The sequence below is a fragment of the Eulemur rufifrons genome, chromosome 30, assembly GCF_041146395.1.
Source record: "Eulemur rufifrons isolate Redbay chromosome 30, OSU_ERuf_1, whole genome shotgun sequence".
NCBI classification, from domain to species: Eukaryota; Metazoa; Chordata; class Mammalia; order Primates; family Lemuridae; genus Eulemur; species Eulemur rufifrons.
In genome coordinates this window covers 123,383,850-123,528,028 of record NC_091012.1, presented here as the reverse complement: position 1 = coordinate 123,528,028, position 144,179 = coordinate 123,383,850, and the positions used below count along the sequence as shown (strand labels likewise).

Here is a 144,179-nt window from a genome sequence, read left to right as displayed (position 1 = left end):
TCAGTGTTAAACAGTGAAACATGTCTTTTCCATTCTCTTCCACTTACAGTCCATTTGCCAGAATTAATCTCATGGTCCTACTTAACTGCAAGAGGGCCAGGTACACAGAAAGGAACCAGATTCGGTGAGTACTGGTAATCTTTCCTCCTCCTTTTTATCCCTGTAGTTTACTCTGAAGTTTACATTGTAATTGGTTTTTTTATCTGTTAGTTTTGTAAGAACTCTGACCATATGCAATAAAATCTGATAGCAATTCCAGACAGATTAGATTACTTCTAAGAATCCCCAACCAAAATTCTGGAAATGGTATGCAGGAAATTCATTAAAAGAAATGGAAGTGATAAATGAAATTTCTATACTGTAGAAGAGATGACTTAGTAAGATCAGCCTAAAAATTGATGATACATGTATGTAGCTTGTTCTCTGCAAAGCCCTTGGTGTGAGTTATTTTCTGTTACTTATTTTGTGATACATGACCTTGCTCTATGGTAGAGTATGGCTTTCTCATCAAGATTTGTCTTTGATATCAAACAACTGTCCAAGTTTAATACGTCTTCAGTTTTTTTCTCTATTCCCACTTTCAAGTGTGCAGTATGGCCTTTTCCCCCCTCCTAGTATCTCTGTTATGTGTTATATAACTTGTGAAATCTGAGTATAAGACAAAATGTTATTCAAAGTTTAGTCTTTAACTATCTCAGTAGTTTGGACTTGCATCAGGTTTCCTGAATGCCATGTTTGCGTTTTCTCTCTAATAATTACAGGAAAGAGGGTCAAGGAGAGGAAGCAGTAAGTACAGAAACATCTGGGTCCTATTGTGTAGCTACAATCAGTGCCATCATTAATCTTTAAGATCCTCACCCCTATTTACTAATAAACAGTGAGTTCATCCAGAGTATCACAGCAATCAAAGTTAAGTGGTGAAGTTAATTGGAATCCAGCAGCCTCCTGTATCCCGTCTGTAGCTATTCCTCTGTGTTAAGCACAGAAGTGCTCAATGATCCTGGTTGTGTTTTTGACTAAGAAGGGGAGATTGAAAAAAGTAGTTAAAAAGAAGAGGATGGGTCTGAATTTTGGAGTTCCTTTTTTTTTTTTTTTTTCAAGTTTGGGACTTAAGCCATGTGGCTTGTGGGGTAGAAGAATCAGGGATTCTCTGGTGCTGCTGTTCCCTCTTTGTGGGCCTTATGAGGTTGGAGGCACAATATTCAGCAGCCTCCTACCCAGCAGGGAGAGCAGAGAGGAGAAAGGAGGGTAACATGAAGGGGGGAAGTCCCCCCAGTTTTTCATCCATTCATGCATATGTGATTTAACTTTTGGACTTCACTGGCTTGAATCAGTTCTTAAGGTGGCTGGTGTACTTTTCATTCAGGGTTTCTGTGAGTGTGTGTTCCACACGGGGACAGAGTAAAAATTGAGATCTCTGACAATCAGCTGGCCTTTTCTTCTTATCTTTGACTGTGGAAGAGGGGCCACACACAGGTGTGTGGACATTCCATCTAAAGTCTCTCTGCTTCTTATAGCTGCCCCTTGGGCCAAAGCCCAAAATGGCATTTTTGCTGCAGCATGGCCAGACTTGGGGAGGTCAGATTCAGGGAGGTGACCTATTGTAGGCTTTGGGGATTCCAGGTCTTCGGTGTCCCAGATGGGGGTAGAGATTGGGTTCTAAATGGACATGTCCCCTTGGGAGTTGAGAATCCTTATCCTGCACAGAGGGTCATGGCCAAAGGAAGGCCAGAGCTAGTCCTTCCAAAGTGGGAACTCAGGGTATGGGCTCTGGTTGCCAAGGTCTAAGGGCAGCACTGATGACAATATTATGCTTTGAGACACCTCAGCTGGAAACGGCAGGTATTAATTAAATTAGGCAAAAACAAAGGTGTTAGGGAAAATATAGTTAAACTTGTTTCTTTTGATTTTATATTAAATATAAACTGAATTCCAAAGATAATATGGAAATTACCTATCTAATAGGCCACTTCATTATTTCAAGTCATGAGAGGTTGATGATATTCTGAAACTTCAAACTGCAAAGATTGGCCAGTACTTTCTCATATTTGGAGAAATTATAGAAGAATAGTCATTACCCTATTTTACACATGAGATTATAAATGATTCACCTAAAAGAAGAGTAGGTTTAGGTAGCTGGAAGTAGGCATTGATACTGTCCTCTAGGTAACTCTTCAAAAGCATGACATATTGCAGCCCTGTACTTTTTTTCTTCTTACTAAGACAAAAGTGGAATCAAGAGCAGAGGAATATAAATGCCTGTCAGATCTTTTTCTTTAGCTTTCTCTGAGAAAGACCCTAAGTTGAAGGCATTATAGAGACTTCTCACTTAATGACTATAATTAATGTTGCATGTGCTATGGTCCACTAGAGATGCAGAGAATGACCCTGAATTGTGGTTGCTGGCCATTCTGAGGTGCTCCTTAAATGTGAAAACATAATAACATTTCAGTGGTATAATGCCTTTATTTCTCTTACACTGCTAATGAAGCAATCACCATGTCCTTCATTCATTTCTGTCATTTAGCTATTCATTTTAATATGATAAAATACATTTTTTATTTTTTATTTTTTTAAAATTTTCATTATTATGTGTACATAATAGTTGCATATATTTGTAGTGTACATATGATACTTTGATTCCAGTATACAATGTTTATTAATCAAATAAGGGTAAGTGGGGTATCCATCACCTCAGGCATCTGTCATTTCTTTTTGTTAGGCTATATAGTATTCCATTGTGTATATATGCCACAATTTCTTTATCCATTCATGCATTGGTGGACACTTAGGCTGATTCCAAATCTTGTGAATAGTGCTGCAATAAAGATAGGAGATATCTTTTCAATATGCATATTTCCCTTCTTTTGGATATATACCCAGCAGTGGGATTGATGGGTCATATGGTAGTTCTATTTTTATTTTTTTGAGCAACCACCATATTGTTCTCCATAGTGGTTGCACTAATTTACATTCCCACCAACAGTGTATAAGGTTTCCTCTTTCTCTGCATTCTTGCCAGCATTCATCATTGCATGTATTTTTGATAAAAGCCATTTTCACTGAGGTGAGATGATATCTCATTGTGGTTTTTTTTTTTTTTTTTTTTTTTTGTTGTTGAGACAGAGTCTCACTTTGTTGCCCAGGCTAGAGTGAGTGCCGTGGCATCAGCTTAGCTCACAGCAACCTCAGACTCCTCGGCTTAAGCGATCCTACTGCCTCAGCCTCCCAAGTAGCTGGGACTACAGGCATGCGCCACTATGCCCGGCTAATTTTTTTTTTTATATAGATTTTTAGTTGTCCATATAATGTCTTTCTATTTTTTTAGTAGAGACGGGGTCTCGCTCAGGCTGGTCTCGAACTCCTGACCTTGAGCGATCCACCCGCCTCGGCCTCCCAGAGTGCTAGGATTACAGGCGTGAGCCACCGCGCCCGGCCTCATTGTGGTTTTGATTTGCATTTCTCTAATGATGAATGATGTTGAGCATTTTTTCATGTACCTGTTGACCATTTGTATGTCTTCTTCTGAGAAATGTCTATTCAGATCCTTTGCCCATTTTTTTTTTTTTTTAAATTGGATTATTTGATTTTTTTTCCTATTGAGTTGTTAGAGCTCCTTATATATTCTACTTATTAATGCCTCATCAGATGGGTAGTTTGCAAATATTTTCTCCATTCTTTGGGTTGTCTCTTCTCTGTGTTGATTGTTTCCTTTGCTGTGCAGAAGCTTTTTAGCTTGATGTGGTCCTAGTTGTCCAATTTTGCTTTGGTTGCCTGTGCTTTGGAGTTATTACTCAAGAAGTCCTTGCCCAGACCAATGTCCTGAAGTGTTTCCCCAATGTTTTCTTTTAGTAGTTTCAGGTCTCAGATTTAAGTCTTCAATCAGCTTTGATTTGATTTTTGTAAACGGTGAGAGATAAGGGTCTAGTTTCATTCTTCTGCATATGGATATCCAGTTTTCCCAGCACCATTTATTGAAGAGACTATCCTTTCCCCACTCTATGTTCTTGGCACATGTGTTGAAGATATTAATAAATTCACTATAGATGTGTGGATTTGTTTCTGGGTTTTATATTCTGTTGCATTGGTCTATGTTTCTGCTTTTATGCCAGTACCACGCTGTTTTGGTTATTACAGCTCTGTAGTGTAATTTGAAGTCAGGTAACGTGATTCCTCCAGTTTTGTTCTTTTTGATCAGGATGGCTTTGGTTGTTCTGGGTTTTTTGTGGTTCCATATAAATTTTAAGATTATATTTTCTATTTCTGTGAAGTATGTCATTGGTATTTTGATGGGGATTGCATCAAATCTGTAGATTGCTTAGGATAGTATGGACATTTTTTAACAATATTGATTCTTCCAATCCATGAGCATGTAATATCTTTCCATTTTTTGTGTCCTCTTTAATTTCTTTCATCAATGTTTTATTGTTTTCATTATAGAGGTCTTTCACCTCTTTGGTTAATTTTATTCCTAGGTATTTTATTTTATTTATATCTATAGTAAATGGGATTAATTTCTTGGTTTCTTTTTCAGATTGTTTACTGTTGGCATATAGAAATGTCACTGAAATTTGTATATTGATTTTGTATGCTGCAACATTAATGAATTTGTTTATCAGTCCTGATAGTTTTTTTGGAATCTTTAGGTTTCTCTAGATATAAGATCATATCATCTGCAAACAGGGATAAATTGACTTCTTCCATTCCAAGAATGCTCTTTATTTCTTTCTCTTCTCTGATTGCTCTAGCTAGAACTTCCATGATTTGTTGAATAGCAGTAGTGAAAGTGAGGATTCTTGTCTTATTCCAGATCTTAGTGGAAAGGCTTTCAGTTTTTCCCTATTCAGTGTGATAATAGCTCTGGATCTGTCATATATAGCTTTTATCATGTTGAGGTAAATTTCTTCTATATCCGTTTTTAAAGAGTTTTTGTCATGAAGGGACGTTGAATTTTATTGAATGCTTTCTCAGCATCAATTGAAATGATCATATGGTTTTTGTCCTTCATGCTGTTGATATGATTGATTAATTTGCATGTGTTGAACCATCCTTGCATCCTCGGGTCATGTTTTTCTGGGTAATTTTTTTTTTTCTTTTTTTGAGGCAGAGTCTTACTCTGTCACCCTGGGTGGACTACAGTGTTGTCATCATAGCTCACTGCAACCTCAAACTCCTGAGCTCAAGTGATCCTCTTTCCTTTGCCTTCCGAGTAACTGGGACTACAAGCATATGCCATGATGTGTCACTAATTTTTCTATTTTAGTAGAGACAAGGTATCATTCTCACTCAGACTGGTCTCAAAGTCCTTAGCTCAAGCAATCCTCCTGCCTTGGCCTCCCAGAATGCTAGGGTTACTGGTGTGAGCCACTATGCCCAGCCTCCTGGGTGTTCTTTATACTTATGGATGTTTGTCAACATCTGGGCATTGAAGAGTTAAGTATTTATTCTAATCTTCACAGTCTGGGCTTATTGGAGCCTGTTCTTATTGAGAAGACTTTCCAGATATTCAAAGGGAATTGAATGTTGTGGTCTAAGTCTTTGGTCACTGCAGTTGTATCAGCGCTGGTGTTGCCCCAAGCCCAGTAATGCTATGATTCTTATAGACTCCTGGTGGTACTGCCTTGGTTGACTTGTGTATGATATGGGAGAATTCCCTGGCTTACCAGGCAAAGTGTCTCACTCTCTTCCCTTACTCTTTGTGCTGGGCAGCTTTAGTTGGGAGAGGAGTGATGTGGGCACTGCCTCTTGGCCTTCAGTCCCAGCTCACACCTGAATCCATCCCAGTCTCACCCAAAGCCTGTGGTGACTGTTGCATAGCTACCTCTTATATTTATTCAAAGCCTAAGGGCTCCTTAGTTAGCAGGTGGTGAATCCTGCCAGGACTAGGTCCTTCCCTTCAGGGCAGCATGTTTCCTTCTGTCCTAAGGTGAGTTGAGAAATACCATATATTAATAGAAACTAAGGCCTGGAATCAGAGCCTTGAGGAATCTGCTTGATACTGTATTTTACTGTGGCTGATCTGGTACCCAAGTTGCAAAACAAAGTCTTCTGAGCTCTTCCCTTTCCTTTCCCCGAGTGGAAGGAGAGTCCCTGAGCCACGCTGCCTGGAGTCAGGGAAGGGGTGACACAGGCACTGGCTTGGGCTGACATCACTGGTATCTCTCTTGGGAACATGCACCCCCAAGTCCACTGGCTCCAAGCCAGCACAGCTACAGGAATTGCTCAAGGATTGCAGCCTTTGTGGCCCGACTGCCTTACGGATTTAGTTCAGGCCCCAGGCTGCTTTTTGTCAGCTGGTAGTGGGGCTAGCCAGAACTTGGGTTTCAGGGTGGAGGATTTCCCTCTGGCTGGGCTGTTCTAAAAGTTCCCTTCATGGCTGCGGGCAGATGTCTGCCCTGTGCTGTGTTCCCCTGTGCCAGGGTGTCCCTGAGTTCCAATCCAAAGTCCCACAGTCATTTCATTTTCCCTTCCTCAGGCACACACATTCTCTCTCTACTTGGCACTGGTGCAGCACTGCCAGGGGATAGGAGTAGGGTGGTGAGGAAATGACAGACTCTTTTCTGCCCTCTCCAGTGCTTCTTTCCTTGATTTAAAGTTAAATTCTGGGACTGTGATTGCTCACTTGATTTTTCGTTCTTCTGAAGGTGCTTCCTTACATGGATAGTTGTTAAATTTGGTGTTAGTGGGGAGGGATGATCACTCTAGGTTTCTGTTCAGCCATTTTGCCATGCCCCCTCTCCTTTTGTCTATGCTGGTTACATAGACTTTTTTCTCCTATTGCCTTTCAATAATTACTTCTTTAGCATTATTCATAAAGTCATAGAATAATAGAATTGGAATCTTTGGATCTTATCTTGTTCAACTCTGTAATTAATGCAAGTTTCATCAGAGATGGGTACTTACCTTCCCTCCTTGCATACTATCAACATTGGACATTCTTGGCCACAAAGGCAGGTGACTCAGGAGGGAAATGGGAATTTTTCCTTTTTTGGATTTTGTTTGAGAATTTAGAGTGATGGGAGTGATATGTACCCACACATTATAAAGTGGCAGGCACATCTATGCAGGACCTGCTACGAGATGGTCCATACAGTCTTCTGAACTATCTGTTTCCATTACCCACCTTTAGGAGGACAGAGAATGCAGAATAGAGTAATGGAGAGGAGAGAGCTGCACAGCTAGAGGACTCTAGAGATATGAAGAGGATTCTTTTCAAGTCTTCAGCTGACTACTGATCGATGTATGCTTGTGATGGAACTAAGAGAGACTATACAAGGAGTCATTCAAAAAGATTAGAGAGAACAATCTACAGTGCTCATCCAGGGCCAGGAATAATTACTGTTCCTACTAGCCAGAGTGAAAAACCTCATAATTCATGAGATATTGGGTAGAGTACTCACAAGTGGAGGAAAAATTGTCCTAGATTAAATGAGTTCTGTTCTAAACAAAGAAAGCTTAAAAGCAAGTCTGATATAGAAAACAGAAAACAATAAAGAAACTATAAAAAGAAGAGCAAATAAAACACAAATATGTAAAAGATACAAATCAGGATCAGAGAGAGAGTGGAAATCAATGATGGAAAACAAACAAGTAGAGAAAGTCAGTGAAAGCAAAAGCTAGTTTTTAAAGAAGATTAATAAAATTGATGAATTTCTAACCAGACTCATCAGGAAAAAAAGGGAGTAAACACAAATTACCAGTATAAGGAGTTAGAGGTGACATCTCTTGTAAGTTCTACAGATATCAAAAGAGTAATGAGGGAATGCTATAAAAAAAACTTTGTTCCAATAAATTTGATGGCTGAGATTCTACTGATATTGAAAAGCTCTACTCTCTCCACATTTACTCACTATTTTTTCAAAGATCCTGACCCCTAAATATCTCTAAAACTTGACTTCTCTCCATCCTCCAGCATCATATCCTGGCTTAGGCCACCATCTTATCTTATTGTATGAAACTCTTAGCTGAACCCATGGACTCTCCCTGGCACTCCTATTTTTAAAATATGGAAACCTTATTATGTCACTCCTCCTGTTCCTGTTCAAATGATTTTTTATTACACTAAGGAGAAGTTCAAACTTATTAATCTGATTAAACTCTTCCAGCTGTTTTTCTCTTCACTCTCCCTTCACATTCTATGCCCCAGAAACAAGCTATGCTTTCTGTTGCCTCTGAGCACATGCATTTCCCCTTTGCCTGTAACTCTTTTCTTCATATTCATTTAGCTAACTTTTACCCTCTTTCAGTTCTCAGCTTAAAAGTATATTCTTTCAGGAAGTTTTTCTTGACCACTCATATCTGAGTTAAGAGTTCCTTATGTGCTGTCAAAGCCCTCTACATGTCCCATCTCAACACTTATCACACTACGTCATCATTGTCTGTTTGCTTCTTTATAACCTTCAATGGACTGAAATCTCATCAAGATGGAGAAATACTTATTTTGTTCTTTGTATTTACTCTTCCATATGACAGAGGCACATAGTAGTCAATAAATAATTGTTAGAGTGATGATGTAAACTTTATTCTGTTCAAAACTCAAATCCAATGGCACTCTAATTTTCAACACAGGTTATTGTAGGCAGGATACAAACAATAGTTTCTTGGTTCTAACTTCTAATCATCTACTGATAACATGATCCATATTGAAAACATGATTTTCTTTGTCTTAAATTTTCCTGATTTTATATGTATTAACATTATCAATCTATCATCCAAAAGTGAATATTGATGCAATAATTTGCTTGTAGACTTTTGTGACTATTCATAAACCATGAGATGAAAGTGGAAAGCTTTCAATTGGATTATAGCATTTTATTCAATCTAAGAATGTATAATTGATTGAACAGTATATTATACTTTATGAAATTGCTTTTGCTTTTAGTATTATTCCAAAGTTCTTTTCCTTTGGCTTTGTTCTTTTGACCAAAGTCCCTTCTAGAATCAGACACTAAGCATCCCCTATTCCAGGGGAGAGCCCTTTGCCATCACTTATACATTAATTCTTATATCAGTTCTCTTCTGTTTTTAAAATCTTTGGTGAATTTTTAATCAAACTCAGCCTGTCTCTGCTAACCAGAGATAGTGCTAATTGCTTCTTGGCAATTTCTTCTTTCGCTTATATTTTCCTTCTGCTTCTTCTTCATCACTTTTTTTTTCCTAATTATAAAAGTCATTTTGTTTACTGCTAAAAATTTCAAATATACATAAAATTAGGAGAGGGGAATAACATCCAGAGATGAAGCCCTGTTAACATTTAGATGTATTTTTCATACCAACATACTGTATATTGTTTGAGCCCTCCTTTGCTATAATGCTTCAGATATTTTCCCCTTATTGGATTTTAATTTTTGCCTTTAAAGTTTGGAGACTATTCTCTTTTGTCCAATCAAATCTGTTCTATTTATTTCACTGCTTTTATACTTAGAAATGACTTTTTCACATACAGTGAACATATTTACCTACTTTTGCTCTATTTTTAAATTTTTCAGTTTTTGTAGTGAATGCTGTAGCTCACATGTGTTTTAATTTTATAAGTTTATTAATTTCCCAGTAGTTAGTATTCTTTAAATTATAGTCAATTGTGTCCATCTTTTCCATTGACTTGCAGTGTTTCTCTAAACACATATTAAGGTCTTTTATAGACTAGTGTCTGTTTATAAGTTATTCTATATGTTTATGATTGTCTATCTTGTACCAATGCAATGCTATATTAATTGCTATAGCTTGTCATCTAATATTGCATATAGCCATTTCCTCTGTAACCTTCCTTTTTTCCTCCAAATTTTATTAGCTGTTTTAACCTCTTTTATATTTGACAAATTTTGGACTAATTTTGTCAAGATTCAAATAATCTTATTGGGTCCCTGAAATTGTTTTATTACTATATATTAATTTGGAAATAGTGAACATATGAAATATATATTACTATACATATTATAATATATATATATTTATTCAGGCTTCCTATAAAGAGTTTTTCTGTTACTCATTTATCTTACAGGTCCCAGGTATTTTGAGTAAAGTTACATCTAGGTAAATTAGATATTTTTGTTGTTATTGCTACAGTAAAAGTCAACTTTATTTCTTTATCTTTCTATTTTGTATTTTATTTAACTATCACTGGTGGATTGAAAAAATATTAAAGACATACTTGGTTTAGTTCAATATGTATATATTTAGAGCAAAATAAATGATGTAAACATTAGGTTTGATTCAGAGGAAGAAGTCAGTGTAGGCTTCCATAATTGATTAAAGGTATAAAAAAGACAAAGGAATTTAAAAATGGAAAAAAAGATGGGAATATTTCTGACAATTCAGAGCAAAGAGAATTATGGAGATGAGCAAGGTTAGAAAGTGCTAAGATTGTGGAAAACCTTGGATACTAGATGAGGGCTGTAATAATTCAAACAGCATTGCAGTCACATAAGAATAGACAATCATATCAGTGAAACATATGTTCTTGAGGAGAAAGTGACATACACAAAGTGCCACTTTTGAAAGGTAATCTTTAGATGATGTTTAGGTTTGGTGTATTAATCTGCTCAAGCTGCTATTACAAAATGCCAGAGACTCTGTGGCGTAAACAACAGAAATTTATTTTCTTACAGTTCTGGAGTCTAGAAGTCCATGATCCCAGTGCCAGCAGATCTGATTCCTGTTGAGGGCTCTCTTCCTGGCTTGGAGACAGCTGTCTTCTAGCAATGTGCTCACATGACCTCTTGTTTGTGTGTGTGTGCACAGAGAGAGAGAGAGAGAGAAAGAGAGTGTGTGTGTGTGCACACCCTGCTGTCTCTTCCTCTTCTTATAAGGACACCAGTCTTACAAGTTTAGGGCACTATCCTTCTGGCCTCATTTAACTTTGATTACTTCCTCACAGGCCCTATCTCCAAACATAGCCATGTTATTAATCTATTAGGGGTTAGGGTTTCCACATATGAATTTTGGGGGATCCAAGCATTTCATCAATAACATTTGATTTGCAAAGAGGAGAGCCTAGAAGAATCTGGCTAGCTTGGCAACAATGAGGAGATGGGAATATGAGAGCAATTTTGAAGGAGGATATGGCAAAAAAAAAAAAAAAGCATCAAAGATGACTGTTGAATCCTTACTTTGGAAAGCCAGAAGAGGGAACTCAATTTTTACGCTTTAAGTACATTACTGTGAATATGATTATTACATCTTCTTATCATATTACCCGGAGGGACTGTGAAGATGACATTATAAAAATTACCCACTGGGTAAATTTAGGTTATGACCTGCTTGGATGTCTTCTATTCATCATATCATATCATATCATATCATACTACCTGTTGGTACTCATATTGTTCATGCCAGAGTGTAAAGTTTTAGAGAATGGTCCTATGTCCTGTTTTAAGTGAATTTTATAGCTCCCAGGAGAGTATCTTCTACTTGTATATACTGATTAATACTACTTGAAGATAATGAATAACACTTTTGGCATCATTTTTGAAAAAACACAGGAAGTTTATAAAAGAATAGGAGGCTATGAGTCTAGGTTGGTTGGGTTTTACTGCATTTGGGAAAGATAATATCGATATTCTAGGCATTGTTTAAATATTATAGAAGCCTTAGGATAGAATCATGGGGACATTTTTTGATAAGACAAGATTTTCATGAAATTGGGAGATCATTCATTATAAAGTCCTTTTATAATCCAAGGGTCAGCAAACTTTGTCTATAAAGGGGCACATAGTAAATATTTTAGGCTTTGCAGGCCACAGGTCTCTGCTGAAACTACTCAACTCTGCCACTGTAGTACAAATATGTCCATAGACAATATGTAAATAAATATGACTGTGTTCCAATAAAATGTTATTTACAAAAACAGGCTTTGGACTGGATTTGGCTCATGAATTGTAATTTGCCAACCCCTGGTCTAACCCATCATGCAGAGTATCTTATAAATTTAATCATTATTGGGATCAATATGTTGAGGTAGATGAATAGCACGTGTGGTTACTATGCTCTGAAAAATTAAAGTCCTGCAATTTTTCAAAAAGTCCCAAGAAAGTGTAGTCAATGTATTTTTTAATAACCCCAGAAACTTTCTGTTACTATTTTACTAGATGCATGGTACCTCAAAGGTGCAGATTGGGGTGATATATGAATTTGAAAAATTGTCTAAATATTATATTAGTCACCCCTCTTTTTCATGTTTTTTTAAATTTATTTTTAATTCAAAAGTTATATATAATTATGATGTACAACATGATGTTTTGATATATGTATACATTGTAGAAGTCATGCCTCCTTTTGACATTAGTAGCTAGTAAATGACTCAGTAGACTGACTTAAATTTAACTTACTTTTTACTCATCTCAAATGCTTGTGTCTCTATAATAACCTTCTGCAATCTCCCAGTTAGAAAGAAGGTCTCCATTCTTGGCATCGTATTCTGCTTCATAGCTATTTATGACATTAAAGGAGCATTGTGGCATAGAGGTTACAAACATGGTTTGTAAAGCCAGACTCTGTGACTTAATGGTTGTATGATGTTCTTAAAGTTACTTAAACCTCTGTGGATTTTACTTTCTTCAACTATCAAATGGTAATAATGATAGCTCCCACCTCATAGGGCTTTTTATGAGGATGACATGAGTTAATACACATAAGTAAAGCATTTCGAACAGTGATTGACAAATAGTAATTGCTTCATAAATCATTATCATTAAAGTTTCCCTATTAGACTGTAAGCTCTTCAAGGGCAAAAATGATATTTTGCTCTTTGACTATAAAGCAATTTTCATGGAGGACACTAATATTTAACATATGGTAGCTAATGTTATTACTGTTATTATCCTCACCTGGTGTAAACAATCCTTAACTTTTTGTTAAATCAAATTGTTTCCATATCCATGTTTAGTCTTTGGAAAAGATGTTATCTTGCAGTAAAGTCCACAGTGTAAAGAGAAACAAGGTAAATAAAGGAATGTTGAAAGAAATTTTATAAATTAACTAAATGTCTTGTGAGCCAAGAATAATTTATGAATCTGTGAGCAAATAGCAGCATCCACCTGAGCCATCTCAAGGTCTTTGTGGCTCAATACATTTGTTATTTGTTAGCATTGCTGCTTATAATTTCTCTCAGTCTAATGGGCAGGGTAATAGCTATATTTATACTAACTTGAGTCAAAATGTATGGGAACAGAAATTTATTAAATAGTCTCAATATCTACCAGCTCCTTTTTCCTAACACACAATGCTGGTATCTCTGCTACTATACCATCCTCATTGCAATCTCTGGTGCTTCTTAGTTCTGGGCTGGTCTTCCACTTAATGCACCGTGATAACTTCTCAGTGAAATCACTGAAGTTCTTCACTTTTCCTTTTTCTCCCTCTCACATTCAGATTCTGTCCCCGCCCCCTAATTTATGCTCAATTTACTCTTCATATTTGCATTAGTCTCTTAAACTTCACCCAATATGGCTATTTTTGTCCATCGAGCCTTAAAAATTATCCACAACTTTTTATTTAGTCTCAAGTTATCAGAATTTTTTTCTTGGTCTTTGGACCATTTCTTTATTAGAAAAACCTCCCTCAGGCTATTCCTGAAAAAGTTTTAAAAGCCTGGCCAATTAGGAGACTCTGGCAGGGGTGGGGAACCTGCAGCCTCAAGGTTTATTAAAAGAATTTGTTCTGTGCAATTTGGATTCTGCCAAAAGGCTGCACTCAGGGATCCAGAAGGCCACATGGGGCCCCAAGGCTGCAGGTTCCCCACCCCTGCTATAGCTTCTAAAAAGCTGATTGGTCAAGAATCCCAGGGATTCTATAATAGAGTTAACCTTAGTACTGATTTTTCTTAAAATATGTACATAATCCCTTGGGTTTATCATTCATTGGTTTTATAAAAATAAATCTTCCTACTTTCAATGCTAAACTTAGAAATGAGCTTTGAATAAACAGTGATGTTCTGGGGCTCAGTTTATTTTCTTGTCAAGATCTTTAATAGCTCTTCTTTTTTGTGTGTGTGTGAGTGCAGTTGACTATTATGATAAAATCCATCTAATTAGCTATCAATATTTGACAGAGTACTTTTTAGCAGTGCCATTCATTCAACTCAACAGAGCAGTCATTTCAATCAAGGAAACCACACCAGCCATTCAAATGAGAGAATACTGCCAGAACTGGATTTCATCTTAATGGGCTTCATAAAGAAAATAAAACTTCAGGGTTTCTATTAGCCAATATATCTCATTAATATTGTGACTGAGACTGTCAGTATCCATTCTCAAAGCCATCAGTGTTTGGAACTCATCCTGAATAGATAAGACAAAAGGGAAAACAGGCATTATATATGTTGGTTTTCATTTAGCAACATGTAGATTGACCTTTTATCATATCAAATGTATAGCACACATAGCCTCATACATGCCATTGACCTTTTTTCTTTTTCTCTTACTTTTCATATAGGCAACTATAGCTCTGTTATTTAATTTCTGGGAAACTCTGAACATGTTACTTTATTTCTCTGAGTCTTATTCTCATTCTTTGCAAAGTAGGAATAATGACATTAGAAGTAGTAGTCAGTTTTTGTTGTGTACCAACCACAGTATTTTTGAGGCTTATAAGAATACATATTCATTGTGGCTTACATGTCAGCAGGTCATCTGGGGTGAAGCTGATCTTGGTTGGGCTGAGCTGGGCTTGTCTCCAGGCTCTAGGTTGGGCCTAGGTCTGCTCCAAACTACCCAAATCCTTCTCATGGCCATGGCAAAAGCCCAACTGTGCAAGCACATTTCAAGCCTTTGCTTTCATCATGTCTGCTAATATTCCATTGATCAAAGCAAGTCACAAGTTCAAAATAAATGAGATGAGGAAGTGCTCCTTCTACAACAGGGGGTGGGGTAGGAAGTGAATACTTTCTGAACAATAATCTACTGTACTTAACCTCATATGCTGGTTGGGATGGTTCTATGAAATTAGGTATATGAGAGCTCTTTGTCAATTGTGTACTGTGTATCTATGACATTTATAAGTGCTCTGTCACTATAAAATTCTAGCAAGATTCCTATTGATATTGACCTACTATCCATTCCATAACTTTCTATCAAGAAAAGCCATACACAATGCTTGTTAGCAGCTGTTGACTTAGAGTACTGAGGTATCATTGCACATTATTATAGTGGGAGGCTAAAAATCAGGAGTATCTATTACAGTCTAGGATGTTTAAACTACTTCTTGGCTTACCATGAGACTTTAAATTCAAGGAGAGAGCAAGCCAAGGAAAGAGGATTATGCTTGAATAGTCTTCATGATAAAATAGTAGTAATTAGTTTGAGCAAAATCCCATAATAGTTTTTTTTCCACACTTTGCAGGAAACCAAATGGCAGACAGATAAAACAAATTACTTTACTCGGGGTAATTAGCAAGCGATTATAAGGTTCTGCCTATGTTCTCCCAGGAGTACAAATATCATGACCTGCTTTTCGAAGAACTTTATTTTGCTTAATACCTAATCCATCTAAACTCACTGCAAAATCTGACAGCAACCTTGCCGCAAACACTGAACCACCCAGAGTACCTGGGAGACCACAGCAATGCTAATATAATGATGAGAGGGAGGAGGGAAGAAGAAGCACGATGTTTTTCTTTTATTTTCTCATGTATTTATTTTACCACCATTGTTAGCTCCCAATTTGCATTTTTTATGTAGGTATCACACAGTTACTAAGAATTAATACATACATGTTTATGTACCAATGTCTAGAATTGTGAACTAAAATATTATTGTGCCTTTAAGTTTGGAGCATTTGATTTGAGAACAATAACATCATTGAGAGAGAGAATTGTCCTCTTGATAGAGGTCATAGAAAATTCAAATTAATTCCTAATCAAATATGACTCAGGAAAACAAATAGTTCACATAATATTTTGATTGAAGGACACTGAGACCTTCAGGATAAGGTTGCTGCCAACTGACAAAAATAAGGGCATCTCTCTATACTGAAAGTGGGGGGAATACAACACAGCAATACAGACTTTGGACATAGAGGCAATATATGACCTACACACAATAGAATTTATTTATTGACATCCATCATTTAAAAAATCTTCTCTAATTAATATATTCACTACAAAGGAAGATATACACATGGAGTTTTATATTTTGATGAGATTGATTTTTTCTTTTTAATGTATAAAATTCTGAAAATAGTTGTGTCATGACTTAATTTTTAAATTCCCAGTTATGGAACTTCTTTTTTCAGTACAGTGATATTTTTTCTAGTCAGTCAAGTCTTCCTAAGTGTTTATCATCTTTTCATTTTTACATGCAGTCGTATTTGGAAATATTTTGTAACTTATTTTAGATATTTGCAGACACAAAGTTTGCTTCCATTCCATACTGATTTTTAAGTGCTCTATATCATAGACATGCTGATTTTCTTTTTTGTTTAATAAGAATCAGAAGGATTGGGTTCTCAACATGTGGAAGTATTTGAGAAAGAAGAAATGTCTAAGAGGATTGTAGAGCACTGAATATGCTTGACCTGACATTTCATGGAGTGGGTGTATTAAGCACAGCATGATTCCATGCCAGATAGACACAATCTTGTTCTGAGTTTAAGTTCAAGCTCTGCTGCTTTGTTTGTGTTTTGTAAACTACCTGGGCAAGTTATTTGATCTTACTAAGACACCATTTTTATTTTCATCTGCAAAATTGAGCCAATGATACTACCTACATTAGGAGGTTGTTGTGAGTATCAAATGGGATAATGTACATAAAATAACATGGTGTTAATGTGCAATGAATTTTATTATTAATAGATCAGAGTAAGATGAACTGGCATATATTATACTGAAAAATCAAATAGTGTGTTGATTAAGGTAAAGAGAGAGGCCAATAATCTAAAAAAATAAAAATTAAAAAGAAACCCCTGAGACACATAACTTATAAGGTACTAGAAACAGAAACAATGTTGTCCTAGCCAAATAAAGAGGTGAATGCTAAACATTTTTCCCTTCTGAAAGTTAGAGTTGAGATTGGATTCTTTAGTCATTAAAGTGAATTGATTATTTTTCTATGTTAAATCTACAAGTCATATTGTAAAATATTAAAATTCAGGTTTTTTTTATTTAGTTGGACATTTTGGTACATTGATTATTACATTATAGGCCTTAATTTTGTATGCTTCTCTGATCCATGCCCTATGGTAGTGCCCACCTACACTCACTCTGCACTTGGTCTGGAAGATAGCTGGTCTGAGATGGCCTTGGCTGAGAAAATTAGGCTTTCCTCCATGCTTCTCTCACATTTCTCCAACAGTCTAGCCCAGGCACATTCTCATAGTGGAGGAAAGGGGTCCAAAAGAGGAAGCAGAAATGCACAACTGCTTTTTCAAGTCTCTGCTTACATAAAACTTGTTATTATTTAATTGACAGCTCTTTTATTTTTTTCCCCATAGTATTTTCCTGGTAATAATTTTATATAATAGATCTTTAGAAAACAGATTGTATTTCCCCATGGGAACAATGCTACATTTAGCAGGGATGATTCTGACTTTTCATTTTCCACTTGGTATTCAATCTATTGATCATGTAACATTCATCTAAAATCCATTTCCAGGCCAGGTACAATGGCTCATGCCTGTAATCCCAGCACTTTGGGAGGCTGAGATTGGAGGATTGCTTGAAGCCAGCAGTTCAAGACCAGCCTGGGTAACATAGCAAGATCACATCTCTACAAAAAATAATAACAAAAAAGTTAGCAGAGCATAGTGGTGAGCACCTGTAGTCTCAGCTACTCAGGAGGCTGAAGCAGGAAGATCGCTTGAGCGCAGCCTTTTGAGGTTGTAGCGAGTTATGATCATGCCACTGCACTCCAGCCTGGGCAACAGAGTAAGACCCTGTCTCTAAAAATCATCATCATATAATAAAAAATAAAAAATAATAATAAAAAATAAAAGCCATTCCCAATGGATCCCTCATTTACCCTGATTAAACAGGCCCTTTACAATCTGACCCTTTCCTATTTCACCAATATCATCTATCACTACTAATTTTACATTCTAAATTCTAGCCACATATTCTTTGTTTGTTTGTCTTTTGAGACGGAGTGTTGCTGTGTTGCCCAGGCTGGTCTCAAACTCCTAGACTCAAGTGATTGCTCCACCTTGGTCTTCCAAGTAGCTGAGATTATAGACACGGGCCATTTTGCCTGGCTCTAGCCACATATAGTGACAAAAATTTCCCAAGTATGCACTGCTCTTCCTTATCACTCTGCCTATTTATATACTGTTTCATTTATCTGGAAAACTCCTATCACTCCTCCAAACCCTAATTTAAACATTCTCTCCTACTTTCCTCCCATTTTCTCAGGGGGAGGTTGTTGCTTCTTCCATGCCCCTCACTGTGTAGTTTGACTAAACCTGTACTGTAACAATTACTACAGGTATTTATGATATTTATTATAATTATATAAATACAAATGTAATTATTTATGTCTGTCTCTAAAATTAGTGTTAATATGTGAAGTTCTAGTGATATTCTTAATCACTATGTCATTTTCTTTCATCCTAAATGGCAAAGACAATGCCTTGTGTTGAAAATATATTTGTGAAAATATGATTCAGCATTAAATGAACAAAAGAATAATGATGAAACTGTTTTAAAAAGCAAGATACAAGAATTGTAAGCTTCTAAGTAATTGAAATTTGAAAGATTAAAACAAGAAGAAAAATTAAAGACCATTTAGGGAATCATTATTTTATAGATGAGGAGTCAGTTGTTTAACATTAGTTCTGTAGTTAAATTGATGCAATGCTCACCATTAGAACTTTCATGTTATGGCCTATTCGGTTCCTTTCTTGTTTACTGGGATTTTAGCCTTGAGCCTATATTTCCAGAATCTAATAAGTTTTTATTTTAATGTTTTGAAGTTTTTGTTATAGAGAGCTTACACACCTTTCATGAAGTATTTATTCCTAAGTATTGTTTGTTCATAGATTTCTTCTTTAAATTTCCAATAGTACATTACTGCTATATATAAATACCATTGATTTTTGTGTTCTGACCTTGTGTCCTATGACCTTGCTAAATTCACTTATTTGATCTAGTTTTTTCTATAGATTCCTTTTGATATTCTAATACACAATCATGGAATTCAGGAATAAACACAGTTTTTATTTTTCTTTCCAATTTTTTATGCTTTTTATTTCTTTATCTTGCCTTCTTGCATTACTTGGGATCATTTTATTTTATTCTATTTTGGTAAAAACACTTAACATGAGATCTATTCTCTTCACAATATTTTAAATTACATAATACATTATGGTTGACTATAGGTACAGTGTTGTACAGCAGATCTCTAGAGTTTATTCATCTTGACTGTAAGCTTATGCCCGTTGATTAATAACTCTCCATTTACCCCTCCCCCAAGCCCCCATTAACCACCATTGTACTCTTTGAATTTGTGAATTTGACTATTTTAGATATCTCATATAAGTAGAATCATGCAGTATTTTTCTGTGTCTGGCTTATTTCACTTAGAATAATGTCCTCAAGGTTCATCCATGTAGTCCTATATTCCAGAATTCCTTTATTTATAAAGCTGAATAGTATTCCATTATATGTATAGACCACATTTTCTTTATCCCTCCATCTGTCAATGGAAATTTAAGTTGTTTCCACATCCTGGCTATTGTGAATGGTACTGCAATTAACATAGGAATGTTATTATCTCTTTGAGATTCTGATTTCAATTCTTTTGGATAAATACCCAGACAGTCAGATTGCTATAGCATATGGTAGTTATTTTTAAAATGTTTTGAGAAAACTTAGTACTGTTTTCCATGGTGGCTGCACCATTTTGTTTTCCAGCCAACAATGTGCAAGTATTCCAATTTCTCCACATCCTTGCAAATACTTGTTTTTTTGTAATAGCCATTTTAACAGGTATCCCATCAGAAAGGAAGAAGTAAAATTGTCCCTGTTTGTAGACAACATGATCTTGTATATAGGAAACTCTAAAGATTCCATAAAAAAGTTGTTAGAACTAATAAATGAATTTATGACATTTTATGACTTGGAACTAGATACACTTCCAGTTCTCTCATAGCCTACCCATATCTACGATCTTCATTGGTCCAAATATAGGAATTTCAATTCTGCTTCTCAAGATCCTGTAAGAGAATCAACGGCAAGGGAAATTAGTTTTGGCTTTCAGCATCCCTATTCATTTAAATAAAAAATTCACTGAATTTTGGAAGATATTATTTGAAAACTGTGGGTCGGGGTTACTGCTATTTACTGGGTCCATGCAGATGATTTTTTTTTTCATTTATTCTGTTTTGGGTATAAATTCAGAGAGGGAGGTGTAGAGTAAATGTATTTTTATTATAACTATCAGAGTTCTTTGGATGGGTCTGAAGGTGGATTTTGCTACCTCCAATAATAATAAACAAATATTTGTTGAACATTTCATGTGAAAATCACTAAATTAAGCATTTTGTATGGGTTTATACAAAACCACCCTGTTATTATGGCCATCAATTTATAAATAAGGAAACAAAAGTTTGGAGAGTTTAGCTGACTTCTCCATGGTTGTGCATGTGTTAAATGATAAATGACACAGACACAGGATTTGAATCTAGTTCTGGAATCCACTCATAACTGATACACCACTCAACCTCCAACATTAGAACAGGTCTTTTATGAAAGAGGAAAATTTTTCAGCTTCCAATATCATCAATGTTCTGGCATTTGTTTGGTTAAAAAGTCACAAAATGTCACAAGAAGGAAGAAAAAGGCACTGTAATCAGACAATTCCGTGGTGAAGTGGTTGGTGGAAACATGGTCTAGATGGGGCAATGGGGAGCCAGGAAAACCACTATATTTGACTTTCTCATATGTGTGCCCTGCCCCTCAAGGCAAAGGTCATCTGAAGTCTCTAAAAATCTTTCTTTATATATTTCATATGTTCTCTTTGATTAAAAGAACTCTTCACACACTGTGGAGTGCCAGAAACTTTGTCTTCCAGTGGGGATCTAGCTGAGGAATCCTGAAAAGACTAGAAGTTCATTCTGAAAATTCAATATTTATGTAGCAACTTTGTGGAATCAACTCAAACATTGTATTAGCTATGCCTTATTACTCTGAAATAGTAATGAATACTGGAGATCTTTGCATAAGACTGGGGGCATGCTGTAATAAAGGCAAGGTAGGGGAAAAAATCAGATTGTATGTGACCTACTTTTCCTGTACTTCACTAGGGAAAGGTCAAAAATTTTGTCCTGTGCCGATGTTGCATTTATCCTTTCTGCAAACCCTTTCAAAAGAGATTAGATTCCTATTACTTTATTACTGCAATAAAATATATGTCCAGAATTCTGGAATGAAAGAGCTGCTGCTACAGAAGCTGTAATAGAAGAAGCTGTAACTTAAGTGTCGGCTTGAAAAATTGCCATAAAGGCAATCTGTTATAGAGAAAATACCTTCTAATTTCTCACTTCAGAATATGCACCATCACATATGAAATGTCATGGACACTGACTTCTTTCAAGAGTAAAAGATTTTTGCTTTTGTATGTCTATTCCTGCCGTTTTTTTCGATTCTCTTTTATGTCTTCTTCTCATTCATTTCAGAGTAGATTTTCCTGTCCCTAAGAACTGGTGTGATGGGAGAGGCACATCCATTTTGTGGTCACTTCTTTTCACAGATTATAAACTGTGTTTTTGTAATTATATGCAGCATAGATGCAGGCACTGGATTTACTTTGGAGAAAGAATGTAACAGTCAGGGTCACCCTTCTGAATTTTTATAGTAGACCAGGGAAAATTTTATGATATAATGCACTGACATCTTCCAATGAACATTGTCTTTGCACAGTAGAGAAACTTGATTCACATAGTTTTATATGCCTGAGTTATCTTCAAAATCCCCTATGAAATAAATGACAGAAGAGATTTTACACAAACACGGGACACATTGTCTTAGTTGCTATAAAGGAAACTGTGAGATGATACACAAAACCCAATATTGTATTAATATTTTAATATAACATCTAACAATAATGCTTGTACTGATGCAAATTGGGGGAAACCCACAGATTTAAGCCATTTGAATACTTTAATATACTGTTAAATCATTTTAAGGCAGAAACACCAACATTATGTTTTTATGTTGCTAAGAATTTATAAGGGAGATATTTTTACCTTCCCACTATCTTCATTCTTTTCAGTAATGTCTTTCTTTTGAATTGCCTTTTATTTAGTTTACCTAGTGCTTTCATACATATTACCTAACTTGTTCCTCACAGCAATTTTAGCACATGAGAAGGCTATTTTCATTTTACTAATGTGGTAATGGTATCTCAGAGAAGTTAAGTTAATCTAGAAGGTGAAAGTTAGAAACTAGAGGCTCAGAGCTTTTGGATTATACACCAGAAAAAGGGTGTAGGGTGACTGTTAAGAATCTCAGCACCAAGTGATGTTCCCATTATGATGATCACCACGAATGGGTAGCAAATGGGTCTTTAACTCATGCTACTACTTCCCTTTTTGGGGTGTGGTGTAACAGGGGCTTGTATATAATATAAAAGACAAACTTTCCATTGAAACTGCAGAGATGTTTAATGTAGAGAATTGAAAAGATCATTTGGTCAGAGGCCATTTAAAAAAAAAAAAAAACCAGTGTAAACCCCAGGAAAAATTATTTTGTACCTCAATGTGTTCTCTTGGGTACTATGATAACTGACAACTAAACCCACCCCGAAATATCATTGCATCAGGAGCTGCAGGTGCTCTCATCATCCTCACTGGGGTCCTGATCCCTGTGGGTGGGATTCACTCATATGTTGCCCGGTCCATATAGGATGATTTAGGCCAGTATTTTAATTATGAATTTACCTCCCAGATGAGCCAGTTAGCTGCCCAGTTAACTGTCCTCTCACATTATATTCTTACTTATGCTTTTGTGTTTTTGTTAAAGTCAAGCTCCACATGGGGTTCTTTTTTTTTTTTTTTGAGTTCAATTATTTCAAATTTATTTTTAAAAAAACAGAAAACTTCTTTTATGGCCTGATATGTCTTGGTGAATATACCATGCACACCTGAAACAATGTCTATTCTGCAGTTGTTAAGTGTAGTGCTCTACAAATATTAATTAAATCAAGATGTTTGCCATTGTTGTTCAAATTCACCATGTCATTAGTGAGGTTTTTATTTAGTTCTATCAATGCTGAGAGAGGACTCTTAAAATCTCCTGCTCTGACTTTGAAATTTTCTATTCCTTCAATGCTGTACATTTTTGCTTCATGTATTTGGAGGTTCTGTTATGAAGTGCATATCTATAATTGCTATGTCTTCCTGATGAACTCTCCTCCCTTCTTTTTTGCTATCCAAATCTCCTACCTCCTCACTCAATTTGAAGTTCCATTTTATTCTTGGAAATTTTCTCAATCCAACTTTACCTCTCAAATAGTCTATTTGCCTTAATCTCAGTAACATTTTATAGAGACTTTATAGTTTAATATTGGATTTTGTCATTTTCTCGTGTCATATTTGATTATATCACATTCCCTTAATGTATTATGCATCATCTTTCCTACCAAATGGGGAACTCTTCAAAAACAGGCATTTGAACTTTGAGGGTCTCATGGGGAATCAAATGGAAACTCAAGTTGGATAATTTTAGAAGAGCTTAATAAAGGACTATTTATTTATACAAAGGTGTGGAGAAGATAGAAGGAAACCATTGAAGCAGTATCCTGGTTCATAATGGCATTATATTCTCTAGGACCAAAAGAGTGAGTAAATGGAGTAGGTTCCAAAACCTAGAGGCAGAGAGGGCAGTGTGAAGAGGGCCACCTGACAAGAGCTGTGACCTCGCCAGCCTGCAGTGACACTGCCAGGAATAAATTCAGTTGGCCTTCTGTATCTGCAGGTTCTTCACCAGCAGATTCAACAAACTGTGGATTGAAAATATTCAGGAAAAGACAATAAAAATAACAAATAAAAAACAGTACAAGTGTCTATTTAGCATTGACATTGTGTTAGGTATTAAAAGTAATCTAAGAGATGATTTAAAGTATACAGGAGGATGTGCATAGGTTACATGCAAATACTATGCCATTTTGTTGTATATAAGGGAATTAAACATCTGCAATTTTTGGTATCACAGAGAGGCCCTGGAACCAAACCCCTGCAGATACCAAGGGACGACTGTACTCATCTCACTCTCCTCTCACCATTTCACCTATTGCTGGGGCTCCTTATTGGCCAAACACAGGCAGAAGCCAGAGGACAAGTGAACCTATTAAGGTGATTCATACATATCACCTTTCTGGAGCATAGAGCATAATGCAAAATGCTGAAGAGTGGATCTGGAAGGGTAACAACCAGAGATAACATCTGATAACCAACACACGCATCATACCATTTATTACATTTGTTTTGTTTCCCTCAAGTTCCTAGCACATTGTAGAGCTGACAATTTGTAGAACCAAAATGGCAGGACCATAAACACCAAACGTTGCACATAGCTGCTACAATCACTCACCAAAGAGAATCTTCCTGGATTTTTCCAACACACATTTCACTGGACGATACTTTGATTATTCATCAAAATATTTGGTTGCAGCTAACCAAATATAGAATAATCATTAGGAATATCATCGTTAAAGAATGCAAAGAACAAAATGTTTGAGGATATAACAGTGACTTGATAAGTGGGTGGCATGTGGCAAGATCTGACTAGGTTGATTCACTATTTCATCTAAAATCAGTTTTAAAGCTTCTTGCATTTCAATTATTCCTTACGAAAGGCATCTTTTGATTTGGAAGTTTTGCTTGTCTCCAGAAAAATGTTTTATTTTTATTTTTACATTTCCTGTGATTTAAATTTCAATTAAGGCTACGAAACCCCCACAAAAAGACTTCCTTCCAGCACTCTAGCTCTTTGCCTACTTGTGACAAAATATATTAGGGCTGATCTCAGGCATCAAAGGTAGCAAAACCAATAAAACATTTTCAGTTATGGTTCAAATGGAATTGATTTGAATTAAAGTCTGTTCAACTTTTAGCTGGTAAAAACTTTGGGTTTGAAAGATACTACAATACTACAGATAAATGGCAAAAGACATCTGAACAAATGCTGTTGAACATCAAAGTCACTTGAAGTGTCAACTCCTTTGGGAGAATATGAAGCACTCTTGATTAATTTTATCCTAGGATTAAGTAAAAAAAAAAAAAGGAAAGCTCTGCCAGAGATAAGGAAAGAAGAACAGAAATAGCGTAGTTGTAGGACACACCCTTTGACCCCAGGATGCTAAAGCTTATTTAAAAATCCTAAGGTTGCTGAAGCTAATGATGGTATTAAATTCAGAGTTTAGTAATGCACTGTAAATTTTATTTATTTGTTCATAGACACACAAATGTTATTTTTTTGATCTTCTTAATTTAATATATGAAGTTGATATTTCTTGGCAGGAAGTTATTAAACATGAGAGAATTACACCAAGAGAGTGGAAGGATAACTGATGGAAATGATAAGTGACAAGGTATACTGATTTAAATATTCACTGATTTCATTTTGACAAAAAATGATTATTTTGATATTACTTCCACTTATTTGGTACATGTATGAGGCAAGGAGAGGGGGCCAGTTTTTCTTAACATCTTGCTTTGCTTTCTTATGGTCTGCCATTTCCTCTTTTATTAAGCAAACCATGTCCTCTATCAACTCCTTCTAAATTGGCTTCAGGTCTCTTTCTTCTTAGAAATTAGGGGCACCAAAAAATTAGCCATGTAAATGAGATTTGTTTTTGAATTCCAAATGTTTACCTCATCTCTGAGTAAGAGAGTGCTCATCTCTCAACTTTCACAGTATTAAAAATCAATTCTTGCAGCAAATATCAAGTTTTTACTATGTACCAGTTTATAAACACTGAGGGTAAGAGGGATGAACATTACAGAAAAGTTCCATACTCCTGACTAGCATACATTAGAATGTCAGGAAACAGGAAATAAACAAATAGATGAATGAGATATTTTCAGTGTAATGAAAGAAAATGTGTACTGATATTTAAGGGTAATGAAGAAAACAGTAGGATTGTGTGATAGAGTAAGTGTGTGTTTGTGTGTGCATGTGCAAGCTATTTTAAGTTGAGTGGTATTGGAGGGTCTTTCCGAAGGGGGACTAATTAAGTTGAATGACAAGTAAGGGGAAGATCAGAGGAAAGGATGTTCTAGCCAAATTGAAAAGCAAGTACAAAGCCCCTAAAGTGGAAATGTGCTTGCTATATTCATGGTAAGCAAGAAATGGTTGAATGCTTTTAGAGAAAAGCCTACAGTGGTATTTTATTTGGCACTTGAAAAATCATGTTGGTCTAATCTTATGTTATTAAATGATCCCAGGGTATTTAGAAATTAAAAGTTCATTAATAAAAATTCTAATCTGATTATGACTTTTGAAATGGGTGATTATTTAAATATATTTCAAATGATTTAATTTTCACAAATTAGATCATGTTGTTTTAGTAACAAATTGATCAACTTATGTTTACTGAGCACCCACTGGGTGCCATGTGTATTGTGAGCAGTAGCTGGAAAAAGGCATAATCTCATAAAAAGAAAGTTAATGATATAACATCATGCCTAAGTACAAACGCATCATGAAGTGATAAAGAGGGAAGACGGGTTGCTCATGGTTCACAGCACTGAGGGTGGCTTCTTGGAGGAAATGGGATTTGAAGTGTCAGGAAGCAAGAATTAAGTGGCTAGAGACTGGTAGGGTTTGTGGTAATGAACAGAAGTGATGGGGAACAGTGGCATCGTCAAATCCTTCCAATGCTGCATATTGCCTTTCTTTTTTTTTTCATATCATGAAGTTGAATTGGGTTTTAAAAAATTGATTTTGCATTTGGCATGTTCAAAATATATATCTAAAGCATTAGGAAATAGTGAGAAGCTTTTTCCTTACAGGAATGATCTTTTTCTATGATATTTATAACACAACAAGGCTTCCTGGCAGTTTACATGAAGAAAACTCTAGTCCCCAAGGTGTTAACTTTTTATTTTGATGATACTCAGCTATTGCAATCAAATGAAACAAGTGTAACTTCATTCATATTGACAGATAAGAGGGACATGATGTAATTGTTGATACTTACCAATTGTTGATATTGATAGGTACCAATTGTTAATATTTACCCCATTTCTTCTACAGTGAAGTAGATGACTTGGGGTTCCTGGGCCCCCTACATCACAGCCGCATTTTATAGTGTCTTCTAGATAGTGTTCCTTGAAGGTGAATCAAGGTTGTTGATGTATCCAAAGTTTCTAGACGCCTGTTAATAGAACCTGCTTGATACTGAGGAAGGGTGGCAAGCAAATAAAGAAATGCAGCTCAGTGAGCAGTTAAATGAATGGTGCAAATGGACTCTTACTTAGCACCTCATTGACTTTCACTGGTCATTGATTCAGGTCCATGCTGTTTGTTGGGGGTCAGTTCAGTAACTCTTTCTTCCTTTTATCATCTGCTTACTGTTTCTCTCTCTTGAGGTCACAGCTGCTGCAGGCTGAGATGTTTGTGTGTGCGTGTGCACACGTGTGTATTTTCTTGAGGTCTTAGCGTGGTTCTCAAACCTGGGTAATCAATACAATTACCTGGGGGTCTTTTACAAAATATGGATGCTTGGCACTCACCCTAAGCCATTTAGATAAAGATCTCTGTGCTGGGACCTAGGCACCAGTATATATTTTTAAAGCTCCTAGTACTTCTAAAGTTCAGCAAGTTTTGAGATCCACTGACCTCTCATGGCCAGCAGTAAGAGGACGAATGCCTTAATTTGTATGCATGCATTTTTGTCAGATGCTTTAAATGAAGTCATTAAGCAAAATGCATTGCCAGAGTTTGGGTCATTGAGTTTAAAATAAAATGAAATGCATTTCTGGGTGATAGAACAATAAGGACATGAAGAGAACCAGAGTGATGTACACAGGTGTAATACCATCTCTGATGCAGCACTGATGCCAGCCCAAAGAAAGCTAGTGCCCAGGTCACAGCTGCAGAGACGCATTTAAGAAGGATCAGTGACTTCACAATGCCATTACACCAGGTATGACATGGCACTGGCATTCTACAACCAGCCCCTTGATCAAGAGGATGATCCTTATCTGTATAACAGGGCTAATCAGGCTGTACTAACCTGCTTCACATGGGTGCTGAGCAGGTCTGATGAGACAATATTGTTCTGATTCCTTTGTGAGGTAAAGTAAGAATAAAAAAGAAATAAATAATCCACATGTGGAAATCTTTTCTATCATCAAGTGCCATGTAATAGCAAGGACTCATCTTCCTCCTCAGTGCAGCATAGTCACTATGTAGGTTGAGCTCCTTTTCAGACTACTGTAAATGGTAAAGCAGTCACAGAGAGTATAGAATTTGGACTCAGATATCAGATTTAAGTGTGGCTATGCCTCTTACTTGCTAAGTGACCTTGAGCAGCTTCCTTGACTAGTCTTAACCTCTGTTTCTCTAAAATATGGATAATTATAAATTGTGAGAATTACAAATATTGTGGCTATAAATTCAGTATTTTTTGATTAGGTACTATGGGTCAGGTGCTGTTCTAGGCACCAAAGATAAAACTAAGAACAAAACAAAGTCTCCAGCTCTTATGGAACTTACAGGAGTGTAGGTGAGCAGAAACAATAAACAAATCAATAAGCAAAGTCATAGTATGCCAAATGGTCGATAAGGGCTTTAGAGAAAAAGGAAGCAGTGTAAATAGATAGGAAATCTTGAGGGAATGTAGAGGTATTGAGATTTTTGTATCAGGAAAGCCTCATTGATTAGGTGATATTTGAGAAGAGTCCTAAAGGAATTGGGCAGCTGAGTCAGGTAGATATCTGTGGCAAGTTCACTGCAGGTAGAAGACATAGCAAGTACAAAGGCCTTGAGGTGGTATTGTGTGTGGAATTGTCAAGAAATACAAGGAGGCCAATATGGCTGGCATGGAGTGAGAGAGGGGGAGACTGATAGGAGAAGAAGTCAGAGTAAGGAGGCCAAGTCACAGAGGCAGCTGTTCTAAAGCTTTAATGTGCATGTAAATCCCCTGGGAGTCTTGTTGAAGTTGGGATTCAGACTCAGTAGCTCTGGGGTTCTGCATTTCTAATCCCTCCCAGGTCCACAGACCACACTCAGAGTAGCACTTGGTGCAGGGCTTGTAAGCTATTGTAAATAAAGATGTTAACTTTTGCCCTGAGTGAGAAGGGAGAAAACCCTGGGAAGGTTTTGAGCAGACTGGCTTTTTGAAGTGATAGCTGGAGCTGCTGTGATAATGATATGGTCAAGAGGCCTGGCTGGCTTTGCAGACAGAAAGTCTGGGTTTTGGTCCTAGTGCCACCACTCATTGTGTGTCTTTGACAAGTTGCTTACACCTCTTTTTCTCCCAAAATTTTTGTTTTGAATAATGTTAAATCGAGAAAAGGTGAAAGAAAAGTGTAAAAAACACCCTTATATCCTTTACCTGGATTGACCAATTGTTAATGTTTTGCTATGTTTGCTTTATCTCATACTCTAAGTACATATCATTTATATTATATTTGCCATTTAAGAGTAAGTTTTTGACATAATGACCCCTCATCCATAAATATTTCATCATGTGCTTTCTAAGAATTAATCTCTTCTATACAGTCAATTATCAAATTCAGAACATTTGATATTAATATAGTCATCTAATATAAAATCTCTATTTAAATATAACCAATTTCCCCCCTCCAAATATCCTTTATCACAATTTCCTTTTTCTGATGTGAGACTCAATCCAGGACAATATATTGCTTTAGTTTTCATGTCACTTTAGTCTTTTGCACTAGGACAGTTTCCTTTTTTTTTTTTTTTGGTCTTTCATGCCATTGTTATTTTTGAAAAGTCTAGGACAGTTGTTCTATAGAATATCATGCAAATAGGATTAAAATTTTTTAATGATTTGATTCAGGTTATGCATTTTTGTCAAAAGATACTACATAAATGCTGTTGTGTCTTGCCCAGTGTATTGTATCCGGAGGCACTTGAAGTCAGTTTGCTTCATTTTTAGTGATGTTTTGGGTCACTGGGCTAAATTGTTATCCACAAGGATTCTCCACTGTAAAGGTACCAATTCTCCTTTGTAATTAACCAGCCATGCATGGGAAAGTGCTGTCTAAATATTCTTTTCCCCAATAAACTTTTACTTAATCATTCCCTAACCATTAATAATTCTCACCTAAATAAATTATTTCTACAGTGGTTGCAAAATTATTTTTCTTTTCTTCCATGGCAAATTGATTTTTAACTATTATTTTTATTATTTATTCATCATATTTATTATTTGGCATTCTACTGTCAAGAAGAGCTCACCCTTTACCCCTTTATCTGTCTGGCTATCATCTCTATTTATCCATATACCTACCTACTTATTTATCTAACAGTCTATTGTCTAATATGAATGCTTAGATTATTTTTTAAAAGTTCAGTTGCATTGTAAACAATTACTGTCATTTTTTTTTTTTATTTCAGCATATGATGGGGGTACAGAAGTTTAGGTTATGTATATTGCCTTTGCTCAATTTGTTCTAGTTTTGCCAGTGGGAGCCCATTTAATCTGGTTTCTGGTTTTTTTTTTTTTTTTTTTGAGTTTCTGAGTGCTTCCTTACCTTCTTGCCTCACAGAATACTCTGGGTATTTTGGAATACTTTACCTTCCCCAGCCCTGGATCAGCAATTTCTCCTAGGAGCCTTGGTTACTTTTAGTGGGGACTTATACCTGTTTAAATACAAGTTTTCTTATTTATAAAATGAGGTGACATATAATAAAGCTCACAGAATTATTTTAGGATTAAATGAGAAAATCTATGTAAAATACTTTGTCCTTTTGTAAAAGCACCGACACATAGTATATGCTCACTAAATTGATTTTATTTCAACTATTTCCAAGGCAATATACATAATGAAAGCATGGATAGATATTTCAGGGTAAAAATTAGATTAAATGGATGAAAAAAGTAGATGAATTTTGAAACTGTGAATTAGAATGTCCTTTGAGGGAAAGCAAAAGGTTAACAGCTTTTCATAATAGGTCCATAAATATCTACTTTGCCTCTTGACGCATAGATGAGAAACAGTTTCCCATCACATGTAGCATTTTAGCATAAACAGTTACCAATCTTGTGCTTAAGTCCTTATGCAAATAACATAGAAAATAAGTCGTACTCTCAAGGAAATGAATTCTTAGTTTTGATGATGTGGGAAGAGATTTTACATAAAATTTTCAATCCTAAAGCATTTTATTTAAAATTATTTGCAAAAATTTCTTTAAGAAAGGAGCCTCATTTGGAGAGAGATTGGTTCCATTTAGACCCAGCTATAGAACGAAGTAGCATGAGAATATAATACTAGAGTTTTATGGTGAAGAAGAATTGACATTACTACACCATTTGTAATTTTCCTAACCATGAACAATCATCCTTTGCTTGAAAGTTTGATTTTCATGTGTGTTAACCTTTTCTTAAAATTACCTTTAAGTTTTCTTTATTATGTAAGTAATACATGTTCCTTGTAGACACATTAGAAAACAGAAATAAGCAAAAAGAAAAAGAATGCTCATTATTCTACCACCAAAAGCTAACCATAATTAACATTTTAGCCAATATGTTACTTTTCTGTATAATATGCATTTATATATGTATATATTATTTACATATAACAGGTATGTGCTGATGCTACAATATTGCATGTAACTGCCTTTTAAAAAATAATATATCAAAAATATTTTATATCAATAAATATTCTATAATTTCATTTTTATAGGTACAAAATAGTCAATTATGTGGTGGTATAAAAATTATTTAACTAACACCCTGTTGCTGAGCATTGTTTCTAATACTTCCCTATTGAACATAATATTCCTTTGCAGTTTAATTAATCACAACTCTCTTTTGTCTCTTCCACTTGATAGAGAGCTGCTTGAAGACCTGTGACATAGCTTGTTTATCTAAGTTTCCCTAGCACCCAGTAGTATGCCTGGATCCATTTGGTGCTCAACAAATCTTTCTTAAAGGCATGCATAATCTATAAATATCTCAAGCTCATTCTGTCTTTGGGACTTTGTGGTGGGATGCTTGGTAAGACAGAATCTAAAAATAATTTTAGTAAAAGAAACTGGAAACTGCATTTCCAAGGCGAACCAGAGCATAGCCTGGGAGTAGAGCTTCTCTGAATCTTTTAAACCTCTAAGTAACATTTTAGGTATACAAATGGAAGGGAGATGGACACCTATAATTTTTTATGACTTGATAAAATTTGTCTCATGATACTCCTTGGTAGGCATAGTTGTTCCCTGGGGAGAAGGGAAACATATTTGCATAAGAGCAGTGAGCTCCATGGGAGTAAAGGTGGTGACAAGCTGTTTATTGTTTTGGTAAGATTGAAAGTTACTAGTCCCTTTCTGATTGATCACAAGAGATGCTCCACACAAGAAAAGTGAGAGTCTTCCTTTTCCACTAGGATTTAGAAGGTGTTAAGGGAGGCCTGGTTCTTACATAGCTTGATGTCAAGGCTTTGAGGCCCTCTGAAATCAGCTGCTTCCATCTAACAATTCCACTTTGAGGACAGAAGATAAGCATGTAAATGATGTTTTTCAAAAGGCTATAACCTTGAGAGCTTGAGGAGTGGTTCTTTGATCCCTGTACAAGCATCTAAACTAATCTGGCTATTATTATAGTAGTGATAAAGAGAGTGATCTCTGTGGGATAAGTTTTCATAGCAACAGCATGTCATAGTGATGGGGGTAAATGGAAGCTGAAGCCTCCTATAGGGCTGAGAAAATTCTTGGTCTCTTCTAGGCTGATTTGGACTGAATCAGTGACCACAGTTCTTACACATGCTAGGGGAGGTGTGCTGGTTTTTAATAGGAGACATCAGAATTCCTGCTAATATGGACCAGTGAAGTAATGAGTAATTGGAGAAATAAAAGAAACATGAAACATTCATATTCCAAACTGGCAAAAACACATTGTATTAGAAACAAGTGCTTTCTTATTGTTTTACCCTTTACCTATTCATGCTATAACCTGTCTCCAAGTGCATCAATCAGCTACTGTTATGTAATAAAACTCAGTGGCTAAAATAATTTTTTTCTTGTCCCTGTAAGGTGCCTAATCTAAGTTGGGCTCAACTGGATAGCTCTACTTCAAATTTTGAGTCCAGCCAAATTTGGCTCCTTGTAGAAAGTTGGGCTCAGGTCTGCTTCACGTGTTCATTCTGGGACCCAGGCTGATAAAGCATCAGCTACCTGGGGGAAGCTCTTCTCAAAGGGATGTCAGAAGTACAAAAGGGCATGCCCTCTACGATGGGAGCACATTTCAAGCCTTTGTTTGCTAACATTCCATTGATAAAAGCAAGGCACCAGGTTATTTCCAAAGTTAAGAGGCATGGGAATACACTCAGTCTCTGATAGAGGAATTGCAAAGTCACATATCGAAGTCTGTGGATATAGACTGAGGTGAAGAATGGAACTAACAAGTCAATCTATCACTCAAAAGATCATTATCCTCCTCTCTGAGCTTTTCTTTGTCTATTTTCATTCTCACTGAAGTTGCTCATTTTAGAAGTCATATAACAGGAACTTTATCTTGGGATTTAGTTGAATTTGGTCTTGTGTTGTTTATATTCCCTAATCTTTTCTCATCAGCTAAATTATAAGCAATTTAATGATGGAGACCATTTCTTATGTTTTTGTATGTTTCCTGCATGTCCTACAACAGTGGTAAGCATATATATTAGATACCAATAAAAACCTAAGTAATATATTTATAGAAATCACATAAGAAGCATTTCCTGGAGAAAGAGAAATCTTATAACTGCTAAGATCTTAATCTAAGATTCTCATAAAAGGTAGGTTATAAGCATATAACACCTTCTTAAAGAATTTGGCACAAACTAGACTGCCTAGACCTTTCCCAAATAAATACAAATCTGAAAGCAGAAAGAGTTGTATGTTTCTGGGCTACCTACTGCTGTAATATTAACTATTTCTGGTATAATGGCAGGCTGTCTCCTCTATAATAAAGAGAGAATGTACAGATTGATAATTCTTCCAACTATTCAAATGTCTCTTAAAAATAAAATTGGTGGTAATAAGCATTTTGCATGTGCAGGTTATTTTGACCTGATAGATTTGCAGATTTCTTATGAGCATAGAAAATAAAACCTGCAGCTTATTTTCAAGTACAAATCTTAGGTACAGCAAATGAAGTCACATTTTTTATTTGTTCATTTATTTGTTTGTGCTGTTAGAAAACCACTTTGCAGCAAGTGTGAGGGAGAATACTTATTAGGCTAATAACAGCAGAATCACAGAAATGAGGCATGTAGACAAATCTGCCTTTAGAAAATAATGTGGAGTTACAGAAGGCTAAGAATCTGTAAAGATCAATGGATGCCAAGATCTAAAAATAGATAAGCAGCATGGAGAAAAAAAGTGAAAAGAAAAAGAAAACACCAAGAAACCTCTAATAGTGTTTGAGATGGCTATTTTATCCTTGCTCCCCATTGCAAATTCCTAAAATTTCATTAAGAGACATTAAGAAATTCTTCCAAATGGATTATTTTTATTATTCACGGTGTCTAAACTCCTGTGTCTTTCTATTCCACTTTAAACAGGCACAATCACATATGTATACACACACACACCTTTGACTTACATAATGAAGCACATAGTCAAATTACAAGTGTAACTAATTCAGTAAGATGTGCTAATGTGAGCAGTAAAAGATGAGGATGTTTGTAACAAGTAATGCTGATTTTTAAGTATAATGCTTCCTATAGCCACATGGACATTTTCTAACAATTATTATTGAAACATCCACACATAATTTGGGAGATAATGCATCATGCTTTCTTTGCCAGAAATGCAGATGTTTTGATGAGAGTCTTTTTCCTAATTTCCTTTAAGTTTTCAGTGGAGAATCAGGAAACATGTTTACTCTTTATGAAGGCGTCTATTCGAAGTGGAACAGGAGAACCATGGCATAAAACTAGGCAATTTTATTTGTCTATAGACATCTCCATATTTTACCCATCCTATTGCTCAAATCCCAAAAGAATCCCAGAATTCCTATTATGTGTTGTAGGAAAATAGATGAGAATTATAAAAAGGCTATCCTTTTCTTCTTTCTAGTACTCTGGTATTCATAATATTGTTGGCCCCAACCTGTAACTCATAGCCCACTCTGAAATTGATAAGAAATAGTAACATGTGGTATTTTTTATATTAATTTACCCTTTTCTCCCATTTACCAATTATAATTTTGGAGTTATTTTCATATCCTTACCACATCCAAAGTTAAACAGCTCCAAGTTCTTACTTTTGATCTCTGGGAACCTGGATGAGGACTGGGAGCTGTACAGCACATTATGTTAGTTTACTGGAGTTGCCATAACAAAGTAACACAGTCTGGGTGGCTGGAACAACAGAAATTTATTTTCTCACAATTCTGGAGGCTAGAAGTCTGAGATCAAGGTGCCAACAGAGTTGGCTTCTTCTGAGGCTTCTCATCTTGTAGATGGTTTTCTCCCTGTGTGTTCACATGAACACAGACACTAGTCACAAGGATACCAGTCACATTGGCTTAGGACCCACCCATATGCCCTTATTTTACCTTAATTAGCTCTTTAAAGGCCCTACCTCCAAATATAGTCACATTCTGAGGAAGTGGGAGTTAGGACTTCAACATATGAATTTTGGGGGGGCAGAAATTCAGCCCATAACACACACTTTTCACCAACATGGTACAAGAATCTGTAGGTCACTTTATCTGTAGAGAAAAAAATCTCTATTTCAAGTCCTATTTTTTCTGAATCGCATTGATATAAATATTTGTGGTTCAGCATATGCTTGGCAAGTCAGAGTGCCTCAGGGATCCTAAAACATGTTTTAGATATTCCAACACATTCCGTAGGTAATCCAGTCCTATTGGGCAGACTGCCCGGATTCAAATCTACACTCATGCTGAATAGAGGCCAGATATGTTCTTTTTCAGCCCTCTACTTTTTACCCCATCTGAACTAAGTGAAATGGAATTATTTTGAGGGAAAAAGATTATGAGTAGAAAAATCAAGGAGAAACTCTTCCTTAAACTCTTCCAGCTTTCCTCTAAAGCATCACATATACATGTTTTTAGTTTTCCAAAGATCTATTATCACAGTGGGAAATGGCATGGCATAATTCCTTTGTCATAAAATGTCTCTCCTAGGTACATTACTATAAATATATAAGGTGTCGCATCTTTCTTTTTTTCCCTCCCTCCCTCCCTCCCTCCTTTCCTTCCTTCCTTCTCCTTTGTCTTTGTCTCTGTCCCTCCCTCCTCTCTCTCTCTTTCCTTCACTGTCTAATTCTCTAATTCGCACATACACGGAGGCAGGGTCAACCTTAAGTAAACTGATTGCTAATGCAATTCATTTACCAATCATCTCTCCCTAATCACCCCAAGTCATTTGATGAGGACAATGAAGTTAATGAGGACACAGAAATGAAGAAAAGCAGGGAAGGATAGTAATAAGGAAATAAGCACAGGATTGAGGGGGAAGGAGACAGCCCGTGACCTCAGTCAGGGGCATACTAGAACACAGAAAGAAGGGGAAGAGTGAAGGCTTCTCCCTGTGACCCTCAGTGCATTAGGATGCAGCTGATCACATTACCCAATTGGATTTTCTAACAAAATCTCAGTTGAAGCAAAAATGTTATTCTGAGGATAATATGTGCATAGGAATGATTATATGGCTTTGGTATGTTATTTCCTTGCTATAAAGAAGAATATGTGATTTATTTAGAGAAGTAGCACCAGCCTCACACAGTTTCCACAGGTATGAGGGATAATTTACAAACAAAATATGAGAATCTACCAATGTAGAAAGTATCAAGGTTGTAATGAGAAAGATGGTTTTTTTCTCTAGCAGAATAAAAAGTGCCAGCATGCTGTCACTGGGGATAGCTATGTAGTTGTTTGCAGGTCATGTTGCTCGGTAAACTGGTCCAATGCTATTAAGAAGGAATTATAGAAAGCACATTTATTTTTCTGCTTCATGGCCAGAAGTAATTTTAATAGATTCCTGAGTTTTGTCACCAGGCAAGCCAGGAACATATGGAAATCATTTTTAGTTGTTAATAATTTTGTTGCTGATGGGAATTGTAAAGAGGATTTATTTTAATCATTTTAGAAGTTATTAAAGGGACTGCTGATAGCTGGGGGCAGGGAGGAATAATTTCTTCAGGTGTGTTCACTAACAGGCCCGTGTGAAAGTGGGATTTTAGCTGTCAGGAGACAACATACACGCTTTGTCCAAATGGCACAGGTGTTAAAGGAGCCTGGGACCCTTGCCAAGATTAGAAAGCAAAGCCTGGTGATAGATCAATAAATATTCTAAAACATCTCTCATTGTTCTGAACATTTTTCCAGCAAAGTAAAACATACTAAAGCAGTGCAGGTCCTGGGTTCAGCCTGGGAAGGTTTTTAAGTCCATGGTCCTAGAAAATTACGTTTTTCTGCCTCAATGTCTTTATCTGTAATGGTGATAACAATAACAACTGCCTACCTACAATAACACTTCGAGGGTCAAATAAGATGATGTAGGTAAGTCTCACAGCACCAAGCCTGACACAGAGTGCATGCCAAGGAAATTATAACTGTTCTTAGTAATATTGTTATTGTTATGCTTAAAATCTGTCTGCTTCATTATATTAATACATGTTAGAAAGAGAAACCCACACTGAGAATATTGAGGAGAGAGTAGGCCTAGGTCCAGAATTTTGACAGTATTTATTGCAAAATAATGGGTTTGCAATTTAGAAAATAGAATTTGCAACATTTTCTGCATGGGAAAATTCTTAATGTTCTAATTTTCTTGAGTTCTTTTAACTTTTTGGACATCAACTCAAGATACATTCAGTCATGCTTTTGTTTTATTTTGCTTGTACCTTTGCTACTCAATAATATTGTTCCTGTCTAAATAAGGGTTTGTGGTATTTTCCTTGGTTATTTTTAAAATGTAAAGTTTATATGACCAGAATGAGCCTTTTTAAAAAAACTTTTATCCAGTCTAACCATTTCCTAAAATTAAACATCTATAACCTTTCCACTGAATGAGCAGGGTTCATGGGATGTAATTATAAAGCAACTTTATTTTTGTCTTCCAATATCTACCTCCTTAAATTTATTCTACAGGGCTGGTTCTTTTGTTGGCCTTTGATCAAATTTAAGGAAATTCTCATGATTTTGACAGTCACTTTTGGATAATAAAACAATCTTTAGTCAGTAATTAATCTGTCCCATCTAAATATTAAATTTCATTTGAAGGTAAAGCTTCTCTCTTCTCCTCTGCTTGCTGCAGGCTGGTTGCTACTGGGTGGGTGGAGATTCTGGTTGGCTTGCTCTTTCTTCCTCCTCTTACACATTAACCCCCTTTTTCCCAAAGCAATTTCAGATGACTCTTGGTTTAGAGCTGAGAGAGGCAGAAGGGTAGAAGACAAGAACATTTTTGCTCACCTGTCATTGTTTGGTGATCTAATATCAATGCTATCTAGATCTGGCAGGTGTTTAAAGCTGAGTTTTTGGAGGGGCACATTTATGGGTTCATCAGAGACCCCTCTGGCCCTTTGCCTTTCTTCATGTCATTGTTGAGGATCTCTCACTTTTAGTTCCTTTGATAGGAGCAAATGTATCTATGATTGCCCTTGGCTGGTCATGAACTCCTTCCTTAGCTAGTAGTCATCTGGTGGCACTTTCAACTTGTTTCTATTTTTCCTTGTAGCAAACTCTTGTGAACAAGACATTAGATGAAACTACACTAATTCTCTTGTGTGTAGACTGCATGTTTCTTCCAAATTACTGTAGAGATGCACATGGCCCCCAATGAAACAATCTTTCTTTCACTCCTGTCTTAAAGCAGCCAACTAGCCAGATTCTGGACCCTTATATAACTTAGGGATGAGTCTGACTCTTATACAATGTGTTTCTCAACCTGCACAAGAAATACATGAAACTTTTCAGGTAGTCTTGTAAACCTATACTTCCCTAGGTTTAGGGAAAACAGTCACAGCAAATCGATTTCTTTCTCTAAAATTTCTCTTCTAATGTCCAACTACTTTTAATCATTTTATATTCTCAATTTGGGTTGGGGTTAAGAGTAGAGTGACAGGTTATTTTTCTTTGACTCTTAACTGAGGGGTAACATTCCATCACTCTGGAAAATACAATTATTATGTGGGTGTATTATAAGACAGGATGCTTTATAATTTTTTTTTCATTTCTTCCCTTTGGAAAAAGAGACAGGATGCTTTATTGTAAACTTAACTTTTTAATATAACTATACACCATGCCCTATTCTTTATCTTCTTTAAATTATCTCATATAGAGAAATAAAAATTGAAATATATATGTAATATATATATGTGTATGTATATATAATTGTGGTAAGAAAAACTCATAATATAGAATTTACCTTCAACCATTTTTAAGTGTTTGGTTCAATAAGGAGATAGAATCTCATGAAAATTCAAGTTTAGTAGCTATAACAGTGCCAAGCCTCATGGAGATTATCATTGGAAGGAGAGGTAGGAACAGAAACAGCTCTTGAAAACTTACCTCCATGAGTCTCCCTTATTAATAAAACTTGAGGGTCCCTGGTCTGCCTGCTTCCATTTGAACTGATACTTTCTGCTTATTGCCTTCCTCTTTTTCATATATCAGGTTTTAGCACATCATAATTTTGGTTTTCTCACAGTTTCTGGCTCATAATAATTTCTGTTTACTACCTTTATAGCCCTGACAAACTGTTCATAACCCCTGCTCATCCTCACACAGTGAAATTCTGCACTCTCCTGGTATTTCCTAATTTAATTTTTCAAGAGAGGAAATTGGATTGTCTTTGCTTATCTTTTCATATTATATTGGAACTGCCAGCCAAAGGATTAGCTACCCTTGGGTCAAAATGTGGTCACATATGGCTGCCCCTTGAGCAGAGGTGGGGGGCAGCTGGTTCCTGAGAAGGAACCCTGGGTATGGCAGGCAATTTGATTAATTTCATGTACTTAATAAAAATATTTTGTGTGCATGCTTAAACAGAATAAGTCCTTCTCTATATATTCATTTTTGCAGTCTTCAGCAGAGAACAGGAACTCTTATAGGAGAAGGATGCTAATAAAGGCTCTCTGAGAACAAAGAATTGAAAATGACTTCTGCATTTCTGATTGTAGTGGATTTTGTAGGTGGGGATTTTCCTGATTAGGGTTCCCCCAGCAGCAGACCCTGAGACAAGGGTGCTATTGCAGATAGTTTATTTGAGAGATGAAAACAGGGAACACTGGTAAGGGAAGTAAAAAAATGAGACTGGGGAAGAAGGCAGTCAATGAAAAGTACATTATTAGGGGGTGACTACCATGGCTTATTCCACTGGGTAACCCTGAGAAATGTAGAATGCACCCCAGAGTTATCCCACATGAGGACTGAGGAAGCTGGATATTTATCCACCAGCTCCCCATCTATCATTCGCTGAGGCCTGCTTCTGGGGATATTGATTCTTTGGCACTTCTGGCTTGCACTGTGCACAGCTTATAGCTCCACACCCCAGAAAAAGCCCGTAAGCCATGAGTCACAGGGCTTTGCAGTCAGCAGCCTTTAATATACAGGAGGGAGAGCAGAGGAGCCCTGGGGAGGACATCGACAGCACCCCTTCCACTCTCTTCTTTTTTGAATGAAGCCTGATTTTATTCAGGTATTCACCCCTTAGGGTAGGTGACCCTACCTAAAACCTTAAGAGTAAATCTTGGTTAACCTTAGCCAGTCCTGGAGATTCCTTTCCATTTGGTATAGGTGTGGACATTCAGTGCAGTCTGGCATAAGATGTGAGATGAGATCTTCTGGAGGCCTCTGGGAATTCTAGAACAATAGTTTATTCAATCTTGACCCTTGATTGCATGTCTATTCAATATTTTGTGTGATTAAATAGGATGTATGCATAAAACGCTTGTTCTATGTACTGAGGTGCAATGGTTGTCTTGAAGAAAAGCACATGTGCCTTTGGTTCAGCTACCAGCTGAACTAACTGCTTTTTCCCCTGAAGATTGTTATTACTTGAAAGATTGCCAATAAAAATGATGGCTACCTGGACTTGGATATTTAGCAGACGGTTTCTTAAAAGTGAATGAAGTGAACCTGTTACTTCAAGGAAAATGACTGACAATATTTGTTGCCAATGACAAAATGTGAGCTTTCAAGTAAAATTTTGATTTTTGGAAAAATTATCTGCCAAGGTGACAGCTTCCCAATACTTACAGAGTCCTTTGATGAGATTAGTGGTGATATTAGCATATGTAATTTTTTGATATTGTATAATAAAATGTGTCAGCATTGGGAACATCTGCATAACTCAGTGAAGCAATATTTTCCAAATGAGTGATGTATGATGTTACAAAATCATGCATAGGTGGAAGATCCATTCACACTATAAGATAGACTAATAGATTTTAATGTAACAGGATAAAAATAAGTTAATTAATATGGTTTCAATTTCCACATTACAACTAATTTTTAAGAAATTACCATTTGTTGAATTTTGATACAGTGTCAAAAAAGAATATGCACAATTATCTGAAATTCTTAATATATTCTCCCTTTTCTAACCACATATCTGGAGAAGGCCAAATTTTCTTCATATATTATACTTCAATTAGAATAGCATATCACAACAGATTGAATGCAGAAGCAGATATAAAAATCCAACTGTCTTCTATTAAGCCAGGCATTAAAGAGACTTGCAAAAATATAATGTCACTCTTCTCACATAATATTTTAAGAGTTTTCATAAAAATATGTAATTTATGTTAACATGTAATTGGTATTAATTTTAAATAAATATTTTAGAACTTTTACTTTCTTTTTTGTAAGATTTATTTTATTTAATAATTATCTATGTTTGTATTTTATTTTTTTCATTTTTAATTTTTTTATTTCATAGTATTATGGGGTATAAATAATTTTGGTTACATGAATCAATTTTATAATGCTTGGGTCATGGTTATAAGAGTGCCTCTCACCCAAATATTGTTCATTGTACCTGTTAGGTAAGTTTTCATCGTCCCTTCCCTACCCCCCAGTTGATTTCCATTGAGTTTTATGCACATGTGTGCTCCTCGGTTAGTTCCAATTTAGTAGTGAGTACATGTGGTGTTTGCTTTTCCATTCTTGAGATACTCCACTTAGGATAATGGTCTCCAGTTCCATTCAAATTGTTGCATTAAGTTGTAAAAGGCATTAAGTCATCCATCTTTATGGCTGAGTAGTGTTCCATTGTACCACACTTGTTAATCCACTCATGAGTTGGTGGGCATTTGGGTTGATTCCACATCTTTGCAATTGTGAATTGTGCTGCAATAAACATTTCAGTACAGGTGTCTTTTTGATAAAATGACTTGTTTTTCGTTGGGTAAATACCCAGTAGTGGGATTGCTGGATCAAATGATAAGTTGATTTTTAGTTCCTTGAAGAATCTCCACATTGTTTTTCATAGAGGCTGTACTAATTTGCAGTCCTATCAAAAATAGATAAGCATTCCTTTCTCTTTGCATCCATGCCAGCACCTATTGTTTTTGGACTTTTTAATAAAGGCCATTCTTTTTTTTTGTTTAATTAAAATGGGCATTTATTAATTCTAGAGGAAATTAGTCTTTATAGATACTTTTCTATGTATAGAAATTATAACCTTTTATACTATACAATTTAAAACTTACCAAGAAGTTGCAAGGATAATATAAAAACCTTTGAACATTTTCAGGGTAGTTAGAGGAACTATCCCATAATAAGGACCTTCTCTAACCAAACCGCACGGCAGTGATCAAAACCAAGATATTTAACATTGATACATGCTGTTATATAATTCTCAGTCCATGTTCAAATTTTGTTAAATGTCTCTTTCTCTCTCGCGCGCGCTCTCTCTCTCTCTATATATATATATATTATTTCAGAGTATTACAGGGTTACAAACATTTTGGTTACATGAATTGCTTTTCTGCCAGTTAAGTCAAAGTTATAAGTTTGCCCATCACCAAGAGTGTGCATTGTACTTGTTAGGTGTGAATTTACCCATCCTCTTCTCTTCCCTCCTACCTACTTGGTTTCTGCTGAGTTTACTATCATATATGCATTTGAGTGTTGATTGATTAGTTCCCGTTTAATAGTGAGTGCATGTAGTTTTTGTTTTTCCATTCTTGCAATACTTTGCTTAGAAGAATGATGAATAAAGGCCATTCTGACTGGGGTAAGGTGATATTTCCTTGTGGTTTTAATTTGTATTTCCCTGATGATTAGTGACATTGAGCATTTTTTCATATGTTTACTGGCCATTTGTCTATCTTTTGAAAAGCTTTTGTTCATGTCTTTTGCCCACTTTTTAATGGGGTTGTTTGATTTTTTCTTGCTGATTTGCTTGAGTTCTTTGTATATTCTGATTATTAGTCCTTCACCAGATGTATAGCTTGTGAATATTTTCTTCCATTCTGTAGGTCATCTATTTTCTCTGTTAATTATTTCCTTGGCTGTGTAGAAGCTTTTTAATTTAATCAAGACCCATTTATTTTTATTGGTGCTGAGATTGCCATTGGGGTCTTTTTCATAAGTTCTTTGTCTAGGCTGATATCTAGAAGTTTTTCCAACATTTTCTTCTAGGATTCTTATGGTTTCATGCCTTACATTTAAGTCCTTTATCCATCTTGAATTAATTTTTGTAAGTGGTGAGAGATATTGATCCTGTTTCAATCTTCTACATGTGGCTATCCAGTTTTCTCAGCACCGTTTATTGTATAGGGATTATTTTCCCCAGTGTATAATGTTGTCTGCTTTGTCAAAGATCAGTTGGCTGTTTGTGAGTTGGCTGTATGTGGATAGTTTTATAGGTGGGTTTTCTGTTCTGTTCCATTTGTCTATGTCTCTAATTTTGTACCAATACCATGTACTGTAGCCTTGTAGTATAGTTTGAAGTCTGGCAATGTGATGCCTCCTGATTTGTTCCTTTTGCTTAAGATTGCTTTGGCTATTTGGGCTCTTTTGTGGTTCCACACAAAGCACAGAATTATTTTTTCTAGATCTATGAAATGCAATGTTGGTATTTTGATGCAGATTTCACTGAATCTGTAAATCATGTTGGGTAGGATGGGCATTTTAACAATGTTGAGTCTACTGATCCATGGGCATGATATGATTTTCCACTTGTTTGTATCATCTGAGATTTCCTTCCTCAGTGGTTTGTAGAGTTTTCTTTATAGAGACCTTTCACATCCCTGGTTAAGTATATTCCTAGGTATTTTATTTTCTTTGTAACAACTGTGAATGGTATTGATTCTTTGATTTGACTCTCAGCTTGAGTATTATTGGTGTATAGGAATGTTACTGATTTGTGTATGTCGATTTTGTAACCTGAGACTTTGCTGAATTTGTTGATCAATTCCAGGAGTCTCCTGGCAGAATCTTTGGGGTTTTCTAGGTATAAGATCATATGGTCTGCAAAAAATGATAGTTTGACCTCCTCATTCCCGATTTGGATATTATTTTTTTTCTTCTGTCTGATTGTTCTAGCTAGGGCTTCCAGCACTATGTTGAATAGAAGTGGTGACAGTGGGCAACCTTGTCTGGTTCCAGTTCTTAATAGGAATGTTTTCAACTTTCCCCCATTCAATATGATGTTGGCTGTGTGTTTGCTATATATGGCTTTTATGACTTTTTTTTTTTCTTGGCTCAGAATTTTGAAATATGTTCCTTCTACGCCTAGTTTCTTGAGAGTTTTTATCAAGAAAGGGTGCTGAGTTTTGTCAAGTTATTTTTCTGCATCTATTGAGATGATCATATGATCTTTGTTTTTGCTTCTATTTATGTGGTGAATCACATTTATTGATTTGTGTATATCGAACCATCCTTGTGTCTCTGGCATGAAACCCACTTGGTCATGTTGGATTATTTTTTTGATATGCTGTTGAATTCAGGTTGTTGGTATTTTATTGAGGATTTTTGTGTCTATATTCATAAGCCATATTGGTCTGTAGTTTTCTTTTTTTTGTCGTGTCCTTTCCTGGCTTGGTATCAAGGTGATACTGGCTTCATAGAATGAGTTGGGGAGGATTCCCTCTTTCTCTATGTTATGGAATAATTTCTACAGAATGGGTACCAATTCCTCTTTGTAGGTCTGGTAAAATTCAGCTATGAATCCATCTGGTCCAGGGCTTTTTTTGTTGGAAGGTTTTTTATTGCTACTTCAATCTCATTGCTCCTTATTGGTCTGTTCAGGAGTTCTATTTCTTCCTTATTGAGTCTTGGGAGGTTGTGTGTGTGTTTCCAGAAATTTGTCCATTTTCTCTATGTTTTCAAGTTTATGGGCATAGAGATTTTCATAGTATTCAGAGATTATATTTTGTGTTTTTGTGGTATTAGTTGTAATATCTCCTTTCTCATTTTGCATTGAGCTACTTTGAATCCTTTCTCTTGTATTCCTGGTTAATCTAGCAAGACGTCTATCAAGTTTCTTTATATTTTCAAAGACCCAACTTTTTGTTACATTGATCCTGTGTATTGTTTTCTTTGTTTCCATTTCATTTAGTTCTGCTCTGACCTTAGATATTTCTTTTCTTTTGCTGGCTTTGGAGCTTGGTTTTCTCTTCCTTTTCTAGTTCCTTGAGATGTGTCATTAGATTGTTAATTTGTAATCTTTCTTTCTTTTTGTTGTAGGCATTTCAGGCTATGAAATTTCCCCTTAGGACTGTTTTTGCTGTTTCCCATACATTTTGATACCTTGTGTCCTCTTCGGCATTCAGTTTGAAGAATCTTTTAATTTTCATCTTATTTTCATCTTTGATCCAATACTCATTCAGCAGCAAGTTGTTTAATTTCTATGACTGTATATAATTGGGTGTTTCTCTTGGAGTTGATTTCTAGTTTTATTCCACTGTGGTCTGAGAAGATACATGGTATGATTTCAGTTTTTTCAATTTGTTCAGCCATGTTTTCTGGCTTAAAATATGATCAATCTTGGAGAATGCTCCAGGTGCTGATGAGTAGAATGTATATTAAGTAGTTTCTGGGTAAAATGTTCTGTAAATGTATGTTGGGCCCAATTATTCTATAGTCCCATTTAAGTCCAGTGTTTCTTTATTTATTTTCTGCTTGGATGATATGTTCAGTTTTGTCAGTGGGGTGTTGAAGTCCCTGGCAGTTACAATGTTGCTGTTTTTCTCTCTACTTAGGTCTAGTAGTGTTTGCTTTATGAATCTGGGCATTCCTGGGTTAGGTGCATAAATATTTAGAATTGTTATGTCTTCTTGTTGTATTGCTCCCTCTACCATTACATAATGACCATCTTCATCTTTCTTTACTAATGTTGATTTAAATTCAATTTTATTTGATATGAAAATGGCTACACCTACTTTCTTTTGGTTTCTATTTGCATGGGATATTTTTTTCAATCCCTTGACCTTGAGTCTGTAAATGTCCTTGTGGGTTAGATGTGTTTCCTGGAGACAACAGATACTTAGTTCGTATTTTTTTCCATGCAGCCAGCTTATGTCTCTTGAGTGGGGAATTCAAACCATTTATGTTGATTGATAGAATTGACATGTGAGATGCTGTTCTGTTCATTCTGTTGGTTAGTACCATATTGCTTTGTTTTACCTCTTGTATTATTGCTTTATTTGAACTCTGAGCTTTAGCTTTTGGGTAGTTTTACATTTGAGGATGACCATTATGTTGCTCCATGTATAATGCAGTTCTGAGTATTTCTGGCAGGGCAGGTTTGGTCTTGACAAATTCCCTCAGTGTTTATTTGTCTGGAAAAGTCTTTATTTCTTCTTTGTTTATGAAACTTAATTTTGCAGGATACAAAATTTTAAGCTGGCAGTTGTTCTATTTAAGAAGACTAAAGATTGGATCCAAATCCCTTCTGGCTTGTAAGGTCTCAGCTGAGAAGTCTTCAGTTAGCCTGATGGGTTTTCCTTTGCAAGTTTGCCTTATGGCTCACACAACTTCTTCCTTTGTGTTGACTTTGGCGAGTCTGATTGCTGTGTGTCTTGGTGATTTCTTCTTTGCGACAAATCTCCCAGGTGTTCGTTGGGCTTCTTGTACCTGGATGTCTAAATCTCCAGCAAAGCCAGGGAAATTTTCCTCAATTATTCCCTCAAATAGGTTTTCCAGCCCTTTTGAATTTTGTTCTTCATCCTCTGGGACACCTATGATTCTTATATTTGGGCGTTTTACATAATCCCACATTTCTCAGAGGCTTTGTTTGTTCTTAATTCTCTGTTCATTATTTTTGACTGACTAATTTAATTCAAAGTTGTTTTCAAGCTCTGAGATTCTTGCTTCTGCATGGTCTAGTCTAGTCTTAAAATTTTTCGCTGTGTTTAGTATTTCCTTGAATGAATTTTTCATTTCCAGAAGTTTTATCTGGTTCTTTTTTAATATGTCAGTCTCTTTAGTGAGTTTTTCATCCATGTCCTGAATTGATTTTCTGGTTTCTTTCAGTTGGTTTTCCATTTTCTCTTGGATTCCATTGAGCTTCCTTATAATCCATATTTGGAATTCTTTATGTGTCATTTCAGTATTTTCATTTTGGTTAGTATCCAATGCTAAAGATCTGGTGTTCCCTTTTGGGGGAGAAATTTCATTCTGATTTTTCATACTCTGGAGTTCTTATGATGATTCTGTCTCATCTGGAGCAGTTGTTGCTTTTTAATTTTGGATTTTTTGTTGTTTATATGGTGCTTCCTCCCTGCCCCACTCATATGAGGGTGTTTGTAGCATATGTTGGGTAAGAACCTTTGGCTTGGTTTGTTGGTTTTGATGACAGTCTAGGTTCTGGATAGATGACTTAGTTATGGATATCCTTAGTGTAATGTTTTTCTCCATTGCTAGTTGTTTGTATGCTGTAGCAGTGGTGAACTATGTGTGTGGGCAGATTCCCTGTCTCTTTTTGATAAAAGAGTGTGGAGGCCATTGAAATCCTTTCTCTATCCCCAGCCCTGTCATCTTCATAACAGTGTGAATTGGAATGGCATGCCGAGTTTAATCACTGAGGCAGAGTAGGTGGCACTTGTGGGTAAGAAATGACCTCACCCTGTATGTCTGAGTCAGTAAATGTTGAAAAGGGCTGTGCAAATGACCTCCTGTCAGTAGGTGGTGTTTTCCAGAAGGAATAGGCTTCAGTGTTGTTTTTGTGACTGGCTCTAGTCCCTCAGGAGGAGCACTTGAATGCCCCAGGTGGTGGATGGGGCTTTGGAACTTCTAGGTGTGTTCTTATTCTCTGCCTCAGTGGAGGTGGGTAGGGGAGTGAGGCTGGGTGGGGCTGGGTTGGGTGGGCTTGCCCTTAAGCTCCACAAAAGTTGTTAAGGTAGCTATTTCAGCAAGGTTCAAAGGCCTGCTCTGGGCTTGTGGGGAAAACTACTTGGGAGGGGCTGAAATGGCCCCTCCCAGCCAGAAAGTCTGCTTGTGGAGATGGAGCCATCTGAGATTCACAATCTGACTGTCCAGCTCTCACATCGCCCCCAGGCCTGTGTGTCTATCCTGCTAGTGTGTGTCTCTGAAACACCAATGGGCAGGGAGCTCCCAAACTGTGCGCCCTGGGTCCACTAAGAGTCCACAGGGGAAGAGGCATGGGTCCCAGTCTCTGTGGATGCCTCAGTCTGGAGTATGCACCCACTGGAGAGAGGGAGCTGTTTATCTACTTCTCAGCACAAACTGCTCTCACTGATGGAATGGATGGGAGAGGGGCTGCTGCTCACAGGCAGCCCTGGCCCCTGAATGAACAGCACTTGGTTGCTATGGCACCTGGGGCTGTGTTCTTCCTCACTGTAGTCTGCTCTTATCAAACTGGGTGGTTTTCCCAGGGTAGGGGGTCTGGGTGCTATCCCAGCTTGCTGCATCTCAGAACCCTACAGTATTCTATCAGATCTGTCCACGTGGGCTTCCTCACTGCCCAAGTCCTACTCACAGACCTCCCCACCTCCAGTGTCCCCAGAAACCCACTTGAGTCCAGGGAAAATGGCATCTGGCCTGCTTGTTTGACCAGCTGGTGTGTGACTCTGCAAAACACCTTCAGGCAGGGAGTTCCTGAATCACTGCAGGCCCCCAAAGGGAAAGGCATGGTTCCCTGTTTCCATGGAAGCCTCAGCCTGTTGCATACTCCTGCTCCCGTGGGTTGAGGGGGTGGCCACTTGGCCAAATTCTCAGCCTAAACTGCTTTCCCTGTTGTAGTGGGTAGAGGAGGTTCAGGGAAGGAAGCATCTTGCCTCTCGCGACACTCTCCCTGGAGGGGAGCCCCGCACAGAGTGTCCAAGCTCCAGGATCATCTAAGTTCTCCCCACTATCTTGTGTTTGATGCTGTGTCTGGGCTTGTGGAAGTGGAAAAAGCCTCTAAGAAACTTGGTAGCCTGCTGGCCGCCACATACCTGTGGAAGAGTGAGAGGAATCCTCTGTACCCTTTCACTGGGCTTTGAGATTCTCTGGGTTTGATCCTTGCTGATATGTTTTTTTCCTTTATCTTCCCTCTACCTTCTCTGCTTCACAATTTTCCTCCATGAGATCCTTGGCAAGCTCTGGCACCTCTATGATGCACACACACTCTATGTCTCTTTTTTCCTCTCCTTTGTCAGAATTTCTATCTTCTCTCTGGGTTGGTCTGACAAATGATGTCTCTAGTCGGCCATCTCGTCCCCTCCCCCCTCTTTTACTTTCCAATACAACAAATATTCGTAAATATATCCCACATAAACAAAAGCTTTTTGGGAGTCCTTACTAGTTTTTAAAAGTTTACAGGATTCTGTGATAAAAATGTTTGAGGATTACTTTTGAAGGGAATAGATAAAAGGGTTCATAGGTTGTGGATGAGTAGGAGATGGAATCAGAGATGTACAGAGTCCTATAGTAATGAATGTTCAGAGCATTGAGGATAAACCAAGAGACCTGGGTTGGTGACTGATACAAACAGAAGTGAAGGGTAGGATGGGATTCAAGTTAATGATCTTGAAATAAAAAACAGTGGAAAGGTTAGGAGGTTAAGTAGGAGGAGGGGTGTGGGAAATTTCTAGAAGCATGGGAATTCTGGGTTCCCTCTTGACCCCTGTAGATATAGGGATAGAGGTCTGTGGAAGGGAAGAATAGAAATGGGGTGATATCCTACATTATCATGGTTCTTAATGTTTATTAAATAAAAGTGAAACAACTTTCAAAGGGCTTTCTTCAGAAATGAGCATATTTAATGTCTTTAAGTTTGGGGGATGCAGAGTTGATGAAGTTTTTGCTCTTTCCGGTGGTACATGAGCTTTCGTAGGAAACCAATGAACATACTGGCATGTCTGAACAAATGAATCTCAGATTGTTGGGGAGAAGCGAGAACCCTGTACAGTGTACCACATATTAGTGAATGTTCCAAACATGTTTCAGCTATCTAGACTTCATGTAAAAACCGAGTGATGGGGAACCCTCAGAATGAAGAACAGCATTTACTGAAACTGAAAATCCTAAGACTTCTGGATTCAGAATCCACAATTTCCACCTTGAGCTTGATATTGCACCACTTTTATTACAGAGTACATCATCCTTGCTCCTTGGGTGACAAATGTGGCCTAGTTTACATTTAAACTTCACAATATGGCTACTCCTTGGAAGAAATCTTGTTAATTATTTGCCAGTAGAAAAAGAATGATGGCTTCAACTTCCGCCACCTGTCAAGCTGTCAATAATTATTTAATGCCACCATGTACAGAGAATGATCCATGTCAAATTGCTCTGAATGAATTAGACAAAGACAGAAACTACATTTGCCAAGTTTCCAGAGTAGTCACATTACAGATATAATTAATATTATATAATATAATTATATATATTTGAGGTAGAGAGGTGGGTACAACCACTACTAAAACCAAACCAAAGATATATTTGAATCAACCTTGAGCAATAGTATTTATTCTAAAACTATTTGGGAAATGAGGGAAAAAATATTATCTTACTGGGAAGGGAGGGAAAGAGGTTACCAGATGATCTAACATTTATGAATTCCTCCTCTATTTCAGACTCTCTGTAACTTAGCTCATTTTATCCTTCAACAACTTCTGAAGTATTTTTGACTGAGTAAATTGCCCAAGATTAAAGATATAGAAGGTTTCACAACTGAGATTCAAACCCAAATATCTTTGTCTTTGAAAACCATTCTTTTTATTTCTTGGAAACTCCCACTCAGGTCTTATAGCAAGCATGCCCATTAACTGTAGGGGAATATGAGAGGAACACACATTGCTGCAATTATTGTTTCTATTTTATATCACCTAGTTTATAAAAAGAAGTCTTAGTCTCCATTTTTATTGTTCCTTGAAATAGCTGAGAAGTAAGGAATATTTTTTTTTTTAGGAAAATAAACACAGTTTTGGAGGATTTTAGAGTTAGACCCTATAAATCGGCAATATATTATAACTCCTACTTCTTTGTATGTTGAGCAAATCTTTTACCCAGACGTGGTATTGGGTCAGAAGACCTAATTTTTGCTGCCTAAAAATAGATAAAATAACATAAAGTCTCTATGTTTCACATTTCTAACTGTTAAGCAGAGAGATACACTATCACTCTCAAAACAGTCCTCCACAGGATACATAGTTCCATAGTGTGGCTTCAAAGAAAAGATTCTTCTTCAAGGGCTTTGAGTTCTGTGGAAGAAGGCACATAAACTGAACTTTTCATAGTTTGGTAATAGTTGCCATGATTATCATTCTTGAATAAGTCATTATGAGGGTAGGTCAAAGTTCTTGACCACTTACCTAATTTGCTGTTATTATTTCAGCAGTCTTCTCCTCTCTTTTCTCTTAATTACCCAATTCACTCAGGCATGGTGGCACATGCCCATAGTCCCAGCTACTCAGGAGGCTGAGGCAAGAGGATCGCCTGAGCCCAGGAGTTTGAGTCCAGTCTGGGAGACATAGTGGGACCTCCCCCCTACTTCACCCCCGTCTAAAAAAAATATTACCCAGTCCACTTTGAACTTATTTACTATCCTGTCCTCTTTTGCCCTTGTAAAGTTCCCACAATGCCCTTAATCAGGTTTTACAGTTTGAAACTAAATACTGTGCACTACTTACCATAAGTTAGATAACTTCTTTTTGTTTCTTTTTCTGAAAACTGGTAATAAAAATACTATCACCTACAGTTGTCAGAAGTAAATGTCGTAATACTTGTAAAGCCATTAGCCCAATTCCTGACTCAATAAATTCTAGCAATTATTATTATTAATATTGGATCATATAAAACAAGCTTAATTTTATCCTATCTAAAGTTTTATTTTGCCAAAGTGCTTATTAAAAAAAAAAAGATTTACCACACTTTCAAAAAGAATTTGAAAGGCTTACCATTAAGGCCATATTAAAAATTAGGTTTCAATAAGAATAAAAATCAAAAGACTGGCAAAGTGAACTGCCTCACAAACATAATTAATTAAGGCCATACCTGACTCTCCCCGTAGGTAGTTGAATCCGTTTTCCATTAGAGTAATGCTGGGAATGATTGTTTGGGGGAACTTAAGAATGCTGTAAATATATTCTCCTTTCCTCTGTTGCATTCTTTCTTCTATTCTAATTTCTACACTGCTCTCTTCTCCCTTGACTCTCATCACTCTTATTCAGTCTAAACCTTTCCTCTTGGCCCTCTGAACACCCTTTTTATGATGTCTTCAATCTTCTCACAGAATGTTCCTTCTACTACCCTGCCCTAACTAAATCCTCCAAATGTATTGCCTTTCTTATAGTTCTTCCCAGTGGATGCAATACATCTCTAACTACCTACTTATTCAGGTTTGGGTATTGGGATTGGCTTTCTCAGTAGATATTCTGATCTTTACTGCTGTATGTTTGTGTATTCTTGTACCTATTCCTCTGGAGTTCATGTCATCTAGTTGCCTCACACAATAGTTTTCTTGTTGCCATCCTTCCTGGACTCATTGTTCATGCTATCATCCATTGAACATTTGATACCCGGCTCACAGAATTATTTCCTACCCTCCCATCATGGTGGGTAAAGTAAACAACGAAGGACTATACAACAAATAGATCTTTTCCTGTCTTAACCTCCTTTATTTGAATGATCTCCACTTCCATCCCACTCAGCCACCTACTCTCATGAAAATATCCTGTCACCACTTAAAATTCTTTCTCCTCTGAAATCTTAAAAATTTGCACATCTCATCTCTTAACCATATTCTACAATTTTTTTTTCAGTTCTCTGCCTCCCTTTTCCCTTCTCCCTTTTTCTTTGACCTCATTGAGACCTTTGGTTCCTTGACCACTCTAGTTTATTCTTGTCAGTTTATTTATAATGGAACAGCTTATCCATAGACCATCACTTTCTCCGCTCTCTTGCCAATATTCTTAATCAACTTGTGCCATTGTTGTTCCATGTTATTCATTCACCAAGAAGAAATGCACAAACAAAATAAGTAAACGCCCAACAACCTTCTCTGTATGTCATCAGAGCTTTAAATATGGATATCTGTGTACCCCTAAATAAAGTTTCAGTCCCTTAGGTTGGTGCCATTACTAATTTATGATTCTCATCCTTAGCTGGCTGTCAACATTGATTCTTTCCTATTTATTTCAGTATCTGTGTACATCTCTACTCTGCTACCCCACCATCTCTTCACTCACTTCATATATAACTCTGCCTACTACTGTGCATCTCACAAGAGAAAATAGAAACCAACTTCTTCAGCTTCTGTAACTACCTAGTTGCATGAAAATTTTTGGCCTGTCTTGAAGGAAGGTGAACCTTTCTGAAGCTAAAACTAAGCCTTTTAATGATCTCTTCTTAAGAATGACGTTTTCTAATTTTTGTCTACCCTCCTGTATCCTATTCTAGAAGCTAAACAAAATCCCCAAACCCTTTATTGATGATTCATTTCCTTTCAGTCACTATACTGTCTCTTTCCTCCCTTTCACAGCCAAACTTTGTGATAGTGTTATTTATATCTAATCACCTTACTCCCTTATATCCCATTAACTCTTCAACCCATCAAGACACTTAAATTTGTTATTCTTAGAGTTGGTTCTTAGCTTCTAGGCAATAGAGATAGGACAGTGGAAATAGGACTTACAGTTTCTTATGACTAATCAAATGAAATTCCTGTTCATCATGAGAGGAAAAGATTCTGTCTTCATAGTTGAAAAAGAAGTTATTGATTTGAAACTTTATAATAGAGACATTGATGAATATAGGCATTATTTTATAGGACATGAAGAAATATTCTGCATCTGTATCTATTGTTTCAACTAGCAACTGGGCAACACTGAATGTAATATTGACCTCTATTATGAGGGCCTTGAACAAGTTTGTGCTGTTGAAAGAAAAGCTATATGTTGCTACCATTATCAGATGTGCAGGTGGGAAATTTTTATTTGGAAAACTGACAAGTCTAATATATAATCTCCCCTTACTTTCAGTGAAGAATCAGAGTACTAGTAGAAAGGAATTTCTTCAACAAAATGAGAAAATTTGAATTTGTAGACGTTAATAAGAACGTGGAGAACATACTGGAGAAAAATTAAGGGCAGGGGTTATCAGTTGTCCAAAACTTAATTCCTAATAATAATTGTTCATCTGTGTGTTTGTGTGTGTGGGTGTGTGAGAGAGAGAGAGAGGAAAAGTAAAATAAGAGATTGTTTAAGAAGCAGCTTCAATATTTATATTTTTTCAAATAATGAATAGTACATGATTCCTTATATTCAAAAGCTTGAAGTTATAAATATTGAATTTGTAGATAGAAGTGGAAAAATGTCAAGGAGAGAATGTTGGCTGGGGTTGGCCATGACCTTGATGAGGAATATATTTTGGGTAAATGTACAGAAAGTAAAGACAGGCACCAGGATGCCAGCTGATTAAGGTCTCATAAGAAATTGCTGTTGGAGCACTGGAATACTCAATGTCTGCTAAGTGCATTCTCACCTGTGGTCAACTCAGTACATAACCCAAAGTCTGCTTCACTAAGCAAGAAACAAAGCCAATGTCATGAAAAGTTCCTTAGTTAAAATACATAAACAAACCATCCTATTTGAAGAGTTGCTTTACCACTGGGACCAGGGTATTTGAAATCCCTTGTGAAACACTTTCTTTGACAGAGTTGTGTACTCATTGTTGAAGTTTCATATCTACTCATCATTTATATTTGTGCTTCATTGTGATGTTCTGTAAATACTCACTTTCTCTTTGCATCTCTTGGTACCATAGTCTATGGTTTTGGCACACTGACATATTCCTGATTTGCCTGGGGCAGTGGTTCTCAATGCTGGCTGCACATTAGAATCACCTGGGGAGCTTTTAAATATATTGATTTAATCAATTATATCAAAAGCCCTGGGATTGGGGCTCAGGCATTGACAGATTTCAAAAACTCTCCAGGTGTTTCTAATGTGTAGCTAGGGTTAGAACCACTGGGCTAGAGCCTTGGAGAAGGCTGTTTACTTAACCTTTTTAATCTGTTCCCCCCCCCCAGGGTTTACTGTGTTTTGATGGGTTACACCTCTATGTAGTACCTTTACTAGTTTATTTTCACAAGGTAGTCTATTTCTGTATTTCCAAGTTCTTGGGGATATCTCTTTGTAGCTTTAAAGAACAGTCAATAATAAACAAATGCTATACTTTAAATGATTCAATTATTCCAAGTTAGGGCTTTTTATTGCTCTTTATGAATATTTGAATGTGCAGTGTTTTTAAACCTTGACTTTACTTTGTAATCACCTGGGGAGTTTTTAAAAATATTGATGCCCTGAAGGGGTCTTATCCCCAGAAACTCTGATGAGATTAGTCTGGGGTGCAGCCTGGACACTGGGATTTTTCAAAAAAGCTCCTCAGGTGATACTATAATAGGATCTTAGCAGATAATTCTTGTAAACATTTTTAAGGTAGATAAACTACATGTTAGGTAAATAATATGCTAATCCATGGTCAAGCTAAAGCAGCCAGTCAACCTTGCTCTAGGGAATTGCTTGGAATCAGGGAGCTTTTAAAAAATACGGATGCCTATGGCCTATCACTAGCAATTATGATGTAATAAGTATGGGGTATAGCCTGGGTTTCAGGACTCTTAAAGGCTTCCCTGGTGATTCTGATATGCAGCAAAATTTGAGAACCACGGTTTAGCCTGGCCTACAAAACTCATATCTGTTTAGTACATTTTGATAGTTTAAGTCATATTAAGGGTGTTTTTAAGGGCACATGCCTGTGAATTTTATCTAATAGAGCCTTCAATGACTTAATAAATTGATAGTGTATCCTTGCTTTCTTTCCCTCATATATGTTACAGAATTAAAAGTTCTGTGAAAATTGAATATGGGACAAAGCACCTACAATTCATTACTATGAGTCACTTACTGTTCAAATCTCTGCTACGAAATTTTGCTTTCTTTAGTCTGATTACTTTTGTCTTGTGTTGAATGAAAGTTTTTAGAGGGCCTGCCCAATTTCATTAAGTTGCTTTGTTGCCCATTTAACACACACGTCTTTCCGGAGTTCAATTTGACTTACATATGTAGCTGCCCATTAAATTCTCACTAACACTGACTCTCAGCATCCAGTGGACACTCAGAGATACAGGTGGACCCAGGTTTAATATTAGGCCTCATTTTCACCTCTCTGAGAAGAAAAAAGTACCATTACACCGTTATTGAGCAGGCCTTCCAGAGACTGTGCTTCTTACTTAAAAACGGGTCTCTTTTGACAGGAAAACCCATGTGTTTAGTGACAATAAAGTAGAGGAGAGGATATTGATGTTTTTGGAACCAACATATAGTTAGTTTTTATTACAGTTCAACAAAATCGCCAATATCCTTCTTAAAGAAAGCATTTTAATAAAATTGACATCCTTGGCAGAGAAACACAGCGACTCTTTCATTTGCAAACAGTTGCCACTGGGGGTCACCATTACAATTGCTAAGCTTTGCCTGCAGTTCTGGAGCCATGGCTGCAACTTGCCTAAAATGAGAGGGAAGATGGGGGAAGGACTAATGTCTTTCAAGCAGCTTCTTTTCCTTAGCGTCTGAGGGAGGCATTGTTCAGATATGAAGATAAATATTTGTGTTTTGTGGGCAGGATACTCACCTGTGGTAAGAAGGGATTCAATAAATTGTCTTGTCTGTCCAATAGATAAAACAATTCTTCATGGTTATAGCTTATCTCTGAGGTCTGTGCCGTCCCTCAGAGAGGGTGATCAATATGCACTTTTATGCCCTTCTGAATTTTTCAAAAATTTAACTAGGATTTGTCTGCCACCTGTTTTTAAATCACTCAGCCTTGTTTTCTTTGTTTTATGAGTATCAACTCTTACTGTCTTATGTTATTAGTCAATCCATTGTTTCTGCCTAGAAAATCCCTTCAGCTGTTTGCTTCTTACATATTAAATCACTGCCGCTGCCATACATAAGGGAAATCTAATAAATAATCAAACCCAAAGCCAGCGAGCATCCCCTAGAGTGTGAGTCATCATAGGACAAACAGGGCTTTTGGACCATGTGAGGATATGTATGTATAAATTCTGCAATACAGACACTCAGGGTAAGCAGCCCAGGCAGGAGAGGGGGCGATGACAGCAGATGGCACTCCTGACTGTGCCTTAAACAGGCCATCTTAACTATAGGGTGTACCCCACTTACGTTAAACTTCTCCCAAGTAAACTGCCCCTTTCCATATAATTCTCCTGACCTTTAATCTTCACTCAGTACATTTAATCAACATGTACCAAACATTCCCATGGTAGGAACCGTGGCTAAAACAATACATAAAACAGCATTTTTGCCCTCAAGGCAGAAATTCCTAGTTGTGACCTATGCACACAGGGCCTTCTGCTCAAAACTCCCCTACCCCCTACCCCGTCACTGTCCTACAAGTCTTAATAATTCTGAAACAAAGGGCCTTGCATTTTCCTTTTGTTTTGGGCCTTGAACATTATGTAGCTGGTCCTGACTGCCCTGAAGGGGTTCACTCTATAGGAGGGAGGCAAAAAAAGTGCAATTGGTAATATAATACCAAGATTTGAGATGTGGTCCATTAGCTATATGGACAAAATATTACAGAAAGAGTATTATTCTGTCTGCAGGGAAGTGGAGAGAATTTAGGAAGGTTTTATTCATGATTCACATATTATTGAGTACTTACTATGTGCAAGGCACTGTGCTAAATGATTCGGAGGATTCAAATATGAATTGGCCATGAATCCTGTTATCCATCTCAAGTTAACTCAGTGTATAAAAAACATATGTAGGGTAGAATGAGTTTGATATGATTAGGTAGGACATGTGACTGGTAAGGAATGTTTGAATGATCTATTTTTCCTGCTTTCTTGCTCTATTTTTTCTAATCTATCTCACGCAGGTCTGTTAGAGAAATCTTTCTAACACACTCCTTTGAAAACCCACCTATTCAAAAATACTCATAATATTCTCATTGCTTCTTAAGATAAATTCTAGACCTCTTAGCATGGCATTCAAGATACCCTGCCATATGGCTCCAGCCTTCATTTTTAACCTAATGCTTTATTATTCTCCTATGTGATTCCTTTAACTTTGAACAAATAAGGCCATCTGAAATCCTAATGTTTTAGTTATCTATTGCTGTATAACAGATTATCCCAAAATTTGGCAGCTTTAAACAATAAACATTTATTATCGCATAGTTTCTGTGGGTTAGGAATCTGGCAGCAGCTTAGCTGGGTGGTTCTATACTTGACTTGGCAAAAGTAAAATAAGCTGGAGAGAGAAGCTGACAATATAGAGAGAAGCAGAAACAGAGCAAATCTCATACATAAATGGGTAGCATTTCTAGAGAAAGGAGCAAAGATGCTACCAAATTCTCAGACCTCTTGTTTGAGTTAAATCATTCTACTTGGTAAAAAAAAATCTGCCCTACTGAAATGCTTGCAGAAGGCAAGGGGATCTTTGAATGGGCTATGGAGAAATGAGGGTTATGGAGCTATTTTCTCACTTACCATTGAAATATTTGGATTTTTGTAGTTGTTGCTAGCTTAATACTCTTCTGGCTCTTATTTACTTTTGTATATGAAGTATCTTCATCATGGTTAAATATATCATTTAGTTCAGGATTTGAGCAAGAAGAAAAGTACAAAGAAGAGAGGGAGAACGATGCTGCCTTCTTACACAGAGGGGCCTTTGGGATTATGGGCTCTCTGTCCTTGATCTTGGGTGTCTGTCTCTCTCTACTTATATTTGATAGTTTTTCTAGAACCTGGGACAAGCTTGTCACCATGAAACTGGAAGTAAAGGTACGTTTTCTAAGGAGGAGGTGGCTTTCAAATAATGGCCTGAAACTTGCCGTGTTCTGTTACAAATCTCTTGTGGCCCTACCCTGGTTAGAACCCCTCCAGAAATGAAGTTACTTTGATCTGGACTAGGACGATGAAATTGCAAGGTTGGAAGGAATCTGAAAGGGAATTGTGTAACCCGTGCCTGAATTCCCTTTAAAAAGCAGGCTCTGTCATGTAGATAAGTCTACAGTTATACAAGATGGTCAGTGACAGGAATGTTTTCACTGTACGGAAATTGTGGAATATATTGAACTGAGTTCTATCTTCCTATAGCTTCTTCACATTGTTTTTTGGGGGGTCATAATGAGAAAAGTGATTGTCTCACAAAACAGTTTTTCTTTTAAATTTCAGAATATTATGGGAGTACAAACATTTTGGTTACATATAATGCCTTTGCCTCACCCAAGCCACAGCTACAAGCTTGCCCTTCCCTCATACAGTGTGCACCGCATCCATTAGTTGTGAGTTTCTTACAAAACGGTTTTTAAAATTTTTCATACAGTATAATCTCTTAAATATAAGTCAGTTAATGTATCTGTGCTCTCTTGATGACACAAAGCTTTTACCTTTAAAACCTAACTTTGCGTAAGCTGTGACTCTACTGTATGCAACTTACATCACTCTGCTTCTATCCTGGCCCCCTACAGTCTAGTTTAGACACAGCATCTAGAGTTAACTTTAAAAATTGGAAGTCAGATCACGTCATTCCTGTGCTAAAAATCTGTTAATGGCTCTGCATATCATACGGAGTGCCATACAAAGTCCTTATAATGGCCCACGAGTCCCTGCATGATTGTCCCCTATTACCTATCTGATGTCTCTCCTACTGCTGGCCCTGCTCCATCCACACTGACCTCCTTGCTGTTTCTGGAACATACCTCCACATCAGGGTCTTGACTCCAGGATTCTTCTCCCAGATATTTATTTGGATTACCTTCTCACTTTTTTCAGATATTTTCTCAGATCTCACACTTTCAATTATGCCCACTCTTTATATCCTATTTAATACTGCAAACTGCACAACTCTCTTCCTGTACTTTAGATCTCTTTGCCATTTCCCTTCCATAGGCCAATCCCTTTTAATGCTTTACTACTATTTAATTTACTTATCCATTATGTCTGTTGTTTATTGCCCCCCGCCCTAAGTATGTGAGCTCATGAAGGCAGGAATCTGCCTGTTTTTGTTTTTTTTTTTTTTTCACTAATGCATCCCAGGTACCTAGAATTGTATCTGGTAGGCACAGTACATGCTCAATAAACATTGACTGAATTGAACTTAGAATTTTCCAATCCTTCCCAGCCCCTTTTTCATGGATATTGAACTTTCCATTCTGTAGGTTTAGGAATTGATTTTTCCTTCCTTCTTGAAGATCTTAAGTGTATCTTCAGGGGGCATTTTGACTTTTCTTCTTGATTCTCAAGCAATAATAATAATTGGGGAGTGTTATATGTTCATATCTACAAATTATTTACGGTAGAAACTATTATGTTCCAAAGTCCTCATTGTAGCATTGACTTTGGAAATGCCAGACTCCATAAGGGTTTGAATTCCAGTCTCACTACTTACTAACTCTGACAGTAGACAAGTCACTGATTTTATTTGAGCTTGAGTTTCTTCATCTATAATAAGAGGAATTAAAATCTACCTAATAGGGTTTTATAAAGTCTAAATGAGATGATGTATATAAATCTTTTAACATGGTTCCTAGACTAGTGTTTTAAAATTTAAGGTGTACACGAAATTGACTGAGAATCTTGTTAAAATGTATATTCTGTTACAACAGGTCTGGGGTAGGGCCTGAGATTTTCTGTTTCTAAAAAGCTTCCAGGTAATACTAATGTTGTTGGCCCCTGGACTACACTCAGAGTAGCAAGGTCCTAGAATGAAGGAGATGCTCAATAAATGTTTGTTCCCTTTATTATTCTTCTTTTTCATCCCCCTTACACTGTATCCAATTATTTTGGGCCTGGAGACACAAGCTCATTTAAAGCGGCTCTCATTTCTTTACTTATCTTGGGCTTCAATTCCCTGTTACTTATTTAATTATTGTGGGTACGTAATAGTTGTATATCTTTATAGGATACATATGATGTTTTGATATAAGCAAACAATGTGAATTAATCAAATCAGGATAATTGGGGTATCCATCACCTCAAGCATTAATTGTTTCTTTGCATTAGGAACATTCCAATTCTACTCTTTTAGTTATTTTAAAGTATACCCTAACTTATTGTTGATTATAATCACTTCTTGTGCTCTCAAATATTATTCATTCTAACTATTTAATTATTAATATATTTTTGCACTCATTAATCATCCCCACTTTATCCTCCCTCCCCACTACCCTTCCCAGCCTCTGGTAACTGTCATTCTACTCTCTGTCTCCATGAGATCAATTGTTTTTAATATTTAGCTCCCATATATAAGTGACAATATGCAATATTTGTCTTGCTGTGCTTGGCTTATTTCACGTAACATAACTTTCTCCAGTTCCACCCATGTTGTTGCAAATGGCAGGATTTCATTCTTTTTTGTGGCTGTATAATATTCCATTGAGTATATGTGCCACAATTTCTTTATCCATTCATCTGTTGATGAATACTTAGGTTGATTCCAAATCTTGGCTATTGTCAGTAGTGCTGCAATAGACTTGGGAGTGCAGATATATATATTTTCAATATACTGAATTCCCCTCCTTTGTATATACACCCAACAATGGGATTGGTGGGTCACGTGGTAGTTCTATTTTAAGTTATTTGAGGAACTCTACTGTTTTCCATAGTGTTTGCACTAATTTACATTTCCACCAACAGTGTGCAAAGATTCCCCTTTCTTCACATCCTCACCAGCATTCATTATTGCCTGTTTTTTCTTATTAAAGCCACTTTAACTGGGATGAGATGATATCTTATTGCAGTTTTGATTTACATTTCTCTGATGACTAACGATGTTGAACATTTTTTCATATACCTATTGGCCATTTGTATGTCTTTTTAGAAATGTTTATTCAGATCCTTTGCCCATTTTTCAATTGGATTATTTGATTTCTTCCTATTGAGTTGGAGCTCCTTATATGTTACAGTTATTAATGCCTTGTTAGACAGGTAGTTTGTAAATATTTTCTCCCCTTCTGTGTGTTGTCTCTTCCCTTTGTTGATTGTTTCTTTTGCTGTGCAGAAGCTTTTTAGCTTGATGTGGTCCCATGTGTCTAATTTTGCTTTGGTTGCCTGTGCTTTCAGGGTATTACTCAAGAAGTCCTTGCCCAGACCAAAGTCTTGAAATATTTCTCCAATGTTTTCTTTTAATAGTCTCATAGTTTCAGGTCTTAGATTTAAGTCTTTAATGAATTTTATTTGATTTTTGTGTGTGATGAGAGATAACAGTCTAGTTTCATTCTCTTGCATATGGATATCCAGTTTTCCCAGCACTATTTATCGAAGAGACAGTCCTTTCCCCACTGTATGTTCTTGGCACCTGTGTCAAAGATAAGTTCACTACAGATGTGTGGATTTATTTCTGGGTTTTCTATTCTGTTCCATTGGTCTCTGTGTCTCAATTCCCTCTTAGTGAAATTTGCTTTACAGTTTCCAATTTGATCATTTTTATTGATGGAAAAGTTGGAAGTAACATAAGAATTGAGAAGTTTTGCTTTCTCATTCTCATTTGAAGTCTATTCTAAAGACTTAGCTTTTCTTTTCCTTATCATTTTTCTCATGCCTCAGTCATTGTAGACTTGATCTGCTGGTCCTGATTTTCACCAGTCTATTCCATTTCTGGGGATTCTCTATGGCTGCATGCATCCCATTCAGCTTTAAGTGTATGAACCTTTAAAATCTGAATTAATCAGGGATGACCCTTTGCCAAACTAAACAGCATGTCTCCTTATATATGTGGGAGCTAAATGATGGGTATATATATTCATACAGAGTGGTATAATGGATATTAGAGACTCAGGAGGGGGTGGGAGGGGGTGAGGGAGGAAAAATTACCTATCAGGTACAATGTACACTATTTGGGTGATGGGTACAATAAAAGCCCTGATTTTACCATTATATAATTCATCCATGTAATGAAAAAAATTATACCCCCTAAATCTATTGAAATTAATATATTAATTAAAAAACAGAAAGAAAAATTTAAGAGAAATCACTAATAGGCATAGAATTTTCATTTATTTTAAGGGTTTATTAATTACAAAGTTTACCAGTCTTCTTATATGCAAACATCCCCCCTACACACATACACACTCTCTCTCATGAAAGAAAGAAAAAGAAAAGTGTTCCAGTAAAAAGAAAAGTGAGAAGGATTATGGTTTCTGTGGAATATCCCAGGAAATTTTCTTTCCTTGGGTAGTTTATACAAAATCAGAGATATTGCCCAAGTTGCCTTTGCATGTAAAGGTACTCTGAGCTGCATTAGCAAATCTATTAGTATGTGGTTTTGAAGATCTGAAATTCATATCACTATTATAATAAATTAAATTCTATTTCATAAACATTTATAGAACTCCTGCTCTGTGCCAATCACTGTGTAGTAGGTAGCATTACAAAAATGCACATGAATTGAGGTCTTCACTATTTAATACGGGAGATAGACATGTAAAATATACAAGTATAGTGTTGTATAATAGGTGCACAAGGTATAGATATAGAAGATGGGGAGCAGGTAGGGTATAGGCTTAAGTGAGAAGGGGGAGATGGTCAAGGAAATCTTTAAAAAGGATACCTCATTTTTTATTTGTGAAGAATGAGGGTAAGGCCTTATTTCCATCAGATGACATTATAGCCAAGGAGACCAAGAAAACTAGAACTCTACCTTCCCTTCATTTATAATTAGATAATTCCTCTGCGTGGTTCCTAAGTAAACTATGCTCAGGAGAACATATCATGAAGAGTATCAAAGTATCACAGTTTTCTTCCTTGGATAAGTTTGCTGCACAAAATCTGGCCTCCATAAGTGGTACAGGAGAATGTGTCTCTTATTTCTCTCTTAATCCTCAGATATTCAGGCCATCTAAATGGATGAGATCTATTAATTGCTTGAATGCTCCTGTGGAAGAAGAGAGAGCCTTAGTTTCCACAAACATGGTGGAAGGAGATGATAGAGAAAACAAGGTGGTCCTGTATTGTTTCCTGTTTCAGAGTGCCAGGGAAAGATGGGAGAGAGGAAGAAGCCTGGTATCAGATCTTAATTACTTAGCCCTTTGGAAGAAGGAAGTAGAAAAGAAGGTTGCATTTAGATAACTGACCTCTTCTCTGCAGTAGATTGTTTGTAAAGTTGTTCACGACAATCCATCCCTGTACAACATGACTTTGCCACTCTTTGCATCAAGAGGTGGATTTTATTTCTCTATCCCTTGGATTTGGGTCAGTCTTGTGACTTGCTTTGACTGATAGAGTGTGGCAGAAGTGTGTTGTATAAGCTTTGGAGCCAAGACCTCAAGAGACTTTGTATCTTCTGTGTCCGCCTTCTTGGAGCCCTGAGATGGCCATGTGAAGAAGTCAGGCTAGCCTCTTTGTGTATGACAGGCCACTTGGAGGAGAGAGAGACCCAGCTGACAGTCAGCGTGAGCTATCAGACATGTGAATGAGGCCATTATGGACCACTTAGTCCCCACCAAGCACCAAGACTCAGCTCAGCTGAGTCCACACCAAATTGGTGACCCAGTGAATTATGAGTAGCATTTAAGCCACTGTGTTTTGGGGTGGTTTGTTTTGCAGCAATAGATAACTGATGCAAACACTTAAAAATAGTGGGCTAATTAGTGGGTTGGAATCTTACCAATCAGATTTAAAGCTCCTTTTCTTGCAAAGTCTCTAGGACAAGGATTGGAAGAAGGGGATAAATGCTCCTCTGTGTGGTTACTAGGAGGCTTGTCATCTAAGCAACTTTCTAAAAGTAACTTGCAGTTACATAGGTCTTTTGAAATTCTTCTTTGGCAAGTTGGAGCCTTTGATCATAGAAAACAGCTCAAAACCTTTAATAGCCTTCTTCCCACCTTGGATTTGGCAATATTAAAGGCCAAAGAAGTCTGCAAAATGTTGCTTATAGGGCTATTTTTTTACTTGCCCATTCTCTGTTTAAATCCCAGTTTTCTGTTTTTTTTTTTTCCTCTTTCACGAATTTGATATTTCCTGTGTTCCCTGATTTCCAACTAGCCATTTTAGCAACGTAAACAGCTTTTCTCATTTCTCTCTGATCGCCACCTGGGGGTTAGACTTGGTAACACTTAGTTCCACAGTGGGTTACCTCCAGACTCAAGTCTGGGTTCCGGCAAACCACAACCTGGGATACCACGTCCCCATACCAGGTAAAGGAGTTCAGACACTGTGACTTACAATTATCTTCTTTCCTCAGGAGTCTGTTGCATTGCTATTAAAATTACACGGTTATTTTAGATTGCTGGGATAACATAAAACCTTGGTTAAGTCCTATTTGATATAGAAAGAAGGTGTAAAATTAGTAAATAAAGCTTTCCAAATATTGCTTATTTTGAGGAAAAGTATGTTAAAATATGGGACAAGTCTCATTCCTATTTCAGGGTCTTTGAACTTAATCATTTTCTTATTTTCCAGTTCTTCACTTGGTTATTGCACTTCAGTCATATATTTATTCAAATGTCACCTCCACAATGAACACTGCCTTGATCACCTGACTGCCCGGTTAATCTCTGGCCTCTTAAGCAGATTGTTTCTTTCATAGATCTTTGTACTTCCTTATCCTTTATTATACTTTTATTTGTCTACCACAAGGGTAGGACCTTTTCTATCTTGTTCTCTGTTGTAGCTAGGACCTACAAATATGCATACAGCATAATTGGTGCTCACTAATTATTTGTTATATAAATGAATCTCTGCCAAATCTCCATATTTGTATCATCTATGATTTTGCTGAAAATTCCTGATTCAAGTCATGGGTAATACTGTTGAGTAGCATATAGTGAAGGAAAGAGCTCTACAGTGTACCTATAGAGACAACCTTCCCACTGAGTGAGAACAAATAACACTTATAGGCTTCAATTATTTAAATAACCAATGAATTAATTAGTTATTTATTTAAATAATTAACTAACTTATTTAAATAATTAATTATTTAAATACATTTCTCTAAGAAGAGTATCATCCAGGCCATGGTTGAGTACTTTACCCACAAGAGCATCATAGTGGGGGTGATCAACTTGTCTTTGTTTGCCTGGGACTTTCCTGGTTATAAAACAGAAAGTACTGTGCCTGAGAACCCCCTTAGTCCTGGGCAAACCAAGACAATTGGTCACCCTAATGGGGGAGCTTTTCTGAACACTAGATGTAGATTCCATGTCAATTCTATAAGTTGTTATTTTGATTTCCTATCAAAAATGATGAGATTTCCTTGGAATGCATTGCTAATGAAGTCATGTTGATTGCTGGTGATCTAAATGTTTATAACTCATCTGTAATAATCACTTGTAGTATTTTTTCATGGATTAATATCAAGCTATCTATCCTGTCCTTTCCAATAGTCATGATACTCATTTTTGAATATTGGAATATTTGAATTTGAAGTATTCTGGTATATTCCTTTCTTTCAGAATTTTCAAATATGAAACATAGTGGTGCTAAGCTTCTGCACCTGCTTTGTCGTTAGATTTCCATAAAGCAATATATGCTGGGAGGTACTTTTTGTCAAAGAAGCCCAAAGATGCTAGGAAGGTATGAGGACTTATCTTTTGGGATTGTGGGTTTGTTCCTTAGTAGGATTCCAGTTGATGGTAAGACCAGGAAAGCATATTCTAATTAGCTAGGCTCTCAATGTGAATACCTGATCCGTTGGCTGTGAATCAGCCTGCATAGAGAACATTCTGAAATTTTCTTGTTCTAAATCTTATAATACATTATATATTTCTCATTCATAGGCCAGTTTATGCTGGGCTAAATTTATAGATTATAAAATTTGAGAGAGTAGGTTGTGTGTTTTGCTTTAATATGGGTGTAAAACTTAGAATGGTAAATGTTTCCTAAATGCTACTGTTTCTAGGTTCCATCATGAGCAAATGGCCTCATTTCTCCACTGCCCCTTCAATATTGGTGCCTCTGTGACTTGTGTCTAAGTGTCTGTGTCTTGTACATATGTTATCTCATAAGGCACCTTTTTCACCCATGGTTTCAACTACTTTCCATAAGCCTATGTCTCCCAACTTAGGAGTAATTCATACCTCTAATCCTTATTTTTTTCCCCTAGGTTCTTACATAGACAACTGTCTCCACTAAGAATTGTATCCAACTGCCTTCCACTCCACCTGTGCCCTGCTTTGCTCCTTTTATACTTCTTATCTATTATTATATTAGAAATATAATACAGATATCTTCCCACAGTTCCAGGTCACAATGATGTGGTTACCAGGGCAACACTGTAAAATAAGTCCTATGCCAGAGTATGGAAGGCCCAGTGGGGATGAAGGACAACGCAGAAACCTGAAAAAGTTAATTGGATATCAAATGCAAAGATGTAAGAAAAGATTTTGGAAGGGTGAAGAAAAAATTGGCATAAACCAGAAACATGGAAATGTGAGCACGTCAAAGGACAATTGTGGAAAGATTTTACCAGTGCTTAGTTCTAGCTCTGGCATTCATCTCTTGTGTAGTATACTTGCTATTTAGCTCCCATTACTCACTGGACAAAATATTATTACTATTTTGGGGAAAATGGTGAATGGACCAATCTGACTTCTCTATTACACATCATTCCCCATTTTACCAATTGCATATGAGCTAATTAATGCCACAGAAACATACATAACAGATTAGGTAATTTATCTATTATCTTATTAATCTTTATCTAGCTCAATGAGGGTACCATTTCTATTTTTCTGATGAGAAAACTGAGGACTAAATAAGTTACATATCTTGTCTAAAGCCACATAATTAATGTATTCATCAAGATAGGATGGCTATTATGTGGGAAGAAGTAACCCTGAAATCGAAGTGGTTTAACACAATAAAGATTTATTGTGCTTATTGTGTTTATTTATTCTCACTCATATTACATATCCAGTGTGGGTTGGTAGGGGGCTCTGCTCCATACAGTTACTAAGCGACCCAAGATGATAGAGTCTCTGTCATCTTGTATCTGCATAATCTGGAATAGGTTTCCATGAAAGCAAAGGTAGAAGTGATGGGCAAGGCACACTATTCTTAACTGCTTTCCCGTTGGCCAGAACTAGTCATGTGACATCAGTCTAACTGGAATGGAGGCTGGAAATATGGGATTGCAAATAGAATATTTGATCCACACTGTCTCTAGCAAGCTAGTAAGTGTTGGGGCAAAGATGTCAACTTGAGTCTGCTTAGTTCCAAATTCTATACCATTTCCACATCTAACCCTCTGCCACACATTTTCTGAAGGGCAGGGTCTCTGGATTCAAGATCAGGTGTCAGAGAGAACCTAGAGGGTCTAATAGGACCAAATTGAATAGATCAAATGGGAGCAGTCATGCTTAGAACAAGCACAGCACCATGGAATAGGAGGCAAGCCATGAGAGGAAAGAATTGGAACAGTTTTGAGGCAGAGAAAATGTGATCAATAGAGATGTCAAAGTATAAAGGCCAGAGCAAACAAGGATTTGGAGACATCAAGCAGCAATCAATACAGTGCAAACAAAGATGGATCGAGGAGTGAGAAGATGAAAGGCAGTTTAAGAAACAGCCAGGGACATATCCCACTTACACTGACAGCAGGCCATGGAATCCTCTCAATGTGCCAATTGTCAAAACGCATGCTAGGCAGAAAGTGTCCTAAAAGTATCAAGACTATTGTTTAAAAATCCATCACTGACTCCAAATTCCTTCACCAGTGGAACCAGGCCCATCTCTTTGCTGCATGCCAACCTTGTTACTCCCATACACAGTTTGCTGATCTCCAAATATGCTATACTTTTTTCATACGCCATTCCCTTTACCAGTGGGATCCTTTTCCTAGAATGCTTTTTTGCCCCTTCGCTAGCCAGCTAAAATTTTCTCACTATTGTTGAAGTGATAGATACCAGAGAAAGTGGTCTGAACAAACAAAAGATGGCTTCTGTTTCCATGGCAACCTGGGCCTATTTCTATTCCTGCACTTATCACATGGTCTTTTAACTCTTGGTTTTCTTGTAGGTAAGAGCTTTTTATCCTATCACACAGCATAGAGTTTGGCCCATAGAAGGTACTCTGTAAGTATCCACTCAGTGAACAGAGCTGCAGATTAAAGTGTTTAGGTGCCATTTGATGGCATGGAGTTCTAGATCAGGTCTATGGGTTACTCGGAGAATGAATGTAAACACTAAAATCAACCTGCAAAGATTAAAAGTACCTCATGTTATTATCTGGCATAAGGCAAAGCTATGTAAGTATCAGAGTTTTTGATTTTTTATTTATTTAGAAAATAAAAGCATTCTGGTTAAATATTTATAGTTTCTTTTAATTATTTTTCATTTTCATTCCATTATCCATGATACTTGATATGTTTTCTTTTTATCCAAAAGATGATATAATATAATAGTGAAGAAAAGTTTATCAATCAAAGCCCACTCGGGAGAAACATACCCGTCAAATGTTTTAACTGACACAAATTAATAAAAAGAATTGTTAATCAGGTATTAGAGAACCAAGAAGGCAAAGTGAGGTCATGAAAGTATAAGCAGTAGTTGTAATAGTAGGAAACCGTTGCTGCTCCCAGGACTATGGGAACAAAGGAAAGTGGTTGAAATGATCAAAAACAGACCTTGGAGAAGTCTCAGGGAACTGGGACCTCAGAGCTGTGCAGGTGAAGTGCTGGACATCTTGTACTGGCGTTTGAGAGGATACAATGAGGCTGGTTCTGGGTATGTGAAAAATACTACAAACTAGAACTAAATGCCATTCCTGGGGTAAAGAAGAATTATTGGGATGACTCAGAAGAACAAGAAACATGAGAAAGCAAGTCCTTTCCACCCACTCTCTAGCCTTACTTTCTCCCTAGAACGCTCCCTTAGAATCTAAGAGAGAATCTAAAAGGGAGCTGCTGGCGGAGCAGAAATGGGATTTGCAGCTTAGCCTCACAGAGCAGTATGTATACCGGCAGGTTTAAAGCTGAGAGATAATGTCTTAATAACCAGCACCAATTAATAAAATGTGTTATGTATACCCTGGAGTACTACTCAGCCACAAAAAACAATGGTGATCTAGCACCACTTGCATTATCCTGGATGGAGCTGGAACCCATTCTACTACTAAATGAAGTATCCCAAGAATGGAAAAACAAGCACCACATGTACTCACCATCAAATTGGTACTAATTGATCAACACTTATGTGTACATACGGTAATAATATTCATCGGGTGTTGGGCAGGTGGGGGTGAGGGAATGGGTATATTCACAACTAATGGGTGCAGTGCGCACCGTTTGGGGGATGGACATGCTTGTAGCTCTGACTTGGGCAGGGAAAAGGCAATATATGTAACCTAAACATTTGTACCCCTGTAATATTCTGGAATAAAAATATATATATTAAAAAATAAAATAATAAAATAAAAAAGTCCACCAACCACCCTTCAATATCTGTTTTAAGTTTTGTAGCTTAATTTCCATATGTTAATTCATCTTTACAAAGTTTCAGCATTATTCTATATTTGATATTAAATTGTAATTATTTTTCATGTTTCTACATTATATTCATAATCATTATGTCAGTGGTTGCATACTGGTACATTGTTTTTGCAGTACCATAATTTATTAAATTGTTCCCCTAAAGTGGTGCATTTATATAGTTTCTTATTTATGGCAACTATGGATAAAACTAATTAACATCTTTGTCTACATATCTTTTTCCTTCTGTATAATTGTTTTAAAAGATATGAGCATCTTTATGAGTTGCTTTATTGATCTTCAAAAGCAATTTACGCTACCATCAGCAATATATGAGTGTACCTGTTTAACCAGTAAATACTGATTTTTAAGTATTCCAATGAAATATTGGAAAGAATAAAGGCATGCATTTTGGAGGCACTGGCAAAATAAATTGTGGGAACAGAGGGCATTTAAAACTTAACTTTTTAAACCTGCGCCTTTGCTCTTTAAACAAATATAGCCACAATGTAAAGCTGACAGATTTTTTAGCTTGGTCTTCTTTAGGTTAAATCCTTCCAATGGTTAATTACTTAAGGCAGTGGTTCTCAAAGTGTGATCCCTGAACCAGCAGCATTGGCATCACTTGGGAACTTTTTAGAAAAGCAAATTCTTGGCCTCCATCCTAGATCTACTGAATCAGAAAACCTGAGGGTGGAGCCCAGCAATCTGTGTCTTATGAAGTCTTCCAGGTAACTCTTATACATACTAAAATTGAAGAACCAACAACAACCTCTGCAGAGAGAGCTTGTTATTAATACTTTAACTCCATTTTTCACTTTGAACATATTTAAAGAACTTTTTCACTTTGTATTGAGAAATAACAAAAAAGTAAAAATTTTTACAAGGGGGATATTTTAACATGAAAACATTTTTTTTTTTCCTGCAGCTTGAACTTTCCAAGTGTCAGCAAAGTATTTTTAAAAATGAAAATATGGAGGTCACAACATTGATTCAAATTTTACCCTGTGTTTTCAGGGAGACTCTTTATTTCACTCTTGTTATTTGCAATGGTTCCTGTTGCACTGAGGCAAAGAAATTAAACTGTACTTAGAAGAAAAATGTGAGGTTTGTAAATAGTGTCCCAAACACATTAAAGTTTTAAAGTAATTACATCTTGATTTGCATGGAACTTTAAATTTTCCCAGCTTTCCATATTCATTGTGTTAAGACTTCTGATCGCAAGAAAAAAAATCTAACTCAAACCAGTTAAACAAAAAGTAGGATTTTTTGACCCAAAGCATGGGAAGCTGGGGGTCAAGCTGGGATTCAGGGATAATTAGAATCAAGAACTCTCTGCATTACCTGTCTCTGCTTTTCTACTGCCTTCTTCCACATAGCCATGGCTACCCAAAACATGGCTGCCTGAAACATGGCTGCCTGAAACTCCTTGACTCAAATGATGGTGATGATGATGATGATATAATAATAATAATTGACTCAGTGAATATTTCATATATTCTAAGTACTACAGTGAATACATGTAACTTACATAAATTATGTATTATCTGTTATGCACATGTTAAATGTAAGAAGACTGAGACTTAAGGAGTTGATAATGTAATCAAAATCACAATTAGAAAGTGGCTAGACCAGGACTCAAACTCAGAAAGTTTGATACCAGAGTTCATGTTCGAGATCACTGGGCAATATTTGGCTAGTTAAGAGTGGCCAAAAGGACCATTCATAAAGAGTTAGGGACTTCCATTTGAGACACATAATTAATGTAGAAAAAGGAGCATTTTCTAGGAGACATAGAGTGTTGTTTTCAACAGAGAATGCAATGTCAGGCCACTAAATCCAACCTGGACAATTAATGCTGACTGTGAGGTGTGTTTACTACCCACACTTCACAACTTTAGAAAGCTGAGTAATTTGCCTTAGTTGATTCAGCGATTCAGCATCAGAGTTGGAACTAGAATGAGGTTTTTTGACTCAGAGATCACTGCTCTTTTCGTTACACTATTCAATACCTCCCTATTACATTCTATTCACTGAATCAATTTGTTTTTCTGGGTACCCACTGAGAGTTCTCATTCCTGCTGCAATTGTATGAGCTGTTCAGCCTTGGCTTGATAGACCCTGTGTTAACTCTTCTCCTTTCCCCCTTTAACCCACCCAACTCTCCTTCACTCCCAGGAAAACTAAGGGGAAGCATTTTCTAGGCCCCTATTGTGGATGCTGAACACGTCTATCATGGAAAGTATCTTATTTACTTCTACTTGTTTACTGGCATGCATGTATCCCCACCAGAATATAAGTAAGTACAGGAAGAACAGAACCCAGCTAGCTCTACCTACCTGTATACCCAGACAAGTGTAATGTAAATCACATATTAAGATTGTAATATATACTTGTATGGATAAATAGTTTGGGACTATCCATTCACTCATTTCACAAATATCTACTAACTCTTCTGAAAGACTGTGAGAGGATAATGACCTCAAGGGATTCACTGTCTTAACAAGAAAGACAAGTCATGGGTCGTAAATAACAATAATACAAGGTAGAAACCAATCTTTCTAGAATGAAAACCTTTCCTACACTTGGTGTCAGCAAATGGCTATAGCAAATGCAACTCAGGCCTGCCTCTGTTACACAGATGTTTATTAAAGTGAATCAGACAGAATGGAAGTTTCATTTGGTCTTGAATGCCACTACTTAAATGGGCCTACAATCTATAATCACTAGGTTATTGTTTTCTGTTGCTAGTGTTGGTTGATTTACCTTTGTAAGTGGACATTTATACTAACCTAACAAATCCACTTTAGGAAAATATTATGTACCTTGCTGGGTTAATAGTACCTTCTGCAGTTATGGTAAGAATTAAATGAAATATGTCTGTAAAACATTTTATATAGTGAGTATTCAAAATTTTTTTGGCATTAGAGGTATTAAAATAAGCTCTGAGAATTACACATCCAAAAAAGTGTATCAATTAAAACCTACATTTGACAAATTGAATCATTGTTCTATGTTAAAGAAAATCCTTGCTAGGCTTCAAGCATGCGCACATGAGCCTATTCCTAGAATCTGGGCCCCGCTGCTCTTTTTTTTAATTTTTATTTTAGTTATTTAATTTTTATTTAATTATTTTAATTTTTATTTTAATTATGTGGGTGTGTCCATCACCCAGATAGTGTGCCTTGTACCTATTAGGTGTGAATTGACCTAACCCCTCCTCCCCTCTCCCCCTGCTTCATTTCTGTTGAATTTTACTACCATGTTTGCACATGAGTGTTGATCTATTATTTTTAATTTATTAGTGAGTTCATGTGGTGTTATCGAAACCAGACTTCCTCGCTTCAGTGATTTGAAATCTGAAAATGACAACTCAAGTAATGGTTCAGTTTACCCTGTAAAACAACTAGATGACTGAATGCATAATATTGCCTTATTTGGAATACTTCCTTCCTTTTCTCTATATATTTAACTCTTTCATTTTCTTTTCAGAGAAACCTGCTGAATGCATACCTGAGGGACATGGCTGTCCCTTGCAAGGCAAGAAAATACATTCAGCTTTGTTTCTTACCATCCAACATTTGTCTTCTGGCTTCCTCAAATTATAGAAGAGGTATAGTTCCCTTTGTATCTGAGTTTAAAAGAAATTAACATATTGGGGACAGCCATCATAGAATGTATTAGGTCATTAAATATGAAATGTCCAATTTTGAATCAAAAGTAGAGTTTATTGTACCTCAAACAGGAAGCAGGACAATTAATCCAAGTATGCACCTAAACTATTGACACAATTTTGCCATCTTAATGGTAGCTTGTTTATACCAGCAGCAAAGAAGCCTGGAGAGCGAGCGGCAACAAAATTACAAAAGGCGTTTTCCACAGCTTGTTGAGAATTGAATATTTTTCCTTGCAGGAAGTGGTCCAAGGCCTGGAAGAAGTGGTAGTCAGTTGGTGCAAGGTCTGGTTAATATGGTGGATGACAGAGAGTTTCTAAGTCCAGCCTCTGTAGCTTGAGCAGCGTTGTTTATGTGACATGTGGTCGAGTGTTGTCTTGCCAGAGGATTGGCCTGTCTCTATTGTCTCGGCTGCTTAACTGCAACCATTCTCATCATTTCATCCAGCTATTGTAGTAGACATCTGCTGTAATAAATTGACCAGGTTTCATGAAGCTGTAGTGGATAATAACAGCGCTGGGCTACCTAACAGACAATATTAGTTTTTTTTTTTTTATGAATATTCAGTTTTGGACTGTGTTTCGGGAATTCATCTTTATCCAACCATTGTGCCGAATGCTTGAGATTGTCAAAAAGAATCTATTTTTTTATCACACATAACAATATGACATAGAAATGGTTTGCCTTTATGTTGTAACAGCAAAGAAAGGCAAGGTTAAGACGATTTCTCTTGTGATGCTCGTTTAATTCATGCGGAACTCATCTATCCAGTTGCTTTACCTTGCCGATGTGTTTCAAATGGTCCAATATTGTTGGAATAGTAACTGTCAAACCTTGCTGATAATTCAAGTGTAGGTTGAGATGGATTCACTTCCATTACGGCTTTCATCTCATCAGTATCCACCTTGGTCGTTGGTTGCCCACGTGGCTCACTGATCATCACCTAAGAGCACATTTAGGAATAACATTGATCGAGTGTCGGGCAGATGTGGGTGGGGGACGGGATGGGTGTATACATAAACATAATGAGTGCGATGCACACTGTCTAGGGGATGGACACGTTTGAAGCTCTGACTCGGGGGTGGGTGGGGGGGCAAGGGCAATATACATAACCTAAACTTTTGTGCCCCCACAATATGCTGAAATAAGAATAAAAAAAAAAGATTAAAATCACCAGAATGAAACTTCTCAAACCATCTCCATACTGTATGTTCATTAGCCACATCCTTCTTAAACACTTCTTGATTATTTCAAGCTGTCTGTGCTGCATTGGTTCCACAACGAAACTCACATTCAAAAATAACATAAATTTTTGACTTATCCATGGTTTCACAACAATTGATCTAAAAAAAGGTGAAAGATAATCACAAGTCAAGTGCGTTTGAAAGATTGAGGAGGTACCTTCACAATAAAAATAAAACAAGAAGTGTCAAGGTGAAATGTCAGATATATCAACTGTCAAACTTAAGGAAATTGGGAAATTCATACTTAATAACCTAAATAAAATCCTCCCAGCCTAATAAAGTGCCCAAAAGGACAAAAGGATGATGATATTAAATTTTTGTGGACTGGAAAGTCACAGTTTGCACCTAAAAGGATAGAACAGCCTTCAAAAATTTTGAAACTGTGAAGAAAGATACCACTTATAAGTGGAAAATTATACTAACAATTTCTTTTCATTTTTAAAGTTATATCCTTCTATATGTTGTTAAGGTTTTATTTGTTTGCTTGTTTGCTTGTCCTTCCTCTACATTGTCAATTTATTTGCATACATTGGGGTACTCTTAAAGAGACTTTGGATAAAAAAAAATACCATGGTTTTCTGTTTCTTCTTTTATCATATCTAACTTTTTCTAGGTAAAATCATGTTTAAAAAACATAAAGGGGTTTTGAAACAGGAAATAGGTCATAAAATATGCAACTTGAGGGATAAGGGTAGAAATAAATGTGGGAGGAAGGAGAGACATTCTCATTCATTTTGCTCTCTCTTATTCTGGTTAGGTGAAAGGGTATTTTTTAAGAACTGATTGTAAGCAGATAAGGCTTCCTTCAAAGCTGCATAATTGGTAGTCTTCTTTCCAAGGACCAAAGCACACATTAAAGATGTGATTTTGGGAAGTAATTGACCTTTTACCCCAAACTTTACCGTACTATCCACTATCTATCAAATTAATCATGTTCAATGTCTTGCTCCTTCCTCCATCCCTTCCTTCTATTTGGTGCTTTCTCTCTCCTTCCATCTCTCTCTCTCTCCTTTCTCTCCTCACATATAATCCCTTACCTCCGTTGAGCCTGTGTCCTCTTTCCCAGCCCTCTCTCTTTAAAATTGCTTGTTGTAGTTCTGACTCAGAGAGCACAATGACTTTCAGCGTAGGACTCTTAGCTAATGCCCCACAAGTTTAGAGAGAAACGCATTAGCTATTATTTAATTTGTCAAGAGGCAGCAGGACTTAGCAGTTAGAATATGAAAAAACTAAGAGGAATCCCACATTTCCTGGTTAGTGCAGATGATGAATGCACTATCTATGCTGGGGGTTGATGACTGTGTCTTTCCCCTGCAGATACAGGCAGATATTCCATCCTGTGAGTGATTTAGCCAGATGTAATGTATGTGTAACTCTAAAGGAAATGGGTTCTGTGGTTTACTGTTGTCTGTAGGCCTTTAAACATTACAGCGGTAATTCTCCTCTTGTGCTGGCTGCTCAAGAAAGTTTTATGAACCTCAGCACTTTCACTGCCAAAAGGTTAAAGGTTTCCTGGAAGACTGAGGGGAAAGGTTTCAAAACCTCCACCATGCATTCTGTTCTTAAAGGTGTTCTGTGACATAGCAATGAAGAAAAGAAAGAGCCAGCAAAATCTTGCATAGCAAAATAATGACAAATAGTGTCTGGCTTTTGTGATTACAACCAAAACCATTCAGGCATACCACAGCTTTTAGAAAGTCAATACTTTAAAAAATGTATTGATTGTTATCAGGACCCTTAGAGAATGGCCCAGAATTTTCCAGTTGATCATTCTAAGAACATCAAACTTTCCCAGACAGGAAATAATCACTAGAGATGTTAAAATTATGTATAAAATTTTTGTGTTTTCATTTAGAAAGAAATGGAAGTGTAATCAACGTTAGCATATGTACTAACAATAACCACAAAATGATACTACCACTCCCCAAATTTGTTTGTTTACCATTAAAAATAATTTAATACAAGAAAATATAAGAGAAAGGCAAATTTTCAAATTCTAAACTAGAATGTTATCTATTAATAAACAATTCTTGATTCTGAACACATTATAATGAAAAGAATAAGAGTTTTAGAGTCAAAGCTGAGACCAAAGCTCTTTGGATCAGTTAGTAATATGCCCCTGGGGAATTTAACCTCTTTAAAACTCTTCTCTATGAAATGGAGATATTGATTTGCCAAGGTATTTAGTGTGTGCTTAATAAAAGTTATATTATATTATTTTGCTTTCCCTGATTATAATATGTTGGAAGGATTAGCAGCCTTATTTTTGTTGTTGTTGTTGTTGTTGTGCACAGGGATCCCTAAAGACATCTAACTTTTGAGAAAACATCTGCTATTCTTACTTTATCTGGAATGCTCTGATTGAGTTTTCAATAGGAAACAAAAGGACAGACTGGATGACTTCTCAGGGCTTCTTAGGACTAGGGTGACTTAGTCATTGTAAGCAATTTAAGCATTTATTTCTTAAATAATGCCTATGCAGAGCAAGGCAACACTGCTCCTTTCCACTTTGTGTTTCTTCTTTGGTCCCTGTCTCATGGTCTGTCTTTTCTTTAACTGAGCCAACTGCTGGTTAATGAGTCCAATGTGTTTGCTGCTGTGCACTCTCAGGAGCTTATTGATATGCCACTTCGGATTACAGGAAGCTTCGGTGATATATAAAGTGCATATGTAGTAGGAACTTTCACTTTAATAATTCTTACTCACCAGTGTTCCTGTACAGTATTATCTCCAAGCAACTAAATTTCAGAAGAGTGCAAGAGAGTTACTTAGTCATGTTAAAGAGTATCTGAGTTCTGGGTTTTATCTATGATATCATGGCAATTCTGAGAGACGGATTCATTTAGACTCCCTGGGTTGCAGGTTCTGCACACATAAAATGGAAGTATATGTCTTCTCCCAGATTTGAATGATAATGAGGAATAAACATAGATGCTGCAAATGAAAATCACTAATTATATAAAATAAAACTAAGACTTTAAACTCTAATTTGAGGCTTTATTAATCAGTTTATATATGTTTACTTGGGCACCAAAAGATCACAAAATTGTTACATACACTGTTGCACATTTTGGAACTTGTACAAAATTTGTACTCTGTCTTTTTGACTTTCTGCAACTCATTTATTATGACAAGAATTATATGTGAATAATAGAAAAAGGTTTTGGCCATATGCAGGTTCATACCTAATGAAATCATTTCATTAAATAAGGAGGGAGCATCTCATCAGGCATTCAAGTGACTGTGGGTTTGATTTCAAATATATTTGGATTTCTGGTAATTCTCATTAGAACACATGGTTACAGACCCTAGAAACATGTCCATGTTTCTTCATGAAAATCTTTTTAAGGGGCAAAACCTACTTAAAGATGTGATTCTAGGAAAGTAATCTGACCTGTCTTTTGTCAAAAGAACCCAAGTGGAGAAGGATAGAATCTGAAGTATTAAGTCTGAACAAGAATGGGTTCCTCGATACAGAGAAGATTAGCATGGCCCCTGCGCAAGGATGACACGCAAATTCGTGAAGCGTTCCATATTTTTATGCCTACACAATGAGTGCATTGCGCACCGTTTGGGGAGTGGTAACACTTGAAGGTGCTGACTCGGGAAGGGGGGGGTGGGGAAGGGAGGGATATATACCTACATGATGGGTGCAATGCGCACGACCTGGGGAACAGACACGCCTGGAGCTCTGACTTGGGGGGAAAGGCGGTACAGGAGCAACGTATGTAACCTGCAATTCTGTATCCCCCATAACAAGATGAAATAAAAAAAAAATAAAAAATAAATAAAAAAAAAGAATGGGTTCCTGTTGTGGACAATGGGAAAGACTGCCCTTCTTTGGGAGAGGGCTGTAGTGGACTTTTGGAAGGACATAAGGAAACAATAATTTATTGAGCTTTGCTGTGTTCAAGGCTCTGAACATCCTTATTTACATATGTCACGTTTTTTAATTATCCCAACAACTAGCATATTATGTCCTTGTAGGCAAGCTACACACAAAGCCAAATTACAATCACAGGGTTCTTTTATGAGTATGGAATCAGTCAAAAAAGAGTTGGTTGTATAATATGAATGTTTAATGTTTGTGACAACTTTCCTGTTAAATACACACCTGCACACATAGATCAGAGAGTTTGTGTCCCTGAGTCTGATCTACCTCACTCCAGGGTGGTTCTTGGGTAGGTAAAATATTTGCCTTTTTTAATTTCAGAATATTATGGGGGTAAAAACACTTCTATTACATATATTGCCTTTGCACCACCCAAGTGAGAGCTACGAGTGTGCCTATCCCCCAGACAGTGCGCACCGCACCCCTCCTCCCACTTCCCACCTACCCGACACCCGATGAATGTTACTTCCATATGTGTACATAAGTGTTGATCAGTTAGTTCCAATTTAATGGTGAGTGCATGTGGTGCTTGTTTTCCCATTCTTGTGATACTTTACTTCGACGAATGGGCTCCAGCTCCATCCAGGATAATACAAAGGGCATTAGCTCACCATTGTTTTTATGGCTGAGTAGTACTCCATGGTATACATATACCACATTTTATTAATCCACTCATGGATTGATGGGCACTCGGGGTGATTCCACATCTTTGCAATTGTGAATTGTGCTGCTGTAAACATTCGAGTGCAGATGTCCTTATTGCAATCCCGCTATTGGATATTTACCCAAAGGAAACATTTGCCTTTTAGGCTTTCTCTTTTCTGTGTTCTGTGGCTGACCACTCCGATTCTGATAGACCTGGGAGAAAGTGTTTCTTTAAGATGGCTGTATTAGTTTTTTTAAAATTTATTTATTTTTTTATTTCAGCATATTATGGGAGTACAAAAGTTTAGGTTATGTATATTACCCTTGCCCCCCACCCCCCGAGTCAGAGCTTCAAGCGTGTCCATTCCCCAGACAGTGTGCATCTCACTCAGGGATGGGTGTATTAGTTTTTATTGCAAAATAGACAAAATCTCAGTGGTTGTGGCATCAAGCATTTATTTCCAAGCTGCTAGGTCTGTAGGTCAGCCATGATTTAGCTGCTCTAGGCTGAACTTGCCTGGACCACATTGGACACCAGGCTTCTGGTCAGGTTCAAGTCTGTTCCTTCTGTCTTCTGGGGCCAAGGCTGGAGGAGCCATGGTTCCCTGGAACAGCTCTTCTAATGGCAGATGACAGGAGCACATGATGGTAAGCAGAAACAGGTGGTATTTCTTAAGGCTTCAGCTTGGAACTGTCACACTGTCACTTCCTCAATAATTTATCTGCTAAATAAACTCCCAGGGCCAAGCTTAGCATCAATAGAGTGGGGAAGTATACTCTTATCAAAAGGGGAGTTAAACTGAAAATATTATAGATAAAAATTCTCTAAGGAAAGAGAGGGGGGAGTGAAGAATCGGGAACAATGGTCCAATCTACCACAGTGACTCTGAAGATATGTACTTTAATCCATTATGTGTTATTTCATACTTTAATTCTCAGAGGATTAGTTTCTTTAGATTCTTGGGGGTGGCAAAGGAGCACAGCATCTTATTTATGCTTTCTGTTCCTCCCCTGCAGGGAGTGCGTGTGATTGAAACTTCTGCTTTGCCTTTGAGCATTTGCTCTGTGAGCCAAACTGACTTTTATCTCTGCCACCAGGTATATTAATGCTGTAAAGAATTGTGCAAGAGGTCAAAAACCTGGGGGATGCCTTACTTGGCCTGATGTCAAGATAGGTGACAAATTCTATTAAATCAGAACCTTTTCCCTTCCTGGAAAATCAGCCTCATCTATCTTTGCTAAAGGTAATTTACAGGCCATCCCAAGGCATCAGTGATATTTGAGTATCTATGTTTCTGCTATACTGATTGTTCTTGAAAATTAAATTGCTCATCTATTTCACTAAATATAAAGATGACTATTTCATTCTGAAAAATTATAAAATACATCATATTTATAGGAGAGTGTATAAAACATATATATAGATCAAGGTTAATTATAAAGCTATATTTTATGTTATGAATATAGTACAATTTCTTGATCTATTCATCTTGTTGATGAACATTTGAATTTTTTCTAGTTTGAGACTATTATGAGCAATGCTTCTATGAACATTTTGTGTATGTCTCCTGGGGCAATTGTGTTTCTCTTGAGAGTTTCTCTAGTATACAAAAAAAAGGAGTGGACTTTCTGAGTCAAAGGATATGAATAATGAATCAGTTATCTGTTTCTGTGTAAAAAACATTTTAAACATAGTAACTTAGAACAACCACCATTTTATTTGCTTATAAATTCTGTGGGTCTGCAATCTGGGCTGGTTTCAGCTAGGTAGATCTATTGCTGGTCTCTCCTGGGTTTGTTCATATGGTTGCCATTATCTGGCATCTCAGCTAGGATGAGATGGTCTAAGAGTGCCTCATTCATATATCTGGCCATCAGTGCTGGCTGTTAATCAGACCTCTTTCTCCATGTGTTCTCTACTTCTCAAGGACTAGCTTGGTTTCTTAGTTTAGTAGTCGCATGACAGCAAAGGGACAAGCATACAAGCTGCAAGGTCTCTTGATGCCTAGGCTCAATATTCCCATACCTTCACATCCACTTCATTCTACTGCAGTAGTCAAAGCATGTCACAAGGGCAACTCAGAATAAAGAGTACAGAGACATAGACTACCTATGGATGGCAGGAGCAGCAAGGTCATATTGCAATGGGGACATGCCTACAGCTATAGGAAGAATTTGTGGTCATGTTTTACAGAAGACACATCTCTAACTTTACTGGGTAATGATGAACCACTTTTCAATGTGGTTGTACTTAAAAATTTTTACCACCATTGGTAGCGAATGAGAATTTTCATTGCTCCATTTCCTTTGCAGCTCTTGGTAATGTTAAATTTCTAAATTTTGTTCGTCTGCTGAATATTTAATTGCATGTTGTTTTAATTTACATTTTCCTAATTAGTAATGAAGTTGCGTATCTTTTCTTATGTTTATTTGCTGTTTGGATTTTCTGTTTTATAAAGTGCCTATGTCTTTTTAGATCATTTTTCAATTAGGTTGCTTTTGTTATATTTTTAAAGACTAATGGAAGATTTTGGTATATTCTGAGTATTAGTCCTTTGTTGGTTATAAGACTTGTGGATTATTTATTCCTTCTTTTTATGGTGTATTTTGATGAAAAGTTGTTAATTTTAGGGTAGCCCAATTTAATCAATCTTTTCCTTTTGTTTAATGCTGCTTATGATTTAAGAGATTTATTTATGAAAATCCTATCTTATTCTAATGGTATAAAGATAGCCTCCTGTATTATTACCTAAATGCTTTTAAGTTTTCTTTCATGACTAGATTTTTTTTTTTATTAATCTGGAGCCAATTTTTGTAGCAGTAGTAGTAGTAGCACTAGCAGTAATAGTTGTTGTTGTTATAGCTGACTTTCTAATGGACAAAAAACCTTGCTCTCATTGAGGTTTGAGGGAGTTATTATCAGCTGATTTCCTAACTGAAAATTAGGTTATGGAGTTAGGTAAATGGAAATAAAAATATCTGCTTAAATTGTTAAAAATGAGACATTTATGGGTCCTGAGAATGGGACATTTTGAAAGGAGCAAGCCTGGAAGAACTGAGCCTGCAAGCACCTCCCAACCCAATCACTTTGATAAGAACCTCCTCCTCCCTTCCTTGAGAAGACATGCCTGAGGGCATATGGAAGGAGAAGCTAAGTGAATTCCTTCCTTTTTTTCCTATTGTGGAATGTAGTGGAAATTTTTTTTCCCCACTGGAGAAACTTGGGGACTAGGGAATAATATCACATGCCTTGCCAACATTTCTCTTCATTACTAAAGGAGTGAATGAAAGTGAGAACTTTATATAGCTCTACTTTGCTTGTATGAATGAGTTCCTTTTAAAACTCTTGAACCAGGCAATGAAGTAATGAATTATACTGACATTCTAAAGTGCATTGTAAAGTGAACTCAGCTAGATAAGAGTCAGGAGGCTTGGATTCCAGGTTTTGCTGCTATTGATGTCCGGAAAGAAGTCCTCTTCATTTTCAGGGCTTCAGATTCATCACTTGCAAAATAAAAGAGTTTAAAGAAATGACCTTTAAGGTCCCTTCCATCTCTGACAATTGTTCATTCCATTATGGCAGTCAGTTGGGTCTGTTAAGAGACAGTATGTTCCAGAAGTCTTATCTTTTTGGAGGTGGGGGGAGGGGATGGGTGCATACCTACATGATGAGTGCGATGTGCACTGTCTAGGGAATGGACACGCTTGAAGCTCAGACTCGGGGGGATGGGGGGCATGGACAATATATATAACCTGAACTTTTGTACCCCCATAATGAGCTGAAATAAAAAAAAATATATATATATGTATAAAAATCAGTAAAAAAAAAGACATGATCTATCTTCTTTTCAAATAAAATAAAAAGACAAAAAATTTCTTTAATCTCTAGAAATTGTGCTTTTAGTTTTAAAGTCTTGAAATCTGAAGATCAGTTTCTGAGAGGAAAAATGAAATTGTGATTAACCTATAAAAAAAATGTTTATAAGACACTGCTACACTTATCCGTTTTCATGTGTTGGAAAGGTGATTCATGAGATCTAGCTTGTGATTACAACTTTTCTGGTGGGCTTTCTGAGGAGCCCTTTGGGACTATAGTCGCTTTCCTTTAAGAGAATGGCAAGGCAATAATAGAACTTAATTAGTACATATAGATTTTTTTCCTTCATCTAATGATTAAGGCAAGTGAGATTGTTGTTTCCATTAAGAGCTCAGGCAATCTTTACCAATTACTCTGTGGAATATTTGACTAAAATGAAAATAAAGTTCTCATTTAGTATTTATTCTATTATTTTCAAATGCTGACATTATATTCTTGTTTTTTTTTTTCTTTTTAGAGACAGAGTCTGACTCTGTTGCCCGGGCTACAGTGCCGTGGTGTTAGCCTAGCTCACAGCAACCTCAAACTCCTGAGCTCAAGGGATCCTCCTGCCTCAGCCTCCCGAGTAGCTGGGACTACAGGCATGTGCCACCATGCCCGGCTAATTTTTTCTATTTTTAGTTGTTTAGCTAATTTCTTTCTATTTTTAGTAGAGACGGGGTCTCACTCTTGCTCAGGCTGGTCTCGAACTCCTGACCTCGAGCCATCCTCCTGCCTTGGCCTCCCAGAGTGCTAGGATTACAGGCATGAGCCACTGCGCCCGGCCCATTATATCCTTTTCCTGCTAACTTATTTACACTACCTGTCAGACACAAAGACTTAGAATAGACACTCACTCCAATTTAGTCATTGGGTACTTCTGCCCTCCTGAAAATCCAAATTTATGTTAACAGAAGCAATATGAACTTCTTATGTTATAATAATTACTATAGATACAGTTATGTTAGAGAATACTTTAATTTTTTAAAGACTCTAAAGTCTTAAAATGGAAAATAAATAGGATCTATTCAGGGTCATAACTTTAGATGTAATCCAGTAGGGTTTATTAATTAATTTGTCAAGGAAACACTATGATGTAATATTAAGAGAATGGCTTTTGGTCTCAGACTGACCAGGTCTGTTAGTAACAATCTATCTGACTTTGGTTAATTTATTCAAACTCTAATTCAGTGATTTTCAAAATTTAGTGTTTATCAGAATCATCCAGAAGGTTTGTTAAAGCACAGAGTGCTGGGCTCCCCTCCCAGAGTTTCTGATTCAGTAGGTCTAGGGAGGGGCCCCCAAATATGCATTTCTAACAAGTTCCCAGGTGATGCTGCTGGTCCCCAGACCATTCTTTGTGAGCCATTACCCTAAATCAGTTTCAAGGGAGGATAAAAATACCTCTTGGAATGATTGTCAGTATTAAATAAGTTGCTCCCTATTAGACACCTTGGGACCAAGCAAATCTGAAGGTGTCTGACTAATAGGAAAATTTTAATTAGTATTAGTTTCCTTTCCCCTTTGTCTCCTCTCTTCCTCCAATAAACACTAACAAGGTGCTCTGTGGGATATGATGGATGAACAGGGCAAGAATCCTATCTTTCTGAATCTTTAATTAAATGGAAAAAAAGAACACATGTGACAATTTAAAAAAATAAGGAGGTCATTAAACAATGAAATGCTAAATTACTTTTTATATTTATTTATTGGCATTTGAGGATTCCAGAATAGGGAGAGATCACTGGGGGCTAGTACAGGCCAGGGAAGGCCTCACTGAATAGGTGAGATTTAATTAGTTCTAGAGCAAGAAGTTCTGTATTATTAATACCTGAAGGCTGGTAACAGATTATGAAAAAAAGAAAAACAAAAAGCAAAAAAAAAAAAAAAACAACTAAAAACCAGGTGGAGGGATTGAGACTGAAAGTGTTTAGCACCAGGATGGGAAAATATTTTAGGCTCTTGAACAGAGGAATAATATGATGAAAGTCTTTCTTGGGGAAAACAAACCCAAATGGAGTGTGCAGGAAGTTAGGCTGTGAAAAATGTGACACCACTTCCTCCTCTAAGAGGCTGTTTGTTACAGCAGTGGACAAACCAGCTTGGCTTGCACTGGGAGCAGTTGAAGTGCAGATTAGACCAAGCTTACAGGAAGAGTTTTTCAAGTATCTGTCTTCTATTGCATAGTTGTTTGCATCTGCTCCCCCGCTAGAGTGTGAGGTCTATTAATTTCAATTACATAGTACCTCTTATTGTGCCTTTCACAGACACATGGGTGTGTGGTAAATATGGGTTGAATTAAATTAAAGAAGCTTTGAAAAGTCTTGGTGATGACTGGTCATGTGGGAGAAAGGACAAAGTGACAAGAAGAAGGATAACTCTGATAAGCAGGGCTTCAAGAGTAGTGTTAATGTTATGTCCAAACAGGGAAGTTTGGACAGGCCGCCGGTTGGGGTATAATGATTTTACTATGGATGTGGCATTGATATAATAACATCCAGGCATCCAAATGGAAATGTTCAGAGACTGCAGCTCATGTAAAAGATCGGGATGGAGGATGTGAATGTTGTTGGACTGTGGAATCATAGCTTAGGAAGGACTCTCAATTTTACTACAATTCCTTATCTAATATAGGAACTGACCCTAGACCCTTATTGCTCAAAATGTGGTTTCCAGACCATCAGCATCGACATCATGTGAGAGCCTGTTAGAAATGAAGAATCGGGGGCCCCACCCCAGATCTAGTGAATTAGAACTTGCATATTTTTTATTTATCATTTTAGTTTTTATTGAGACAGAAGATATTTTGAAGCTGATTATTTATATTTCTTTATTTTATCACAGGAGTACAAATGTTTAGGTTACATATAGTGCCCTTGCCCCACCTGAGTCAGAGCTTCAAGCGTGTCCATCCCTCAGACGATGCACACTGCACCCACTAGGTGTGAATTTACCCATCCCCTCCTCTGCCCTCCCACCTGCCTGACACCCGATGAATGTTATTGCTATATGTACACATAAGTGTTGATCACTTAATACCAATTTGATGGTGAGTACATGTGGTATTTGTTTTTCCATTCTTGGGATACTTCACTTAGTAGAATGGGTTCCAGCTCTATCCAGGATAATACGAGAGAGAACTTGCATTTTTAAAAAATCCCCAGGGGGTCTGTGTGGACACTAAAGATTCAAATGCACTGCCTATGTACTATTCCTGATTTATACTCACAGTTTTCATACTTCTAGTGAAGGAGGGCTTGTTAGCTCATAAGATAATCCATTCTCTTTGGGTATCTCTAATTGTAATAGTTTATACCTAGATATACTCTTTGGGGAAAATTATGTAGAAAAATGGTCTCAACCTTGACTACAAATTGGAAACACCTGGAGAACTTTAACAACTACTGATGCCTATACTACATACCCACTAGAATAGCTAAAATTAAAAAAGACTTACCATTTGCCTCAGAAATTAAACTTATAGATATTTATCCAAGGAAAATGAAATTATATGTCTACAAAAAGATTTGTCCAAGAATGTTCATACTAGCCTTGTTCATAACCCTGAACAGGAAACAACTCAGTTGTCTATCAGCAGAAGAATGGATTGTAAAAATCACGATATATTCATACAAGGGATTACCACTCAGCAATAAAAAAGAATAAACTGATGATACATTCTACAACATAGATGGCCTCAAAAGCATTATGATAAGTGGGGAAGCCAGACACAAAAGGTATATACTGTAGGATTTATTCATATGAAGTTCTAGAATAGGCAAAAATAATCCATGGTGGTAAAAGTCAGAACAATGGTTACCTTTGGGAGATGGTAGGGTGAGGATTGGTTGTAAAGGGACTTGAGGGAACTTTCTGGGGTGTCAGAAATAGTCCATATTGTGATAAGAGAGTGGGTTACACAGATGTATGCATTTGTCAAATGATATTAAAGATTTGTTCATCTAACGGTATGTAAATCATAATGAAAAAAAATCCAATGCTTGTGTCACATGAGAAAGGTTCAGATTTCACTGTTCTAGGAATGCAGTGTGGGTGTCAAAAATCTTAAAAATCTTACCAGGTGATTCTAATGAGCAGCCAAGTTTGAGCCATTGGTTATTGGATGTGGAGAGGGACAATGCATGATCCTATGGGTGGGGGAAGAAAGCAGAAGGGCCAAAGGAGATGGGAAAGAAATAGTTGAGAGAATAGGAGGAAACATAGACAAAGATAACATCAAGGAAACCAAACAAAAGGGGAATTCAAGGGCAGATTCAACAGGATTAGGAAGTATAGTCATGAGTCAGAAAATGATGTTTCCATCAATGATGGACAACATATACTAACAGTGGTTGCAAAAGATCATAATACTGTATTTTTACTGTATCTTTTCTATGGTTAAGTATGTTTAGATAAATAAATACTTACCATTGTGTTACAGTACTCAGTATAGTCACATACTGTACAGATTTGTAGTCTAGGAGCAATAGGCTATGCCATGTAGCCTAGGTGTTTAGTAGGCCATAAAATCTAGGTTTGTGTAAGTACACTCTATAGTGCTCACACAATGATTAAATCACCTAACAATGCATTTCTCAGAACGTATCCTTGTTGTTAAGTGATGCATGACTGTACTGTAGAAGTCAATCAGAATGAAAATGAAGCAAAAAGTCTACTCTCATAAGGTCATTTGAATAGAAATGTGAGGACAGTAACAGATTACAGTGTAAATGAGGAAATTTGCAGTAAGAAAAAAACCTAGCAGTTGCAACATAAACTGGGGTGACCTTAAATAGAATGTGCCTGCAAAACCAAATCTGACTTACTTTTATCTTCATATAAGTTATGTAGTATTCCCATGGAATTCAAATATTCTGAAAATGTTTATTTATCAGACCCTTATTCTTGAGGAACAGTTTTTTTTCTCTAGGGAAAGTCTCAGCATGCAGCCTCCCTCTTTGGGTGGTTGTAAGGGAAGTGATAAATGTTTTGCTTGTTTTGCTGACATTATGCAAGAACTAAATGTCTTTGTTGTAAGGTAGTTTCCAAATGTAAGTTGATCCCATAGCAAGGGCCCCTGGAAGAGAGTTATTATAAAGATTTTGGAAGGTTTTATAACTAACTGTCCTATCACTTCTAAATAGCATTGTAAATATTGGCTTCTGTCAACCTTTAACTACACACTTCTACATCATGTGTCAGAGTTAAGTATTATTTTCCCCAAAGCCTTTCAGGAAACCACATAAAAATTTTGTCCTGGTTCTGTTTTTCAGTGAAAAACTGAAATTGAAACAGTAGCTAGAGAATTGAATGGGGAAAAATATGCATGACGGGGAGGAATTTGAGCCTAATACTTTTTGCAGCACTTGTCTTTTACCTAATCCAGAGTCTCTCAAAGGGTGAAGGACCCTGAAAACCTTGAGTAGGATTTTCTACAGAGGTCCTTTGACCCAACCGTGAGGGAAATCTCTATTGATACTTCTAGAGAGGAATTCTCTGTGCTCATATGTCAGTTATCTGCACTGAGAGATTGATTTGGGCTCTCTAATAGGAAGAAGAATGAACCATTTCGTATGTTATAAATTAGTGTTTCAAATTCAATGTTCAGTGTCAGAGAAACAGATATCTGCTCATCAGCATCCTCTCCTGAAGGCATCACAGCAAATACCACAGAAACATTTAGACAGTCTGTGTCCTATCAAATTCAAATACCCTTACCTGAGTCACATCACTCTTTCCAGGACAGTTAACACAGCAGGCAGTTCAGAGTAATGAGCTCTGTTTGATGTCCCTGAAGTTGATGTCCAGCATGCTTGTTGTTTTAGCAAGCTGGTGTGTCCAGAGACAGCAGAATAGAACAACAACAATCAGACCTTAAAGAAATTTGCCTGCTTGACAGTGATGAGTTAAGGTACTGCCACCTCTAGCAGAATGATGGACCTTGAAGCAATATTAGCTCAAAAGCTTTGGTTTTCAGAAGTTTGTGAAGTAGAGCTCTGCCTTCTGTCAGAGGTAAGATTTTGACACAAGGGGAAGATGTTTTGGTTAATAAGATCGAAGATTTCTTCCTGTACTCTTGTATCCTGATTTCAGTTCCCACCCTGCTTGCCTCTCTTCACTCCCACAGCCACAAGAAGAGCTTGGGAACTTTGCTTTATGACCTACTGCTTATTTACATCACTACCATAGCCTATCTGTAAATAATAGTATGCACAAAAAGCAGAAACGTTCAAGAGTCTAAATGTTAAAGATTTAGATGTTTTATATATGACAAGAAAGTGAGAAATGAGAGGTTAAAGTTAATAGCAGAGAGGTTCAAGATGGCAGACTAGAAGCATATCATGCCTGCCTCCTCCACCTAGCAGAACCAAAGTAGTGCACAGACAGTCACACTTCAAGTACATCCAAGAGAGAATACTGGAATTTAACAGAGAAAGCACGGGGAATACAAAGAACAGGGAAGGAGAAGGAGGAGGAACTGTGTCCCTGTATGGGATCAGCTGGGAGTTGGGAGTGACTTCCCAACATGCAGAAAGGGTGAGTAATAGACATCTAGTGCCCCACATCCCCACTGTGGAATCATGTAATCCTGGCAGCAAGAGAATCCCTTGATCTTCCCAACCCCTGACACAAACATAGGAAGTTGCCAGGAGTCTTTGGGACAGAACTGCTCCAGGGAGGGAGCTCATGATGGGTCCCACACCCTTTCTGAGACCTAAGCAGCTATAGCAAGTCACCATTTTCAAAACTAACCTCTGGCAAATTGCACATTGTCCTGGGACACAGCAGTGCCAGAACCAGGGCACTACAGTAACTTAGGCTGTTGTTCCTGGGACAGGGGAGCCAGCAGGGAGTTCTCCTACAGCCAAGGATAGGAAGCCATTGAGGTGTGAGCATACCCTCTGAAACTAACATAGGGAGCTGCCCATACACCATGGCATAGGAATGATCCAGGTTGGGAGCTTATAATGGGTCCCCATAACCTTTCTGAGACCTAAGCAGCTACAGCAAAGTGCCATTTTCAAAACTAGCCTTTGGCAAACTGCGTGCTGTCCTGGAACCCAGTGATGCTGGCACTGGGACATTAAGAAAACTTGGGCTGCAGGGAAGCAAACTGGGAGCACTCCTGCAGCCAGGAATAGGAAGTGAGTGAGGCCTAGGCATCAGTAGCTGGTGACAGAAAGTGAGTGCTGCCAGAATCTGAGACAGGGACATGAGTGGGCTGTGAGTTGCCACTGGGAATTGGTCATGAACTGGGCGAGGGCTCCTTTAGCCAGGGCAAAGGGATGAGCCCCACCAGGACTGAGACATGAAGGGGATGTGTGTCCCTCACCTGCCAGCTGAGGCTGTGGCCACTGAGGGCAGCCCCACCTCTCCAGTGGGGAAGCCTCAGAGTAGCTACTACTACCTCTCACTGAGCAATCTGCATGGGGCTTGAGGATCACCCCACTACTGCTGGTGCCTACTCTCACCATTAGGGTACCTGACAACAAACCCATCTAGCCCAGCTTTTCCCCCACTCTGAAATAGAACACAAGCCCAGTGCCCTGGGTATTGCTCAACCCAATCTATCACCTTGGGCACCTGAGTACTCCTCTCAGGGGCCTGAGGTTGGGCTTAAACTCCCAGCCACTACCACCCCAGCTGGCACCTACCTACAAGCGCTACCTATGAGTCTGGTGACTGGCCTGCCCAGCCCATCACAGCCACCATCAACATTAATGCACACTACTTGGGACCCAGAGAATTGTTCTGTCATTGCTACTCCCATCACTCATGCCATTCTGGCTCCCTAGGGGCCTGAGAACTGGCCTGCTGACCAGGTCCACTGCTGACACTACTGGCATCCTGGAGGTTCAAGAATCAACCCACCAGTAACTGCCAACACAGGTACCAGTGTGCACTGTTCTGGGGCACAAATTCAGTATCCTTTCATAATAAAAACTCTCAAAAAACTAAGCATAGAAGGAACATATCTCAAAATTACAAAGGTCTTATACAACAAACCCACAACTAACTTCATACAGAATGGGGAAAAGTTGAAAGCCTTTCCTTTAAGAACTGGAATAAGACAAGGATGCCCAATTTCAACAGTCCTATTCAGCATAGTACTCAAAGTCCTGGCCAGAGCAATCAGGCAAAAGAAAGAAATAAAAGGCATCCAAATTGGAAAATAGGAAGTCAAATTGTCCCTTTTTGCTGATAATTTGATCTTATATCTAGAAAAACCTAAAGACTTCAAGAAAAGACTTTTACATTTGATAAATGAATTCTGTAAAGTTTCAGGACACAAAATCAATGTACAGAAATCCATAGCATTTCTATACACCAATAATGATCTAGCTGAGAACCACATCAAGAGGGTACTTTCATTTACAATAACTGCAAATAAATAAAACACCTAGTAATGTATTTAGCCAAGGAAGTAAAATATCTCTACAAGGAAAACCACAGAATATTGATAAAAGAAATTGTAGATGTCACAAACAAATGGAAAAACATCCCATGCTCATGAATCAGAAAAATTAATATAAGTGAAATGACCATACTGTCTAAAGCAATTTACAGGTTCAGTGCAATTCCTATCAAAATACCAACATTATTCTTCACAAAATTAGAAAAAAAATGATCCAAAAATCATATGGAACCAAAAAAGAGCATGAAGAGCCAAAGCAATCCTGACCCAAAACAACAAAGCTGGAGGTATCACATTACCTGCCTTCAGATTATATTATAAGGCTATAGTAACTAAAACAGCATGATGTTGGTATAAAAATAGACACATAGACCAATGGAACAGAATGGAGAACCCAGAAATAAAGCTGCATATTTAGAGCCAACAAATGTTTGGAAAAGAACATATAATACATTGGGGAAAGGACACCCCCTTCAACAAATTGTGCTGGGGTAATTGGATAGCCACATGCAGAAGAATGCGACTGGACACCTATCTCTCACCATATACAAAAATCAACTCAAAATACATTAGATATTTAAACATAAGACACAAAAATGTAACAATACTGGAAGAATATCTAGGGACAACTGTCCTAGGCATTGGTCTAGGCAAAGAATTTATGACAAAAACCTCAAAAGCACAGGCAACAGAAACAAAAATAGACAAATGGGACTTAATTAAACTAAAATGTTTCTGTATAGCAAAAGAAATATAATCAACAGAGTGAAGAGACAACCTGTTGAATTGGGAGAAAATATTTGCAAATTATTCCTCCAATAGGGAACTAATATTTAGAATATACAAAGAACTCAACTCAAAAACAAAAAGAAAAACAGAAATAATCTCATTAAGAAGTGGGCAAAGGGCATGAATAGACATTTTTCAAAAGAAGATATACGAATGGCCAACAGATATAGGAAAAATGCTCAACCTTACTAATCATCAGAGAAATGAAAATCAAATGCACAATGAAATATCATTTTATCCCAGTCAGATGGCTATTATTAAAAAGACAAAAAAATAACAGATATTGGCAATGATGTAGAGAAAAGGGAACTCTTATACACTGTTGGTAGGAATGTAAACCAGTACTGCCACTATGGAAAACAGTATGGATGGAGATTTCTCAAAAAATTAAATAAGAATTGCCATTTATTCCAGCAATGCCAATACTGGGTATCATCCCAAAAGAAAAAAAAAGTCAGTATATGAAAGGGATACCTGCATTTCCATGTTTATTGCAGCACTATTCACAATAGAAGAGATATAGAATCAACCTAAGTGTCCATCAATGATTGAATGAATAAAGAAAATGTGGTGTGTGTGTGTGTGTGTGTGTGTGTGTGTGCACGCACACACAAACACTGGAATACGACTCAGTCAAAAAACAGAATGAAATCATGTCATTTGCAGCAATGTGGGTGGAGCTGGAAGTAATTATCTTAAGTGAAATAAGCCAGGCACAAAAAGACAAATATTGCATGTTCTCACTCATATGTGTGAGCTTGAAAATTTGAACACATGGATGTAGAGAATGGAAAGATAGATAGCAGAGAATGGGAAGGATGATTTGTGTTTGGGAGGAGAATGAAGAGAAGTGGGTGAAAGGAGTACAAACATACAGTAAGATAGAAAGAATAAATTTAATTTTGATAGCCAAGTAGGATGACTGTTCTTCACAAAAATGTATTGTACTCAGGTAATGGACACCCTAAATGCCATGGCTTGATCCCTACACATTATATACATGCAACAAAATTTCTCATGTATCCCACTAATTTTCGCAAATAAAAAATATAGAAATAAAAATAAAGTGAGAATGGAAAAGCTACTGGCTCAGAGCTATAACTACAAAATTTTTCTAACACAGAGCTCACATAGAAGTGTCTGACCTGATTTGATCTGATTCTAGAAATCTACCTGGATTCTTCTGATTTCACGGTGTGAATAGAAGTAGTAAGATAAAGCCTTTTTGCAGAATGAATAGAGAGTTTCATTGCTAAACAAAGAACGAAGCTTGGAATGTCTGTAGTAGACCTAAAAATTGTCGAATTAATCTCTGAGGCTGACAGTGTCTTGAATAATAAACCAATTTTGCCTCAAAGTGGAGTTCTTTCATCAGATTTTGTTTCTGCCACCATATGAAACATTCACTAATATATATTAAGTGCCGTCAACTTGACATAATTGTATTATGACTTTTATGGAAACTGTGGAGAAATAGAAATACAAATATATTTGATTTTTTCTAGTCCTTGTAGCTTATAAATCATCTTAATACTATTATCATGATTATATTAATACATATTTATGGAAGATAAAAAATATTGTTTTACAATATGAATTGAAGAAATTATTAGCTTAAAAAATGATTTAGTAAGGACGAAATGAAGATTGTGCTCTTGGGTATATAATAATATAAAGGTACATATGACCACGGATAAACTCTTGAGCCATGTCAAATAACACTTGTTTTATTTCACCTAATTAGTAATACTGATGTATCTTGGGCATTTCAGATGCTCTAATTGCATTTTTGATAGCCTTTACTTATATGCACTGATGTTATTTATAAAAAATTTCCCTTTAGCTCTTCAATGTATTATTTTACACATTCTTAAATTATGCTCAACTGGAAAATACTTCCTCCAAATAGTTTTGAACATTGTATCATTTTTTTTAATTTTAGCATATTATGGGGGTACAAAAGTTTAGGTTATGTATATTGCCTTTGCCCCCCCCCCCCCAGTCAGAGCTTCAAGCGTGTCCATCCCCTAGACAGTGCACATCGCACTCATTATGTATGTATACGCCCATCCCCTCCACCCAACATCTGCCCAACACCCGATTAATGTTATTCCTAAATGTGCTCTTAGGTGATGATCAGTGAAACCAATTTGCTAGTGAGTACATGTGGTGCTTATTTTTCCATTCTTGGGATACTTCACTTAATAGAATGGGTTCCAGCTCTATCCAGGAAAATACAAGAGGGGCCCCATTCTTACTCTTCTGAAACTGAACATTATCATTTAGTTATTGCTGTGTAACAAGTTACCCCAGGACTCAGTGCTTAAAACAAAAATCATCTATTATTTCTTTTAAATCTGTTGTTCATATTGGAAAGGAGCTGACCTGAGCTTGGATCAGCTGAGAGGTTCTTCTGGTCTCTGCTGGGCTCCCTCATATGTCTGTGGATAAGGCTGGTGCTTGGTTAATCCAGACTGAACTTGGCTGGGAGGGCTCTGATCTACATGTCTCTGACCCTCTTCCTTGGACTGGTGGAGTAGCTGGCCATGTTATTCTCTTGGCAATACAGAAATTCACGAGAGAAAGCCTACTTCACAAGCACTTTTCCAAGTGTGTCTGCTTGTGTCACATCTGTTAATATCTTAATATCTAAATAAATCACATGGCCGAATGAACAATCAAACAGCAGGGAGATATTTTCCACCTCTTAATGGGAGGAGGTACAAGCTCACATGTCAAAGAATGTGGATATGGTGTGTGTGTGTGTGTTAAGAATGGGGGTCATTGATTAAAGCCTTCTGTTTTGATCCTACTGAAATATATTATTTGTTTTTCTTAAAACAAATTCTAAATCTTTCTCCAAGAGTCATTTTTTACCCAAATAACATTTTTAAAGGTAATAGTTAATTTGTACCCTTCAAATTGGCCTCCTGGAAAATGAGATGGGCTACAAAGCTCTATGGAAATTAGTTATTGCCTAGTGCATATGACAGTCAATCAAGGTAAACTTCAAGGGTGGCTTAGATCTCTGCCACTCCAATCCCCATCCATGTAAGGAGAGTGATAGTTGCCTCCACAAACATGATGGTTGATGTAGTGAATCCTGCTGCTAGTTTGCTATGTTATTTAGCTGCAACCACAAGGCCTAGATCCAACCAGTGAAGATCCCAGTGCTTCTTTCAATCATTAATGCTGAGCTGACAGGATGGAGTTGGAGCCAAAGTTTTGGCAAGTCATATTACTATTATACTCTGGCCTCTAATTACACTGAGGCATAGGCTGATGCCTCCCTAATCAGGCTCAGAGTCTGACATATAGCCCTGTTAGATCTCTATGGCTGCCCTAGGATGAATGAGTAATGGAGGACCTGCGCATTTGTTACTGATTCTTTCTCTTTGAATTGTCCCCAAAGAACACTATTCCAGTATGTCTGGTGTAGGTGCTGCTTTGCCACTTGCCTTTTCTTAGCACATCAATACTAGTCTTCACTTTACTTTGTATTAAGACAAATGTGTCATTTTCTCTCTGGACCCTATTCTTGATGAATCCATTGGTCTCTAATCTGAGCCATAAAATTTTTTATTTTACCACCTCAAGAATCATCTTCCTTCCATGATACTTGGGGTCACTTCCATCAATACTTTTTCTAGCTCTTCTCTTTTTCAACGACCTCTTGAAATTTCATGTTTAATATAGAGCCTTGTATTAGTGAGTTTCTCAGTGAATCATACAACCAAAGAAATGACCTTTTGTGTTCAGCAGTATGTAACACTTAACCTGTATCTAACATCAATAGTTCTTACTTTGTATTCCCTCTTTTGTGATTTTTAAATATTTAAGGACATCCTATCAAGTACATGTCAATATTAATATTCCTCATTTTAAAAATATAAACTTCTGGAGGAGATGGACTGTGTATGTGGCTACTATATTACTCTGTGTGTGTCTATGAATTATCATTTGGAAGCTGAGCACAGTTGGAAGCAGACTGTGGGTTTGTGACACTCAGTTCTATCTTTGTCTGGTTAGATTATCTGATTTATTTTTATTTTAATAGAAATAAGTTGGAGTAGAATTAGGAAGCAAACATTGAGAAATTGCTCTTGAGAAAGATTTTTTCCCCAGATATCATAAAATCTTATTAATTCCAGCAAGACTGTGCTGGAGTTCAAGAGCCTTTTCCTGGCCACTTCACATTGGCTCTATCCACCTTTACGGAACTCATGCACTCTGTTTTAGTGCTTGAGCACAAACTACCTCATTCTGTTCTATTGCTATTGCATTTAAGTGTCTGGTTTTCTCAAGCAGGTTCCAAAATTGCTGAAGATGGAAACTCTTACACTGACATTCTCTTTGTCTCCTTTTTGTCATTGTATTAAGTGCTATAGCAGAGCAAGTCTTTTAAAACTTCATTATGAATGAAAAGTATACTAAAAACAAGCTCATGATATGAAAAATGTGTGCTCCTATCTTTATTCTGTTTCTTTCTTTAGATAGGAAAGTATTATTTTCTCACATCATCCTCTTAGAGATTTCATAAAATCCATCTTTGTCTTTTCAGGAACCCCTTTCACAAATCTTTTATCACCTGATCTAACTTTTCATGCCAGCTAGGACTATTATCCAGAGTGAAACTCTGATGGGGGTGATTTTGCATGTGTATTCCTTTCTTGAAAGCCAATTTCCTTAAAAGAAATAAGAAGTTTCATTCACCAGTACTGACTTTAGCCCTGCTTAGAGGGAGCCCTTTACTGAGCCCAACAATTTAGAGTGTTCCGCTCTGGCCCTCCTCTAGTTGTATCCTGTCTCATGGAGAGAAAGGTTTTTGGGCACAAGGGGACATGCCTACACGGAACCTGCATTCTTGCTTCCATACCATGCTCTGGCTACCCAGGATTCTAGAGTGCCTGTTCAAAGAGCCCAAGCCTGCATTGAGGACCTGCATCATCCTCTTCCTCAAGTCCATCCTCCAAAGGGATAGATGATGACACCAGCATACACCCCATAGGCCCAAAGGATAACCAAAGGGTGACTCTTTGTGGGGGTTTGGGGAACACTTGAGGTATTTGGTCTATGGTGTCTACATATGTATGTGCAAATTTGCAACATTAAGTGTGGAGTAGTTAGGGGAAAGAAGAGAAGGAAACAGGCCACAGGCCACAGGCTTTTCTCATGTGGCCATGTTCTCACTCAAAACATCAAGAACTCCCAGAATTCTAACTTCAAACCTGGCATTCCAGGTTGTTACAAAGACATATGACATGCGGGCTTCCATGTGTATTTTTGCCTCAATCCTGCAAATGTTAGGGAAGGATCTATCAGCAATAATCCCCAAATTCTGTGCTTCTCTCCCTCTTTTATCTGCCTGTGTTTTTATGCTTATTAAGTGGAGGTCACAAACACAGTGCTCTTTGAAAGTAATGGGATCACATTGTCAGCCAAATTTTTCTTTGATGAAATGTGTGGGTGCCCCAGATGTCTGTAAAGTCCATGTTTAGGCAAATCATATTTTTATTTCACTTCAAGATAGCTTATGACAATAATGAACTTGCATGACTTCCAATGGTAATCTGTTCATTTATGAACAGGGATTGAAAAAAACAAATGGTTAAACTATTTGAGAATTTTAGATGGTGTCGTAGTGAGTTCAGGCTGCTATCACAAAATACCATGGACTTGATGGCTTAAACAACAAACATTTATTTCTCACAGTTCTGGAGACAGGGAAGTCAAAGATCAAGGTGCCCACAGATTCAATTTCTAGTAAGGTTCCTCTTCCTGGTTTGCAGACAGCTGCCTTCTTGCTATCCTGAGAGATACAGAGAGAGAGAGGAGAGAGAGAGAGAGAGAGAGAGAGAAGATACCTTGCATTTCTTCCCCTTTCTATAAGGGCATTAATTCCATCATGAGGGCCCCACCTTCATGACCTAATCTAACCCTCATTACCTCCCGAGGGTCCCACCTCCAAATATCATTATATTGGGGATTAGGGCTTTCATATATAAATTTGGGGGGAACACAAACGTTCAATCCATAGCAGATGGTTTGAGCTAGCTGGCATTTCTTACAAGTGTTAAAGAATGAGTTTTTAGCAATATGTACAAGGAACCTTACCCATGATATTTAAACGGTTGTAAGAAATGATAGCTTAGACAAATATAAGGAGAAAACTAAAGACAAAGCAGGAGGTGTGATTTAGTAAAAATGACTTAGAGACAAAGATTTCCACTCAGGAAACCTCTATGAAAGATCTCACAGTTCTAACATTAGGTCTAGCTATACATGAGCAATTATGTTGCTGACCTTCCTGTTCAGTAATTGTTACAAAGTTAGTCTCACTCAATTGAATTTTTATTATTTTTTCCCTGTCCTCGACTTTTGGAGAGAGGAATTTTTAACCTTCCTCCTACCACATCAATTTTTTTTCCCTAGCACATTTTGTTCTAGGGAAATGTTTTATGGCATTATCACTGTTTTTTTTTCTCTCTAAAGCAGAAAGCATTGTAGTTGATTCATCTTGTTTGTCTTGTCAAACACTTCACTCATCTTGACATTTGCAGAAGGCTTCAAAGGTGTGTCTTCTATTAGTAATATTAAATTGCAATTGCACTCATAATTTTCAATAGAGTTTGAATGGGATGCAGAAAATTACCAGAGTATCTGATTTTGGCATTTGTTAAATGAATGATGCATTGTCAACAATCTTGGCTTTTTGTTCTGTTATGTTCAATGGAGAAAGAAAAGCACTCTGAAAATAATATCACTTTATTTCTTTAGAACAAACATGAATAGACAGTATTTGACATGATGGCTTTCATTTCTATATATTACCACGTTTTATATCATAGTCTGTGCACCAAATGGTTCAGGCATTCTCTTGACCACTCTCTATGCCTCAGCATGGACCTCCTTATAAATAATATTTAAATGAAAACAGCAGCCTAGATAAATTCTTATTATGTATAGAAGATACTCACAGCAAGATTGTTAGTTATAACAAAAAATTACCTAAAAATAACCTAAAAAATCAGTAGGAAAATAAACAAAGTCATATAGTCATACAGTGGAATACCAGACAACAATGTGAATGAACCAATGAAAATTACGTGCATTAACATGGACAAATCTCAAGACCACCTTGAGAAAAAAATAAGTTGCAAAAGAAGGCACACAGTACATGTGTCTGGCATTGTTCCTGTTCTCTGACATCTAGTTCCTCTCTCCTATGAGGAACATGGGAAGATTTTATATCCCTGTTTCCTTGAAATTAGATGTAACCCTGTGACATGCTTGGGCTAGTAAAATGTGAGCAGCAGTGTTGTTCACCACTTCCTGGAAGCATTTAAATGCTGCTTGTTGGTGCAGGATTCTCTTTTCTCCCTGCACTGGTGATTGTGGAGGCACATCAAGGCATGTATCATGTGGAGGCATGATGTTGAGGGCAGCTACCCTGGGGAGTTGCCTGGACCCATAACAAGACTTGGAGTAAAAATTAACCTTTGTTGTTTTAAGCCACCAAGATTATTCTACTGAATGTTGAGTAAGCTGTAGTGTTTATTCACCAACTTCCATTCCTCATTAGTTGAAGATATTTAATCTCTGGCACTTGTAGGCTGCCCAAGTTCCATCACTAGGTGAGCCCTCAGGCATAGAAAGAGAGGTACTTGGGTGGGTTAAGTGAGAAGCTGTCAGTGTACACGTGAATTGTCTATTGTGGCTCTGAGTGAAGTCAGAGGTGGGCCAAGAGAACATGGGGCAGTACATCATTAACCTCTGATATGGGATCAGATAGTCAAATATGCACATGTGCTAGTTATTGGGAACTACAGATACTTTTCTCTTTTGTTAACACTTTTTAAGGGGGGCTTAATGATTGTGTTTTGGAAATGTTAAGGAGGGAATAGCAGGTGGACATGGAGGAACAAAATTGTATACATGAAAGAGGAGAGAGAAGACAGCAGAAAGAAGAAAAGTGGGAACTATAGACAATAGTGATGGAAGGAGAGATGGAAAAATGGAAGGATGTCAGTTCTTATTCACTGGGTAGAGTTTTTCAACCACCAATTAGTATATGAGTTGCTTCTTCCTGGGCACTTTCCCTGCATTTATGTGTTGTTGTCACCAGGTGAATTATAAAACATTATATATGGCTTCAAGCTCAAAAAAAAATCTTATAAACTCAATAATAAAGCAAAATGGATCAGTATTCCCTTCTATTAAGTTAAACTTTATTCCAAACTATTGGAGCCAGATAGTTTTAGACCTCACAATTTTTCCGATTTTAGAAAAATCATATGGTTCATGTATTTTATGTAACCTCAAATCCCAGAAGGATTTGGGATCACACCATCTAATCAAATGCATTTATGCAGTAAAATGTAGAAATTTTCACACCAAGTGGGATAGAGACTATAATTAGCCTCTTATCAGTTTAGACCAGGTTTTACTGACAGATGAGTCCAGGTTGGGCAAAGGTTGGTTGGCAACAGAATCATAAGAAAAACATTTGTTTTCAGGGCCTTATGAATTTTGCAATAGCAGAGAGGGAAATATAGATCTATATTAAACTACATTTTAAAGTCACTATAAGGCATAAATGAAGTAAAAATTACAGTGTGGTACCCAATGATTATTTATTTATATATATATTTTTAATTATTATGGGTACATAATAGTTGTATATCTTTATACGGTACATGTGATGTTTTGATACAGGCATACAATGTGAATTAATCAAATAAGGGCAATTGGTGTATCCATCACCTCAGGTATCCATCATTTTGTGTTAGGAACATTCCAATTCCATTCTTTTAGTTATTTGAAAGTATACACTAACTTATTGTTGATTATAGGCACTTCTTGTGCTATCAAATATTGTTTATTCTAACTATTTAACTATTAGTATATTTTTTCACTCATTAACTATCCCCACTTTATTTCCCCTTCCACGCTACCCTTCCCAGCCTCTGGTAATTGTCATTCTACTCTCTATCTACATGAGATTAATTGTTTTTAATATTTAGCTTCCACATATGAGTGAGAACATGTGAGATTTGTCTTTCTGTCCCTGGTTTATTTCACTTAGCATAACTTTCTCCAGTTCCATCCATGTTGTTGCAAATGGCAGGATTTTATTCTTTTTTGTGGTTGTATCATATTCCATTGTGTATACATACCACAATTTCTTTATGCATTCATCTGTTGATGGACACTTAGGTTGATTCCAAATCTTGGCTATTGTGAAGAGTGCTACAATAAACATAGGAGTGTAGATATCTTTTTGATATACTAATTTCCTCTCCTTTGGATATATACCTAGCAGTGGGATTGCTGAGTCACATGGTAGTTCTACTTTTAGTTTTTTGAGGAACTTCCACAGTGTTCTCCATAGTGGTTGCACTAATTTACATTCCCACCAACAGTGTATGAGGGTTTCCCTTTCTCCACATCCTTACCAGAATTCATTATTGCCAGTCTTTTTGATAAAAAACATTTTAACTGGGGTGAGTTGATATCTCATTGTAGTTTTCATTTGCATTTCTCTTATGACTAATGATGTTGAGCATTTTTTCATATACCTGTTGGACATTTGTATGTCTTCTTTTGAAAAATGTTTATTCAGATCCTTTGCCCATTTTTCACTTGGATTATTTGATTTTTTTTCCTATTGAGTTGTTGGAGCTCCTTATATATTCTAGTTATTAATGCCTTGTCAGATGGGTAGTTTGCAAATATTTTATCCATTCTGTGGGCTGTCTGTTCTCTTTGTTGATTGTTTCCTTTGTTGTGCAGAAGCTTCTTGACGTGGTTCCATGTGCCCAATTTTGCTTTGGTTGCCTATGCTTTCAGGGTATTACTCAAGAAGTCCTTGCCTAGACCAATGTCCTGGAGCATTTCCTCAATGTTTTCTTTTAGTAGTTTAACATTTTTAGGACTTAGATTTTACTCTTTAATTTGATTTGATTTTTGTGTATGGTGAGGGATAAGGGTCTAGTTTCATTCTTTTGCATATGGAAATCTAGTTTTCCCAGCACCATGTATTGAAGATACTGTCCCTTCCCACTGTATGTTCTTGGCATCTTTGTTGAAAATAAGTTCACTGTAAATGTGTGGATTTATTGTTGGGTTGTCTAGTCTGTTCCACTGGTCCATGTGTCTGTTTTTATGCCAGTACCAAGCTGTTTTGGTTACAACTCTGTAGTATAATTTTAAGTTAGGTAATGTGATTCCTTCAGTTTTGTTATTTTACTCAGGATGACTTTGGATATTCTGGGTCTTTGTGGTTCCATATAAATTTTAAGATTATATTTTCTATTTCTGTGAAGTATGTCATTGGCATTTTGACGGAGATTGCATTAAATCTGTAGGTTACTTTGGGTAGTATGGACACTTTAGCAATTTTGATTCTTTCATTCCATGAACATGGAATATCATTTCATTTTTACACCTGCATCAATTTCTTTCATCGATGTTTTATTGTTTTCATTATAGTGATCTTTCACTTCTTTGGTTAAGTTTATTCCTAGGCATTTTATTTTATTTTTAGCTATTATAAATGAATTACTTTCTTGCTTTCTTTTTCAAATTATTTATAGGTGACATATATAAATGCCACTGATTTTTGTATATTGATTTTGTATCCTGCAACTTTACTGAATTTGTTTATCAGGTCTAATAGTTTTTTATGATGTCTTTATGTTTATCTAGATATAAAATCACATCATCTGTAAGCTAGGATAATTTGACTTGTTGTTTTCCAATTTGGATGCCACTTATTTCTTTCTCTTGTCTGATTGCTCTAGCTAGAATTTCCAGTACTGTGTTGAATAACAGTGGTGAAAGTGAGCATCCTTGTCTTGTTCTAGATCTCAGAGGAAAGGCTTTCAGTTTTTCCCCATTCAGTATGATACTAGCTGTGGGTCTGTCTTAAATGGCTTGCATTGTGTTGAGGTAATTTCCTTTTATACCAAGTATTTTGGGAGTTTTTATCATGAAGGGACATTGAAGTTTATCAAATGCTTTTTTAGCATTCATTGAAACAATCATATGGTTTTTGATGCTTAGTTCTGTTGATATGATGGATCATATTGATTGATTTTCAGATGTTGAACCACGCTTGCATCCCTGGGATAAATCTCACTTGATCATGATGAATAATCTTTTTAATGTGTTGTTGAATTTGGTTTGTTAGTATTTTGTTGAGGGTTTTTGCATCTATGTTCATCAGAGATATTGGCCTATAGTTTTCTTTTTTGTTGTGTCTGTGTCTGCTTTTGGTATCAGGTTGATATAAGCTTCATAGAATTAGTTTTGGAATATTCCATCTTCCTCAATTTTTTGGAATAGGTTAAATAGGATTGTGGCCCCCAATGATTTTCACCTCCAAACTGAATATGGATGACCTATATAACCAAGAGTATATTGCAAAAATGACCAAGTGTACATTCTGAGGCTAGGTCATAAAAGATATGACTTGCCCTTTCTCCTGAATCACTAGCCCTGGGGGAAGCCAGCCACTGTATCTTGAGTATACTTTCAGGTATTTGAATGAGAAACTTTGGGATTTGATCCTCCAGCTCTAGTCAAGCCTTCTGATGACTTAAGCCCTAGGCAACATCTTAATGAAAAATCTTTAGCCAGAACCACACAGCTAAGCTGCACCTAGATGCCCTATACTCGATACCCACAGGCAGAAGAATGAAAAGTTTCTTTCATGGCAACTCATGTGGGAGCTGCCATGGCTATGTTGGCAGATATGGGCAGGCAAGGGGAGGAGTAGAAGGGTCTGAATGGAGCAGAGCTGGCACTCTGGTCCCCTTTGTCCTGAGGGGCTACACTGGTTTGCTGCATTCTCCTCTCCCCTCAAGGAAGCCAGCCCTGAATGTCTAAGCTCTGGGGTCATACAGTTCCCTTGGGACCCACTGGCCCCTTATGGCCACCACAGTCTGGGCAGGTGTTGGGAAATGTTTGTGTGGGGACCAGTGACAAGAAAACTGAAGGGCTGAAGCTCCCTGGGGAGGACAAAGGCACAGAATGGGTGGAAAAGCAGTATGGCACCCACTACTGCAGCTGGGGTTTGTGGTGAGGAGGAGGGGGCTGTTAGCCTGGTACCATGTTCTCCAGATGTTTCTAGTTCACTGGTGGTAGCAGTGTTGAGGTCATGGGGATAGAGAAGCTGTCTAATAGTTTCAGAGCCTTCAGCCTGCCAGAGGTGTGAGGGGAGGGAAAACAAATATCCCCACCTACCCTTTCTATGGGGTTCCAAATTCATTGGTGATTGATCTCTGCCAAAATCTTGCTACTTCTTGTTCTGCTCCACAACTACTTTCTATGGGATTTCTGGTAGGTTCTGGCAATTTTCCCTCAGAATTACACCTGGGTTATATATTTTTTGTCTAAAACTTTTCCTTCTTTCTGAGATGACCTGGCACTCAAAGTCTCTAGTCAGCCATCTTGCCTCCCCTCCTGTTCTTATCTCAACATTTTAGCTTTGAGTATTATGTTAGCTGTGTGACTGTCATATATGGCCTTTATTGTGCTGAGGTATATTCCTTTTATACTTATTTTGTAAAGAGTTTTTATCATGAAAGGTGTTGAATTTGCTAGAATATTTTTTCTGCATCTATTGAGATGATTATATAATTCTTATCCCTCATTCTGTTAATTTGATGTATCACATTTGTTGATTTGCATATGTTGAACTATTTTTGTATCTTTGGGATAAATCCCACTTGTTAATAGTGTATAATCCTTTTAATATGCTGTCAAATTTTGTTTGCTAGTATTTTGAGGATTTTTACATCTTTGTTTACCAGGAATGTTTGCTTGTCATTTTCTTTTCTTATAGTGTCATTGTGTGCCTTTGGTATCAGGATATTGCTGGCCTCATAAAATGACTTTTGATGTGTTCCCTACCCTTCAAGTTTTTGAAAGAATTTATGAAGGATTGACATTCATTCTAATTCAAATGTTTGGTCCAGTTCACCAGTGTAACCATCAGGTCCTGGACTTTGTTGGGAGGTTTTTGAATACTGATTAAATCTCCTAGTCCTTGCTGGTCTGTTCAGAATTTTTGTTTTTTCATAATTCAGTTTTGTAGATTATGTTTCTAGGAATTTATTCCTTTCTTCTAGGTTATCCAATTTGTTTATATATGATTGTTCATAGTCATCTTTTATGTTGCTTTGTATTTATTTGCTATCAGTTGTAATGTTTCTTCCTGCGCTTGTAATTTTATTTTTTGAGTCTTCTCTCTTTTTCTCTTAGTATAGCTAAAGGTTCATCAATTTTATATTTTCAAAAAAACCAACTTTTAGTTATGTTGATCTCTCTATTTTCTCTCTAGTCTCTATTTCATTTATTTCTGCTCCAATCTTTATTATTTTCTTACTTCTGCTAACATTGCATTTAGTTATTCTTCTTTTTCTAGTTCCTTGAGGTGTAAGTTTAGGTTGTTAATTTGAGATCTTTCTCTTTTCATAACATACGCATTTATTGATAAAACCTTCCCTCTTAGAATTGCTTTTGCTGTATCCCATAAGTTTTGGTTTGTTGTGTTTCCATTTCCACTTGAGTCAACATACTTTTTGATTTTCCTTTTTTTTTACTGATCCAGTAGTTCAAGAGTATATTACTTAATTTTTGCATATTTGTAAATTTTCTGATTTTCTTCCTGTTATTGATCTCTAGTTTAATATAATTGTGTTCAAAAAAGATGTTTACTATGATTTCAATCTTCTGAAATTTGTTAAGACTTTTTTTGTGGTCTAACATATAATCCATCCTGGAAAATGTTCTATGCATGCTTGAAAAGAATGTGCATTCTGCTGCTGTTTTATGGAATTTTCTGTATATATCTGTTAGGTCCATTTGTTCTATAGTGTTGTTCAAGTATTTTGGGTCCTTATGATTTTCTGACTGGATGATCTATCCGTTAGTGAAAGTGGAATATTGAAGTCCTCTACTGTTGTTACATTGCTGTCTGTCTCCCTTCAAATTTGTTAATATTGCTTTATGTATTAATACAGGATGTACCAAAAGTCTTCATACAAAGGAAAAATTTTGTTATGAATATTTTTTAAATAAACATATATTTAGCTACCATTTCCCATTTTCCCTATGTATGGTGACTTTTGGGACACCCTGTATTTTTGTGCTTCAGTGTTGGCTGCAGATATATTTACAAATGTTATATGTTCTTGATGAATTGACCCCATTATCATTATATAATGACATTCTTTATCTCTTGTGAGAGTTTTTGGCTTAAAGTCTATTTTGTCTGATGTAAGTATAGCCACCTCTACTCTCTTTTGTTTACTATTTGCATGGATTATCTTTTTCCATCCTTTCATGCTGAGTCTATGTGTTTCCTTAAAACTAATGTGAGTCTCTTGTAGTCAGCACATAGTTGGACCTGGCTTTTTTATCCATACAACCACTTTATGTTTTCTGATAGGAGAATTTAATCCATTTACATTTAAAGTAATTAGTGATAGGGAAGAACTTATTTTTTCTTTTTAGTTATTTTTTTCTATATGATCTATAGAAGTTTTTTAATCCTTTATTTCATCCATTACTGCCTTCCTTTATGTTTTGTGGATTTTTTTTTTTTTTTAGTAACAACATGTTTGAATCCTTTCTCATTTCCTCTTGAGCATATTCTGCAAATATATTACTTGTCATTCTCATGGGGATGCCATGTAACACCCCAAAGTTTGTGTCAATCTATCTTTTTTCCTACCTTATATCTCCTTTTGGTTATTATTTATACCTCTTTGCATTAATTTTAGTGGTTGCTCTTGGGTTTACAATATGCACATTCAACTTATTATGGTGTAACTTCAAAGAATAATATACCACTTTCCAAAAACAACAACAAAAAATAAATTTATAATATTATGCTTCCATTTGCTTTTTCTATTCTATGTATTAATATTTTGGGCAGGGTAATTTATCTTAAATTGATACCAACTTAACTTCAATCATATACAAGAATTCTACTCCTTTGCTGCTCTGTTTCACAGTTTATTATTGATGTCACAAATTACATGTTTCGATATTATGCACCCATTATCATAGATTTTATAAATATTTTTATGTATTTGTATTTTAAATCATGTAGAAAACTAAAAAATTGAGTTAAAAACCCATTTTATAATAATACTTTAAAAAATATTTGTCCATGAATTTACGTTTACTGAAGAACTTCATATTTTTGTATGGCTTTGTCATACTGTTTAATGTCCTCTCATTTCAACTTGAAGGACACTCTTCAGCATTTTTTGTAGGTCAGCTCTAGTAGTAATTGGCACCCTCAGCTTATATTTGTCTATAAATGTCTTAATTTGTCTCTCATTTTTGATGGACAGTTTTACTAAATATAGAATTCTCACTTGACAGTGTTTTTCTTTTCATGGATCTGGATGTTAATTTCCTTCTGCAGTTTTGGGAAGTTTTCTGTCACACATTCTTTAAATAAGCTTTCCCTCCCTTTTTATTTCTCTATTCCTTCTAGAACTACCCTGATGCATATATTGTTTAATTGATGGTGTCCCGTAAATCCTTTAGGCTTTCTTCACTCTTTTACATTCATCTTTCTTTTTGTTCCTCTGACTAGGTAACTTCAAATGACCTGTTTTTAAGATCACTGATTCTTTTTTCTGTTTGATAAAGTCTGCTGTTGAAACTTTTTATGAATTTTTCCAGTTTAGTCATTTTTTTCTTTGATTCCAGAATTTCTGTTTGGCTATTTTTAATGGTTTTTATCTCTCTGTTAAATTTCTCATTTTTTTAATGTACATTTTTCTGATTGTTTTGTTTAGTTGTCTATCTGTATTCTCCTGTAACACATTGAGCTTTATAAAGATAAATATTTTGAATTTTCTTGTCAGGCAGCTTGTAGATTTTCTTTTTGTTAGGGCCAGTTATTGATGCTTTATTTTGTTACTTTGGTTGTGTATATTTTGGTTCCCTGATTATTCATGATCCTTGTGGCCTTGAATTGATGTCTGTGCATTTGAAGAATTAGGCACCTCTTTCATTCTTTAAAGATTGGTTTTGGTAGTGAAAGCCTTTTCCAGTCAACCCATCCAGAGATTCTGGGTAGGCCATCTGATGGTGTCTTCAGACTGGCTTGCTGCTGGAGACGTCAGGCAAGCTGTCCTGGTGCCTGGGTCCATGGGGGAAGTTCTGGATTCCTATGTGCTGGAGCCTGGAGCCACATTGGTTTGCCTGGAACTGGGGAAGGCTTAGAGCCTTGTTCTGTTGGGGTTTGCCCAGAGCCGGGGTTTGCAGAGGCCAGCCTGGAGCTGAGACAGGCCTAGAATCTAGATCCATAGGAATGGGCCTAGATCCTGGAGCACAGACCAGACATTTTCTGTCACAACTAATCTCTGCTGTTGCACTACAACAGCAGCCTTAGACAATATGTAAACAAATGAGCTTGGCTGTATTCCAATAAAACTTTATGTACAAAAACAAGTAGTAGGCAGGATTTTACCCATGGGCTGTAGTTTGATAACCCCCATAGTATACTTTTAAAACTTTTTTTAAATGCAAGAGAGTTAACAGTTATTTCCATTCGACTCACTAACTTCAAAAGATGTTTCATACACATTCCATGTCATATTTAGAGATACTCTGATTATGTCATGCACATAATGATGAAAGGTTGCAAAGTGTGTTTGAAGGAATAATTGGAGGGACAAGTTTCATATATAAACTAAATATAGTGATGCTGGATATTTAATAAGCAGGATTCAAGTTCTAATATTCATCACTCAGGTGCAAAGACAACTTCTCAATGACTCAGACTTTTGGAAAATTTGACTTATATTATGAATAATCTTTTGCCTTTCTCCAAATCCAGTAATTTTGGACTTATAAATTGTTTTTACTTCTCTAAAGAACATTATTGGTCAAACCATACATTGGTTGAAAAAACCAGCAGATATTAACTTTTCTGTTAATATCTGAGAAGATAACAATTTATTTTATTTATTTAGCATTTTTGTCTTTACAAAGAGATTTCAAATATATAATGTTATTTAGTCCTGAATATATGCAGCAAAGGAAACTAAAAATGAAAGACACTTTGGGTAGTATAGACATTTTAACAATGTTGATTCTTCCGATCCACGAGCATGGTATATTTTTCCATCTATTTGCAAGTTCTGCTATTTCTTTTCTCAGTGTTTCATAGTTTTCCTTATAGAGGTCCTTTACCTCTTTAGTTAGATATATACCTAGATATTTTATTTTCTTTGTTGCTATTTTGAAGGGTATTGAGTCTTTAATTTGGTTTTCCGATTGACTGTTATTGGCATATATAAATGCCTCTGATTTGTGTATATTAATTTTGTAGCCTGAGACTTTGCTGTATTCGTTAATCAATTCCAGGAGTCTCTTGGTTGAATCCTGGGGGTTTTCCAGATATAACATCATATCATCAGCAAAAAGTGAGAGTTTGATCTCTTCCTTCCCTATTTGGACTCCCTTGATTCTGCTCTCTTGCCTGATAGCTCTCGCAAGGACTTCCAATACTATGTTGAAAAGTAATGGAGACAATGGGCAGCCCTGTCTGGTTCCAGTTCTAAGTGGGAGTGCTTTCAGTTTTTCCCCATTCAGTATGATGTTGGCTGTGGGTTTGTCATATATGGCTTGTATCATTTTTAGGTAGGTTCCATCAATGCCTATTTTGTTAAGCGTTTTTATCATAAAAAGGTGTTGAATTTTGTCAAATGCTTTTTCTGCATCTAATGAGAGTATCATATGGTTTTTGTTTTTGCTTCTATTTATGTGGTGAATTACATTTATAGATTTACGTATGTTGAACCACCCCTGCATCTCGGGGATGAAGCCCACTTGGTCGTGGTGGATTACTTTTTTGATAAGTACTTGGATTCGATTTGCTAGTATTTTATTGAAAATTTTTGCATCTATATTCATGAGGGAAATTGGTCTGTAGTTCTCTATTTTTGTTGTGTCCTTTCCAGGTTTTGGTATTAATGTTATATTGGCTTGGTAGAACGTGTTAGGGAGAACTCCATCCTTCTCAATATTGGAGAATAGTTTATGTAGGATGGGCACCAGTTCTTCTTTGTATGTATGGTAAAATTCAGGTGTGAACCCATCTGGACCAGGGCTTTTCTTTTTGGGAAGGTTTTTTATTGCTGTTTCGATTTCAGTTCTTGATATTGGTCTGTTCAGGTACTCTATTTCTTCCTGGTTGAGCCTGGGAAGACTATGTGTTTCTAAAAATTTGTCCATTTCCTCCACGTTCTCCAGTTTGTGTGCATAAAGATTTTTGTAGAATTCATAGATGATATCTTGTATCTCTGTAGCATCGGTTGTGATTTCTCCTTTCATGTTCCTAATGGAGGTTATTAGAGATTTTACTTTTGTGCTCTTGGTTAGTCTAGCCAGAGGTGTGTCTATTTTGTTTATCTTTTCAAAGAACCAACTTTTTGTTTTATTAATTTCCCTTATAGTTTCTTTGTTGTCCTTTTCATTTAGTTCTGATTTGATCTTAGTAATTTCTCGCCTTCTGCTGGGTTTGGGATCGTTCTGTTCTTCTTTCTCCAGCTCTTTGAGTCTATTCGTTAGGTTGTCTATTTGCATGTTTTCTGTCTTTTTGATATAGGCATTTATGGATATGAATTTTCCTCTCAGGACTGCTTTAGCTGCATCCCATAGATTTTGATAAGTTGTATCTCCATTGTCATTTAATTCAAAGAAATTTTTGATTTCCATCTTGATTTCTTCTTTTATAGAATAATTATTCAGGAGAAGGTTATTTAGCTTCCATGACTTTGAGTAAGAGTGAGGGTTTCTGTTTGTGATCATTGTTACTTTTATTCCGCTGTGATCTGAGAAGATGCATGGTATAATTTCTATTTTTTTGAATTTTTGAAGACATGATTTATGTCCTAGGACATGGTCAATCTTAGAGAATGTCCCGTGAGCTGATGAGAAGAATGTATATTCTGTGGACTTTGGGTAGAATGTCCTATAGATGTCAGCCATGCCCATTTGTTCTAGCATTCTATTGAGGTCCATTATGTCTTTGTTTATTTTCTGTTTAGAGGATCTGTCCTGTACTGTCAGTGGGGTGTTAAAGTCTCCAGCTATTACAGTATTGTTATCTATCATTTGGTTGAGATCTAGTAGGGTTTGCTTTATGAATCTAGGTGCACCTAGGTTGGGTGCATATATACCCAAAGCGATCTACAGATTCAATGCAATCCCTATTAAATTACCAACATCATTCTTTACAGATATAGAGAAAATAATTATACACTTTGTATGGAATCAAAGAAGACCCCGTATAGCAAAAGCAATTTTAAGCAACAAAAACAAAATGGGAGGTATCAATTTGCCAGACCTCAAACTATACTACAAGGCCGTGGTTCTTAAAACAGCCTGGTATTGGCACAAGTGCAGGGACACAGACCAGTGGAACACAACAGAAAATCCAAATATAGAACCATCCTCATATAGTCACCTAATTTTTGACAAAGCGGGAAAGAATATACTCTGGGGACAAGAATCCCTATTCAACAAATGGTGCTGGGAGAATTGGTTAGCCACTTGTAGAAGACTGAAACAGGACCCACAGCTTTCACCTCTCACAAAAATCAAATCACAGTGGATAACAGACTTAAACCTTAGGCGTGATACAATCAGAATTCTAGAAGAAAATGTAGGAAAGACTCTTACAGACATTGGCCTAGGCAAAGAATTTATGAAGAAGACCCCCAAGGCAATCACAGCAGCAACAAAAATAAATGAATGGGACATGATTAAATTAAAAAGCTTCTGCACAGCCAAAGAAACAGTCCAGAGAATAAACAGACCACCTACAGAATGGGAAAAAATTTTTGCATACTACACATCAGATAAAGGACTGATAACAAGAATCTATTTAGAACTCAGGAAAATCAGCAAGAAAAAATCAAGCAACCCTATCAAAAAGTGGGCAAAGGACATGAATAGAAATTTTTCAAAAGAAGATATAAAAATGGCTAACAAACATATGAAAAAGTGTTCAACATCTCTAATCATCAGGGAAATGCAAATCAAAACCACAATGAGATATCACTTAACCCCAGTGAGAATGGCCTTTATCAAAAAAACCCAAAACAACACATGTTGGCGTGGGTGTGGAGAGACAGGAACACTCATACACTGCTGGTGGGACTGCAAACTAGTGCAACCTCTGTGGAAAGCATTATGGAGGTATCTTAAACAGATTCAAGTAGACCTGCCATTTGACCCAGCAATCCCATTACTGGGCATATATCCAAAGGAAAAAAGGTCATTCTGTAACAAAGGCACGTGTACCCAAATGTTTATAGCAGCACAATTCACAATAGCAAAGATGTGGAAACAACCCAAATGCCCATCAATACATGATTGGATTAGTAAACTGTGGTATATGTATACCATGGAATACTACTCAGCTATAAGGAATGATGAAGATACAACATCTCTATGGTTCTCCTGGAGAGAGTTGGAACCCATTCTATTAAGTGAAGTATCCCAAGAATGGAAAAACAAGCATCACATGTACTCACCAGAAAATTGGTTTCCTTGATCATCACCTAAATACAAATCTGGAAACGACACCAATTGGACATCAGACTGAGGTGGGGGGTGGGGGAGGGGATGGGGGTATGCCTACACAATGAGTGCATTGCGCACCGTTTGGGGAGTGGTAACACTTGAAGGTGCTGACTCGGGAAAGGGTGGGTGGGGAAAAAAATATGAAACTATTGTTTTTAACTTGCACTGTTCACTTAATAATTTATCATGAATATTTCCCATATTATTTCATATCATTGTACAAGAAATAATGTATACATTATGAGGACATACTGTATCTAACAAGATATACTGTTAGACTCTTTGATTCTGTAAAATTAAATAAAAAAATAAAAAAATAAAAAAATAAAATAAAAAAAATAAAAAATATTCCCTCTTACTCTCCAATAAACTAAGATATGAATAACATAGAATTGTTTATCAAGCAATATATTTCAATGCTAATAGTTCATCAAACCATTCTAATAAATTTTAAACCATTTGTTGAGTTTAGGAAAAAAAAAAAAGAAAGACACTAAGACATTGCATTTTTATATCACCCTCTCTTACCCCAAAGGTTCATAGATTTGAATAAAATAATATAAATAGAGAAAAAGAATAAAAAATGCCTACTCAATATTGTTTTCATCTTCTTAGAAGAATTTATAGTAACCTGGTGCCTTGTAGCTCAAAAGCAAAAGAACAAGGTCTGCGTAGGGCAGAACCAAGTCTCTGCCCTGTCACTCTAACAAGTCACTCTGATCCAAGTAGGATTCAACTTCTGACCTGTGAAAAAGAGGTCTCAGATTTTTTGATGAAAGTTATTTTCTGTGGCATCCAATTTAGGAGCTGCTGAAACAAACTCAAACTAACAATTGGGGGAAAATATATATATGAGGACACCCACCAATAAAAGGGTAAACAAAATGTAGGGGTGGAGGGGTTTCTAAACTGGTTATTCATAGAAGATGAACGCCAACAGCTCATTTCAGATCTATAATAGCTGTAAAACAACAAACTTTTGAGGATTAACTTTGTATGCATTACTTTTCCTTCTAGTCAATTTAAAATACACACACATACATAATTGAATTACATATACACACATACATGTACACACTTACACACAAATGAATAAATAGAAATATGATTGAGTAGTTAGAAAATAAAATCTAGTATGTAGTGGTTTTCTCTTGCAGATAAAGGTTTAAAAATTCATGTAATAAAAAACCTGCATGAACCAGGAATGTTAAGAATGATTTTGATGTCAGTTTCTGACTCTGCAGCAGGGGCCAGTTTAGAAAGTGATACTGCAATTACAGAGTTTGAACAACCCAATCCATGAGCAGGGGAATGGAAATCTAGAGTGAAAATCTCATGGCTTGAAATCACCTTAAGATTGGAAGGGCTCCTAAAGTCCCATTAATTATCAAATGTGATAAAAGTGATGGTGCAAAATTTATTTTCTTCAAAACATATAAGTTGATTGCTAATTACTGGTTTCTGCTAATCATAAAAGAAAATATGTACCATAATGGCAAGCATGCAAAAAGGTGAAATAAGGAACCCCAGTGCAAAGTTAGCAGTAAGGAAAAAAAGGATGAGGGCTGAAAAATTACTGATTATATTCTGATACAGACTGTCTGGTCTGGCCTCTTGGTGGACTGTTGTTCTGGTTGTTTGGCTCCTTGCTTGGAAAATTCACAAGCATGGCCGGTGTGATGGAGTTACCACAGACAAGAAGCAATTCCACACAAACAGCTTTTATTGCAGAAAAGAAGGGAGCTATACAAAGTGAGAGTACGTTCCAGAGAGGAACAGGTCAGTCTCCACAAGTGGAGAAAGACGTTGAGGACTCCCAGATGGTTTTCTTTTATTGGTCTGGTCCAGGGGAGGGCTTATGGGAGGTGTGGGATGTTACCAGATGATTGATATACATGACTCACAGGTGTTCTTTATAACAAAGTTGCAGCTCCACAGGTGTGTATGCCTTAAAACCTCAAGTTCCTGCTCTTTGCAGTTGTTAGCTGTGTTTTCCTATAGTCCCTTCCCCTGGGCCCTGCTTCTCCAACCCAGGAACTGCCCTCCTGGCCTGTATTTACCACCTGCAGATTTGGCCCCTGACTAACACAGACCAAAGGAAAGTTAGGAAAGAAGACCCAGATAATGAAGTGGGGAAGTAGGGTACTAACGGATAGGAACACTATAGAAAATGTGAATAGGAGAGGCCAGATAGTGGCCAAAATAACATATTCATAAATTATTTAAAGCATTAGTAGAAGAAAACTGAGAATGAGTGTGGGGCTAGCAAGTGGGAAGAGATGAAAGAAGAAAAAATGAAGAACAAATAAATAAGAAGATTGAGATGAGGAATTTCAAATATACAGGATATGTTCAACTGTTTTTATGTAAAACATATTTTTGCAAAAGCTTACTGCAAACATGTTCCATTTTTCCATCTTTTCTTTGGTATTATGAAAGCATGTATTAATATATAGATTCAGTGAGATCGCTTGTAAGAGCAACTAAAACTTATTGAGCACTTGCCATGGGACAGATAAACTAATTCCCAGGTATTAATTTGTATTATAATCAAAACATGTCTAGGGCAGGTTTGTTATTTTCCTCATTTTACAAATAAAGAAACTGAGGCACAAGGAAGTTAACTAACTTCCCCAAGGCTATTTTTGAAACCAGGAGTCCTGGCTCCAGAGACTTCATATTTAACTGTTAAGTTATACTTTATTTTGGTTCTTTGGTAGTTTTTTTTTTTTTTTTTTTTTTTTAAGTGCAGAACTGGTGTTTCAAATTTTGTTTAAAATGATAGGGTAAACATGCATTTATTTTTTAGTCTCCCTGAAATCTCTATAAAATAAGAATATAGAGATTAAAAAATAAGATAAAACCACAAAGACAAGAATAGCAGAGAAGATGAATACAAGAAAATATTGGCAGCTGGAAAGCAGGATGATTGGTAACTAACTTAGTTTCTCTATGTTAATTATCTTGATTTAATCATTGCACAAAATATACATATATCAAAACACCACATTGTCCCCCATAAATAGATGCAATTATTATTTGTTAATTAAAAATAAAATTTAAAAAACTATAAAAGTAAAGAAAACGAGAGTGAGAGAACATGAGAAAGCATGCACAAGCACTCTGAATCCTTATTTGTCAGAGGGGGAAGATGAGAAACAGATTTACACCTGTGGACCCCAAAAGGTCTCAGGGATTGGTGACACCTCTGAAAGTGAAGGGTGAAGGAAGAGTTGAAAAATGGAAGCAATGGATGCAGTTCTGTTTGAGAAGCAGTTAGATCTCCAATGCCCCTCTTCTATCCTGATAAAATTCTGGAGTTTTATTCTCAAGAGAGGTAAAACTGAGGGCCCCTGTTTTTCTCACCAGGAGCATTTGACTAAATTTTCTAGTCCACCATTACATAGAAGGGAAACTTACACTCCATTATTAGCAGAACAACCAGACCAAACCTGAAAAAATGACTTCCCATATAACTGGGAGTAGGAGCCAAAGTTTTTAGAATACATTCAAGGCCCTACATGAACTATTCCCTCACCCCATATGCCCTCCCATCCCATGCTCCAGAATTTCTTCTCTGAGCTCATCATTTATTCTTGTATTCCTTACTCATTCCACTTCAGTCCCACTGGATTTCTTGTTCTTTCTCAAACATGGAGATCATTCCCTCCTTGTGTCATTTACTCTGTTTCTTTTATCTGCCTGGATATCTTTGCTTCCCCTGAATATCTGTAAGGCTCATTCCCTCACTTCCATAAGATATTTAATTAAATTTCACATTTACAGGAATACCTTCACTGATCAACAAATCTAAAATTGCAACTTTTTCCAACCCTCTGCCTTATTGATTTATTCTTTAGTTTAGCATCCTATTTAACTTCCCTGTGCCTTAGATTCCTTACATGTAAAAAAAGAAAGTAACAAAACCTACTTTACTTATCTTGTTTATTATTTGTCTAACATCCTATATATTTTACTTTATCCTTTTGTATGTCTACCCAATAGAATGTCAGCTGTACCAGGACAGGGATTTTTGTATCTGCTTTGTTCACTCTTGTATCTTACAGCACTGTTGAAAGTGCTGTAAGATACAAGAGTGAACTAATACATAGTAATCGAGGTATTAGTATCAGTACCTGATACATAGTAATTATTTAACCATTGTTGATATACAAATAAAAGAACTACAAAATAGAGAAAACCTCTAGGAAAGCAGGGCAAAAATAATAACTGAAGGAAATTAGGAGATAAGGAGATAAAAATTTTCAGACTGGGGAGGGTGGGAGGAGGGGATGGGTGTATACCTACATGATGAGTGCAATGCGCACTGTCTGGGGAATGGGCACGCTTGGAGCTCTGACTCGGGCAGATAGGCAGTACATGGGCAACGTATGTAACCTGAACTTTTGTATCCCCATAATATGCTGAAATAAAAAAAAAAAGAAATATAAATACAAAAAAAAATTTTTTTCAGGTCAAATCTGGGAGGTCCATTGTTCAAACAATAGGAATTCCAGAAAGAAAAATAAGGAAAACAGAGGGTAGGATACATATCAGATAAGTAACTCAAGAAAATGTTCCAGGGAATAAGTTTCCAGTATGAAGCAGCTCACTTAGCACCTAGGCCAATGGTTGAAACTAGATCTACATCAAAGAACAACATTAGGACATTTCAGAATACCAGAGACAAAGAGATTTTGTAAAAGTATGCAAAGGGAAAAAAATCAAATTATTTACAAAGTATCAATAATCATAGTGTCCTCAGACTTTTCAATAGCAGTCCTGGAAACCAGAAGTCATACCTTCAAACTTCAGGCAGAAAATGAATATAGGCCTAAAATTCTATGCCATGTCAAGCTGTTAATTAAATGTGTGTCTATAATGAAGATATTTTCAGACAGCCTGAGTATCATAATATTTACTTCTCATGCTTCCTTTCTCAGAGAGATGGTAGACAAGACTTCACAATATAAGGGAGTAAATATAGAAAGAGGGATAAATGTGACTTGGAAATGAGATTCAACACGAAAGAGCTGAAGGGAACCCCCATGGGCATGGCATGCAATATGCCTGGGGAGCAGCTAGTTCAGATTGAGGCAAGTCAGAAGCTTTTAGAGATCAGTCTTTTTATGTAGAGAAAACCTAAAAATACTTAAAGTATTTAAGTTGAACATATTGAGAGGAGTTTTAATCAACTAAGGGAGTTTGGAGATAAATTAGTGAGTAGTATATAGAAAACTAAGAAAAAAGCAATGCAATTATTAATTATGAGAAGAAGCAAAAGTTGTGCAAGAAAGGAAAAGTAGGCATGAGGTAGTCTATTATCCAGCTATGGATATCGTTTATAAATCACAATACTACAGATTATTGATGTAACCAAAATTATGCTATAGAAGTGTTAGCATGATAGCATCTTAAAGGTGGTAGGGGGCAAGTGATCCAAATCCTTAGAATACTAGGATACCAATAAGTAATATCTAAAATGAAAAAAATATAGGAGTAGCAAAAAACATTATCTAGGCTTATGGATTGTGTTAGTCCGTTTTGCATTGCTATAAAGGAAATATCTGAGACTGGGTAATGTGTAAAGAAAAGAGGTTTATTTGGCTCACAGTTCTGCAGACTATATAGGCATGGCACCAGCATCTGCTTCTGGTGAGGGCTTCAGGGAACTTCCAATCAAAGTGCAAGTGGAAGGGGGAGCAGGCGTGTCACATGGCAAGAGAGAGAACAAGAGAGGGAGAAGGTGGTGCCAGGCTCCTTTAAGCAACCAGCTCTCACATGAACTAATGAAGTGAGAACTCACTCATTATTGCAGGAGGTCACCAAGCTGTTCATGAGGTATCTGCCCTCATGACCCAAACACCTCCCACCAGGCCCCACATTCAACACTGGGGTCAAATTTCAACATGAGATTTGGAGGGGCCAATATCCAAACCATATCATGGAATTAATTTTAAAAAACAGCTATAATTGTTGAAAGTGCTTGTCTCTCTAGCCAGTGAAATATAGTGGAAGGAGAGGATTACTATATCTTTGTAATATGAATTATAGAACTATTTGATTCTTTTAATTATTTGAAGATGAGCAACCTCAATAAATATAAAGGCAATGCAACTTAAATGAATATAAAGAACCATGGAACAAATTTCAAGAAAATTAGAGCTATTGTTATATGTTTTATTACAGATTGTATATCCCTAATCTGAAAATCCAAAATCTGAAATGTTTGAGTGTTGACATGATAATATATGTGGAAAATTCTACATATAATAACTACTTAACACAAACTTTGTGTCATGCCCAAAATTATTTTTAAAATTATATAAAATTACCTTCAGACTATGTGTATAAGGTATATATTAAACATAAATGAATTTTGTGTTTAGATTTGGGTCCCATCCCCAAGATATCTTATATGCAAATATTCCAAATCCAAAAAAATTCAAAATCCAAAACACTTCTTGTCCCAAGCATTTCAGATAAGGGATACTCAATCTGTATTATGGAAATAAAGGATTTTTCTTTTATAGTTTGAGATGCCACAAGACCCTTCTGACTCCAAGCAAACCTATTTGTGTCCATGTCACTTTCGCCTCAGAGATGTGTGCTTTGAAAGACTTAGCAGAGAAGCTGTGTCCCACTTTTTCTCATTTGTTTTCTAGGGATAGTGCATATAAGAGGCAGAAATTCTAAACTTGGATCTTGCGTCTGGTCCCATGACTCAAGGGCAATCTTAGACAACTTGCTATTAATCTCTAGTTTTCTTTTTCACCCTTTTAACAGTTACCTACTTCAAAACATTGAAATGTTTTAAAATAAACACTAAAAAAGAAATTGGGACACCTAATGGGTGGTAAATATTTTGAAAAGATTAGGAATAAATGCAGAAATTTAAGTGGCTATGTTTATAGAAACCATTTTCCCAATCAATGCATTATATTTTACAAGAGCAATGTATGAGTCCTGTCTTTCAAGTAGCTTCAAGTGTACTCATTGTAGAAATAGCTAGGTTCTAATGATCATAACAATTCTTGGGCTATGGATTGAAAGCATAATATAAAAATTGCTAGTGCCATTGACTGTAGAAAAGTACCATGGTTAGCAGTGAATTGTGGTTTGCATTTTTTTCTTTAAATTTTCCAAGACTTTCATGAATTTATTTTCCATCTTTTTGTCTTGCTGAATTTAAAATTAAGCTAACACAAACTCCTTATTTTACAATGGTATCGAAGTATCTATCTCGTGCTGGTCTGAGATACTTTTTCAAGAGCCCCCAGGAATTTATGGAAAGTACTATGAGTGAGATATAACAAATTTTATGGAGACATTTTAAAGACATTTTTGAACACACTGATTGTGAATTATTCAGGATTAATTTTCTCCAAGCCAATTTCACTGTGCCATAAAACATACACATTCTTTGTGGCCTACACATTCTTTTGTAATAAGCAGTTTTGGGTTGATGTTGCATGCACATATTTAGCTTCACCTCAATCTCTTAATAGAGCTGCAATGATAAATCTGTAATTAGAATAACCTTTCAGTTTGTTAATTTGAGAGGCTAACATGGCATCCTGAATTTAATATTTACACTCCATCTACTTGATGGAGTTCAGAAATTAGAACACCATGAAAGGTAGGACATGGAAGGTTAAAACAAAACCTAACTGAAGGAAGCAGAGGAGGTAAATAGTGGCAGGCACTAGAAACGAACATGAGATTATAGTAGGGAAAAAAGTATATTTCTAAAGTTTCTCAAACTGAAAGCTCTAAAGAAAATAATGTATTTGGTAATGCTCTTTTCCCCCCAACAGCCCAATACCCACATATAAATCTACAGAGATGAAATATTTCTCTAAGCAAAATTAGCTCTCCTGGTCAGGACATAAAGGAGCCTGCAAATATTTATTGTGTATAAATGACGTCAAATCAACCTAGAACCAATATCTTGAATTATGATTTTATAGAAATGAGGCAAAAATTCTGTTTAATGAGATTATTTTTATGTCTTCTCCTTATTGAAGATAGAAGACAGATTTATCCATTGAAAACATTTTTGGAGGGATTGGAAGAAGGGGATTTAGTAAATATGATACAAGTATGATCACTAAGAAAGAAATTATCAGGTTTTGATTAATAATATGTGACTAAACATGGAAGCAGGTCTGGGTATTGTTTTTCTGGACCAAAGTATGGAATGATATAAGCCTGAGGCTAGCTCAGAATTTGAGATCTGAAAGTTTTTTTTGTGTGTGTCTCTGTGTGCACGCATGCACATGTGTGCATATGACTATGCATGTATTAATATGTGTTTGTTCATACACATATAATAACGAAGAATAGATGAGGCAGAGGAGAACAGATACACATGAGTAACATTGTTTAATTGGCTACACATAGCCATTGGGATTTTGATGTTCAGAGCCAGGACTTTTAGTTTAATCTGATGGGTTATTAAACTTGCTTTTCACACTTTAGTCCTGGTTTTATTCTATTATACTGTGCCTCCTTTTGGCCATTTTAATGTCTAAAATCAAGATATATAAAGAGGATCTAGGAAAGCAGGGAGAGAAGATAGGAACAAGTTTTCTGGGAAGTGTGAAAAAGAGTAGAAGTGGAACCTCTAGTGAGAACATCTTGATTTTGGATCAGTCGGGTCCTCAACAAGGAACACCAATGTGTCTGTTACCTGCATTGGAATTGGTCCCAGAGTCAAGACATAGGTGAACTGACACAGTTGGCCATTGAGAGGCTCAGTGATGAAGGTTAGATGTAAGGGTCAAGGTAAGGAAAGATATGGTTCACTGTCAATAGTCATCAACAGATATTACACCCTGGACCTTATCTTTAAGGTACTAACAATTGGACTTTTTCCATATACTTTAACTCACTATTTCTTTGCATCTGTGTATTTGTGACTGCATCTTGGCTGGTTTCCCCAAGAGTTTGATTTTTTGAGGGGAAGATCTACAGTATCTCTCAGATCTCACTTATTCTATTTGCAATGCTTTCCTGAAAATTGTGGAAGTTTTAAAAATATTTCAGTTTTCTTTTTTGAGAGGAAAGAATTGTGTGTGCCTATGTGGAAAACAGAACAACATAACATATAAAGAAAAACTAAGTGAAAATTTCCAGGGGCACATTATTAATTTATTCCTCAAATAATATGTTATATTTACTGTGTGCTGGAGATAAATCAGTGAACAAGTCAGGTCCTCCTAGAGGTTACATTCTTAGGAAATCTCTGGGTATAATGAGGACCAAGCCTATATAGATAGAGATGAGATGATGGTGATATGTAAAGAGAACAATAATAATAGATTAGTATATGTTAAGTGCCAGCTGATAGAGCTTCAATAATTATAAAGGGAAAGGAGAAATTATTTCAGGAAGGAAAGTTGTATGAACAAAAGCATGAATACAGGAATGCAATGAGAAATGAAGATGTTTTCCTGGAGTCCAGTGCCTGTACATGGGAATAGTGTGGGGCAACATTTGAGAGGTAGATAAGGAGTCACTGAAAACTTGTGAACAGGGAAATGACATGATAAAATGGGTGTTACCACAGCAGACATGGAAATCAAGTTAGGAAGCAAGGTATTGAAATAGATCAACGATGGGCTAAAGGTAATGTGAGTTGGAATGCAAAGTTATCAAAACACATAACACATTTGAAAGGAAGACTCAGTAGGCTTGGGAATAGTAAATATGAGGCAAGAAGGGAAGAGAGGAATCAAAGATCACTCCAGCATGTCAACCCTCAGTTGTAAGATAATAATGTGACATTTGTAAAATGTAGAATTCCAGATGTGAGATAGTTTAGGAGGATCAATGATAAGGTGTAGTTTAGATATGTGTACTCATAGAATTTGGGAATAGAAGAATTAATTTATTCTAGCTTCACTTTCCCTCAAATTTTCCTTAACATTTTTAAATATATAGAAAAGTTTAAAGACTAGTACAATAATTTCCTATATATATCATACATCTAGATTCAATAATTTTCATTTTGCCATATTAGTTTTATCTCTCTATATATCCATCATTTTGACTGAATCATTTTAAAATAACTTGAAGTTGCAATAAAACTTCATTCCTAAACACTCCAGCATGCATGTCCTAAGAATATCAACTTCAGTTTTGAAGGAAATTAAGGCCAAGGGTGTTTCACTTAGTGGTATAAGCTGTATTAGACCCTTAGGTTACCTGATGGTCAAATGTACTATTCTTTTCTCCTACCACATAATAGCTTCCATGTTCATACATGGTATTTGTTGCTTGGAATTTTCAGACATATAAATGAGATTCAGGCAAGTAAGAAACAATATAAGAGAGTATAAGAGAGGTCTAGTAAGGTTTTTATGGATAAGAGGAGATTTTGAGAGTTAAGAAAGGAGAAGATGAATGAAAACAGAACAGTGAAGCAGAGATTGTATTTGCATGGGAGAAATCTAATGGTTGGATCTGGTGGCCCTTGGTTAACATCTCACCATAACTGGTCATATGGCCTTGGGAATTAGGAAGACAGGCCAAGACCATGTTCCAAGGCAGACTTTATGGACTGCTTCTTTTGTTTCTTATAAGAACTACAGCTCCCACTGAAGAAAGCAATATTTTGGACTGATGTGTAGGCATAGGATGGTGGTGATAATATTTTACTAGTAGCCTAATAAACACAGAAAAATAATTATTATGAGATTGTGGTAGAAATGGGGTTTAAGGGAATATTTGGGATCTGTGTCAAAGTCAGAGAAATTTCAAGAATGAACCTGTGAGCTCTCAATGGGTTACAGTTGTGTTGTTAAAGTTCTGTGCAACTTGAGAGAGCTGTTGAGAGAATAAAACTTGTTATGAGAGAAAACTGAAGCTCTTGGTTGCTTTATTGTTACTGTAACACAGGAGAACATAGCTTTTTGGGAATGGGCTCCCAGGGACCAATATATGACATATACATTTAAAATAGGGAAAAAGATCCATAAAGTATTCAAAGTTACATGACAAGCTGCTTTAGTTTATATATTTTAGTGTATTTACTTTTGTATCTTGTTTTATATCTTTTATTCAGTGCTCATTCAGTATAGGCTAGGTATTTGGAGAGTAAAAATTTGAATCACATGAAACCTCCCCTCCAAAAGCTTACGGTCCAGGACTTTATACTGGGTCGAATAGTGCCCACTCCAATCCAATTTTCATGTCCATCTGAAATCTCAGAATGTGACTTTATTTGGAAATAGGGTCTTTATAGATATAATTAGCTAGGTTAAGACTAAGTTACGCTGGATTAGGATGGGCCTTTATCAGAAGAAAAACGGACACACAGATTCAGAAACAGAGAGGAGAGTACCATATAAAGACAGTGGAAGAGATTGGAGTGGTGCATCTATAAGCCAAGAAATGCCAAGGATTGCTGGCAACCACCGGAAGCTAGGAGAGAGGCATGGAACAGATTCTCCTGCAGAGTCTTTAAAAGGAAGCAACCCTGCTAACAACTTGATTTTGGACTTCCAAGCTCCAGAGCTGTGAGAGAATACATTTCTATTGTTTTAAGCTACCTAGTTTGTGATAACTTGTTATGGTAGCCCTAGGAAACTGATATAGACTCCAAGTCAAAAGAATCATAACATTCAGTTGTTCTGTTGTTGGTGTTGTTCTTGTTTATTTATTTATTTTTTTTGAGACAGAATCTCACTCTGTTGCCTGGGCTAGAGTGCCATGGCATCAGCCTAGCTCACAGCAATCTCAAACTCCTGGGCTCAAGCAATCGTTCTGCCTCAGCCTCCTGAGTAGCTGGGACTACAGGCATGCGCCACCACACCCAGATAATTTTTTCTATATATATTTTTAGTTGGCCAGATAATTTCTTTCTATTTTTAGTAGAGATGAGATCTCATTCTTGCTCAGACTGGTCTCAAACTCCTAACCTCGAGCGATCCTCCTGCCTCGGCCTCCCAGAGTGTTAGAATTACAGGCGTGAGCCACTGCGCCTGGCCCTTGTTCATTTTTGATGAAAGTAGTCTGCAAGAGAGTCTGAAATACTTCACTAAAAAGGTTTGTGTGGTCTAAAGCCAAATGAAATATTATTTCTGAGTAGGTATTGATGCTGAAAATTATGCATATAGAAATCAATTTCTCATTTAATTCAGATATCAGGAAGAGTTTTTAAACAAAAATTTAATACATATCGTCTTTTAAATGCTTCTAATTGAAAAAGAAACAAGGCCTACTTAAATAGGGACACTTTTTTTTTTTGTCCAAGAATCCTTCTCATTTGTTATTTTAATTTTTTGTATTGTGTATTGGATGCTTTTTAGTGGGAGTTCTCTACTATCTCATTGGGGTGTTTTTCCTTTTTCCTTTAAGACTAAAGTCAGAGGTCACACATTCTTATGAAGACAATATAGGCACCACATTTGGAGTATTGTAAAATGGGCTTCATGTTGATTTTTCCTGTAGGGTAGAAGTGATCATGTAGGAGGATAATCAGTTGAGAATTTAGGGGGAAAACCTATCTACTATTTACAAATACATAGTAGCCCCTTAATCTATTAATCTCAGTTTTTGTCATCTATATAATGAGAGCCATATTATTGTGGCATTATGATGTTCTTGGTCACTATAAATTCAAAGTAGCATTGATATATTCGATTGAGTTGTTAATGGTATGGCACTTAACTTTCCACTTCACCTCATATTAATCTTCAATTTTACATTTTTTTACCTCTTCCTCAGAGTTTTTTAGCTCTTACAATTCCTTTTGTGATTCTGACTTTGGGATAATGTTCCTAGTACTATCACCCTCATGGCTTACCTTGGATAACCTCTACTCTCTGGCACCTTGTTTCTGCTCAACACTGCAGCAATCACAGGTAGAGTTATACTTTTGGCCCAAGTCTCTAGACTCTAGGTTGGTGATTTAATCAAAGATGCAGCTGGCCTTAGTTCACAAATCCTGGCTGGGCCTTCAAATATAACCTGCCTGTATATCTTGTTCATCTTGTTCGTTTGTTCAAGGGGGCTGACATTATTTGGTTTTGTGTCAACCATGATGCAAAACTTTGTCCCTTCACTGGCTTTCACAATACGGCCATTTATACCAAGCATATCATGGAGATTTGCTGGTCATGAAGTAGGGTCACATTATATAGCACAAACATTTACTTTGAAAAACAATGATCGCTATTACTCTTATCCTCTCTCTTGGAATTTTCTAGGCCTTACTGCCAACTAAGGTTCCTTTATTTCTGCCCTTCCCTTGTACAGTGTCCAGTCTATCTAGCTTTTTTTTTTTACCAGTCTGTTGAGATTTACCCTTTGCCCCCATTCTTCCCCTCTTTTCCCTTGAATCTTAATTATGTCATCTTACCTTTATCACAAAGAGCAATTCACTCCAAGCTTTTCCTGCCAAATGTGCACATAGCCAACCAGCAAACAAAGAGCCTTTCAGATAAAAGACCTAGAATATTATTTATGACTTATGTTTTCTTTCTTTTAAAGTTATTATTCTCTATAGTCTCTGATCACTTGTAAAAACAGCCACAATCACAACAAATTCATTGAAAGATACCACAATATACTAGCTTCTATGCAAAGTTTCTGTTCTACTTTGACAATATGCAATATGAGTTTTAAAATCCAGAGTGTACTGGCATGTGAATTTGAACCAACTATCATTTTATACTGCCAATCCACTAAAGGAGGATAATAATTTAGGAGGATGTGACCCAAAGATAGTCAAGATCATTCATCTTTCTGCATTATCATGCTAATTACTCTGCCATTGGTCTTTTATAATCTAATAAATAGAAAATTCCAGATCACAGACTTCTCTTTCAACAATATGATGTTCTGATTTTTAATGTCGTTTGTAAGAACTTGGCTTCTGAATGGCAAACAGTAGTGGTCCTTCATGCAACAAGGTGGTATTTCTCTATGAGAAAAGTGGTCAGTGGTGGTTACCTTCTGAAGTTATTTGTACCCTAAAAGCATAGATTAATGCTAGTTATTACCTTTTTCAGGGGTATTGGTCCCAATTATACCTTTGATTTGTGAATTGAGATGACACTTTTTGGTTTTATAGACTAACTGAACCACACGTCACCAATATGTAGTGTCTGGCATTTCTGTACACTCTGCTAGTTTTTCCACTTGCTACAGCCATATACCTTCACTCCAGAGTTTCCTCTGGAAGTGTCTTTTTTGCTTGCTATGGGTGATATAGACTCAGCCAGTTAGCTATAAAGGGGTTATATGGGAGTATAATAATTATTCACTTTTTTCATGGGTTTGCTGAGCTGAATGGACTTTGAATTGCTATAGTTTTACTAACAAGATCTAATTATGATCAAAGATTTAAAGCAGGGAATCTTCTTGTGCCATTTGATACTGGTAGACTACTGTATTATCTCTGTAACTGAGTATTTTTTGCCAACAGTGGCCATTCCAGATATTCAATCCTTGAAGACAATTGGGCAAAAGTATAATTTGGCCAATTTTGAATTTTTGTGGCCATGCCAGTTTGCTATGATGTCCTTCCAGGCATCCCAAAGGCTCTAAACTACTTGTTTTCCTAATCTGAGGTTTAATCTCCTTATCCAAATGCTAGTTTATGGGGACTGTTTGTCCAAGTGACCATGTAACCATTGTAAGTTGCCTATAAAGTTTATTTTGGGTGGGTTAAAACATAATTTTTGCTTTATTCAGTTTGGGTGAGCATATACCTCTTGTATTGGTGAAAAAAATTAATTAACATTTGTTTAGCACAAAGGGCCCCTGACCCTGTTCTGTACACTGGAGTATTATGGGATATCACTGTGTCACATTCATTTAATACTTAGAAACCATATTCAGGAAAACAACATTATAACCATGGGGGTGAAAAATGAATAGAAGGGAAATGACTTCATGAACAGGCAGATGATCCAATCAGCCTATAAAGCCAATGAGGTGGAACTACACCAACTGTGACAATGAATCAAATGGACAACACACACTTTCCTGCAGTATAACACTCCCACTCTGACATATTAACAAGTATAGCCACACCTCCTCTGGTCTCCTCTGTACTGTCTAACCCACAATTCTTGTATGCCTCCGAAGACAGCCATGCTATTCATATAGTCTTCTTTGATGTCCCAGCTTATTGTAAATGAAAGGGCAGAGGCTTCAGCAGAGAAAAATCTAGGTTTTCATCCTAGCTCTATGGATAGATAGCTGTATTATTTTAGTTATCAGACCTCCCTGGACTTTAGTTTCCTTACCTGTAAAATATGGATAATAATGCCTATTTTGTAGGGTTGCTTATATAGGATTATATGAGATAATGCCCATGAAATCAACAACACTGCACCTAGCACATAATAGCCATGCAAAATGTTTAGTTCCTTTTCTTCCTCACTCATTTCTTTCCCATAAATCCTAAACTTTCATCTTAGGTCATTGAGATAGGATCTCATGTATTTCCTTTTGGTTTGGTCCACTCTTTGGCTTTAGCTGTCAAAGTATATACACTCTTCCTATGCCTCATGCCTCTAAGGATGTCTTTGGTGGGCTGACACCATCCCTGTTTAGCCTGCTCCCAGTATGCTGTACACTGACATATCAGCTGACCTTTCAGATGTGTCCCTGTGTCATGCATTCCCACAAACCCAGAGCATGCTTCAGGCAGGCTGAATAGTAATGCTAACAAACCTCATATGTTAAGGCATCTTTTCATTTCTCAGATGACTGGGGACAAAAGTTATAGAGTCTGCTTTAGTGGCATGAAATGTGCTTGTGACTACAATGGCTGCATTTCAAGGGGAACAAGGCCTATTTAAGAACTAAAGACTTGGAACCAATGGAGGAGAAACTTTGGAGGCATCAACATTTATGTATTTTGATAATTGAAGGTTATGGGGATAATCTGGCATTGAAAACCCCATAGTAGCCATGGTTTGTATGTGGGGATACAGCCATGTGGGGCAATAAAGCATAATAAAGCAAAGTTAATGGCTTCCCTAATCACTTAGCTGTATAAATTTGGTGGAATTTATAGCCTTCAACCTCCATATTTTTTAATATGTTATAAAGCATGCATAACAATAATTCTGGTTTGGGGGACGTTAAATGAATTAATGGTTATACAATGATTAGCATAGTTCTTGCAACTTAGTAAGTATTCAGTGAAGATGGGATGTTATTGTTTTCCACGGTATTCAAGAGCAATAAGAAGAATCTTGGAGAAATGCTGGGAGAACCAGGGCTCTTGATTGGATTCAGTTGACCTGGTCATTTTTCTTTGTTTTCAATATGGACCAAAACCTGTTAGCTTCATTTTGATTGTAAGTACTGGTTTAAGACAATTAATTCCAACCAGAACATTTCCTTTTTCTAAATCAACCAGATCATTTTTTAATGTTTTGATGGTGTTATATTACACAGGAGAAATATGCCACATTTAGCTAATATTCTTAGCATTTAAACAGTTTACAACTATTAGAAATGTTATGTTTACATTTATCAAAATCAGAGAGTAAAGTAAATGTACGTTCCTTACATTTGCTAAGGAGATGGGTTCGAATAAAACATAGCTAACTGTGGTCAACTACATCTTTTTGCTTTGTGACTCAGGAACTAAAATTAAGTATGTAATAACTTCTAGGTGATTGCTTTGAAAGTTTACTAGGTAGCAACATTTTGCTTAGGTGTGTGAACTTCGCGTTGCCAGTTTTTAGATTTCTAAATATCATTGTTTTTTGTTATAATTTATTGTGTCAACATCACAGTTACCCAGTTTTATTCCAGGGCAGACTAACCAATGCTATGTGAAAAGGGAAGGGTGTTATTTATGAGTTTGCTGATAACTGTTTACTTGTATCATTAAAATTGGTATGAATACAACAATGCTAAATTTTCTTAACCCTGCTTAGAAAAATCAATGCAGCACTAACATCTCAAAGCTTGCTATTTCCCGAATATTGTGAGATATTTCTATAGGTCTTAGAGAACCCAGAGAGGTCAGCAAGAGTCCAAGCCTCTGGGTCTATGGTCACCTCCCAAGAGTGGTGAACATTAAGATATTCCAAAGATGAATCCTTACAATGAAAGGGTGAAACTCCTTGTGCTTGGATGTTGAAACAAATTTATCACCAAACTTCTCCAACTTTTAAGAAAAATCCTCATGTTTTTCAGATGGCCAGAAAACTCTGGACAATTTGTCATATTTTTTTTTCTTTTTCTCTCATTCTCTCTCTCTCCCTTGCCTCCCTCTCTTCCTTCCTCCCTCCCTTCTGTGCTTACTTCCATTTGAAGTAGAAGTTTTATGTAAAAACTTAGGCAAGAATCTTTCTGTGCTGGATTTTTTTCATTAAATCATTTTTACTTTTCATTAAATCATTTTTAAAAACAGTCATTAAATAAGTTGTGATTCTCTCACAACTTTATTTTTTAAGTATCTGTGGTTTGGTTTCTTGGTATCGACAGGACCCTGAATGAAACTTTTGCCGGCTGAATATATTTTTAAGCACTCTGCTTTAGTCTGGCTGCTTCTCACATGCTCTCATCTCCTTATCCTAAGAATCCATTTTTTTGTGGGAAAAAGGGGTCCTCAAAGCATCTTCAGATTGAGACCTTAAGAGTGATGCATCATAGAAGAAACAGAAAAACTATTTTAGCTCCAGTGAAATCCTCTGTTCACTTATAAGCCAGGAAGTTAAGGGGGAGCGAATTTAAAAATAAGATTATCTCATCAAATGGCCTTAAACCAACGTCAACTCTGTTGGTAAATCTCTGCAACAGAAAAGTAAGCCTTGGCCAGGTGCAGTGGCTCACCCCTGTAATCCTAGCACTTTGGGAGGCCGAGGCTAGACGATCGTTTGAGCTCAGGAGTTCGAGACCAGCCTGAGCAAGAGCGAGACCCCATCTCTACTAAAAAAAAAAAAAAAGAAAAAAAAAAGAAAGAAAGAAATTAGCTGGACAACTAAAAACATATAGAAAAAATTAGCTGGACATGGTGGTGCATGCCTGTAGTCCCAGCTACTCCGGAGGCTGAGGCAGGAGGATTGCTTGAGCCCCGGAGTTTGAGGTTGCTGTGAGCTAGGCTGATGCCATGGCACTCTAGCCCTGGCAACAGAGCGAGACTCTGTCTCAAAAAAAAAAAAAAAAAAAAAAAGGAAAAAGAAAGAAAAAGAAAAGTAAGCCTTGACCACAGGAAACAGGAAGATTGTTTGTGGTGCCAGAGAAGATGAACGAAGTTCACAGCAGGCTTTCAGGCACCAGGCCTAATAAGGAGAATTGCTGCATCTGGGTTAAGTAAAATAGCTACTCATCTGGCTGCGCCAGTGGAGTTGCCTTCTGTAGTTAAATATGTGAACACTTGCTCTATATTTTGGCGATTCCGAGGTGGTTCCAGCTGCAAAATCTTTTATAATTAATTGCATGTGTATTGCTATTCACTTGGGAGGCAGGTGATTACTTGCCTGGGTGTTACTCTAAGACATTACAATATCAATAGTGCTACTGATTTTAATTAAAACTTCAAAATGTATGCCTCTTGAAATATTCATTATTGCACCCTTGATTGTGTGTGAGAATTCAAAGTTTTCTATGCTCCTTTTTTCCATAGAATAATAGTAAGGCCAATTAACAGGAGGCAGACTTTGCAGAATATTTTTCTTTTCTTATAAGACAGTGAAATATGTGTGTGTGCATGTGTGTGTGTGTATGTGTGCGTCTGTCTGTTTGATATTTTTTATGTTATTCTGACTAGACTTGTCTTTCGACTCTAAAAAATGTTTGTACATTAGCAAAGCTAGTAGACAAAATAAAGTGAGACAAATGGGAGAGCAGAGGTAAAATGGCAGAATGCATTCTGATCTTGGCTTAGTTGTGAAAAATCCAGTAGTTCTGTTCTCTCTGTAAAACATACCGATGTTTAATGTAAAGCCACACCTGGGTTTGCTTAATTAAGATATTCAAAGGAAATAGAAAGGGAAAAGGTGCTAGCATACAAAATAATAGAGGGAAAACTGTGTGGAACAACTAAGCTCTCGATGGGGCTTTTTGGGACGTGGAGACATTTTAAGGCAGTCTAGGGTTTATGGGCCAAATGTGTCAAGTATAAGCTGCAAGGGACCATAGAGATGATTCAGGCTAGTTTCTTCATTTTACAGATTATATTCATAATCATCCTTTCTGGTAAGAATTGTTTGATACACTGGAAGTGAAGAAACCCTCAATAAGGTGTATTGTACTATTAATATCTTATTGAATTTAGCACCATTTTTTTAATCCAAGTTTTTCAGGTCTTCCTGACAAAATATATAGAGAGATATGTGTGTGTGTATGTGCATGTGTGTGTATTTGTATAGCATGTCTACTGTCTTTGTGGTCCCTGCTTTGCTTTCTGATGTGGAAAATAAGGATAAGGTTCTGAAATTTGGTGAAAAGTTGGTCATTAAATTATTGCTGGGGTTTTTGAAGAATGTTGATTGCACTGTGGTTTCCTTCCCCCAAAGCCCTTAATATAGAGTTATATTTTCTATGGTTTTGAAGTTTTTGGTGACTCCATTAGGAACATTTCTAGTGAGGCTGAATCATACTCAGGATATTACATTCTTACTGGGGAAAGCACAATAAAATTATTGCAATAAAAACAGTACACTTTAGAAAAAAGCAATATGTGATTTTATTCAAATGGATATTCAGTGCTTAAGCAGCACAGACTGGAACAGGTAGGCTGCAGTATTGCTGCAGATTTCCTTACAGGAGAGAAAAGCTGGTCTTGATTACTTCAACTCTTATGCTGACTCTGGAGAGTGGTTTCAATTAAAACCTTCCCCCTAGCTTTAGAGACAAATCTTTTCCTTCTTTATTAAAGTTGGTTTGGACATGAAACTTTTTGAGACCAGGAGTCATATCATTAAGAGTGTAGATTCAGTGTATGGAAAGAAAAGATAAAAATCCAGATTTCCTTTTTAGGTTTGAAGTGAAAACAATACTTTAATTATAGCAGTATTTGTAGGTTAGATAAGCAAATACCCAGAGCAGTGAGACCTGAGTTAGAATATTCGAGTAGGAGTTCTGACTTGATCTATGATTTAATGACTTGGGGAAAATATCATTCATCTTTTCACTTCAATCTCTTAACTAAATTGGTGACCTTGTTACCTCTTTTTAAGCTCTTTTTCTTCCATCTCCTGTGCCAGAATTTATTTTCACTAAATGACTTGTTTCCAGGATGGCATTGGACATTGAGAAATCCCTTGATCCTTTACTTTGCCCTTAACTTGAACAAATTTAATTCCCAGTGTTGAAAAATTGCTATTCATCCAGCTGTTTCCCAATAGATATTCCTTACACTTTGTCTTTAGGCAGATTAGAATTTTCATTTATTTTTGGAAGAATTCAAAGGATGTGATAATTTTCTCTTCATTTTAAACTCATCCTAATATTCAACAAACCCTAGGTTTTCTTTTTGTGTTGTTTTTGAGTTTAATATTTATTTACATTTTAAGGTAACATTTATATGCAAAGAGATGTACAGATCCTAAGTGAATAATTTGATGAGTTTTAACAAATGCATGCAACTATGTAATTTATACTCCTAATCAGAAAATAGAGCATTTCCTTCACTCCAGAAAGATTGTTCATAAGTCTTTCAAATGAAATCTTCATTGCAAGGAGCAGCTACTTTTCTGATTTTTTTTCAACATAGTTCAATTCTTCCTATTTAGAATTTTGTATAAAAGAAATTATACAGTATAATCATTTCAGCCTAGCTTCTTTTGCTTAGTATACGACCTGTGAGATTCATCATGTTGTTGCCTAAGTCAGTAGTTTGCTCCTTTTTATTGCTGAGTAGTATTCCATTGTATGGGTATATCATAATTTGTTTATCCATTCTCCTATTGATACTTGGATTGTTTCCAGTTTTGGGCTATTACATATAAAGCTTCTATGAATATTCCTACACAAGTTTTAGTTTTAGCTTCTTTTTTTTTCTTTTCTTTTTTTTTGGTCCATGTTGGTAGGTGGTCTCCAAGGTTACCCCCAAAGATCCTCACCTCCTGGTATTCATGCCCTTGAGTGTCAGCTGGATTGACCCAATTCTAATGAATGGAATACAGTAGAAATGATGGGATGCTGCTTCTGAGGTTGGGTGCTGTCTCTCATTCTTTCATGGCACTCTGGGGAAAGCTGGTTTTCATGTCATGAGGGAGGGGCCCACATGAGAAAGTTTGGAATATGATCTGCTGAGGCCTTGCCAAACAGCCACATAAATGAGCGCAGAAGTAGATTCTTTGTCAGTTGAGTCTTGAGATGACTGAAGCTTGGCCTGACAACTTGATTATAATGTCATGAGAGACTCTGAGCTTGACCCACCCAGTTAAGCTACTCTTGGATTCCTGACACCAGAAGATGTGAGATAATAAATGTTGGTTGTTTCTGGCTAAGTTTTGGGGTGTGTTTTAGTCCATTTGTTATAAAGGAATACCTTAGAGGGGGTAATTTGTAAAGAAAAAAGGTTTGTTTGGCTCGTGGTGCTGCAGGCTGTACAAGAAGCAAGGTGCCAGCATCTGCTTCTGTTGAAGGCCTCAGGATGTTTTCACTCATGGCAGAAGGCAAAGGGGAGCTGGTGTGTGCAGAGATCACATGGCAGGAGGAAACAAGAGTAGGAGCAGAGGTGCCAGGCTCTTTTTAACAACAAGCTTTCATGGGAATTGACTGAGGGAGAACTCACTCACCCCATACTCTGGAGGGGATTAATCTATTCATGAGGGATCCACCCCCATGACCCAAGCACCTCTCATTAGGTTTCACCTGTAACATCGAGGATTGAATTTCAACATGAGATTTGGAGAAGATAGTATCCAAACTATAGCAGGGTGATTTCTTACATAGCAATAGATAAGAAGTATAGTGAACTTATATGACCATAGTGAGGTTTTAGATCAGTCCTTCTTAATTAATTTTTCAGTAGAGGATAGTTCACTAGGAGATTTGTGGTTTCTCAGATCCATAGCTGGAAACAGAAGTTAGGGCCACTTTCTGTAGAGAAAATTTTGTGTAGTTTCTTCATGCATTTGTGAAACATGGCTAAAGAACTTTGTTGTTTTTCTCAAGATAGAGTTCTATTTATTCTTATTATGAAAAACACAAACTCATACAAAAATATTTAGTAAAAGAAAAAAAAAAACGGAATAGGCAGGCATGGCTACTCACACCTGTAATCCTAGCAATCTGGGAGGCCAAGATGGGAAGACCACTTGAGCCCAGAAGTTTGAGACCAGCTTGGGCAACAGCAAGACCCCAACTCTACAAAAAATAAAATAAAATAAAATAAAATAGCTGGTTATGGTGGTGTGTGCCTGTAGTCCCAGCTACTCAGGAGGCTGAGACTGGAGGGTTGCTTGAGCTCAGGAGTTTGAAGTTTCAGTGAGCTGTGATGATGCCACTGCACTCCAGCCCCAGCAACAGAGAGAAATTCTGTCTCAAAAAAGAAAGAACAAAGGAAAAAGTGAAAATCATCCATAACATCAGCACCTCAATACTGTTAAAATTTTGCTGTTTATTTTCCTATATTTTTCCCATAAAAACACACACATGAACATGCACATATTTTAAAAAATGAAGTCATACAAGAAATACTCTTTGAAATTTTCTTTTTACCTTCACAATAATAAAGACAGATCTACATGATCATTTTAGTGGTTTCATATAGTTATTATGTATCATAATTTATTCTATTCTATGCCTTTGATTTATAGTCTCCCCTTCTTGCTGTTTTTAAAACAATTATAAATAGCCATTGATAATCATCCTTGTTCATTGATTTTTGTGCATTTACCCAGTATTTCTTTGCCATGTTTTCTCAAGCATACATTTCTATAAGGGTATGCACATTTAAGGGTCTTGGATAAATAAAATTATAAAATTGCCATTCAGAAAAGTGAGACTGATAGAATATGAGAGTATTCTCCCACCCTTCTCATAATAAGCTTGATATTAATAACACTGAGCATTGTTAAACTTGTTAATATATGACACTGTGATGAACAAACATATACTGTTATCTTAACCTGGATTTATTCAACTGAAAGTGATTGAACATTTTTATATATTTTTCTTGACCATATACTTTGTGAATTGTTTATATCTTTCATTAATTTTTATATTATACTATGGAAGTGTACTTTGTTCACTAATTTGTAAGTTCTTTTTCTGTTCACTTCCATCTACAAAACGCATTTATTTATTACCTTTAGTCTGTCACATATTGTGTAAATATTTCTTTTTCATATTGTTGTTTGACCTTTAACTTTGATAATGTTGGGTTGTTTGTAAAGAAATTTTAATGTTAAATTACTTAAATGTATCATTTTAAAAATATTTTATTGCTTTGGCTTGATGGTTACTCTTCCATCACAATATTATAAAATACTCATTTAATTATTTCTGTTTTAAAAAATTTTTGTAATTATTTCATTTTTACATACACATTTTACATCTACATTTCATATTTTTACTTTTTAAAAATTTAACATGGTTATATTTTTGTATTTAAAATTTTTAATTGAACTGGAATTTATTTTTATATACAATGGAATATGGTGTACAATTTAATTTTTCCCTAAACTGTTGACTAATTATCTCAACACAATTAGAGTAATCCTTTTTTTTGATCACCAATAATTTTAAGTACACCATTATCACTTCCTAATCACTGTGCATTGTAAACATTTGTCTCCTCTCACATATTTCCAACAGTACTGATTAGAAATTTTTTAGAGCTAAAATTTAGAATTTATTTATTTCATTCACTTCTGCAGTTTAATTTAATTTAATAAAATATGAGGTCTAGAGGAAGATACTTTGTTATTGAGAATCTCAACATGCATTATTAGATCAATTTGTTTTTTTTTTCTTTTTTAAATTGTATTTTCTTTTTTAAATATCAGAATATTACTGGGTACATATGTTTGGTTACATGGACTGCTTTTGTACTGCTTGAGTCAAAGTTATAAGTGTACCCATCATCCAGATAGTGTACATTGTACCCATTAGGTATGATTTCACCCATCACCTCCCCTCTCTTCCCACCTGCATGATTTCCATTGAGTTTTACTTCCATCTGTGCACATGAGTGCTAATTGGTTAGTTCCAATTTAATAGTGAGTACATGTGGGTGTTTGTTTTTCCATTCTTGTGGCATTTCACTTAGGAGAATGATCTCCAGTTTTATACAGATTGTTGCAAAAGGTATTAATTCGTTTTTTATGGCTGAGTAGTACTCCATGGTGTACATATATTACATGTAATTAATCCACTCACGAACTGATGGGCACTTGGGTTGATTCCACATCTTTGCAATTGTGAATTGTGCTGCAATAAACATTCGAGTGCAGGTGTCCTTTTGATAAAATGACTTGTTTTCCTTTGGATAAATACCCTGTAGTGGGATTGATGGATCAAATGGTAGGTTCACTTTTAGTTCTTTGAGGAATTTCCATACTATTTTCCATAGAGATTGCAGTAGTTTGCAGTCCTACCAACAGTGTATAAGTGTTCCTTTCTCTCTGCATCCATGCCAGCATCTAGTGTTTTGGGACTTTTTGATAAAAGCCATTCTGACTGGGCTAAGGTGATATCTCATTGTGGTTTGGATTTGCATTTCTGTGATGATTAGTGATGTTGAGCATTTTTTCATATGTTTATTAGCCATTAGTCTATCTTATTTGGGAAATTTTTCTGTTCGTGCCTTTGTTCACTTTTTAATGGTGTTGTGTGATTTTTTTATTGCTGATTTGATTGAGTTCTTTGTAGATTCTGGTTATTAGCTAGATCTATAGCATCTGGATGTATAGCATGTGAATATTTTCTCCCATTCTGTAGGTTGTCTATTTGCTCTGTTCATTGTTTCCTTAGCTGTGCAGAAGTTTTTAATTTAATCAAGTACCAATGCATTTATTTTTGTTGTTGCCACAGTTGCCCTTGGGGTCTTCTTCATAAATTCTTTGCCTAGGCCAATATTTAAAACTTTTGCCAGCATTTTCTTCTAGAATGATTATGGTTTTATGTCTTAGATTTAAGTCTGTTATTCATCTTGAATTAGTTCTTGTGAGTGGTGAGAGATATGGATCCTGTGTCAGTCTTCTACCTGTGGCTATCCAATTTTCCCAGCACCATTTATTGAATAGGGATTCTTTTCCCAAGTGTATGTTGCTGTCTTCTTTATAAAAGATCAGATGTTTATATGTGGATGGTTCCACATATAACCCACATCTGGGTTCTCTGTTCTGTTCCATTGGTCTTTGTCTCTATTTTTGTGCCAGTACCATGCTGTTTTGATTACTATAGCCTTGTAGTATAGCTTAAAGTCTGGTAAAGTGATGCCTCCAGATTTGTTTCTTTTGCTTAAGATTGCTTTGGCTACTCGGGCTCTTTTCTGGTTCCAAACAAAGTGTAGAATTATTTTTTCTAGGTCTGTGAAAAATGACGTTGGTATTTTGATGGGGATTGCATTGAATGTGTAAATCACTTTAAGTAGTGTGAACATTTTAACAATGTTGATTCTCCCTATCCATGAGCATGATGTTTTTCCATTTGTTTAGATCATTAGCAATTTCCTTCCTCAGTGATTTGTATTTCTCTTTGTAGAGATCTTTTACCTCCTTATTTAAATATATTCCTAGGTATTTTATTTTCTTTGTAGCTATTGTGGAAGGTACATAATCTCATATTTCTTGTAGGCTTTGTTCCTTCCTCTTAATTCTCTGTTCTTTGTCTTTAACTGACCTGTTTAAATTGAAGATATTGTCTTGAAGCTCTGAGATTCTTTATTCTGCCTGGTCTTGTCTATTCTTAAGACTTTCCCTTGTGAATTTTTTTTTATTTCCAGAAATTCTGTTTGATTTTTTTAAATACTTCAATTTCTTTAGTGAAATTTTCATTCATTTTCAAATTTTTTTTGTGGTTTCTTTGTGTTGGTTTTCCCTTTTCTTTTGTATTTCATTGGGTTTACTTATAAGCTATATGTGGAAGTCTTTATCTGTTATTTCAATATTCTGATTTTGGTTGGTATCTGTTGCTAGGGAGCTGGTGTTCCCTTTTGGGGTGAACTTTTGCTCTGACTCTTCATACTTTAGGAGTGATTTCACTGATTCCTTCTCATCTGGAGCAGCTGTTGCTTTTTATTTTTGGATTTTCTTTTGTTTATATAGGGCTTTTTCCCCTTGCCTCACCCATATGGTTGTGTTTTTAGCATATGTTGGGTAAGAACCTTTGACTTTGCTTATGGGTGCTTTTGTTGTGATATAGGTTCTGGATGGATACCTTGGTTTTAGATATCCTTGGTGTGGTGGTGTTCTGAGTTGTTAGTTGTTTGTAGACTATAGGAGTGGTAAGCTATGTGAGTGGGCAGACTCCCTGTTTCTCTTTGATGAGGGAGGATGGAGGTCTTTGAAATCCTTTCTCTTTCCCCAGACCTGTGGTATTCCTAACAGTGTGAATTGTAATGGCACCCCCAGTTTAATCTCTGAGATTGTAGGTGGTGCTTGTGGGTGAGAATCAACCACACCCTGTATGACTGAGTTAGTAAATGCTATAAAGTGTGTGCAAGTTAATGTCCCTGTCAGTAGGTGGCACTTGCTTGATAGAACAAACTTCAGTGTTGCTTTTGGGTCCTGCAACCAACTCTAGTCCTGTAGGAGAAGCACTCAAATGCCCCAGGTGGTGAGTGAGGCCCTTGCAACTTCAGGTGAGGCCTTATTCTCTGCCACAGCTGAGGCAGGTTAGAGTGCAGAGCTAGGTGGGGCTGGGTTGAGTGAGCTTGCCCCCAGGCTCCACAAAAGCTGGCAAGGTATCTGTTTCAGCAGGGGTAAAAGGTCTGTTCCCAGCTTCTGGGAAGAGCCACCAGGGAGGGCTGAAGTGGCCTCATGCAACCAGCAAGTCTGCTCATGGAGGCAGGGCCATCTGACATTCACAGTCTGGCAGTCTGGAGTGGGCCTCACTCCTCTCTGCCCTCCACTGCTCCGTGGTTTCTTCCCAGCATCTGCTAGCAGGTAGGAGCTCAAACCAGTTGAACTCCCCCATGATTGTGATGTGTGCCAGGAGTTTCCCTGCCCAGTATCCCAGCCTGAGCTAAGAGCATAGCTCTCCTGTTGGGGGGAGGGCTACCCTGTGAGCAGGCTGCCAATAGAACCCACACTGCCCTCTCCTGCTTGATCTGCCCATGTGGGCTCCCTCACCTCTTGAGACTAATTCAAATATCTCCCTTCCATGCCCCCGAGCAAGAAGATTGAGACCTGGAGGTATGGTATCTGGCCTGCAGGCCTCTCCTTGGGTCCCCAAAGATCAATCTCTGACCATGCCAAGGAGAAGTGAGTTTCCCACGGGGTGCCTAAGCATCTTCGATGCCCCTCCACCTTGGGGTGTGTGATCTTCTCTGATGTAGTCTCTGGGCAAGCAACACCAGGGAGGCTGCTGGGCAGGAAGCTCACAGTCCAAGCACCCTTTGGTTTGCTGCAGGACCCCAAGAAGAAAGGTCAGCCCCACTCTCTGTGGAAGCCTTGATGTTGTGGCTCCATTGTCTCTCTCGGCAGCTGTAGGTGTGGGAAGGGAGGGGAGAATAAGTGTCTGAATGGAGAAAAGCTCACAGTCTGGTAATGTCAGTCCCTTACTCTGGAAGGCCACCCACCAAGAATGTCCAGGCACTGGAGTTACACAGATCACCTGGGACCCTCTGGACCCCTATGGCTCCTGCAGCCTGGGCCAGAGTTGGGAAATGTCTGTGTGGGAGCGAACAAGATGAAACCTGAGGAGTTGAAGCCCCCTGGGAAGAAGAAAGGCACATGGTGGGTAGAGAATCAATATGGTACCTGCTGTCCTGGCTTGGGTCTGTGGAGATGTGAGGCACCCCAGAGGGGCTGGGAGCCTTGTATCCTGTCCACAGGGAGCTCCCAGCTCGCTGGCAGCAGCAACCTCTGGGCTTGTGTGGGCAGAAAGTCTCTCCAGCAGCTTAGGAACCTGGAAAGACTGTCAGAGATGCGAGGGAGGGAGAAACAAACCACTGCACCTACCCTTGTCACTAGACTCCAAGCTTCTCAGGGGTTGATCTCTGCTGATACCTTGTTCCTTCCTGTTTTGCTCCACTTCTTGCCATGGAGTATCCTGAAGGTTCTACCATACTTCCCTCAGATCCGAACCTGATCTCTGTTTGTCTGTTTGTTCATTTTTTTCTCTTTCATCTAAAATTTCTCCTTCTTACTGAGATGCTCTGGCTGCTGGTGTCTCTGGTCAGCCTAGATCGATTTTCTGATTAGTCTTTTGCATGTGTTAAAGGAAACTGACCTTAAGAGGATTCTTGCTGATGGTGATCAGATATCAAGGGTGGGGGATGAGGAATTTGATCAGATATTCAGTGTGATTAGATTATCAAGAGTGAGGGTTTTCTCTAAACTGACTTAGGATCCTTTCTAATACCCTGCTCTATTAGGACAGAAAGGGAAGCCCAAGGTCAGGTCTAGTTGAGCAGATAGCTCAGAGGAGCCTGACTAAAGTTTGGTCAAGGAGAGAATCTTTGTCACATGTTGATTAATAAATTAGTACTTTGATTTGTAAAAGTGTGTTTGTACCTGCATTTGTGTTTTCTCCATGTCCTGCAGGTGGAAAAGTAGATCTAAAACCTACCATATAGTGTCTGTACATAACAGTTGTATCTCAAGCCATATCCATACATTGCATATTATTTTCTTATGTGTAATAAAAGGATTATTCACTGTTACTGTGAATGTGATATAGGAAAGAAGAGGATTTTCAAAAGTACATGCAAATTAATTTTATATTAAAGTTAGACTTCAAAGTATCCAACTTCCCTTTTTCTTTAAATTCCCTCTTGAAGACATTTCAGTGAGTTTAGATTTTATGTGTAGGATACAGGTAAACCTCAACTTTCAAACATTTGACTTTTTAATTACTTACATTTTATACATTAGATATTGACCACCTCACCATGTATCAGTAATGAAATTAATACTTTTATACATGAATTGATAAACAACATTTCAAGCTATTGAATGACGACTCAGTATACCAGGCAGCAGTTTGCATCATACCTTCTTTGTTTATTGTTTTAAGAAATTATTTCAATATTACTTTGCATTGCATTTTTGCTACTATTATTTTAAAATGAGAAGAAAATTTTAAGACCAAAAATGCTAATACTATTGAAAAGATGCTTTGTTTTCATATGCTTAGTGTGATTGAGACAACAATAAAAATGTGCTGAAAATGGTGATTATTTAGCTTCAACTTTTTGCTTATGGAGTTATGCTAAGAGACTTCACTATTTGTGAAGTAAAAATAACTAAAGAAATATATTCAATATTGTCAGAAAACTGTTTCAAAGAGACTAAATGTAGTTAGTGCTTTTATAATAAGTTTAGTTTTCTGCGAACAGAACATTTCTTAAAAACAGGTTGCTAAATGCACCTGACATGTTCCTGTTCTCATTTTACCTGACCTTTTGGAATTAAACACTTCTTGAAATCCTCTCTTTCCCTGGCTTCTCTTGTTCATATCATCTTGGTCACTTCTCTTTCTCTTTGCAGTTAATCATCCTTTCCTCAGATTTTAAATGTTGGAATTCCTTAATGCTCAACTCTAGGCTATTTCTTCTTCTAAGTCTCGATTCTCTACCTTTATGATCTACTCTAGGCTTGTGGCTTCAAGTTTATGTGCTAAATAAATGTACAAATCTAACCTGTAGCCAGATACTCCCTCTGAAACACAAACATTTACTCCACATTATTTTTTGAGTTGATGACTCACAGGCATTGCAAATACCTGATGTCCAACCAAATTTTTTTTTTATTTCATCTTATTGTGGGGGATACAGAATTTCAGGTTACATATGTTGCCCATGTACCGCCTGTCCCCCCAAGTCAAAGCTCCAGGTGTGTCCGTTCCCCAGACAGTGCACATTGCACTCATCATGTAGGTATATACCCATCCCCTCCTTGCATCCCCCAATCCCCGAGTCAGCACCTTCAAGTGTGACCATTCCCCAAACGGTACGCAACGCACTCATCATGTAGGCATACACCCATC

At 36.8% G+C, this 144,179-nt stretch overlaps 1 pseudogene; it reads left to right on the top strand.

Moving 5' to 3' along the window:
- The first annotated feature begins 79,340 nt into the window (after window positions 1-79,340).
- On the top strand, window positions 79,341-79,412 carry LOC138379289 (U6 spliceosomal RNA; annotated as a pseudogene).
- Window positions 79,413-144,179: the final 64,767 nt, after the last annotated feature.